This window comes from Erithacus rubecula, assembly GCF_903797595.1.
Source record: "Erithacus rubecula genome assembly, chromosome: 2".
Taxonomy (NCBI): domain Eukaryota; kingdom Metazoa; phylum Chordata; class Aves; order Passeriformes; family Muscicapidae; genus Erithacus; species Erithacus rubecula.
In genome coordinates this window covers 8,936,066-9,080,244 of record NC_136685.1, presented here as the reverse complement: position 1 = coordinate 9,080,244, position 144,179 = coordinate 8,936,066, and the positions used below count along the sequence as shown (strand labels likewise).

Below are 144,179 nucleotides of genomic sequence, written 5' to 3'. Positions count from 1 at the left end.
CCAGCTCTGTGGCAGGAATTTCCTCCCAACTGGGGACATTTTCATGTGACAAATACTGGTCAAGCATGGCCCTTGCAGGTGACACAGGAGAAGGATGGAGAGATAAGCCAGCATTTGTGATGTATTTTCCCATTATTTGAGCAGCAATAATGTCAGGGACAGCAATCATGCCACCCTGACCTGCTGTTTAGGGAACCATTGCAGTTGTTCCTACAGTGTTTAGTTTTTTAGTACAGAACATATTTACAGAAAAAGCAGCTGGAGACGTTCTAGGCTTTTTATTTTTATTTTTTTTTTGAGAAGAAGCCTCCCATGCTCACCACCCACAGTGAGTGTAGATCCTCTGGTGGCACAGGGAGCACTCAGTGCAGCCAGAGGCTGCTCCTCCATCTGGGCTGGGGCAAATCAGAGAAGAGCAGCTTTTGGGTGCCCATACCAGTGAGTGGCCAGCCTGGGATGGTCTCTGATGGCCCTGTGTGTGACTGCTTGGGCTGGGGAAACAGCTATGGGACAGTCCCATCCTGGTGGGAGCAGCCACCTGCTCTCAGGAGAGTGACACAAGAAGGGACAGTGCTGATCCCAGCTCTTTTCTTAGGGCTGCAGGGTTTTTTTCCTGAAGCCTGCAGACCTAGTTCTAAAAATGACTTTTTACTTTGTGGATGTGCTGCAGACTTTTTATTCTGAGATTTACAAGATGGTTTGATGATGATTTACAGAATCACAAGATGGTTTGGGTTGGAAGGGACTTTGAAGATGACCTATTCCAATCCCCCTGCCACGGGGACAGATATCTTCCACCAGATCAAGTTGCTCAGGGCCACATCCAGCCTTGCTTTGAACACTTCCAGAGATGGAGTATTCACAGCTTTCTGGGCAACCTTTTCCAGTGCCCTTACTACCCTCTTTAATTTAAGTAAATTGAAATCTAGGTGCTAAAAAGGAATGATAAATGATGAAAAGGAATATTTGAAGTCCAGCAAGTGTCTCCTCTCTCCTCTCTCTTTTGGTCTTGCTTGAAAAGGAATAAATCTTTTGGACATCCACCCTGGGGCTGTCTCTGTGGGCCACTCAGTTTCCTGGCAGGTGAGACACCTCCCAAGGGCTGGGATTTCTTCCCCATGGAGCATAGGGCTGGTCTGTCTGGAACTGGTCCTTCTCAGCAGACTGAGGGCTGGTGGATCCACTTTACCTCAATGGGGCTTGAAGAGCCCCCATCAGCCTGGTGGAATGTCTGGAATTTGCCATGCTGTTCAGGCAGACCCCATGGGTCTTGAAATGCCCTATCTGTGCGTGGTTTTGAACAACTGGTAGAAAATGAGTCAAAATAAATAGTGCTGCTCAGCCTCTGACCTTTCCCCTTTTGTCCACAGAAGTTCAAGAAATTCCAGGGATTGGGAGCCAAACATCTGTGTTTCCCCTTGGGAGCTGCCAAACCATGTTCCTTCTCTGATTTGGGCAAGGTATATTTAGAAAATGAGATTCAGGAGCTGCTGGTGAGAGCTGCTGCTCTCCTGGTCCAAAGTTTGCATAAGCCTGGGCACATATTTATATCTTCATCCATGTGCTCTGGATCCTGCACACAGAAACACAAACTCACAGGCACTGTAACTTGCAAGTTTGAGCTTGTGTTGTGGATGCCAATATTTTTTAAGAAGTGAGGATTTGAGTATTGTCAGCCTGATTTCTGAGTAGAAATACAGACACTTTGTGCCATGTGGGATTCCCTTAATGATCCAAAAGGTCTGCCATGGTTATGAGATGGGCACAGAATTTGCAGCAGTAAGGAAAAAAAGACCAAAGGGTGCCTAAATGGCACTGGACACTTCTGGTTAGGCAACTAAATTGAGCCCAATGCCATTTGTAATGAGAGCAGCTGTGACAGCTCTAGGACACTTCTGCAGAGGCTTCCCAGCCCACTGGCATCCAAATTCTCAGGGACACCAGGGGTGGCCTGAGACCCTCCTGTGGGCTGGGAATAGTTAACCCACCTGGTGGGTGGGACAGCTGATCCAACCTTCCAAGGAGCCTTTAGGGCACTGCAGAGGGTAATTTGGGTGGGTCCCATGTCTTTTCCATCCAACCCATAGCTGGAGCCTTGGCTCTGCAGCAGCTGCCCTGTGAGCTTGAATAGAGCTCTTCCAGGATCAGTGCTCAGAGCAGGGCCATGAGATGACTGTTCCAGTGGCACTTTGTGTTCCCACTCTCAACTGTGTGAAATGGTTGCTTGTGACAAGAAACATTTCTCTTACCTCCAACCTCAATGCCTAATCTGATAACAGCATTGGAGAGGTTTCAGATTGAGGTTGAAAACATTTGACTTTTCCCATGTGCAGAGACATGTTAGATTTCTGCCTGGTTCTGCAGAACAAGGTTGTGGTTTAATTTCATCAACCACCACCAGCATGTGTCATGTTTTCAGCTTAGGACCTTGTCTCCCCAGGCAGCAGACACATGACAGCTTGGGGTGCTGGCACAGCTGACACCAGAAACACTGCACCACCTCTTCCTCCTGAGAGACTGAAGGAGGAACAATAACTGGGGAATTCCAGAAGGAAAGAACTGCAAAAGTCCCACAACATGGCTTATTCCCTGTGGTACTGCATGTGCTGAGACCAAGTGCCTGGAGTCAGACACGTCTTGGGTGCACAGCTTGGACTTATATGGTGTGATAACTGGAGAAGGGAGCAGCTTGGGGTTAAACAAAAATATCAGTTCTACCTTCTCATACTTTATTTTGCAGGTTGAAATAAATGGGAAACCTCCCAATTTAATTATGGTACAAGTTTATTGGTGTCTGAGAGGAGCTGCTTAGAGAAATGGTTGATGGCTAAATGAAAAATAATAAAATAAGGAGATGAGCTACAGTTCTTTGTTGTTTAGACATATTCAGTTTGTCTGCCTGCTCTTTGGAGGGCAGATGAAAAAAACAGATTACTTCAGGTCTCCTGATGGCTTCTTGGGAACAGTTTGTGTTCAAGACATTGCCAAATTCAAGCAGAATTTCTCTGAAAGACCCAAGGAACAACTTGTGACAACCAAGATCCCTACCAGTTTGTCTTGTGTCCACGCTGCATGTGTTTTGGATCCTGATGATACACGAGGGATGACTGGAAGGTGCTTGTTACAAACTGTTCCCTGCGAGGTTTCACCGTGACTCTCAGGACAGGATATACAATGCCATTAAAGTAACTCGCCACCAAGCTGCTCCTGCTGATGCATTGCCAGCTGCTTTAGCAATACTTCTGCACTCTCTTTGCCATAAACAGGAGCTCCTGCAGCAGAGTGCAGCTGGAATCTCGAGTATATTTTTGCAAGCCATAAAGAAAAGCAGTGTGTCTCCAAAGCAGATTATGATATTTTGATATTTCCCAGGTCGCATGTGCTCTCGAGCTTTATCGCTGCCCAGAGTCTTTCAGAAGAGAGCTCACTGTACACGTGCTCTAAATAATGTAAGCTCTGTGCTGGTGATATTTATAGCCATGCAAACTTGCCCATTTCTGCCTGTGTTGTTTCAAAAGAATTCTTGAGTGATCATATTTTTCATCTTTAGTGTATTTTTCTTTAGTTCTGAACACCGAACACATTTGTAATTACTGCCATTATTTCTGCTGGATGCCCTATTAAGCCTACAAATTGCACTCAGATTTAAAGGTAGGATTCTAATTACAGCTCAGGCTTGGGGAGAAAAGATGGCATTTGGAGGTAAATGCACCTACATGAACACCAAGAGAAGTGGTAGCACACACTGCAGTCACTCCCACTTCATAGAAATGTTTCATTTTTAAGCTCTTGTATTTGAGCATCCCTCTCTGCAGCTCAGGAAAGGATGTTTGATATCCCATGACATTGTTTTTATGGGATCACAATGGTCATTCATAGAAGGGAATTGTTTTGGGGTCATCGAGCTCCCCTTGAATGGCTGCAATGAGTCAAAGTTTTATATCTACCAGATAATCCCACAAAATAATTCAAAATTGTTCTATCTCCAAAATAGAGAAAATAAGAGTACATGAGTGTCATTGTAAGTGGTTTGCTGGAGCAACAGAAGTGTGCAAACTCCTTACAATGTTGTGTAACACTGCTCTGCACATGTTCTCCTCCTTCTGCTTCTGCAAATCATCCTTTTAATGTAATTATAGCTGCTACTGGCAAAAGGCACTGAGAACACTAGCTGGCTTCTGGAGAAAACTGCTGCTGAGATGGGAGCACTTTCAGCTCTCAGGAGTTTAAAGAGACTGAGAGAACACTTCTTTCAGCTTTATGCAGTCCACTGAAAAATGATCTTATTGCCCCCTTGATGGTGTTTGCCTCTAGATTGTAAACAATATATCAGACCTCTTTCCCCTCTCTTTGTAAGGAACTGTGTTATCACTGCCTCTGTTTACATTTTGTCCACTTTTGGAATCCCAGATGCTGAATCCAGAGCTTACTAGTTACTCTCAGGGCTGTGAAAATTAGACTCACCTGGATGCCTCTTTACCTGCTTAGGACATGTGTTCAACCAATGTGAGAACTCTGATCCAGCCAAAATGTGTGTGTGTACACATGTCTGCATTCACTGATCATGATCATACACCTGACCATGATCATACGTCTTTGCTCTGCAAAGATCTAAGGGCCAGGCTGGATGGGGCTCTGAGCAGCCTGATCTAGTGATGTCCCTGCTCATGGCAAGGGGTTTGCAGCTAGATGATCTTTAAAGTCCCTTCCAATCTAGAAGTGTCCCAGAAAGATCTAGAAATTCCAGTAAAATTGTTGCTCTGTCTGGTTTTTATCTCCTGCTGTGAGCAAGAGGGACAGCATTGCTGGCTGGGTTTAGGTGGCTTTCAAGGAAATTTAACTTGGATATTGAAACTGCTTGCCTCAAAAGACTCTGCAGGGAGATGTGGGCTGGCAGCCCTGGGCAGCAGATGGTTTTAATTCTCTTGAATTTACTGCTTGATGCCTCTGGCTCCCTCCTGCAATGGTATCAGTGACAGCACAAGTGTTGGGTTGAGGGTTTGGCACAAAGCTTTGGAGTCTCTAAATCACAACAAACTAACCCCTGTCCCTGCAGGCTCTGGTGGAAGAAGAGTTTTGCACTTTGCCTGGCACAGGCACTCAGGGCTGAGTGAGGGCAGTTGAGCTGTGCCAGAGGATTTATTATCTCATGTCCCATCCTTTTCCCATCCTCAGAACATCCTACACTATCAGTGGGCCAGGCAGGAGGACAAAGCTCAGGCAGGAGAGTGTGATTGACATTATGCACCTGCAAAAAGGAAATTGCTCTCTGACTTATGTGCTAGCTCTCTTTGTAGAACCATCTTCAAAACCAAAGAGAAGTGGAAACATGTTTCTGAATTGCATTAAAAAAAAAAAAAAAAAAAAAAAAAAAGAGCAAGCAGTCTTTGAATTTTTTTAATTTATCCTCCAGGGTTTGCTCTTCAGTGACAGATTAAGTGACAGAAGGCAATGTTTTCATAGTGCTGTGCCTGTGGGCAATCAGAGGAGAGAGGAGTTTGCAGCTCAGTGCAACAAGGGCTTGGTGAGACTTGAGTCTTCTTGTGCTGGATCACTAAAAAACACAGAGACAAAACAGGGCTCTGCTCCAGGGACAGGCAAAGAGCAGAAGGAAGAGAGGGTTGTTCTCATCCCTGAACATTTGGGCACTAGAAGTGCAGCACAGGGATTAGTGGTTCAGCAGTTTTCCCAGCACCTGTTTTGGCTCCTGGTAAAGAAAGGATGCTGTGTTCCTGGGACAATTAGTCCAACTGTTTTTATTTTCAGGATCACCCAGAAAGTCTGAGGCAGTGCCAGCAACTGAACTGAGATATTTTCAGTCTCAGCAAAGGACATTCACCAGAAGACACAGTAAACATGTATTTCTTAAACCATCAGTTTCTCAAGAAACTTTAGCAACTTTAGGAAGTTCTGCACATGTAGAACATGTTCAAAGACACAGAGAATAATTTAGATTAGAAAGGACCCATGGAGAAGATGTGGTCCAGCCTCCCATCCTTGCCTAAAGAAAGCATCAAAGCATCAGGGTCCAATCCTGGAGTGTCCCCTCAAACCCTCCTGTTGCCCCAGTATCTAGCCTTTATTAGTATTGCTTCTCTCTAATCTGATCACTTTAAAAGGCTTGTCTCTCCCTACTTACATGCCTGTGGTTTCATCTTTCTCCCCTAAGAAGGGTGGCTTTTGTCACCACCCCCATGAGATGTCGGGGCAGCACTGCACCATGGCAGGCTTGGGGCTCAGCCTTGGGGTGTGCAAAGCCATTTTTCTGGAGGAAAGTGTGTTCAGAAGCCCTGGCAGGCACTTTGGTGGCTGAGCAGGCCAAGCAGCCCCCAGCACCATGCAGGAATGCCCCCTGCTTCATGGGGTTAATGCACAGCCTCTGAGCTGACAGAGGGGGATCTCAGCCTCAGGGCATTTCTGCTGTCCCTTTGGGCTCACCAGCAACTGGCTCTGTTGGGACACAGCATGAATGAGCTTTCTTCTTCACTGCTTTGCTGCTTTGTGCTTGTTTGGGGTTTCCTGTTTGGGGTTTCTGAGTAGCAGTGAGCTGACAGGCTCTTTGTACCCCAGGACCCACCCTGGAAAGTCCCTTCAGGTGTCACCAGGGACTCTGCATTTTTTGTGCCTTTCCTGATGGGTCTACTTGGGACCAGCCAGCTGTGGAAGGTGACGTTTGGTTGTTTTTGTTTGTTTGTTTGTTTTTTTTTTTTTTTTTTTTTTTTTTTTTTTTTTTTTTTTTTTTTCAATTCTTGGAGAAGGGCTATTTTGATACACTTAAAGCTCATGCTTTACTTATTTGAAATGCTTTCTGGGAGTGTCTCACACTGGGTTTGACTTTGAAGGAATTTTGAGAAACATTGCATTCTTCCAAGCCTCATATCCCAAATTATGGCCCAAAAATAACAAAGAGGAGACTCTGTGGTAGTTCTTACAGTTTGGGCTGGATCTAAGAAAGCCAACTGGCCCTTTCCAGGCCTGGGAGAACCCATGGTGAGGAATTAAGATCCTTCCAAAGGAGCCCACAGCACCATCAGCTGCCAGGCATTCCAGAGGATAAGCCACAGCATGGCATTAATGAGAGCACAAAAAATATGGCATAAATCAAAGTGCTTTGACACTCTTTTCCACTGTGTACACAAACACCATGTTACAGCAAATCAGTGAAATCAAAGCAGCACTGAGAGGTCAATTCAGCATTTATGCACATGTCACTGGCAGCAGATCCTGCCTATTGAATATTAAAATCTCAAATTAAAAGGAATTTACAATATTTCTGAAATATTTAGGCCTTTGGTGAATAGCTCCTTCAAGATCACCCAGATGCCCTTTTGCTACAGCACCATATGCATTTAAAAAACAGATTGTCTCTGTGTGAGAGTATCTGTCTTCAGTGAAGGATGAGCAGAGCTGCACACTGGGGCAAGAACACGTAAGAAGTCTGGTGGAAATCCTGCACAGGAAGCTTCAGCAGTAAAAAATGTGGCCGGAAAATAACAGCAACACTAAGAAAAACAAAATTTATATTCACCTTTGGTGTTCAGGGGCTTCATTTTTTTAACTTCCTCCTGCTAAGAAAAAAACATCAAACCAACAGTCTAATTAAGGAAACTTTGTTGACTGGATAGTTGGTGAAAAGAGGGGCCTTAGCTCATTTTTGTCATGTTTTACAATGTGCAGTAGGACATTCCCCAGATCTTTGCATACTTGATGAAAAAGTAATTTATCACTTAGGAAGGACATGATCATATTAGTGCCATTAATCACTGCTGTCAGGACAAGGTAAGAAGGATAAGTATAAAAGAACTGGAAATTCATACATGAATTTGTCAGTGAAGGCACTGACATGCAGAGTCAGGTTCAAATGAGGAACCTGAAGGGTTTAACACTGCCTTTGCAAAGTTAAATGCAGTGCTTTAGAACAGGAAAGCAGACAAATAAAAGGAGGATTCAGGCAGAAGTGCTGGGTTCTGGCTTCCCACAAAGCCATCAAGGGCAGACTCCCTGGCCCATGCAGGACTTGACCAGGGAGGACAGACCAGACTTTCAAATCACACCACAGCAATCATGATGGCAAAGGCCACAGCAGCTTAAACCCTCCTAAACCAGAGTTGCCTGTGCTGGCCTAGGTGCTTCTGCAGGGAGTGAGGGAGGGAGCTGAGCACACTGACAGCTAATGGTCTTTTTGGCCACAGCTGACTGACCCATCACCCTGCAGTGCAGGAGAGCCATTCCCAGCTCCAGGATGCTGCTGGGGTGTGGGAAGGTTGTGCAGTGTCACTCCCCAAGTCAGGAGCTGGTCCTAGCATGTGCACAGCTTTATCCCCAGGGACATCCTCCATCCTGCAGCTCAGGATGGGCATGGAGCCACACTCCAGCAGCTCATCTGGCACAGAGACAGCAGCTCCCAGCTAGAGATTAACAACCAGCTTGGCTGGGGGTGCTGCTCACCACTCTCAGCATCACAGCTCCCATCACAGCTGTGGTACATGAGATGCTCACGTGGGCTTTCAGCTGCTGGTTTAACATCTTCACTGGCCACATCTTCACTGGAGTTCACGTTCCCTTAGGAGGTGATAATGAAAATGTGCAGTGACAGAGATTTCTCATCCGCCATGCTAATTTAATGACTTGCTAGAGAGCTAGTTACTTGATTTGAAGGGCTAGTTGAAATAGTTAATCCAACTTACAGATTTAGCTGCCAAGGGGGCACAGGGAGGCAGGGCTGAGCAGCAAAATTCAATATGAGCCATAGATAGCTTTGAGATATTTTCCCTGTGAGTTTCTGTCTCTGGGTCTCTGACTTTCTGACAGCAGGGTCAGCATGTAAACACAGCACTTCCTCCAGAAGCTTTTGTTTAGAGGTTCTATTAATAAATAAGAAGGTCACTTGATCTTGAACATGTTTTCAAAGGTTGGGCCTGGACAACCTGAAAACCTTTAGTCTCTTGTGAAAGCCACATTTGGGTTGCTACAGGGAGGGAAGCAGAGTTCAAAGTGTGAAATCCTGTTAGAGTTTCAGGGTTTATTCTTATCTCTGCACTGGACAAATCACAGAAGCAAACCCTCCAGATCCAGGGGGTGGGCAAGAGCTGGGGGCTGGTGTCAGGTACATCAGCAAGATGGGGCAGCCCCAGAATCAGCCTTTGACCAGGCAAGGATGCCACAGCAATGACCAGGGAAAATGAGGAGGGGAGGAGGTGTCCATGAGATGGAGGTTATAAATGAGTTGATGTTGAGCATGGTGTTATGTTATTGATTAATATAGTGAAGTTATGTATGAATTGTTAATGAATTGTTGATGTTTGTGCTGATGTGTGTCCACCCAGTCGACCATAATTGTTGATGTTTGTGCTGACTATTTGTTGTTAATGTTTTATGGATTTGTAAATTGTCAATACTCCTAGCTGTTTGTCCTTTACCCTGTCCCAGTACCCACTCTCACAAACATGCTCACCTCCACTGCCCCCTCCAAAATGGTGCTCATGGGATACTATTCAGTGATAAAAACCCCTAAAAACAATCAGCCAGTATAACATCTAAGACTAAAACAGGATACTCCCAGGAAACAGTGGAGAAGGTGCAATCACCAAGCAGAGTTTTTTTGCCTTGTTGCCATGACATTAACAGCCCTTGGTCAGCATGACACCCCTAGACCAAGAGCCAACACTGTCTTCCTAGAGACTCTTATGAGGATGGAAGCTCCAGCTCTGTTGCTCAGCAAAGCTGAATTCTTCCTCCTTTGTGCTGTCCAAGAGGAACAGTGGTGGTGTGTGCAACCCCTTGGGTTCCCCCACCCAAAACTGACCTTTAATAAAGGCCTTAAAAAAATGAGCTGGTCTCCTGGCTCATTTATTTCAGGACACCCCCAGTCCCTGCTCAGTTTCAGTGCTGAGCTCCCTGCTGCACAGTGCCTTTGGAGCAGCACAGCAGTCCAGGCTCTGACAGCTCCTGGGGCCATTCAGTGAGACTGGATGGAAATCTGCATGCAGTGATGTGTGTGTGCAATGGAACCTGCTGCAGGGGAGGTGTGGGGAGAGAAATGCTTTGGATTATTTCTGGTTTGTACCCAAGGGTGCCATTTGTTCATATAAGTATCCATAGCAGAATAAAATACTTTTTATTGAAGCATTTTTTTCCTCTTGCTGGCAGCCCCTCCACTCCAATTATCTCTTCTATCATATCCCTTGAAGCAAGGCTCCAAGGTACACAAGTGAAAACCTGACAGCTGGAATGCAAAGCCTCAGCTGAGACTGAAAGCTTTTGCTAGATCACATTCTGCACATTTATACTGTCTGGGGTATTAGCAGTGGAAACAAAAATAGAGATTTCCTAATCTCACCAGAGACAACACCTTGCTGCCCCACCTTTGAGTAATCTCCAGTCCACAGCAAAGACTTAATCCATCTTAATTAACAAAGAGACCAAGTAGGCACACTCTCAGCTTGCTCCTGATCTGGATTTCCCACATTCCTGAGTTTTGATGTGTAACTTGCTGAGAAATTATTTTGAATTTGCAAAGAGTCACTTGCTGTGAAAATACACTGTAAAGCCATGTTGATTTAGCCTGAAATTTTACTTCAAAAAAGAAGATTCACATTATGTAGATGTGTCTGGCTTCAACATAACTTCAGAAGGAAACATATTTTTATTATTTTCTTTTAAAGTGGGATTTTTTATTTGCTTTTCACTGCAGTGTTGGATATTACAGTTTAAAATTTAACAATTACATCTTAGCAAAGCAGTAGTTTTAAGAGGACATAACTTTTGTGAAGACATGAAATTTCAGGATGATTCTAATCACTGTGCTCTTTGCAACATAAAATTTTGATCCTGGGTGTGTGTCTCCTTGAAGACCTGTTGGGCAGGTGGGAGAGGAGAAAAAACCATTGCTGATTTTATTTTATTATAAGAACAGCATCTGAACAACAGCTCACTCTGAAGATGTGTTAGTGCAGCCTTCTGCTTAACCACAGAGACATTTTAAATTTTTTCTACTGGTTTTTGGACAGAGTGAAAAAATCTTGGTGTGTCTGGGATCATGTTTGAAGAAATCCAGGTGATCTTCTCACCCCTTCAGAGCAATTCAGATTTTACATTTCTCCAGAGAAAGAACAAAGTCCAGGCTCAGGCTTGCCTGCAAGATGACTCTCTGGGAGAAAGTCTTCTGCAAAGTCCTGAGCCTCTGCTGCAGCACCATCAGCAAACTGAGACACTGTGAGGCACTGAGTGGAAAATGCAGCTGTGCCAGCTTGTAACCATGAGATCTTGTCTGCTCCTTGACCTTGTTTGCACAGACATATTCTCTTTTTGTATGTTTTAAACTCCATTCCTTGGATCACCTCAATGCCCCTGTGCCTGCTCAGTGTATTAGTAAGTGAGTGGCCAGGCTTGAAAATCAGCCCAGCCAAAAAACCCTAAAACCTGAACTAAACCACTTTTACAGCCAGACCAGAAAAGCCATTCAACAAAACTTCCAGTGTCACTCAGAAAAACAGATGAGGAGGGAGAGGAAGACTGCAGGGATGGGACAGTGAAAGAGCAGGACTGTTTATTGGCAGCTCAACCACTGGGGTTAAGCCAGTAATAAGCCACATCCTTGGAAGAGCACAGTTTGTATTTGCAGAGTCTCCTGGGACTCTTTAGTTCCAAGTGGTAAAAATTTCTTATACTGATGCCAGATGTGCTCAATGCCCATCTACAAATGCCATGAAGATATCTGGGCAGTAAGAGCACATGCACCTCAGTGATGCTCCCCTGACACAGAGCAGAGGAGCAGCTGTGGTGCACAAAACTGCTTCCATGTGGTCAGCCAGGCTCATCTTCCATTTGTGCTATAAAAAGCCCCCATTTTTCATTGATGGCATTCAGGGAGCTCCACATTTGGCCTGTACAATTCATCAGCTGGGTCTGTGCTGACCTTGCTCTGCCTGGCCCTGCTGTGTCCTTCTCCCCAGGACATCCAGAGGGAGGATTGCTACTGTTTTGTTCCTCCCAGCCTGACGTGTTTCCCACCAGAGGGTGGGAGCTGGGCTGGGTGGAACCACAAGCAGCTGTTCAAAGTCTATGCAGACACAAAAACCCCAGCTGTAGCTGTCTGTTCAAATAAATGCTCAGAGGCCAAGGCACTGCAATATGAGAAATGCATTCCTAGAGGACATGGATTCAGATGGGGTGGCAAGTGAAGGGATCAGGGGAGAGCAGTCCCATGGCTGCGACAAGGTACCACACAGAAATCAAAGTGCTGAGCTATGGCCACCTGCAGGATGCAGCAGGTGACCTGAACTTGATTTTAAAAGTGAATTATTTACCAAATGGCATGAAAACCACTGGTATTAAAAATACCCTAATTTTTCCTGGTGAAAATCTGAACCTGAGGATTCATCTGGGTCTCATAAACAACCTAGGGAGCTGGAAAATGAGGAGAGTGGTTCAAAAGTATCTCCTCTTGTAATCCCAAGGGTATGGAGTGCTAAGAAACACTTGGTAATTTAGATGGCATTTTGACTTTTCTGAGCAGGGCTCTGACTCCACCTCTGAAGGAAGCCTCCCACTCAGAGCACTGTCACTTCTTCCTGTCCCACTGTGGTGCAGAAACAGAAGAAGCAAGGGAAAAGCAGATGTGAAGGACTTAGCACAGAGCTGGAGCCCAGTCCTGGATCCCCCCTTTCAGAAGAAAAGCTTCAGTGTTCTCCTTCAGGCAGCTCTAGAAATGCTGAAGATGTGGGAAAGAACAGGGATCTGCTTCTCAGCAGCAGCTGGCCCAGAGCAGGGCAGCCAAATGTCTGAGCATGGACATCTGCAGAGTCACTGCCTGTGGTGGAGCCAGCTGTCTGGGACTCCCAGAAAAGGGAACAGAGAGAAGCTGTTTGGTGGTGTGATTTGTCTGTGATGCTGCAGGAGCCTGAGCTGGGGCAGAGGAGATGCTACTGATGCAGCCTGGAGGAGTGACTCCCACAAAGGGCTCAGAGAGAACTGATGGGCTTGTCAAGAGTTGGGTTATTTGTTCATTTTCTGCCACAGGGTCAGTACACTGGGTTTGTGACCAGCTCAGGTGCCTTCTCCAAGATCATTCATAGAGATCCTTGAGGGTGTTGGGTGATGTGCCTGGACAAAGGCAGTGGCAAGAGGCAGGAGTCTGCTGCACATTGTTCACTCTCACCCTGAAGCCCTCACTGGAAGCCTCCACTGCATGGTTCCCAGGGAGAGGATGAGTTTGTGCATGGTTCCCAGGGAGAGGATGAGTTTCCTGCAGAGTTCCTTTGGTTCCTGGATGCAGATGAACAGTGGTGGCTGCTTGGTTGTGCCAAAGGGCTGCAGCTGGCACATAGATTGTGAGCACAGATGGATCACAGTGCCACAGAGCTGTCCTCGTGGATCTGCCTGTGGGCTTGGCCATGTGTGGGACTTGGTTTGGAGGCTTTGCAGGGCTGCAGCTCCTGGGGCCCAGCAGATGTGGCACTGCAGGGAATTGGCTAAGGTGGAGCACAGGAAGGTGAGGCACTAGGTGCCACAGCTCTCCAGTCTTGAATCTACTGCAGAAAATCTGGGAGCTGGGGGTGCAGTTATGGCACAGCTGAGCTCTGCAAAGGAACAGCACAAGGGCTGTGGCTATAGGAGCCAGGAAGGCTGGGATGTGACAAGGCTGGGGAGGCAGGACTTTGCACAGGACTGGGGTGTGAGCTGTGCTGGAGGTGTGAGAGGGACCTTCAGAAAATGAAACATTTCTGAATGTGGTTTCTGATGGCAGGCATTTTGGCTAAAAATAGCTACAAGGCCATGATTCTACTCTGAATTCAGTTCAGTCTGGGCATCTCAGTATGAGAGCTACACAATTTATTGTACCTATAGCATGGTGTGTCCAGACTCAGAAAAAGGAATAGACAATATTGTAAGAAGTTTGGAAGGTGAATTTGGAGGAGGAATGGGGGGATAGGCTCTGCTTTGGTCCAAAAGGAGCATGGCAGTGAAAGGGTTGTAGCCTCCAGCTCAAATGTGGAAAGAAGGAGTTTAAACTCTTGCCAGATCTGTACAAGGCTGTGATCTTGGTCTTGCATTCCTGTCTTGGGCAAGGTTGAGGAACATCAGCTGCTTTAACAACCTCTGCTCCTTCTTCCAGGACAATTTGCTTGCCATGGGGACCTCACCTGAAGAAGAGATGTTTGTGCAATTTGTGCTGTTGTCACTACATCTGGCCAGCACAGCCTCCCTGGCACTCACCCTGCAGAACAGCAGCACTGAGAGGGAGGCAGGGATGGTGCTGCACACCCAGGCTGAGATCCTCCAGAGAGAAGCTGCTATGCACAAAGAAACTGTGTTAGAGAAAGTATAAGGGGATGAGGCAGGTGTGTGTGGGCTGAAATGGAAAGCCAGGGGCTGGTGTGATAGATTTATGACAAGACTGGAGGAGAGGCTGAGGAGATCTACTTATTATAGTTTAAAAAATGGTCCCATCAGAAGACTGCCAAGAGTGCTCCACTGTGCAAATTTATGACATGCAGTGGGAGTGATCATGGCTTCTGTACAAGCTAGCTAGAAATAACCCCCACCTTTGTGCCATGAATGTTATTCACAAAAGTGCATTAGAATTCTTTTTCCCCAAGGAAGTTGTTTGCCTATTAGTGGGGGGAAAAATGCTCCTACATTAATGATAGCTGAAAACTGACTTGCTTTTTGCAGCTGCAAATTTGAGTTACAATATTTGAAATTCTTTTTAATTGCAGTTTTTTTAATTTTAAAGCAAACATTTTTTGATTTTCAGAAATATATATAAGCCTGGAAAACCTAATTTTTCTGCTCAAACATATTTTGCAGTGAGATATGTCAGATTTTTTTCTTAACCATTATTGACACCTACCCACAAAAATAGCTTGCATAGGCTGCCACATAACCTGAATATTATATGATTTAGTCATAAAAAAAAAATATTTCAGAATTCTGCATTCCAACAGTTTTTCACTTTAAGCAAATTTGGGATTTGAAGCTTTCTGGAAGATTCTTTAGGAGCTTGGCCATTGACCATTTTGCATCCATGGCCAGAGAGCTTGTCCTGTGAGACACAAAGGGGTTTGAGAGTTTTCAGGCTGGGGAAAAGAATCAACTTTTTTTGGGAAGCCTGATGGCAACCTGCCAGGGTCTGCTGGAGGAGGCAGGGCTGTCCTCTTTTTGGGGGTGTGCAGCAGCAAGGAGAGAGACAGTGGTCACAAAATGTCCCTGAGAGGTTCAAACCCATGGAAAAGAGGGTTCCACCCTAAGGACAGTGGAGCCCTGGGGCAGGATGTCCAGAGAGGCTGCACAGACTGCTGGGCTGGCCTGCAAGTGAGAAAGAGCAATTTTTAGCCAAAGGTTATTTACTGAGAAGAAACAGAGCTGTAGGCTCTGCATTAATGAGTTTTTGGGAGAGAAATGTCAAAAGGCAGTAGTAAGAGTCCCATAGAAATGTCAAAAGTTTTGGACCTGGGCATTTCTCTGCACCATTATGTCCCACCAGGAAAGAAAAGGATTTGTATTATGCAAACACATTATATGCATGATAATTAGATCATATAATCTTTTGCACTAGTGGCAATTATGGGCTGTCTTTTTCAAGGTTGGATTTTATATGTGAGAGAGACACATATTTATAACATTTCACAAAAACTGCCCTCCCTTGACTCTTCAGGAAAGCAAATAATTAAAAAATTATATTTTATACACGTTCTTCTCAGTGAGTCACTCATATTGTGAGTGTCCATCACCTAAAATGTTTCTTCAAATCCTCAAGCACAAAGCTGAAAAACAATGACCAGGTCTTTGCAGAAATCAGCTTTTTTCACATTCATCTATTGTCTATTTTAAGAAATAATTTCCCCTACACTGCTGAACTGAAAAATCTCTACAAGATTTCAGAGAATCCCCTAATGCCAAGAAATGTGCAATAATAAATTGTCTTGTGTTTTTTTTCTACAGCCCATGAGGACATAACAAGTTCAAGGACCCAGTTGTATAATTAGTTTTGAGATTAGAAGAATTCCTCTGCTTTAGAGGCACCTGGCATTTGGGGCTGATGGGGGTAACAGGGTCAAGTAGTGAATAATATAATAAACTCACTGAAATTTATAAAGCTGCAAGTTAGACTGAAGAATGTGCTTTCATGCTTCAGAGCATCTGCTGCTTCTCAGGAGGGCAGGCAGGAATTTCTTTCCTTCTCTCTCTCTCTTTTCTTTTTTTTTTTTTAATTATTATTTATTTCAATTAGAGGGACTATGTTAGGGCTTAAGAACCTGCACTATTTCTTGGTGTCTGCTTTGGATTTAATTGACTAATGACCAGACTGGAGACATTGATTCTTCTCATTTTCAGTATCTAATGCTGGTCATGCTGTGGCTGAGAAAAAAGGGAAAAAAGTAGCTTTAGAAAATTTCCTCTGCTTGCATGACTGTGAGTGGGTGTAATTTATGCTGCATGAAGAATAAACATAAGTATATCCTTTGCCAGGTCTGCCAGTATTCAAAGGGGTGGATTTTGAAGAATTAAGGCAAATAACAAAGTCACCTGGTCTGGGGAGCTCAGAGGCTGGAGAGTGAAAAAGATGGATTTCTTTAAGGCACAGCTGCTAAAACTATCCAGAAAAGGTATTCCAAAGAAGAAAATACACAAGGAAGGGTAAGGCTAGGGTAAGCAGAGAGCTAATGAGGTTCAATAGAAAAAAGAAAATAAAAAATGACAAATAGATATAGCTGTGTCAGAGGTAGGGAAAAGGAGATGTAAAATGAGAACTGCTGAGTGGAGAAATTAGGTAGACCTGACAGATATAAAGTAGCAAAATGTTCTTTGCCCATATGAATGGAACAAGAAGAATGGAAAAAGTGAGCACCAAGTACAGTCCAAGGATGCTCTAGATACAGGTCCCAGAATAAAAAATTGACACTGAGCACCTAATGTGAGACTTAAGCATAACACAAAACCCCAAGCCAGCTGCCTCCCTTTCTCCCTGGCTGCAGGTCAGGGGTGCTCTCCTGTTTGCAGGTGCCAATGCTGCCTTCCCTGCATGCAAATCCCCATTTAGGAAGGATTTGTGAGGTACAGATTGTAAGTGGCAAGCAGGTTTGCTCAAGATGGCATTTGATAGCACAGTAACAATAAAAAGTGATGCACCTCTACCCCAGCAGTGGAAAAACAAGGGGTGAGTGAGCAGGAAAGGCACTGAAAGTACAGAGGAATGAATCAGAGAATACCAGCATAACCACACAGGCTGCACACAAGGTCAAGACCACAGAAATGAGGGTGGGGAGAGATGCTATTTAGACTAAGAGGAGATGAGTTTTTAGCAAAAGCAATGCAGCCAGGAGTTAAAGGTCTTCTCAAAGGCTGGTCTAGGAAAACTCCATTACTGTGGTTGGCTAAATCTGTCTGATTCTCTTCCTTCCAGAAGTTTCAGTATAAACCTCACTCTGGTATAATTTTAGGAGATTCACCAAAAAGCTTTCCTGCTGTGATATGCAGATAAAATGTCCTGCTTCCACTACCCTTGCTGGTTCTGTCCCCTTCTATTCTGGTAGTCAGTGGTGAGGAGATGAATCAGTGCTTGAGGAGATCCTGTTCCCTGTGTTTAACTTCACAATAAGAGAGAGTCAGTCAGGTATATTGATCCAGAGCCACTTGTGACACGACATCTGCTCTGCTGTTCCCAAGGGCTTGGGCATTAGTGCAGCTCATGCTCTTGCTGGGGTCAATATGTTGGGGAGAACAGTGGTCAGAAAAATAAGACAGACTTTGCACTGAGATGATCTGAAATAAATTCTCAGCTTGGCTGAGGTTTTATTTATCTCTGTCTAAATGAAAGAACTCCAAAAAAATAAAACATTTCCAAGCCACTCATTTGTTACTTACTGTATAGCATCCGGAGAGAGGAAATGTATAAAATATCTTGTGAACCAGCAAGACTTGCTAGGAAACCATATTATGTTTCCCTCTGTTCAACAGGCTGGAAAGTCTTAATGTTTCCTGTCATCTTAAACTTCCTCTTTGCTTTATAAATAATTCCTGGATGCAAACATTTTCTGGTGCCTTGTCCCTGCACTGAGGAATGCATGCTGAGACAAGCTCCCTGAGACAAAGAACACTCCAACAATTGTCCTCTTGGTGCACTGCCAAGCAATGGAGATTTTCAAACAGGACCTGCAAATTGAAATGCAGCTATGCACATCATCATCACTTGGAAAAAGGGAAAATTGCTTTACAGGATGAAGAGTTTGTAGCAGTAGTGAAAATAACTTTCTGTATCTCATGCTGATTTGAACTGAGAAACTGAGCCAAACTACCATTTGACCCTGCTTAGGGCAGAAAAATCTGGAAAATCACAAAACAGTGCAGAGTATCATCTCTCATACTCCCAGTGTTAGGGACAGGTCACCCCTGGATCTTCCCTGAGAGCATCCAGGACCCAGAGCTGGGAGCAGAGAAGGAAAGAGATTTCAGCTCCTTTCTCATTCCCCTCTCTGCTCCTTGGGCAAATCCCAGGAGGGTGAATCTGCCATCACCTGTGTGAGCTGCCCAGACCAGCAGGACTCCCAGGAGCTCTCTCCTGGTGTTTGCTCCAGGGTGTTGCACCTCTGCTCATGCACTGTGGGCAGAGCTGGGACACCTCAGCTGAATCCATCAAAACCAATCTAAACATGCTCACTGCAGCAATCCTGATGCTATTTCATCAGGTCAATATGCAATTGTTTCTGTTGCTGGAAGGCTCCAGCACCCCCTTCATTAAAATGCAAATTTTCCATTAATTAAAAATGCTGGGAGCACTTGCACAATTTATGACCAAATCTTAGAGTTCAGAACCCCCACTCTGGGGAGGGGCAGCAAGACAGTCTTGCAACTGCTGGAATAAATCTTTATCTCAGAACACTGAGGATGTTTTAGTTGATAAAGGTTCACTGTGGGCTTCTAAAATTAATTTGTTCCACCTAGATTGGGAAACAGACAAAGCAGAAAGCATTCAAGTAGATTTATATTCCTACAGATAAATGCATCTAAAACTTTTCACACACAAGAGAAAGGAAGAAGAAAGATTCCATTTTATGCTCTGATGCAGCAGTAAAGTGATCTCATTTCTTCACAACCTTCCTTTCTCAACCAGAAATTTTGCATATTCCCCTGTATAGCTGACCTATTCTTACAACACTGGGAACTTGTCAGCTGAGATTCCTCAGTTAATCCCATCTGCTCCTAATTAGCCAGTAATGGTAGAAATTCTCCTGGGATGTGCTGGTGAATGAGGAGCTGCTCCTCAGTGGAAACAACAGGCCAGCAAGAGGAGACCCCAGGCTGTGGCTGCCTGGTTTTCATGCACTGAGCTGTGGCCTGTCTAGCAGAGTTCTGCTCTGGGGTGAGGGTCTGTAGAGGTGCTGGGGAGCCTGGGCTCACTGGTGCTCCTCACCTTGCTCCCTGTGGGTACAGCTGCAGTGGGGTCTGTGTCTGGCAGGGGGAAGGTTGGAGTGTGACACCCTCCTGCAGCATCTTGGCATGACTGGAGCCTTTCACTCTGCCCCAAGGAGGAAGCTGTGTGATCTCCCTGCTGGGAAGCACCTGGAGCAAAGGATTAGGCTATAGGGAATCTTTGCTCTTCCTCCACTGGATATCTCAAGGCTATGGCCAGAGGCTCTGCCTCCTCTCTCAGCTAGCCCAATTTCAATTTCCAGTGCCTTCACCTTTCCTGAAAACCAGGCAGACACAGCCTGAGGGTCTCATTTTGCTGGCTTGGTATGTGCCACTGAGATGTAGCCTTTTCCCTTATTTTCATTAAGACATTAGCTTTTCCCACCTGGTTTACACCCTTCTGCCCCAGGGAAACCTGTGGCGAACCTGGTCCTTACTTCTGGGCATGAGCAAATCACAGTGTGTCACTTGGGGAAAAATATCCAGCTGCAAAAATAACCCTGAGGTGAAAAAAACCTTGGAAGTGAAATAATGGTAATGGAGGGTGGCAGGTCTGTGCACACCCTGGCCTTGCAGGAACAGGAGCAGGAGTGTGACCAGCACCCAGCATGGGATGGGAAGAGTTAGGCAGGCTGGCACAGGGATCTCTCCCAGTGTGGCACTGAATGTGCCTGTCGCTGGTGCCTCTCATGACTGTGTTTGAGGTTCCTGTTTCTGTTCTTCATCTCCTGGAAAGGACAAACACACACCTGACTCCAGCAATGCCTGTGCAGAGCCTGTTTCTGGCACATGTATAAATCAGCAGCAATTTCTACCAAGGTAAATTCTGTTAGTCGTTATAAAATTGTTGTAAGTTAGGTCAGAACCTCCTGAGGGGCTGCTAATGGGCCCTGGGGAGTCTGGGCATGTGTTTGTGTGTGCATGGATATGTAAGCAAGCAGGAGGGAGGCCAGGGCTCAAAGAACTGCTGTCACTCTCATTGCAATGCCCATCACTGGGGAGATGGCTCCTCTAGTGCCAAGCTCTCTACAAGCCACGAATAAAGCAAAGGCTCCTTCTGCAAAGAGCCCACTCTGTGGTTCAGTGGCTGCTGTAACAGGGAATGATATGGAGATGTGTGAGTGTGGAAGAACAGGTAATTATTGACACTTGCCTTTGCCCAGTCTCACTGTGGGCAGAGGCACTGCTGGTCCCAGGGCACACAGATTAGATTGTGACTGCAGATGGGTGAACTTCTGCAAATTTAGGGCATTGATGGGGCTGGGCTGTTATTCATGCAGAGTGATCGAACACAGACATTAATTTCTGTGAGGCAAGACTTTTTATGGCTCCCTATGGATCACATAGTGGATACTGAATTGCTGTCCTTCTGGTCATAGATAAATCATCTACAGGAATCCAGGATGATCTGAGACTACATTATTAGGATAGTTTCCACATTCTCAGCTCTGGTACTTAAACACAATAAATAAAGAAATGAAAGATTATTTGTTTTTCACTTGGTTGAACTATTCTAAGATTTCAGGGGGAAAAATATCAAAAATAATCCTGATAGGTCCAGAGTTATAAATAGCGACACTGCATGTACTGGGGGAAAATGCTGCATTCCTTCAGGTTCTTGTAAGAGAAAGGATTAAGAGAATGTGAAACTCATAAAATTTATGGTGGCCCTTGGCCGGATGTGATGTGTCAGTGGATACAAGGCACATACCAAACGTGAAGTCGAGCAGTCACTGAAGATTTATATCTGCAGCATCTCTTTCCCAATAGCACCATGTGTTTATAAGGTCTGTGTATTTATTATTGGAAATTGAAGGACTGCCTCATCACTTCTTACTGGAATCTCATGAGTTTGTTTTCTGAAGGACACTGAGAGCAATCTCACTTATATCCTGGGTCTATTCTATTTTAAAGCAAAATCTAAAATATGTGCTCTTTCTTCTTAGCAAGGAACAGGATTCCTGAAATTAGAGAATGGGAGCAGGCAGCAGCCAGCCACCTCATTTCCATGCTTCTTGCTGTGAAACCTTGTCTGCATACGTAGGGATTTTATAAAAAATTTACATTTTCCTGGTACTGTACACATATCCTATCATTCGAGCCGGGTGCAAAACAACTCCCCCAACTGAAAAGCTGCCAAAAATCCAGGAGCATCCCCGGTCTGCAACAGGAATAGTCCTGGAAATCTGTCAAAGCAGAAGTGGGAGATGGGGGCTGGGGTGTGTGTGCTTCCCCAGCAGCAGGGAGCCCAGGCTGAAGCTTGCCCCAGTGCCCTGGTTTGCCCCATAGTGGTAGGGACACAGGGATGGGGCAGAGCTGCTGCTGACAGAACTCACACATGGCTGGTGCAATGGTGAAAGGGACACACATGGGAAGGGGAATGGGCAACACAAAATCCTAATGTGCTGTGGGACATGAGAGACAGCTCAGTGAGAGCCATGCAGGAGGCACTGCCCAGCTCAGAGCCCTCCCCTGAGCAGGCAGGCAGCCAAAAACATGTGCTGCTGTTTTGGCTACCTGTGCTGTGCAGCTGGAGGGATGAGAGCCAAAATCTGTTGGAGGAAACCAAGTTGTTTTCCCAGGCACTCATTCCCAGGAGCTGGTGGCAGGTGGGGATGGCCCCAGGGTGGGAGCCCTGGCCAGGGAAGGGAGGGTCCCTCACATCCTCTGCTGAGACTGAACACGTGCCAGTAGCAGGAGTGATGGATACTTGTGGTATCTAAAACAATATTCCATACTCCATGGAGATGGGATTGTTGTGGTTAACCAGTGTGTAACTCACCCTATTAAGCAGTTCCTGCTCATGGCATTGTACTTAATGTCATTTTACTTAGCTGCAATCTAAGGTGTTGCTTTCCTCCTAGTCTAACCTAGGCCTATGTGAATTTGTCACTTCTGCCCTGCAGAGCTGCTCTTAGTCACAGTTATCCCAAGGACAAACACACACACACTTTTAGGGTATATCCTCCCTGGGGAATTTAAACAGCCAGGAGGTGTTCCCCAGCCTTAGACAGGCTTTTTGCCCATTAATGGCATCTCCATATCTCCAGTCAGGCTGCCCACATCCCAACCTCCTCTGGTCCCTGTTAAATCCTAAACTGTTCCCAGGGATGGCAAGGGCCCTAAACTGAGCTCTGTCAGTGCTGCCAATTTAGCAGCACCTGTGATCAAGTTTCAGGGCTTAAACCTGCAAACCTGGACCTTCAGGATGAGTTTGCTAGTGTGGATGTAACCTCTGCTTTCTTCATGGGGAAGGAGAATAAACAGGAAAAACTTCACACTTATTTACATAAACTACTATGCTACTTACCCAAAATGCTGCCTACTAACACATTGCCTTGGCTGGAATCTGTTCAGCTTTTGATTTCCCAAGTGATAAGAGGCTCTGCACATCACCCCTACTGTGAAAGGACATGCAGAAGGCAGCAGAAGCAATGGGCTGTGTCCCAACACCTACAGACCTGGCTGTGGGGGCAGACATGGTGCTTTCAAGGAGGGCAGCACCACCTGCAGTATGGTCTGGGCCAAAAACAATGGCCCTCAGTTAAATGGCATGCAAAGTCTGGCTGAAATGGAGACAGGGATACACAGCTCTGGACTAACTGGTGTAAGTCACATACTTGAAAGTTACCTGTCTGACCCCAGACTCAGCAGTGTCACTAAGGCTGTGGGGATTGTGCCTCTTGTTGGGTCTGGCCATCAGAAAACATCTGAATCACATATGAGATGTTTGGGAGAAGCACGGGTGGAAGCAGGGCCCACCCCAACCTTGTGCTAATAAATCTAATCTCTCTCTCACTTTCCTAATTTTGATTTTGTGCTGCAAAGACCCCAAACACCTCCTGGGACAAAATGAAAAGGAACAGAGAGTGATGTTTATTCTCCAGGCTGGCAGAATTTCAACCCTTGGACCAGTCTTCTAAGCTAAAAATTGCCGAAGTAGCTGAATACCTCCTTCTGTTCCTGGATTAATGTGTTTGGTGTCTGCTGATTTATGGGAGCTGTCACTTCATGACCTCAACACGTGCTCTGAAGAAAGTGAGCTTGCACCAGAAACCAGGAGCTACCCCCTGGAAAACAAAGCAAAGAGAGCTGGATCTGGTCTGTAGCTGTGCACTGTGCCTGGGGCTCAGGTGCCCTGTGCTGTCACCATCACAGCACATCTGGGGCTGCTCAACTGGCAGGAGGGAGAGACAGAGATGACACTTGCCATTCCCTTCCAGAGATGCTCTGTGCCTTCATCCCCCCATATCCCCACTGGCTGCACATCCTCAGCTGCTCCCAGCACCCCTGGGTTTTCCTGGGGTGGCTGATTATGGAGCCAGAAGAATTGATTGGAGCTTGATCTGATCACAGACACTGATGTATTCTCCATGTTTGAGTGGAAAAAGCTGCAGCTCTGCCCCAGTGTAAAGGTAAAAGATTGACCTGGTGTGTCTGCAGAAGGAAAAGTCCTCACAGGCTTTCAGCAATGGAAAAAAGCAGAAAGACAGACCAGTGATAAGAGAGGGACAGCTTTCCACACACGCTGAACTGGCAAGGACATAAAGGACACACAGAGAGGATTCAATTTTTTTTCCTAATTTCATCTGACATTTAGCAATCGTAACTTTTCATTTGAGTAATAAATGGGTTTGTCCTTTCCAGCAAAAGTGCTGTGGACATATTATTCCCTTTATGGTGTGTTTTGCTGATTTCCAGATGTTGCTGTTTATTTGAGTCAAAGTTCAACCAAAGAAGGGTCAAAAACAAAAACTGAAGTTTTGCTCAAAACGAAAAAGAAAAAAAAAGATTTTGAAAGCAGTTAGTTTGTGCAGGTATTACTGTTATATGAAACTTTACACTGAATGGAATTACAGCAATGCAGTGAATCATTCCAGGGGAGTGAAAATGACTGTCAGTGCTTGCTTCCCCCATTAACCTTTTATAATGTGAGCTTGTAAAATAATATGTGGTCTGGGAGATGAGGGAAAAAAGAGTACTCATTGAGCCAGCCTCTGCAGGAGAAATTCTCATCTTTCCTGATGTAATGATGAAAGAAATAACCCTTTGCTTATCCAGTCTACCCCCATATCAAGTGCCTCTCTCCATGGGCAGAGATGGAGCAACCAGAGGAAACACATGATTAAAGATGGGGCTGGTTCAGGTCATGGCCAATTGTTTCTTTCTCAGGTGAGATTCATGTGCTCAGTGCTGCACAAAGCTAAACCTGATCCTCACTAGAACACTGATGGGCACCTCAAGTCCTTGCTCAGAGATGAGAAGATGAAACACTATTCAGATGCTTTCTCAGTAATTGAAATGTAATTGCTTGCATTTTAACTAGCTTTTAACCTTGGGAACCAGTCCCTCTGGAACCAGCCCAGGTGGCTGTAGAGCAGCCTTGGGTGGCTCTGAATAGCAAACCTCTGACTATATTTGTGTCTTGCTTCAGGAGAAGATGACATAAAGCTGAATTTTCTCTCTGCGTAATTAAACTGGGGCTATGAATTTGCCTCCAGTTTTGGTAGATCTCCTCCATATTGCAAAGGAAAATAAGCAGAACAAAAGCAAGAGGTTTGTTTTAATCACATGGAAGATGTTCAGAAGAGTGGCTTGCTACCTGCTGTTGCTAGCTGAAGGCTGCTGAGATATTTAGCAGCCTATTTGAACTAATTGCATTCCCTGGGACTTCATTTTTAGATCCTAATTCAGCCCTTCACCCCTGTCAAGTGGGATGAAATCACCCCTGACAGATAACCCACTCCTGCCTGAGGAGGTCTTGATGTGTGCCTGCCCATCCATCACTGGGCTGCTGTGATGAGGGTCAGAGGTGGAGGGAGAGCATTCCCTGTGGCAGGTGGACATGATGGAGAGGTTTCCTGGAGCCATTGGAACTGGGAACCACCTCCTCAGGAGGCCAAGAGGCTGATACCTCTGCAGTCCCATGGAGATGAAAATGAAGGTGTGTGGCATCAGGAGTGAAGTGACCCAATACTGGGCTGGAAATGAACAGCAGTGCAAAGTCAGCACAAAGCACAAACAATGGGTAGCTTTTCCCTGGCCAGTTTTGATGTTTGGCAAGTTCCTGAGCAGCCTTTCCCTTCAGTAACCCTTGGAGCATTCCAAGAGCTTGTCCGGTTCTTATGGGGCTGCTCCTGCCCTGTGCAGACACGAGGGGTTAGTTACAGCTGGGGGGATGTGCTGGGGGCCTGCCTGTGCCATCCAGCAGCTCTCCCTTCCTCCTGCAGCAGCCCTGGAATCATGGAACCATTCAGGCTGGAAAAGACCTCTAAGAGCACCCACTCCAACCATTAACCAGCACTGGCAAGTCTCCCACTAAATCATGTCCCTCATTGTTTTCAACATGGTTTTCAAATACCTCCAGGGATGGGGACTCCACCACTGCCCTGGACAGCCTGTTCCAGTACTTGACTTTCCATGAAGAATTTTTTCCTAATAAATCTAAGCCTCCCCTGGTGCATCTTGAGGACCCTGCAATCCATCTTGTGATAGATTTGAGGTGGCCTTGGTGTGGGTTTCTGGGTGCTGGCAGGAGACTGCAACACAGACAGAGATGCTGGTGATGCTGAGTGCAGGGCTCCTTGTGCTCTGGCTCTGTTTCCATTCCATGTGAGACATTACAGGGAGATGGGGAGGACATGTCAGTGCTGGGAGTGGTTGCCTTGGAGCAGCAGAGCTGAAGTGCAAACTGAAGACTAAAATGTGAAATACTTGTGCTCAGACAGATTTTTTGAGTACCTTTGTCCCTGCTCATGAAGAGGTTTGGTTTTATTTCCCTCAGGAGCACTTTCTTCCCATTCAGGAGCAGAGGCAGTAATGGGTGGCTGCCCTTATGAACCTTTGTGGCTCCCTGCCACAAAAACTAACAAAAGTCATTGACAGCTCCCCAGGGCTTGTTTCCCTTTGGTTTGGTTCCTCCCTAATTAAAATCTCACTAGGTATCAAACAGATTTTTGTTTTTATTTGGCTGCCTTGGAGAAGGGGGAAGGGGGAACGACCTTTCCTCTAATTCCTAGCAGAAATATTTGCCTATGGACAGAACCTAATCTGACTTTCAAGCAAACAGATCAATATTTGCTTTTCACTACATCGAAACTTGCTGTTAGCATTCCTAGTACAGAAATTAATACATGTTGATGTTAGTTAGGGGCCATTGATTTGTCTGGTGTATGTAGGTATAGTCTGCTTCAATTCAGCAAGGTCAGTGTATTCCATCAGAGAAGCTGCCCTTATATATTTCACAGTTGTATCAAGCTTGGTTTCCTAAATGAAATTGCAATCAAGATAGAAAAGAAATGATGAATGGAAAATTAACTTCATGAGATCAAACAGGAATCAGCATGGGCACCTGGGGGTGTGGAGGAGAGCTTCATTTTAGAGAGGGGAGTGCTGTTGCAGGCTGGGTTACTGCTGTCCCCTGTGTGACTGCCTAAACCTGCATATCTCAAGTTTCCCAGGCCACAAGGTTATTCATATTTGCTTCCATCATAGCCTCTGCCAGGGCACTGAGGCATCACTGCTTTTGTGTTTGCCATGAGGAAATACATAGCATTAGTCTGGTCTGCCTGCAGTCTACACAGACAAGGTAAGTAAAAAGAGAGAGATAATGCTCTTGTTATTTATGAGTTGGGAAGGTTCAGGGAAGGAGATTAAGGGACATGCCTGTGGAAGTCTGTGGCAGATGGAACTGTCACAGACTGATCTCCCAAGATCCCTGTTAGTGCCCCTCTTGTATGGCCACCTCTCCCAGAACAACACCCTGGTCTCATTGGGACAAATGAAATTTGAGCTGTGCCAACTATACCTGTAAAATGGCCTTTCCAAACCATGGATGTATTTTACAAATAGATATACCTTGGCTTTGAAATTAGTAATAGGGACCCATTAGACCTATTAGAGGTATCTTTGGTTTAGTACCAGTATCACCAATGATGCTTTGAAGGCAGATGCTACTGAATGTTGCCACGGGAAAGACTTTCTTCCCTGGGCTTGCAAGCACCCCAGTGTGTAATATAATGGCTGGTGAAGAGTGGTAGCTTGGTGAGACAGGAGTTTAAGCACCAAAGAGAGCACTCAGGACATGGAACACGTGCACTGCATTGTGGTATGATCTAAGGAGCTATTTGAGGGTTCAGCTGGAAAACAAACATGGAAAAGATAACCATGGATTGCAAGGCTTTTGAGATCTACGTAGATACACTGTTTTGACAGCAGAAATTATAAACAGCTCATTTTTGTTGACCTGTGCCCTACAATCTGTTTGAAAGCAATTCCTGCTTTTTATCTGAAAAACCAATGGTGGAAAACATTGCTTGCACGGAAAATATTGTCTTGGTCATCTCTTGCACAATGGTTTGTTTTGAAATTCTGATTAACCAAGCTAATGCTCATTCTTCCTTGGCAGTACCTGAGTGTGAGTCCCCAAGGCACTGCTGCTGACTGATGGGTCTGTGCTGATGAGTCAGAGCCAACATGTTTGTGATGGACTGATAAAAGGAGGATGACACTTCAGACAAAACAAACCATGACAGACCCACACATATCTGCCTATTCCACAATACTTTCACCAGTGGTGGAGGAGGAAAGTGGAAAAGGGAGATACAGTAAGGAGAAAGGCAATAGGAGGAAAATCAGGGCATGGATCAGGCAGGACACATCAAAAAACATTACCAAAGCAGAGAAGATTGGCTCCCACACAGAAATCTGCTCTACTTTGTCCTGCTTACTTAACAGAAGTTCTGCAAGCTTCCCCCACCTCTCTTTTTGTTACTGGTGATAGCATGAGAGAACCAGGCGGTTTCAGCTTCTTTCTGTTCCTCACTATTAGACTCACCCTGCTGCTTGCTCTTCCCTTCTTAGGAGAGTGACAAGGTGGAGGCAGGGGACTGGGGTTCAGAGCATCCTTTCTGGAGCTGAGGTAAGGCCAGCAAGATGGTAAACATGTAGGTTTGGGCAAGTTTGACCAAATAGTTGTTGCTGTGTTACTGCCAGGTGCTATGAGCAATGCAGAAACTGTAAGGGGAGGAAGGAAAGTTTCTCAGACTGCTAGAAGCAGTTTAGGCTGGTTTCACTGTCCTCTGGAGTGTGCAGACAAGGGTCAATGGTACCTGCATGGGAGAAGAGCATTGCTGCACCTGTGAGAGGTAGAGGATTTTGCTCAATTAGTCTAAAGAGATCAGATCTCTTTACAAACCTGGCTGGAAAAGGAGAACAGCAGCTCATTTTTCTCACTCTAAGTGTGTTTCTCTGGGACTGAGGTCCAGCAAGCTCCAAGAAACCCCTCCCCAGTGAGAGAGCCATTTATGGAAGATATCCTAAATACAAGAGCAATTGAGACCTCTTGTCTGGCTGTGTTCTGCCTACCCAGACAAATTGCTCCCAGGGCATGACAGCCAGCTGGGTGCCAATTCCAATCTGCTTCTGTCATTGCTAAAGCACTGCTGTTGATCATCTCTGACAGAAGTCAGTTGTCACCAGCACCTCCCAGGATCATGCCATAACTGCTCCCTATGCAGGTTCACAAGTCCTGGAGCTCTCCCAGCCAGGTGTGCTCTCCCCCCCATCATGCAGAGTGGGACATCATGAGACCACCTCAGCTGGGGTAGACACAGAGAAACTGTCTGCTGGAACAGTCCATACTTCACACCCTGTGCAGCAGTTGTTTGTGAGAGTGTTTGATGGTCTGAGGACAAAAACCACGCTGGCAATTGATATGGAAGCCTCCAGGCTTGTTGCCTGGTCCTATTTATTCCCTAAACCAGACATGGCCCAAATGGCTTCAGTAAGCTCTGTAGGGAAAATATCAGTCTAATGCACCATAGAAGACAGACCCTCACTCTGGGAGTGTAGCAGATCCCACCCAAGGCTTGACAAAAAGGGGGGCTCTTGGTGCTGCAGGGAACACAACAGCTCTGTGCCCACACCAGTGGGGTTCACACCCACTGGGCAGCATTTGTGCTGCTACCTTATGGTCTTTTGCTGCCAGACACAGCTCAAAATCAAGCAATCACATTTCAAACTCAGTATCTTCTCCTCTCACTGGTTCTTGCAGAGCAGGATCTGGGCAGGAAACATCTGCTTCAGTGGCTGCAGCAGCCAGAGCAGTCAAGTGGGCTCTGGCAAAATGGGGAGTAAACAAAGCTGGAGCATAACAAAGAGGTGTCCGGCAGCAAATTCTTCCTATCAGAAAGAAAACTGAATCTCACCCTTGTTTCCCTGAATCCTGTTTGTTTCCTGGTTAAGCCCCAATGATTTCAAGCATCCCAGGCATGCAAGGAAACTCTGTTGATGTCAGGCAGTCAGAGGCCACTGGGGAGAGGGGATGGAGCTCAGGAAGTCTGGGCCCCTGGCAATGAAACAAATACTGTGTGGAGAGCATATTCTGGGTCATAAAAGGGTTTCCCCAGTGTTCAATCTGTCTGAGACAATTTTCTATTTAAACTCCCCAGCTGTAGCCTGAGGAAGGGGCAGCAGAGCACAAAGTGAATCACCCATCCTGTCCAAGAGAATCCTGAGGTGGGAGATTTCCTGCCTTTGGAAAGAAAACAAGATACACAGTCACTGCTGGTGCCAGAGGGGAACCCAACACCATCTCACAGTGAGGCCAGCCATGAGCCCAGACATTTATTCCATCTGCCACTGGTGGCCCATGCTCAGGAAGGCACGAGCTGGGGGCTCTCTCTGATGAGTCTGCTGTGCTGTCCCAGCACAAAGCCCAGCTGCAGCCAGGCTGTGCCAGTGCAGGAGCTGCTCACAGGCACCAACACCACTGGAAGCAAGGGCAGCCTTCCTTCCCAGCCCCATTCCCCATGGAGGCAGGCTGCTGTCAAGGCTATCATGTCCACCCTGGTTCATGGGCTGCATGGTGTGGTACTCTCTGCTCACCTCACTAAAGGACCAAAAATTATTAATCAGAGGAAGGTTCAAGATACAAAACACAGTTATTCACTGAATCAGCACTGAGCCATGTCCATACTCAGCATGTAAAGCAGACTTTAGCCACAGGAATGCTTAAACTGCTGACTGTGATGAAGAAAGTTGTGAAGGTGATAAAATGTAGGGCAGCATTAGCTGAGCTACACCTATTTAAACCCAGTTATCTACAGCACTCAAGTTTCAAATTTGTACTTCAGGCTAAATTTTGTGCCATTTTGAATATTTTAAATGGGATTAAGGAAGGCACTTTGAAAATGTTTTGGGTCTATTTCTCCCCTCATTGAACCACTGAGAGTTTCAATGGGAGCAACCCAGGGAACACAGAAAAGTTGTATGTGTATATTCAAAGAATCACTGCAGTCAGACATGAAAAATGCTGACCTGCTAAAAATTCAGTGAACTGATTCAGTCATGCTCATATCATTTTAATAAGTTACCTTTTTACAGGAAGGTTTCATATTGGATCAGAGAGTTTTTAGTGTGTCACTCCAGCTTCATGTCAAAAGGAAAAGATGCAGGTGATGCAGGTCACCTCTGTCAGACAGAGACTGCCCTACAAATACTGTTTGTAAGAACTTGCCCTGTGTAATAGTAAGTAATATTTGCAATCATTTTTCTGTAGCACATTATGCTAACAAAAAAAAAAAATTTCCATTTATTTTACTAGCTTTGCATTAGCTCTAAATTAAGCATTGTATTTAACTATGCACTTTCATAAGAAGTCCTTATTTCATTCATCAGAGAATTAAATTTCTACTTGAAGTATTTGGTAAACAAATAAGGGGAAGTATCTTGGTTTGCAAATGTGCATGATGTGCAGTTCTCAGTCATGGTGTCTTTATGGAAAAAATTATAGAATGTTTCACAGGAAAGGTGGGATTTTCCCAGCCAGCTCCAGATGTTCACACTGTAAATTTCTGCCTGTGAGCTTAGAGTCTAGAGCTTTTTTTATAGTCAATAGGAAAATACAGGTGCTTCAGGATGCATTTCCCCTGATCCTAATGTCTGCAACAGCTCTGGTGTCACACCCTGAAAGTGCCTGTTTCTTTCTCCTGGCTTTAAAGGGAGCTCATAAAGTGTCTGGCACTGATGCAGATGTTCAGGCTATGTCTAGAAAACTAAAACGCCAGGGATCATTCCTTGGTACTGCAGATGAGGGTCAGAGAATGGCACAAAATGCTCTTGCCCTCAGAAGCAGTGGGGTAGCCCTACAGTGAGTGCCACTGCCCTGCCCTGAGCCCACCAGGCCCTTGGCAGAGCACTGGGTGGCCCAGGCTGAAATGATGCTGAGGAAAGCAGCTGGGATGGTGGAGAAGCACTGGGGATGGCCACAGGAGGAAGCTGCAGTAGCTGCCCCAGGAAGAGGATTCTGTGTTGTAGCCATGCCAATATAGAAGTGAATCCTACCAAATGTCCTGGGGATGTTCAGGTCCTCCTCTTCTGCCTTCACTGCCTGTAACTGTGAATGATTTGGTGGCTGCTTGAAGGCTGTTGGTGTTTCTTCTGCAACAAAACTACAGTTTCTGGTTAATATTTGTGTGCTCTGATCTTTCCTCTTATCCTTCCTGAAGCAGAAAGGTATTTTTTGCCAGTGCCTCCAGCTCTTTTCACAAACTATGCAGGAAGAGAATGGCTCATTTACCTCCACAGAGATTTCTCTAAATTGATTTCCCTCTAGTGGATTTGTGCTGCTGAAAGGATTAAGGTTTTCACTTATTATTTGGTGATTATGAAAATCATTGGGGACAGAATTGCAAGATCAAGCAAAACTAAACCCAAAGGGCTTCCTGAGTGAACTTTTGCTGCTCCTTTGATGTCAGCACATGACTCTTCTCATCCATACCAGAATAATGTGCCAACTTCACCCACCAAAGCACCAGCATCCTTTTGTAAATTCTCAGTCTGGTTGGAACATTAGATGTTAATACAATGGAAAAATTTAATCCTTTATTTCATCTAGATTACACAGTGGAAGGACACTGTTTTAGGTTTACTTTTTGCCCTGTAAAAACTACATGTTTGTAAACTCTTTCATTATTTTGAGACAAAATTTCTCATTTTTCATCTTTCAATAGCCCTCTCTTGTGTCTGCAAGACAGAAATATCACTGTCACTATGATCTATTGCTGTGGGTATGGATGATGTATGCTGAATCTATCAGACTCTGGCCACAGTTCTAGTGGTGCAAGTGTAACATGGCCCTGATCAGAGTCTCTGCTGGGGAAATAACACCTGAGTTAATTTCATGAAGCTGGGACACCTGATTCTTCACATTTTTTTGCTTTGTCTCAGCAGTTTCAGAGAGACTTCTCCATACAGCAGCATAAATGAGAAGCAAGTCTGACCCGACACTAAGGAGAGACAGAAATGGAAAATAAAACTCAAACCCAAGGAATTGATGTTTCAGTTCAATTGCAACATAAAAAGTGGCAGAAATGGAATGAGAATCTGAGAGGAATCTAAAAATCCCGACATGTCATTACAAGAAGTCTTTTTCTTTGATAATACATTACTGAGTAATTTTATCTATATGCTTTCTCTTCCATGTAAAAATACTGTTTTTCAATTAAGGAAGCTTACTTTTATTTTGAGTGGTTAGATTTTATTCCTGAAGCTTAAAAACAGAGTAAAAAATATTGACGACAAGAGTGCTCATATGCATCACAGGCAAAATTCCTAAAGACAAGGAGTTCTTGAAAATTGGTCTCTAGACCAATTTTTGCACAAATGAGAAGTGCTGTGAAAAATGATAATCCATATTAATTAAATCTTTTGGTGTTAGAGAACAAATTGAGGCACATCTGAAAGCTGAACAGATTTGTAATGTGACTCAGTCTTTTTGCCTCCAGGTCACCACTTCAGCATTGGTGTGGGCAAGTAGCAACTGAAAGTCATTATTCTCTGACAGCTGTTTGGAGACCTCTGGGAAATGAGCTTGTGTTATCCTGCTAGCAGTGGTAGTGACTGATGCAGCATCAAGTAATCTATCCTCCCTGCAGGGGGTAATTGGCATTTCCCTCCATGATGGCAAACAGAGAGTCTGTAGCTAAAACAGGCTTAAAACAAAATTATCATCTTATTGTATCACCAGCATCAGGCAGATATTTTAATGCTCAGCCCCCAAATGCTAACACTGTGTGACCTTATCCCCACGGGCTGTGGGCTCTGAGCACAAGCACTGCCAGCAGCATGGCATGGCTCTCCTTGCTGGCATTGATCCCACTGGAGAAGGGCAGGGAGGTGATCCTCTTCATCCCTGGGATGAGCTGTTACTCCACACCACATGTGCTGCCTGCAATGGCACAGTTTATTTCTGTCCATGGAACTTGGGCTCAAAGCACTCGAGTCACCTGTTGGCCAGGTTCCTCCTGCTCACTGCCTGACTCCCCCACCATTCACTCCTTCTTCCCCAAATTTTGGGTTCCTGACTGGCAGCATCAGCATGTGTGCAGCTGGTGTATCTCTGAGCACAGGACCATGTTAACCAAAGGGCCCAAAGCAGCTTTAGGTGGGCAGCTGAGGTTAAATATCAACAAACTTTGGGTGAGGAAAAGCTGCCAGAATGCATTAGGGCCTTGTTGGCATTTTACATTCTTGTAAGTATTTTGCAATATTTTTTGCAAAAAATTTACAAAGGACATATCTCCATCACATGTTTTGGTCTAGGACTAACACTCCCCAAATCCAGGTTTACTATCGTTTGTCAGTTTTAGAGACACAGACTCACATCTCAGTCAAAGCTCTCTCAGTTTACCCTGACCATGTATGAAAATTGGGATCCAACCTGCACTGGAATTTCCCATTATATCCCTGGTGGGGTCTGACTGCTGGAGGGATCTGCATCCAGAGGCACTTTCCTGGCAGACTTTTCTTGCCATGTTTTTCCCATCTACCTCCCAGTGCTCTCAGGTTTGATGTGCTTTGTGACTGAGCAGTCTCCTACAGACACTGGTGGTTCATTTAAATTAAAACCAAAGTTCAAACCAGAAGTGTTGCCCTCCAGAGAGGCCTGTCTCACCCCACTGTCTGAATGATGCACTAACACTTATGTGTGTGTACCTATGAGGTGCCTGGTAGAAGGAAACCTGCATCTCAGTATATGTATTTCTACAAAGAGTTAACAAAATGGAGCTAATATTCAGAAAAAAAAAAAAATCAAAAGTGCTTTGTAGACCTGGAAAGAGACGTTAAAAGATTTAAAGTGATCAGTTTGATTTATAAAGGAAAAGAAGATTTAGTGGCAACTCAAGTTACAGTCAATAAAAAGGCTACAATGTTAAACAGCTTTTTAAATCTAATGGAGAAGGACATGACAAGAAACAGTGGCTGGAAGCTGAAACCAGACAAATTCAGGTGCATTCTCATAAACTGTAACTCCCATGAATCACTGTGTGACCAAGGGGAAATGAAGTTTAATGATGATCCTGACTCAGAACAGAACATTGCTGGGAGGTGACAGCTGTGCCATCATCTGCAACAAATTTTTAAGCATTGGGACTCTCTGGGTGTTTTAATGATACTCAACTGGCCAATGTGAGACCTGAGCAACCACAGCTGAAACCTCATGCCATTTGAGGAGTTCTGGGAAGTCTGAGACACCCAGACAGGACTGGCACGACCTGCCACAAGACCTACAGAAGACCTTTTTGGAGTAGAAGCTAGAAATTAGGAATTATACATTAATGAATCTGCAAGGAGGCTGGACTATGGCAAGGAGATGGCTGAGACTAGTCCCAGGTGCCCAGAATCCTCTTACAGACAGTGGAAATCTTTAAGTAGACTACTCAAAAAGGGGGTTCTGAAATAAATCTGGTGGACCATGAATACACCTATTTGTCTCTGAGCATTGTAAAATGTGAGCAGGGAATTTGGCTAAGATATTGATTTATTATGCTGTAGGGATCTAATGCTATATAATGAATACATTGATGAATACAGATGAATATAGCCCTCAGTGATTAAATTAAATGCTCTGATACCATAGCAATGTTTTTAGATATGCTGGATTCTAAATTGTAAGATTTTAACTTTTTCTTCTGAATTTTGGATAGTAATAAACAACGAGCAGTGGGAAACTCAATGTTTTACCTTAGGCCAAAGTAAAAAAGTAAGATAGAGCACAAATTATTCCAGTGCTCCCAATGAAAAGAAACCAAAACAAACACCCATTGAAATCAGAAATTCTCATTTTTCTCCCAGAAACATCCCTTGTGAAGTCTGGTGAATATATAACTAGTGATGTGATATGTATTGCTACTGCCCAGAAACCCCTTTGCCTGAGTACAGAATGCCAGCAGTTCAATGCCACGTGGAATGTTGCTGTGCAACGTCCAAACATGAGACTGAAAGTTGCTCAGCAATGCACAGTGGAGCAATCAGGGGAGAAAACCAATCCACAGTAAGGGAGAGATCAGAAGATCATTTGCTCCAGTGGCCTTTGACATCCAGTTGCTGCTGTAGCTAAGGCAACATAAATTTTCCTGAGCCCTCTGCTTGGCTCTCCTGCTGGAATAGACCATTGTCCCTTTGGCTGACTGCACTTTCTGCCACTCCTGCACAAGGTTAGTTGCACAGTCCAGGTGTGAGTTGTGAAGGAAAGTGCAGGGAAGTGGCAGCAAAGCCAACTGCAGTGGCCAAGGCTGGCAGAGGTGTGGGGCTGAAGCAGGAGGAGCAGCCCTTTGCCCTGTGCACACCCAGTGCTGTGGGGACACGTGGCACCACACCCTGCAAACAGAGCTGACACTGAGCAGAGGCACACAGAGGTCAGGATTATATTTAGAGATATAAAATTAATGGCCTTCTTTCCTGAGTCATTGGAAAAGTGTTGTTTGGGGGAAGTCTCTGCTAGGAAATCACAACACCTTTAAAGGTGTGTTTACCTACTCAACACCTTTGAATGTTTGTTTACCTGCTGTACATATGGGTTGGGCTTCAGAGGACAGACATACTCGAAGAAAAGGCAGTCTCTCAATCAGTGACAGGCAGATTATCACATTAAATTGTTCAACAGGTGCTGGAGTCTCAGGCCAGGATGTGCCTATAGTCCCTAAAGGAAAGTGGGCCATGGTCTGAGCTATGCTATGGCATCTCCTCTTGAAGAAGTGTGTTTTAAGGTGTCAGAAAGGCCTGTCATTATTTTAGCAGGTGTTGCCTACAGCTCCTCTCTCCCTCACTGATGTCTCCTAAACTATTGAAAAATCTTGTCTGCAGCAGTGTTTTAGTGCTATTCATTGCAACTCCAGGAGTGTCTCTGGAAATTGAAATAGCTCCCATTAAGGAAAAGGTGGTTTCCTGGTCCTGGCCTCACAGGGGAGAGAGGGATATGTGACAGTGAGAGGTGACTCAAGACACGCCTTGGAGTGATGCAGTGTCCTTGGAGGACAGAGGCTGGGTCTACAAGGGTTTCTGCATGTGAGCTGGTCCTGAGCTGAGCTCTGCCAGCTCTTCATGGAGGGAGTGCAGTTGCTCTTGGATTTGATTGCTGAGTGCTTAGGGTGCTTGAGAAATCTTATGACATCCATGTCTTGAGAGAGCCAAGCAGATGGATGTGTAACTCCTGCCTTGGCCCCAGGGCGCTGGAGCTTCAGGAGAGCTCCCAGATTCAGGCTAAAGCAGGAGTTGCACATCCATCTGTTTAACTCCACCAAGAACAGAGACTGGGCCAGCTCCCCTCAGATGCTGCAGAAAGGCAGAAGCTAAAACACAAGGCACTTGTGGGATTTATATGCCCCAGGGCAAGGCAGCATTGCAGGCTGAAGATCTGGACCTAAAAGTTCTCCACCTTTGGGGAAATTTGGGTTGCATCTACCTTCTTAGGGTCAGTGCACTGCAGTGTCCCTCAGCTAATGCCACAGCACATCACCATGCCAAAATCCTCCCAGGAGTCTGGGGCTGAGCATTCATCCTTTGCCCTGTGATGATGGGAAGGTTGATGGCTGGATCCTGTCCAGATAAGGATGGGGATCCTGGATTGGGCACATGTCAAAACACTGGGAAGAGAAATCTCTCACTGGCTCTCATCCAGACTTTCAAAGCAGCAGAGCCAAAGGAATCATGTGAAACCTAAGCAGAGTCAGCACTTCAAGGGCTTCAGCACTTAAATCATTGGCAGCCAGTGTTTAAAGTAAAAACTTAATTGACCTTTCTGATACCTACCTGATTCACTCCACCAAAAAATGCACTTTTTATTTTTTTTTATTTTATTTTATGAGCTACATTACCTTCTTAGGTAAAAATTGAGGAAGAAAATATCCATTAACATAGTCAGACAGTGTGGAGACTGTACTTTTAATGCAGTTAATTCTCTCATGGCTTAATAAATTAATTACAGGAGTGTAGTCAAGACTGGAGTTCAAGAAGCACAATTGTGAGGGTTCTTTTGTTTTTAAATACATAAGCATTGAGATCCTTAAAAGGGAATTTTGCCTACTCTGAGGCCTGACAGCTGCATTATTTAAATAAGGCACCTACAAAAATATGTGCTTTTTTTGACATGGTATTTTTATTTTTTCATTTTGCATATGCTTTACAAAATTGAACTGATTTTTCAAATGTAAATTAAATTACCAGCATATTTGTATCCTAAAATTCTTTGAAAACAAAAAGGAATCCTGCTTTGCTATGCTCCTGTGTGTCAGAAGAGCAGGAGTTTTGCAGGTGTTCACCACTTAAAGGAATGTGGGACACATTTATATCTCCTGTAGGAAAGTGATCCTCATTTTTCTATACAGAATAACAAGACAAGAGGTTCAGAGGAGATAGCAGGTCACCTTGGTCACCTTGCTCTTCAAGGACTGATGCCCATGACAGAGGGAGCACTGCCATTTATCAGGATTTAGCTGGGGTCTAATACACAGTTTGCACTCTACTTGTGGAAGGAGAAGCTGGAAGAGCTTCAGAGGGAAGCAGCATGAATCATTTAAGGTCCTAAAGATAAGATTTGTGGATTCAAAGGACTTGAGGAACATCAGTCTGGGTGACAGGTGACTGTCAGGGAAAGATAAATGTTTGAAACAAGGCAAAAATGCTTCTAGAAAAGAAGGGAATAATCCATCTCTGCCTGGAAAGGGGTCAGAGATTATGGATTCTAACTACAGCAAAAATACTTCAGTTAGAAATTATGAAAAACTTTCTCAACCTAAAATATTGAAGCATGGAGTTGGATGCCCAAGAGAAGCTGTGAAATCTTCACACCAGCTTTTTTTTCTTTTTTTTTTTTTTTTTTTTTTGAGGACAGATTAGAGAAGCACCTGTCAGGATTAGTTTCAGTACTGTCAAACTTGTCTTGGGGCAAGGGATCTGTGTAGTGACCTCTCAAATTCTCTTTCAGGCTGGTTTTCTCTGATGATATGAACCTGTGAAACTTTGTCACAGAAAGTCATTTCTCTGAAACAAGTGAGATGCAGCCAGGTGGCATTTCTGGGTGTGCTGTGGCACCTTCTCAGGGCATGGCTGTGCTGGAGAACTGCTCAAAGCAGAACTGCAGAGTCCAGGGACACAGCCCAGGAATGCAAAGCTGAAATGGGAATGAGAGACTTTAATTAATGGTGCAGTTCTTGACAGGAGTGTCCTGCAATTCTTGAGGACTGCAAATGGTCAATACCTCAGTAAAAGATCTGAAAGGGAGTGGGTATTGATTTCTTGAGGCAATCAGGTTATGTGTGAGTTTTCCCCTAAAACACAAAGTCTTTGCAGACTCCCAAAAGAGCATAAGCTGTCAGCCTTGATGATTCATTTCTGTACAGAGGAGACTTGCTCCCTAGCAAGCCAGTGCAAACTTGTCTCCTTCACATCTACCTGTAGCTTTGCTCAGTAAACCTTGACCCATGATGTCTGGAACTCTAAAGCCAAATTTATCATTGACTTTTCTTAGCCAGATGCCACAGAAATGCACAGTCTTTATTGAGATCCTGCACTCCATTTGCCATCTCTAGAGTGACAGATCCTGCCTAGGTAGCTGAAAAAGAGCACGCCAGGAGTTTTCTCATTGTTAACACATTATGAGCTGGGATAAATGCTGGACAAGCCAAGTTCCCAGCAGATGAAGCATAATAGAAACAATGAAAAGTTTTCTAGTCCCACAGAGGGGTCAGTCTATTCAAATGGGGGGATATATATCTCTACAGGTACATACAGAAAATGAGAGTTGTTCCCAGCAATCTCTTTTCCAGTTGTGAGGCAGTTGCAGCTCACAAGCACTGCAGCCAGGCTGAAAATGCACCTCTTGCATGTGGTGAGTCTGTACAGGGAAGGCTGGAATCAGCAGAGCTGACAGGAGAGTGAGGTTCTGAAGGAGGGACCAGACCCAGAGCAGGAGGTGGGAGAGGAGGAGGCTGTGCTGCACCCATGTGCCTCATGTGAGCTCCAAGCACAGGATCCATCATGGGACATGCAGCCCATGGGTGATTGACTTCAGCATCTCAGAGCACTTTGAGGCTGTGAGGAGCACCAGCCAGGCATGGTGTGACTGTGTGGGCATTTTGGCACAAAAACCCTGCTGCTTGCATATAGATCATTTTAGTTTGGGATCATCCCAGTGCAAACATGATCTGGGTTTATATGTACATTTTTCAAGGGGCACTGACTTGGCAGACAAAATAGGGATGTATCACAACCCTCAACTCTCAAAATCTCACCAGCTGCCTTCCCTCTGTGCTCAGTGATGCACTGCCAGCCTCCCTCCATTCCCACCTTGACACCCTCAACTGGTCCTGCACATGCAGCTGCTGCTGCAGGCTCTGTGTTTTCACCAGCCCCTGCTTCACAGTGCAGCTTGGAAGAGGCCTTGGGTATTTTGGGGCACCTCTGAGAATCAAAGATAACAAAACTTCCTTTTCTATCATCTGTCACACTGCTTGAGTTAATGTTAGCAATTGGTGTGAGCATTTACCACAAAGAGTTGCTACAGGATAAAAGAACTAGCCAACCCCTATGGCATTATCAGCAAATAATATTCAGTAATATTTCTCTGATTTGAGACAGCAAAAATAAATGTGATCTGGCAAAAGGCTGTGGAAAGAAAGACCATATTTCTGACCAGCCAAAGCTTACATCATCATCTCCAGGAATTTCTTCTCTGCAGGGAGCACAGAGTAGCCCTTCTCTAGAAGGTCAACAGGGTTACTTAAACCTGGGTCATTTTACACAGCTGGGCAAATGAATCTGGTGAAACTGAGGTGGCAGAAGCCTCTGTCAGGGAGACTGGAAGGGATGAGGTGCCAGGACTGCTGTCTGGAGCTACAAACCACTCCCAGCAGATTGTTCCTGGGTGGAATAGCTGGTCTGATGGTATCATTTACAACAAAGATATCTGCAGCCTTTATCACCCATCACTTGTTCTGGGATAGGAGCATGAACCTGACCAAGAGGCTACCCAAATCCAGTGCCTCTTCTACTTGCTCACACACTGGGGAATAACACTGGAAAAGCCTTAGGAACCATTTCTGGAGTGCAGCATGCCACAGGAGCTGCTCCAGCTAGGCAAGGTGACACCAGAGTGCTCACCTGAGAGGAGACCCTTGGGAGCTGAGCAGAGTGAGAGGACTGTGCCCACTGCAGGAGCAGGGTCTGCTTGCACATTCCTCAGCCCTGAGTCACCAGGGGCTGCCTGCTGACCCCTAACCCCAGCTCCAGGCACAATCTTTCTGCCTTACTTCTGTGGGAGAGAGTGTCTTCTCAAAGAGGAGTGATGAAAAGCAGCCACTGAAGTCTATGAAACACAGCTCCTCTGAGGCCACTGTGCCAGGAGGGCTCAGCTGGAGATGGCTCACAAAGGGGCTTTTCTCCCTTCACTCCTGGCCTGAGGGGGTGGAGGGGGGCTCATAAAGCTTGTTAATTTTGCAAAACATGTGAATGGCATGATGCAGCAATGGCAGACATCTGCAAGCATGCAAATGAGAGGTTTCAATCTTTGTAGTTCAGCAGAGGTTAATGAATGATCAATAGATGATCATTAGCCAGAGGCTCTGTTAGCTGCTGGTCATAAACAGGTAGCTTGGTGTTTTGGAGGTGGCTACAAGCCCAAAAAGGCCTCATTAAAATGTTTCAAGCAAAAGCTGCTATAGGTAGAAATTGAGGCACAATGTTGACAGTAGCTCCACACCAGCTCAATCCATATCTGATATGATCATGACTTGCTGGTTGCAGACACAGAGTGCCCATCACAGGAGTTTTCAGAGGAAAGGCCAAGACCCAAGTTCTGGCTGCAAATCCTGGGAATATTTTTTTTTTCTATATTCCACCTAAGTTGGGTGTTGTGCCTCCCCTGCAAAGTGGAGCCCATCAGGAGGGGCTGGTTCATGTGTGCACAGAGCTGGGTGGGGTTTGCTGGCAGTCAGCAGACAGAGCTGCACTTCCCAGGGATGACGGAGGGTTTGGAGCCCTTGGAACCTTGTCCCACCACCCCACTAATCACAGCAGATGCTACAGCACAGCAACACAAATCCAGGAGGGGAGGGGTGCATTTCATCTAAATCTTGATGCCTGCCCCATCTGGTCTAGGAGCTGTAGAATCCCTCTCTGGTTATTACATAGAAAAAGACACTTTAGAATTTGGTTCATTTTCAAAAAGACATGTAAGATGAGAGCAAAAAATTGCTCTCCCATATCCCTGCACCTGACCCCCTTGAGCAGATCAGACCCATGAAACCTTTCTGCATTTGCCTAGCACTCATCTGAAGAACAACTTGTGTTGGCAATTTTTCTTTAAAACAAATAATAAAAAGAATTTATTGTGAATTATTGTGAAAACAAACACTAAATAAAGTAAAAAGAGCTGAAAATTACCAGGTTTGCTGCCCTGCTGCAGGTATATGAGTCTTGTATAAAAGGAGCAGATGTTGCTTTTTTCCAAATGGCTCTGCCTGTGCTTAGGGTGCAAATATAACATTGTGCAATGATGGTGACAGGGGGGTGATACCAGTGGGTCTGTACAAGTGCATGGCAGTTAAATACCTGCTCAAATGCTCCAGCAGACTACAATCCCAGCTGACAGGTGAATGAATTGGAGTAGAAGAAAAGAAAATGTAGACTGTGTTTTCTGAAAGAAGGGGAGCTTTAGTCTTCATCCTTCCCTTACCAGCCTAAAAGGATATAATTGTCTCAGAAGACAAGCAAACCATATTCCAGATGTCTGGAGTATTTGAAAAAGGATGTTTATTAATGACCTGGGACTGAAGATAAACAGGCTGCACAAAAATAACCCCTGAAATACAATGGTGGACTTAACCTCTGCATGCCAGAGGTCTGGGCAGCCTGGGGAGGGCAGACAGGGCTGCACAGGCTGTGCAGATGGCTCAGGGACAGCTCAGAGCTTCCACTCACAGGTAGTGACACACTGCAGCGCTGCAGAGGATGGATACAGATCTGCTGGAGAAGTGTCTGCTGCTATTGTCTGCTTACATGATCAATTGTAACAAGAGAAAATCCTGGCCCCATCACTCATGTCAAAAAAGAGCAGCCAATCCATCTTCCTGTAGCAAACACTGTTACAAGAACAAAGGGAGGTTTTGCCAGTCCTTCCTTTTAGACACACACAATTTATAAACCCACAGCAATATTTTTGCCAGAACAACGTCCATGCAAAAGCAAAAGCCACAATAAAGGAAATTCTCTTTACTTAGCTTTGCATCCCCCCATCTAGCACATGAAACAAGATTAATAATGTATGTTCTGAGCAGGCTGAGATCCATCTCCCCCCTTCCACACACACATATTCCCACTGGGAAAGGCCAGGAGACTCAGATTCCTCTTCTGAACTGTACTGCACATCCTGAAACCCAGAGAGCCTGGGCTCTGTGATAACTGGAGAGGAGAGATACTCATGTCAAGGACATGCTGTGAATGGCCTTCCTGCCAGCCCAGACTGAGCAGTGTCAGCTCCAGCTGATTGCACTTATCACAGGTCTGGGCAGGAAAAGCCAGCTCCATCCACCTGCCCTCTGGGGGGGATTTACCCCACCTGTTCCATGGCTTGGTACCCAGTGTGAAGAGACAGAGCAGCAAATTGCCTCTATTTAAAAAATTGCTTCCTCCTTAAGAAAGTTTATGTAAATAAGTACATAAACTTACATATAATATATAAACCAAAAAATAAAATATAAAATCAGTAATATATAATTTAAAAATAAAACAGTTTTGTACAAAAGTAAAGCTTAAAGTAACTCACAGCCACAAAGATGTGGGTTTATATTAGCTAAGGATGAAACTTCCAGTTTCCTCCCTTCTCTGAGAGGTGCCTGGCTTTAGTCAAAATTTGCACTGCTCTGGAGTATGTGCAAGGCACTCTGATGGATGCAGGCTCAGAAGGGGACACAAATCCCTTCTATCATTGCTGAGGAGCTCTCAACCCATTCAAGCTACTCCCTGTATCTCCCTTGTCCCAGGCAATTTCTCCTTTCACCTCAACAGCTCAGATCCTCATTTGTTCTGTTCTCCTACACTGGCCTCTGACATTTCCCTTCCCTATCCATTTCTCAGCAACTAATATTTTGGATTTGTGGATCAGGGCTGGGGAGACTTCTTGCTTGACCTTGCCTAAGCCATTGAATTTCTTTGTATCAGCTTGTAAGCTGCAGAACTGAGCCATAATTGCCATGTCAAACTGTGCATCATCTACTGAGGCTTCAGGGGAGGTCCTAAAATCCCTCTGGTATGCAACTCAGGAACTGAGTTTCCAAATAATGTGGAAAACTTGGGCCAAAGCTTTTCTGAGACTGTGATTTCATACTACAAATAGGTGTACAAAGCTTTGAGGTGTGGGCAAAGCTTTGTGAACCTTGGTCTTAGCTGAGATCTATGCTAAGCACTGATAATGTTTGTGCAAACCAGAATCCCACAAAGATGTGCCAAAACATCCATCCAAGGAGCTTCTCTGACTTATTCCCAGGTTCTCCTGGTAGAAAATGGTTAATATGACCTTTATGTTTCAGACACAATAAGACCAAGATTTAAGACTTTTCAATATAGGAATGAAAACAAAGGTCAGGTAAAAATAGACTGATGAAAATGCCTGGTACACAGCAAAGTACAATGGAATGGCCCACCTGGGGAAACTGCATATTTGACCTCTTCAAAAAGATATGAAAAGTACTTCCCTGGCTCATCAATTGTTTGCCTCATTTACCTGCTGTGTGCAGTCTTGCCAGGCTAACTGGAGTCAGCTGGAATTCAGCTGCATTTGCAGAGCTGGTGCTGACCACTAACCTAATAACTCATCATTTCTGCCAGTGCCTTTGTCTCATCCAGGAGAAACAATTGCACATTTGGCTGGAGTAAGGGCCTGTTGATCCAGGAGAGCCCAGTTTCCTGGGGCTGTTTGTGCACTGCTGGCTGAAGGTCCCTCAGCAAACATGCCCCAGTGTCTGCAGTCTGTGTGCTGTTTACCCAGCCCATTTCTGGGCTCTCCCCAGGGGAAGCACCAGGCATTATCATCTGTTGACACTAGTTAACTCTTCTGCTTAATGCATTCCCACAAGAGATACTGCAAACACACACATCAGCTGCCATTAAGCTGGAAAATAACTCAGGCCTCCTTTACAACCATGTCCAGTTGTATTCATGTTTACTGCAGTTGCTACCTTGAGGTTAAAAGTTGAAATAAAAACATTTTGTTACTATCATATTTATAATGTTCTTATTGGCTATGAACTGAGCTCGCTGGATCACTGGACTAATCCTTGTATTCACTGAGTGGAAACTTCAAAATATTGACAAAGTTCTGCTATTTTATCTCCAGGAATGCTTTTTGTTCTAAAGCAGAGGCATCTAAGACATTGCAAATGATACCAAGAGGCCTCAAGTTTCTCACAGTATCCTGATGTTTGGAAGAGAGAAGATCCAAAATGGAACTGCTTTTTCACCTCCTGTTTTCCAACAATTGCACATCAACTTTTTGAAATGGAAGTTTTTAATGGAAAGATATTAATTCTGGTGAAATACAAAGTTGTAGCTTCACAGTCAGCTTTGTGCCTGGCACTCCTGAAAGAATACACTGTTCACTTAGAAAATTAGAGATTGGCTTCAGATCTCTGTTCTGTTACTCAGAACAAAGATTACTCTGGAAATGCCATGGTTCAAGCATTTCACTAAATATTGCTACTGGCTATTTTGATCTGCCTTTTTATTTTAAAATAAAAAAAAAAAAAGAAAATCACAAAAGTGGAAATGATCCTTTTCTCCATACACCTGCCTTCCAAATGGACATCAGATGAGGAGAGGGGTTCCCCTTTCTATCTGGGGTGTCAAGAACAAGTTCCCTGGGGGATGGTTCAATTCACAGGGCTGTCTCCTGACTGGCAGTGCTGAAGAGGATGGCTGAAGAGGAAGGCTTAAATAGTGAATCAGCAGAGTAGCAGCCTGGAGTGAGTCCATCCTGTCAGCAGGGAAATAATGTGCCTGGTTCTTCAGTGGCTGTCAACATCACTCCCCACTTCAAGCCACCAAGCAATCAGTCAAGTGACAGCTCCCATTTCCTTGCTGTCAGAACTTGGCTGAGGTGCCACTGCATGGAAGAGATCAGGCACCACCATCTTTTCCAGCTCACCAGGAGCATGATTCTGATGGGATACACTGTCCTAAAAACACCTCAAAGACAGTGTTTTGGAGAATCCTGATCCAGGGCTGAGATGTCAAGAGGGACAGAACTGGGACAAATCTTGCTGTGCCACCTCTAAGAAACTCAAGCCCTGGCTGAGAGCCCAAGCTCAGTTATGAGGAAGCCCCAGGTTCATGATTACTCTGTCCCTGCCTTTGCTGAAAACAGCCAGAGAAATTCAAATTTGAGGATTTTAGGTGCCTTGTGGGCTTCCATTTTCCTCTCTTATACTCAGTGTTCTGTGAAATCAATATTGTTATTTTGAGGTGCCTGTAAATCTGCCACTGGGGAGCTGCTAGTTCTCAGAAACAGATTGCAATCTCAACGTTTCCAAATGAACAAGAAATATCTGGAGTTTGAACTGAATTTTGTGGGACAGAAAGAAAGGCCACTAGCCCTGTGCTTTAAAGCTGTCAGGGAAGATTTGGTTTCATAAGGAAGTTACAAAAAAACCCAGCCAAGAGCACTTCCAACATCCCCAAAAGAATATGAGCTTCTTTGTAATTAAGTCCTTCCTGGATGCTTATATATGTGCAAAGTGAGAGGGTCCCTGGCATGACACTAGCAATGCATTTTATTTGGCAAAATGCCACTTTCAGTATATTTCAGCTCATGAGTGATTGTTTTCCCTGCAGGCAGCTTTGAGCCTTGATATAGCAACCTCCAGCACACAGGAAAAAAGAACACCTTTCCTCTGAGCAGATTAGCAGCAGTTAGGAAGGAAACACAGTGAGCTGGTTGAACAAATTCTTTCAGCTCATGGCTGGTTTCTGAAACCTAAACAGTCTTTTGGAGCACAGCAAGGCTGGTTGTGTTTACACTCCAGATTTAAATATACTGACATACTGCCAGGTTTGGAGCTGTGCATCAGGCAAAGGTCAGTGAAAACTCAAACTCCTTGTGACAGGTTATTTTGTGCTTAAGTAAATTCAGATAAATCCTACAATGAGTTTATCTGTGGCTTTCAAAAGACTGATGTGTACCACAGCAAGGCTGCAGGCTGCTGTAGCTGGTGTAGCAGTGGCCAGCATGGCCCTGGACACAGCTGTCTTTCTGGAGTACAAGTACCTGGAATGAGCATCTTTCCCAAAGAGAGGAAGCCTCACCATAATGAAAAATGCTGGAATATTGATTATATTATTTACACTTGTAACAGGCCTGCTAGTGCTTCCAAGTTATGTCCCAAGTAGCCCAAATATGATCACTTTTTCTCAGACTGTTTTCTGTCAGTGGCTGGTGGAGCCTGCAGAGGAAATATCCTTCTCAGCCTCTGCAGATGGTGATCAGACCCATTCTGCCCCAGCATCCTGTGCCTGCTCCTTCTGACCTCCAAGGCACTCTGCCCTTTCAAAGCCCATGCACAGATCTTGGCTGCACAGCTCAGTCATTTTCATGCTCTTTGTTCAAAAGATGGAAGGACTTGACGTGTCAAACCTGCTCCCCTGGTAGTGTTGTGCACTAAATTGGCAAGTGTTCAGTTTAGAGCTGTTTATGCTTTGGCCAACAACCAGAGGCCCTCTCCCCCAAAAACAGACACGCAAGGAGAACAGCAGGTTTACAAGGAATTTGTTAAATGATGGTTCTGCATTATCCATTTTATTAATTAAGATGACTACTCCCGTGTAGCAAATTATAACATTAATTATTCATCCTTTAATTCCCTCCTCCCTGCTTTTTCCATTTTGACCTGTTTCTTTCTTTGTCTCCTCAATTGCTTCAAGACCAGAAACATAATCTTCTCCCTGTTTTGCAATCCTTTGTAATTACAGTTTGGCCAGCGTGACCCCATGAAAATCCTTGCCCTGTGAGCAAAAAGAGACAGGGTTGCATGTTAAACAGACAGAAAATCTTCATTTACTTGTATCTTAAGAAAGACACTCATCAGAATATAGGCAGATATCAAAACTGTTATTTATCAGAACTGAACTTCTATTTAAGGGAAGCACGATAAAGCAGTAGAAGTAAAGTGGAGAAAAACCTTGCAGGGATCACACATTCTTTGTCTCAGTAGAAGACAGTGAGTTGTGTCATTGATGTTCAGCTTGCTCATCTTTAATTTCTCCTCATTGATTTATCAGAACTCATTTATACTGCCATTAATCAGGAATAAGCTGCTGCTCTACAATTGCATGGCAGGATGATTATTTTTGCATGGAATCAAAGTCTTCATCTGCCTGTGCTGCAGGATAGTCCTTGGTAAAATACCAGGGAAGGTGGGTTGGAAGACAAGGTACAATGTCCAGCTGCACTAAGTCTACATTTTGAGTCACAGAATCACAGAATTGCTAAGTTTGGAAAAGTGCTCTAAGATCAAGTCCGACCATTAGCCCAGCATCACCCTGCTCACCAAACTATATCCCCAAGTGCCACACACACACACACACACAGAGAATCCCCTTCTGAACACTTTCAGAGTTGATTTTACCACTTTCCTGGACAGCCTGTTCCAAAGCTCAACCATTCCTTCCGTGATTAAATTTTTCCTAATATCTAATTTAAATTTCTTCTGAGTGTGCTCCGTCTCCTGTCACACTAATGTCTTTGGTTGGGACACAAGTTTTCCCATGTATAGAGGGAAGCTGAGGCAGGAAATCAGCCCCCACACCTCCTTGGGCATTGCTGCCTCCTGGGGAGCATGTCCCACTCTTCTCCAAACACCAACACTGGCAAAGCAGCTGCACTCCTGAAACCCAGCTGCTTTTCCAGGCATGGCAGGGTGGCTGCAATGAAAGCTGTCTCTCTGTGGAGGACATGCTTTGGTGTGGGTGGGTGTAGTGTGGATTTTCTCCATCCCATGTAGTTCTCACCTGGTTAAACCAGGTTAAGGCTGGTGTGCTACTCAACACCAGGAGATGAGCTGGGGAAAGGAGGGCCCTGTAAAGGGTTAGCTGCACCACCTAATTAGTGGATTGTCTTCATTTTCTTCTGTTTTCACTCAGAGTCAGGATTAAAAACATGAAGAAGATGAATTTCTCATGTTAGGACTTGGTTTATCAAATCTTATCTAAAGCATAGACAGTTCTGCAACACCTCCAGCTACCAGCTAAAAGTGAGCAAAATGGAGGTGAATCCAGCTAGTTACAAGGTCTTTTCAAGCTAAACAGTCCAAAAAAGAATTAACACCAGTATTTATACTTTTGACCCAATAACCAAACTCCTGTTACCTGCAGTTGCAGCACTAACTGTCCAACCAAAAACTACTACCTGAAATCATGGAGAAGGAAGAAGAAGACAGAAAAAAAAAAACAACACCCAAAACCCTCCATCTTGTCTCATACCTGTTACTACATTCTAAAAATCCCAAATTCAAAACCCTTCACCATGTGACACCACACACCTCTATTCTAACTATACACCAGTAATTTTAACTCCATCACTCAAATTTGGAAGTCTTCTCCAAGGCCTCAAGTCAAGAGCAGTATTCTCCTGGGGGTCAGTGTAAGAAAGCACAGAAAGTTATAAAACTCCCAGGTTTCTTGGTTCCAACAGGGCCCAGCCTCCTGGGAAAGGTGTCACAAAATGCGTCTTTTTCCTCTGACTGACTCAGGAAAAGGCCCCAAAGTTTGCTGTGGGATTGAAGAGGGTTGATCAGGCAGTCCTTGCTCAGAGCAAACAGACTTCCAGAGAGGAAAACAGCCACCTATTGGTGTTGCCATCTGTTGGCACTTAAATCTGACATCCATGTCCACTGGCATTTTCCACTGGGACAAAGAAACCATTCCAGAACAGTTCTCACAATTAGGGCTTTCTAGACATGTTGACATTTCATACCAGTAGAGTCAGAAAGCTGGGAGGGAATGTAAGACTGGCTACCTAGACTCTATCTTGAGGTGTTTATTGACATAGCACTGTCCCTTTAAGTCAAGCATGTTTCAGTTCACAGTGCTAACAATAAATTACATTTATGTTTAAAACCACACCAGTATGTAATTACTCCATCATCCCTTGTGGATAAGTCCTCCTCATGACTTTTTATGAGCCATCCATAAATACTAAATGATTTATTCAAGTACCACCATGTTGTAAACTTGGTCACATGGAACTGTTGATGAGGGACATCCATAAATCTTAATTATGCCATTGATTCTTGCTAAAATATTAACTTGAAGCTGGCTATAGGGTACTCCAGCCACTTGAAATCAAATGAAATTATAAAATGTCCTGTACTTTAAAGATGTGCAGCATGTATTTTTCAAGTAGTGATCTACAGGGAAAACCTTTCATTGCCTGCTATAAAGATAACCTCTTGTATTAGGATTTAATGTGAACAGTTATAAAAATCAGAGCCAAAAAGGATCTATTAATTGACCTCCTGATTCTCTGCCAGCATAAGTTTGTTCCAAAAAATGTATTATTGAGTGTTATTGGTATAGCAAAGCTTTCAAAAGAGCCAACTAATGGGAATTCCGTAACTCTCTTTGGATGTTGTCCCCCAGGCTAATAGACCTTGGCTTTGGAAAAAGCAGCTCTGACATTTAATCTGCAGCTTCTCTTTCTCAGTTTCATCTCACTGCTTCCAGCTGTACCTGCTTGAATCAGCCTGAATTTTGGCTCTCCAGCCCTGGTGTTACACAACCTCCAACACAGAGCCTTTCTGCTGTTCTCTGAACAGCCTGGATGCTTGGATCAATTTTTCAAAGCAGGCTCGAGGATCCAGACACAGCTGTAAAGGAGAAAAACAGGAACAGACTAGAAGATTCAGCCATATAATTTTTCACTTATTTTTTTGTGGGAGTCATGTAATTGCTCCCAAAATTAGCTTTGAAAACCTCACCTCTCTGGTTCTTTCTGTCATACCAAAGTGGATATCTGTCCCAGCCTCCAGCTTGATTTTCCTAAGTATTTCTTTAACATCACTCCCAATGAAATGACCAGGCCAACTTCCACATTATTTTTTAAATGTTGGCTCCTAATATATTATGCAGTGTGTATAAATACTTGGATGCACAGACATATATGTGCACAAATCCATACAGGTACTGGCACACACCCATGGGGCTGGTTTTACCTGCATCTATGAACATGTTAAATTTCTGTGGGCTAACATTTTAGGGGGTTGGGGTCTGTTCAATTATATTAAATGACAGTCTTTTTTCATCTGCAGAGTGCAGCAGGCATTCAGCAGGCTGAGAAGCCAAAAACACTGCAGTGGTGATGAGTCTGCCTGGCTGGCTGATGGTTAGTGAAGGAAACAGGTTGGTTGGAGGAACCCACAGAGATGATGAGCAGCACCCAAATGCTGACTCAGGTCTCACCTGGTCCAGATGAAAGAACTTTGTCTTTCAGCACAGATGGCTCAATTATTTTGGGAAGCTGCAGAATAGCCATCAAGAGCTAACAAATCTCTAACAAATTAGGATTTTTTAGTGGCTCATGGGTTCACCTCCCTGCATTCAGACAGTAATACTTTAAGTTGCAGGTTAGTGTTCCTCTACCAACCAAGAGAGGAGTCCTGTGGTCTGTGTGAAGTAATCTCCAGAGGTAGTTCAAAGCAGCCTGAACTCAGACTTGAACTCACTCATCTGAAGAGGAAATAATTCATCAGGTAGTAAAAACAAGGTCATAAGCTGTGGTTTCTACTTTCTCTCTCATAGGACCATCTGAGTTTGGCCACTGAGAGCTTGGCACATCCCAAATGCTGGACAGGCAGGCAGCTGAGGCTCAGAGGTGATGCACACCTCCTCACTCTGATACAGCAACATGAGTTAAGAGCCACTGTGAGCAACAAGAAAAAAAATGGAATTGGGTGCTCCTGAAGATTTATTGGGTGTGACATGTCTATGAAATTCAGTTATATTATTCTTGCTATGAACTATAAGAGAACATCCCTGCTGTTGGGAGATTCCAATACTGCAGTAAAACATCACAGATATAATTCTGATCTGTTTAGACTTGTATTCTTGAGTTTCACCTCAAGGCCTTGAAATTGCATCTGCAATGATTTCTAACAAGCAGGGAAGATGCACTGCAAACATGAGCTGTTTGAATAAGTCCTCAGGAGCTCCAGCTTTAATGACTTATTCATGAAAATAAATTGGCAGATGACAGGCTGCCATCTCTGGAACAGAAAGGTTGCAGCTTTAATTAAACTTTTTAATTGTCATGGCCATCTCCTCCCACCCAGAGCAGACACTGAATAAACATAGAATGTCACTGCATCCTTCATATGAACAGACATGGAGCCATTTCAGAAAATCAATGACAATGATTAAGAGAGCTTTCATCCCTTGCTCCTACCTACATTTTGCTTCCCACACCAAGTGTATTGACTAAATGTCCCTTCCCAGAAGGTTATGTGTACAGGCTTTCAGTAGACAGCACCAGCAAAGTTTCTTATCAGAGGCAGGCAATGTTGCTCAAATTCCTAGCAAGCACCTTTCTTTGCATTTGCAGTACAAGTCCTCTGGGGTCTGGGCACTGTATGAGCCTGGCAGGAGATATGCTGTCATCAGAGATCTGGTTCCTAGGACAGACTAAAAGTGGTCAGGGATGAAGAAGTGATGTGAATTTTTCCTGCATGGGGAGCCAGGAAATAGGAGAGAGCATATAGCTCCTGGTTGAGGACAGAAACCCCCTCTTAGAGTCTCATTTCACTCTCCTGTAAGCAGAAAACTTCCTCCTCTGACAGGTCAGGTCACTGAACCATCCCACAGCTCAGCCAATTCAGGAGGCTGTTGCTGTGGAGTCTGAAGTGCAGCTGCAAGAGCACCACATCCAAATGTGTAAAACCCTTGAGAGCTGATGGGTTTGTTGGCCCATCTACTCCAGCTACTCTGCAGTTCTGGTGATGTTCAGGTCTGGGCTTGAGTCTCAGTGTGATACAAAGATGGAGCTCAGTGACAAGCCTGGCTCCCAGAAAATCACATTGCTACAGAACAACCTTCTTGAAGAGCTGTTTCCTGTTTTGTTTAAAATCAGCAGCCAGTCCAGACTAGGAGCTTTTACCATAAACAACAGTATTTTGTACATTACTGCAATATTACTCAATTTCTTTCAACATCTTGAAAAGTTTTAGTTGTTCATCAAAGTTTCATAGATATTTTGTTGCACAAAGGCCTAGGGAGAAGCATCAGAAGAAGTACTGGTGAAATATGCTCCAGCAGCTCATGCAAGGGGCAGAACAGGCCTATATCTTTTTTCCTTACATGTATTTGAATCTATATCAGGTCAAGTTAAACAAAGCTTCACCTCCTCTCCTCATAGCTCCAGTGAGCACAGATCACTGTAGCTGAATCTATACATGCAGAGCCTGTTCAGATAGTGACAACCCAGCCTGTTACTGCAGCTTGTTGCTGCCAGCTGAGCCATGGTGACTGTGCTGCTGCTGGCCAGGGCTGCCTTCCAGCTCCTCCTGGGGCAGAGAGTGCTGCAGTGCCTTTCTGCCCACCAGCTGAGAAGTGACTAGTCTTAGATCCCAATAAATGTGGTTTACACTGTGCTGCACACGATTTTGCAGATGAGTGTGAGCTTCACTGGCATCAGCTGATGGATGGTAATTCATTGAACTTCTGCAATTCAGCTACATATCCAAGCACTAGAGAGTTCCATATATGTATATACATATGTGATGTAAATATATGTAAATAAATGTGTGTGGAAGTATCTACCACAAAGTCACAGAAGAGCTAAGGTTGGAAGGGATGTCTGGAGATCATCTAGTCCAAACCCCTGCTCAAATTAATTTGATTCAGGGCCATCTCCTGTGAGGTTCAGAATGTCTGCTAATGCTGATGCAGCACAACTTTGGCCATCCAACTGTGGTGGCAAAGCATAAAGGAAAGGCTTTAATGCAAACTTCATGGCATCTGCAATCCATTCCACCACTGTGGATGGCCAGGACATTGTGCTGCCTCTCTGCTGTCCTCCAGTGAAGGGGGCAACTTTTGTGGTGTAGATATTCTGCTGAAGAAATCTGCACATATATTAACATATATGGAAGTTCTCACCTCCAGAGCTATCAAAATATTTAGGAGCCTTTAGGCTTTTGAAATCCATCATGACTAAAAGATATTCTTAGTTGTGGAGCCTATTTGTAAGGCTCCAGTCATTGCAGCCTTAATGTCCTGTGTTCATAGGAACATTTTTCCTTATAGTGGCTCAGGATATAGAAAAAAAGATTTAAACTATTTGTGCCTGTCAGAGACACATCAGTGACAAGGACAGCAACTTGCTGCACCTGAGCTCCAGACCTGAAACCTTGGTTTGTCTTCCCTGGTTCATCTATTCCAATAGCATGTTACAAATTGGCAGCTTTAGAGAAAGGGAACTTGGCACATGCACAGGACTTCAAACTGCAAATATTAGAAATGGATTCAAGCTCTGGCATCTAAATAACCCTGGATCAGTATGCAAACTTTGCAGCTGATGCAGCTGAAGTGGGAGGGATTTGTAAATTGTGTCTCGGGAGACATCTCAGAGCTACTGACACTCTTACTGGAAGATTTGAATTGTGCTGCTGATTTTGTCATTCAGGTCATGACTAAATAACAGATAAAAACTAAACTATGCAAAGTTATGACTATTGCATGTGGGGGCTGAATGACTTGGCCAAAAGGCAAATGTCCAAAGGAGCAGTGAAACAGAGCAGCTGCTGTGCTGCTGCCTCTCCTCCTCCTCCTCATTCACCTCCTCCTCCTCTTGCTGCTCTGCAACAGTTGGAGCTTCTCAACTGCTCTCCAAATCCCTGAGAAGCTGTGAGAGCACAGGAGGCACTGTGAGACAAAATAACTTCGTTTTCCTGCCTTTTGACATGTAAAGGACCCTCTCCAAGTTCTCTCACATGGATATGTACTTTGTACCCATCTGCAGGCTTTGTGTGCTGCACATAAATGGAATCACAGAATCAGAATAGTTTGGGCTGAAAGGGACTTTTAACCCCTCTGCAATGAGCAGGGACATGTTATTTTGTGGAAATACTGAGCCCTACACCTTTGGGCTACATTAAGGAAGGTATCCCTGATGTATCCATAGAGGATGCATGAGTGAAGTCTGATTGTGCTGGGAAAAGTGTAAATGCTCAGACAAGGTTTGGGACTGCTGAGCTCTCAGGGCTAGGGATCTGGACTGCTCTGCAACACAGACTTTCTGTCTAGCAAATTTAGCTCTCTCACCACAGATTTCCTTTTCTTAATGAATTTTTGCATAGCTGCTTCCAAGTAGCCAAGAAACCTTCCAGGACCTGCAGACCACAGTTGGAAAGCACTGGTTTAATAAACAACACTACTGATAGCTGAGACAAGCAAGCATGGAAAAAGCAGAAAGAAGTAAATTGGTTCTACACAGTTATTAACCAGAGCAATTACCACAATTTCTTGCCTTCTAAACCATCCTCAGGCTGCAGTTCATAACACGTGCTATGGAACCCCTTATTTAATCTACATTTATTTCTTTTCCATGCTTTAATTTCTAACAATGTGTGTGAAGCCAAGTCTGTCAGGAAACCCCATGCTCACAGAGCAATCCAGGGAGAAGAACAGCAATTGGTACATGTTTCCCTGAGCAGCCCTGCCTCATGTGATGTGCACAGGGCTGTGGGCAGTGTGGTCAAAGAGCTCAGTGGAGGGTGGGAACCATTAGGCTCAGCATCACTTCTGGTGGTCATTATTGCCAGACTTCCCTGTGAATTGTTGAAGAAGAGAAGAAGCTGGACTGGGGTCCCTGTGGGTCAGTGAGGCCAGTCTCTCAGAAGGCAGTCTCTGCTGTCACAAGCCCCCATGTCACACATATCCCCACACATCCTCCAGCCATCACCTCCTAAACCAGATTCACTCCTGCCTCCAGTGCTCTTCCTGCTCCTCCTGCTGTATCTGAAGCACTCTCCTCTAGTGATTAAAACTACTTTTAATTTCAAGTCTAAAGTTATCTGTGGCTGGCTGATACTCATTTGTATTTGTGCCAACAGTGGCTTCAGCTTACATGGGTTTTTTTAATCCTCTGGTGTATATCTGCTTGATGTATTAATAGACAGCACAAGTTAATTGCTTTTCAGCTTTTGTTTTGTCAGACTAAACTGGCCAAATTCACTCCATTTCTTCTCACTGGACATGTTTGCTTTTCCCCCCAATATTTCTTCCTTGCATGTCATCCATTTGGAATGACTCTGGGCTAGAGGAGGACATAATTAAATACTTTTTTTTTTTTTTTTTTTTTTTTTTTTTTCAGAAAACATTGTAAAGAAGCAAAAGAACGCTTTCAGAAGCCTCTCTCCTGATGCAAGCTGTGACTGCATTTGCTGTCTGGTGTACATTTTGTGTTTGATCAGCACACTCTGTTTTACTGTAATTTCTTAGGCCACATTTCTGGCAAGCCAGTGCAGTGAGCCAGGGCCTGATGGTGTGGCATGGCTCCCATCCATAACTCTGCTAATCTCCAAACCAGAGTGACCTCATCCCCACAGCCCCTTGGAAGCTGTCCCTGGCCAGTGCTAATCCCCCAACCATGCCTGGGCATTGTCTAGCAGGGAATTGCTCAGCCCCGTCAAACAGTGCCAGGAAGCACATAAACATTTATCCTCCATGATCATGGGGCACTTCATAAACCTGCCCTGGCTCAGTTTAATTAATTAGTGTAGAGGGAGCCTTTGTGCATGCCAGGCACTTTGAACTCTTCACACCAGGTCTGCTGATGCAGCTCTCAAATGCAGTGTGTTTTTCCTTTCTGCTATTCCTAGTTCAATGATGCCTCCCAACTGTGTATTGTCTGCAAATTTCATTAGCTCTTTCTTATTTTTTGTTCCAGAAGAAAACTATCTAAAACTGGCTCCAAGTAATTTCACCCATTATGTCCCCCTGGTCCCATCATTTTCCTTTCAGAAGAACCTGTTGTGTTTGTTCTTGGCTGTTTCCTGACAGACCTCCAGCTCAAATACCAGTCCCTGCTTCTTCCAACGCAAACAATAATTTCCCATGTGGCTCTTTTATCAGAAGTGTTGCTGAAGTCCAGACAGATTAGATCTAAAGAATTTCCCTTGTCTAAAAAAGCCCATGGAGAACTTTGTTTGCTTTTTTTTTTTTCTTTTCTTATCAAGTTAGTCTGACTCAAGTGACCTTGGTAAATCCTGGGTTTATTTTTATCATATTTTGTCCTTTATTACCATGCCTTTAGATGTTCCTTCAAAATTAGTTTGCATGTTTTCCAAACATCCAAACAACATATCCAGCCCCTTTTCTCTGAATTCATGTAAATTGAGTCCCTAAATTCAGTCTGTGTCACTTAGATATCACACCCTCAGGAGGTCTGAAATTCTCCTGCTGTGTGAACACCCTCAAGAAATGGGGCTATTTTAAGATGATGGGCAAAAAGAAAACTCAGAGCTGGAGCTACCTCAGTGCAGTGTGGGAACACCCAGCCTCACTTGTGCCAAGCTAAATACTCAGTCAAGGCAGAAAAAAGTCACTTGCATACTAATCCCCTTTACAATTCACATTTAGGCCACTGCCCCCTTGTTTCTCCATGGGGACTTTGCAGCACATCCTGAATCCCAGCTCTGTGAGCAGCCTGTCCATGCTCCACTGCCCCAATCCACACACCTCTGAGTTTGCAAAGACACATGCACAAGGACCTGCAGGGCCAGCACTGACACTGCATAGCACAAGGCCCAGCTAGTGTGATGGGATTTTTCTGGAACACTCATCTCAAATGCAGTTTGGTCAGGACCTGTGGTCCCTTTTAAAGGGATTTGGTTGCTATCCCTGGTGCCCGTGGCAAGTGCTGCAAGTGCTCCTGCTGCATCTATTTCAAATCCTTTTTACTCATGTTACACCTCTTTCCTGGCAAACCTGTCCCTCAATCAGTACCTTTCCACAGCCTCCTTTGTGTATATAAATATATATATAAAAATAAAGTATATGAACATGTGTGTATATCTATGTAATCAATGCATTTCAGACAATTTTTCTTTGCCCAATCTAATGCACACACAACAATAATGTAGGAGAGTCCCAGCAGCTGCAGACAAGCTCCTTCCCCAGTCTCCATCAGGCTCTGATCCAAAAGTCTGCTGGTCTTAATCTGGGACAAAGGAGCTCTTTCCCTATTTAGCTGGAGGGTAGCTATGGCAACATGGCACAAAGACATCTCAATAGCTGGCTAAGGCCAGACCAGCCCCCTGTCTAGCAGACAGACACTGCTTGCTGGCACTTAAACTCTGCTTTTTTTTTTAACAAAGGGAATGTTTATTACCAAAAACTGGGGCCCTGGCTCAGAATGTCCAGTAGCTGCAAGTGAAAGCGCACTGCAACTCCCTCAACAAATGGGACATTTCAGGGGATGTCCATGAATAGGTCCTGTAGTGGGTAGTGAAAGAAGCAGGGGAGAGGGAGGGGAGGAGATGAATGAGCAGAGGCTGCAGCAGCCAAAGGGGAGCTCGATGCAGGAGACGGGAAAGAGCAATCTGATTTATGGCTTGTCTGTCTGGGAAAGTTGCACTGATAGAGCTTTTCCTTTTTGTCTCAAATGTGCTGCCTTGTGGCCACACACAAATTGTCTCGCATCCTTTTGTCCCTCTGTCAATGGAAATGCTGTGTTTTTTTCCTTCAGGGGCTGTTTCCCTCCTTTGGGCTGTAAGATAAGGGGCAGCCACAGCAGATTGCTCTGTACCTACAGCCTGCACGTGTGGCCAGCACTGGCCATGGGGCTTACCAGAGGTGTGTTTGGGAAAGCTCTGGGGAAAACTGGCATGTAAACATCTCACATCTAGCAGGGTACCCAAAGATCTTTTGGGGAGCACCAGCACAGCCACAAAGGAGCTGCACTTCCATGTCCCCACATGGAGCTCCACTCCTGCACTAACCCCCCATGACATTTTATATTTTCTCCTATTTCTAATTTCTACATTTTGGGCTGTTACCCTGGCAAAATTAGACAGTTTCTGCAGTAGCTCAGAGCTCACTAGAGCCCTCTCTGCTCTTGCCAGAGTGATCCTAAATGCACCAGTCCTGAAGACCCAAGGCACAGGGCAGTGCTCATGCCTAAACCAGCAAGCATCTCTTCCTTTCACCTTCTAGACAGTGTTCCTGTCTCCAAAACCCTGCTGTGTCCTGGACTGCAAACCTGCCCAGGTGTCATACCTGGCCTGGCTGTGCAGAGGGGGCACAGCCATGGTGCATGGGCCCTGTGGCCCTGATCTCATCCAGCGTGTGCCTCAAGCAATCCCACATGTTTATTAAGGAAAGCTGGGGCACTCTCCTGCTCCATCCTGCCCCATAGTGTCTCCAGCAGTGGCACAGCCAGGAGCTGCTGTCCTTTGAGCACTCCACTGCCCAGGTAGGCTCGTTTCAGCAGCCATCAGTGCTGGCTGATGGCATTAGGGTTGTGTGCCACTGCTGGCACATGCAGGCACGTTTATCACCCTCAGTGCCCTTAAAAGCACCACAGAGCTGCAGAGCCACCAGCCCCAGCACAGGGCCATCTGTCTGGTGTTCCTAGCCCTGTCCCCTCCGGGTGACAAGGACCTGGAGAGTGGCACAGCAGCTGTGCCCAGCAGTCACTGCTGGCTCCAGGCACTCCTGTGTCCCAGCTCCATCTGCTCTCCCATCACATGGGTTAATCTGAGCCCAAGGGAGCTCACCTCACCCAGCCTAGCCCAGCCAGAGGCTGGAGGCAGCAGGCAGGGAGCCAAGGAGCTGCCCCATGTCCCTGTGTGCCCTGCCAGGGCAGGAGCCCCAGCTGGCAACCAGCCTTTGCTGGTTATGTCCTGCACTGGCACATCCAGGGCGTGCAGAACCCTCTCTGCACCTGAACCACCAGTTCAGCTCAGCCTCGTGCAGGTGTGGAGGTGATCTTGTTCTGGAACATGAGTGCATGAGGCTCAAAGAAACCTGAACATGATGTTAGCAAACAGGTCATGCTTTATGTTTGCTGCTGAGGAAGACTGGTGTAGCACAAGCTGTTTGCAAGGCAATGATCCGTCATCACTCCAAAATATGCTAATATATTAGACTGGGTGGTTTATATTTCATCTATGCTCCTCTGTATTTCCATAAGTAACCTCCCTCCTGCTCTTGAGCCCAACAGACTGCAGTCTTACCTGAAGCAAGTAATGGATTTAACTCATTTAAGGGGGAGAGTTGGCTGCTGCCAAAGGCCTAACACTTTTTTGGTTCCTCTTGGCAAGCAGCACTGGTTTTGGGACCAGTGGGGATGCTTGTGTGTACATCCAAGAGAGCTGGTGGCACTTTGGGTACCCTCCTGCTTCCTACAGTTGCTGTGGTGCTCCCTAACCTTTTAATTACTAGTCCTCTGGGCCTGCCCTCTGCTCCACCTCAATAGCTCAACACCATCTGCTGCCTTAGACTCACACACCAGCTTTCACCACAGCTTGCCTGGGCCATTCTGGAGTGCTGATGCCATTGCAAGCTACTCATTTACTTTTCTGGATGAAGGTGCTGAGCAGTATGATATGCCCAGAGCTGGGGAGAAGGTTGGTAGAGGAAAGGGACAAGAGCACTCATGACCTGAGTGTCAGCATTAACATAACCTCTTCTGGCTCCTCACTTGCTGCTTTGCCACAGGCACATTCCTGTCTGCCACACAGATCAGGAGATGTTTTCCTGGACAGCATCAATATACCTGTTAATAATTTTCTGTGTCTTCCTGTGGGACCAGGACCCACCTTTTCTGGGACATTTGCCCAGCTGTTTCACCCAAATTTCTTGCAGAGGCACTGAAGGTGCTAACTTCCAACAAACTCCATGACTCAAAGCAGCAGAAGAGAGAGAGCAGCCCACTGGAGAGGGAGAATCCATGTGTGTTTCAGGTTGCAGGCATAGCAGAAGGCTGGGGTCTGGGACACAGGCATCCTCAGAGAAGGTGTGTCTGTGTGTCTCCTGACATCCAGCAGGGACCCACAGCCATGCTACCTGAGGAGGGTTTGTGCCACCACTCCAGGGTCTGCCCCTGGCAATGCCAGCAAGGATGTCCACAAGGATTGTGCCAGGTATCTGTAGGGGTGGCAGAGAGACACTTACAGGCTGCTTTTTCTATGATGAGATGTGTTTCCCCCACTCCTGGCAGATAGAAGAGTTTCCAGCAGCCTGGGATGTCTCAGCTGAGCCTCCCAGTGTGACCAGGGACAGCAGACACATTTTTTAGCTTTATACATCAGACCCAAGGAATGACATCAGTATGACTTTGTCCAGACTGGCTGGAGGCTGGATCCCACCCTCCACAGCACTGCTGCTGAAAAAGCCCTGCACAGTGGGAAAGGGAAGCTGCAGCTTGGTCCCAGTTTGGGCATGCCTTGAGTGCAGACCTTTTCCTTTCTGGTGGCTTGAAGTGGGGATGACTGCTCTTATCTAAAGGTCAGCAAGGAGACAGCCTGTCAATGTGCACATCACACAGATGCTGAAATAATCTGCCTGGGGGTCTGCTGAGGGGGTTTGAGGGGGTTCTGATGAAGAGAGAGATGCATTGCCTTGTGCTAAATGCTATGCTAAAGGCTGTGTTACAGCCTTTTCCTCTGCTGGTTAGGTGAAAGGGGAGGGGAGATGGAAGTCTGGAACTTGTAGCCCCAAATAACTTAATGCTCATGATCTGTACTTTGAAGCAAGATAATAAAAGATGTCTTTTTATGCTATTCATTTCAGGAGCCTTTACTCTTCAGCCAGGATTTTTCTGCCTGCTGGGAATGGCCTGATGGAAAAAGTTTTAAAACTTTCAGAAATCCCAGCTGAGACTTTTACTTTGTTCTTTACCTCTGTGGTTTATGTAGCATTTCTATGGCTTTATGTATCAGACAGGACAATAAATATCAAGAAACTCCAGGTCCAGGGGAGCCAAAACTCCAGGGACCAAAAACACAGGGACCAAATTGCCAACTGAAGCTCAGCTGATTTCTCATAAGTACCAGATGCTGCACCAGAGCAGTTTAAACACCAGAGAGCTCTGGAAAGCCATGGAGAGCTTATCTCTCAGGCTCTGCCTAACTCCTGAAGGTGCTAAAACCCAGTAGGAATTACCAACATGACCATCCAACAACAGACCTTGATGATGGGTTGTTCATCACTGCTGCCATATGCTACAACATCTGACTTTGTGTTCTGGAAGAGATTTAGGGAGCTTACACATGTGGAGCTGAGCCTTAAATTGTGGTTCAAAATAGTGTACATGCCCAAGGGACACTGAAATGAGGCATTGCCAGGAATTGTCTTTTAGGTATCAAAGATGGGCAAGTGTCAGCTACAGCAGCAAGCCCAGCACCCTGAGACAGCCAGGGAGGGCAGGGTTTGGGTGTGAGGAGGGCTGAACACAGCTAAACTGACATATCCAGCCACTACACCAAGAAGTTCTGGCTCTTCTGAAAATTCCTGGTAAAATCCTGAGTTGCCCATGCAATGCAGGAGCCTCCACAGACAGGCAGATATGTGGAGATACCTGCAGAGCTAGACTAGGTCTGAAACTCCAAACCTGGACTTCTGCACTTTTTAATCATGGTTTTCCCCTATTTCTCTAGTCAGTTGGAGGTTAATGCAGATCCTCTTAGCTCTCTTCCAGACATATCACTATAATAAGATGTTCAATTTTTAATGAAGCCAAGAGACAGCTTTTCTAAAGACCTTCTGAAAATCAATAGTGCTCTTTACAGTGATACTACTTTACAATGGTAGGTCAATAAGGAAAGAAAATGCAAAGCCTCTGGAGGCAAGGCTGCCTTCTTACCTGAAATGATGAATTTTATGTGACAAGGTCCAGTTAGACACATGAATAATTTGAGGATGCATCACCACCATGTCACATGTTCTTTCGTTGGAAACAATTAGTCAGAGATGGTTTAGTATTTTAGAATTTTATTACAAGATCATTACTGGTCTGAATTTCTTATAGCATTTCCTATATCATTGGGGTGTTTTTATTGTTATTATTCTCCATAAAAACAAAAAGCAATTGGCAAATAGGAACACTAAGACATCCTTTAGGTAATCTGTTATTAAACCTGACCGTCTATATTCAGACTTGTCATGTCAGAAGAAGTAATTATCTGGGGGGGCGGAAATAGAGAAATTGTGTGGTAAATTCATATTGATTATAAAACTTTTTTGTTGATTAGTTCAGAAATGCTTTGCTTGATTAAAAAGTCAACAACTAAATTAATCTGGATCCAATTTGGGAGTTCATATAAAACTCTTACTCTATGTGTCTTCTTCATTGACTCCAGTGTGATTGAAAGAAATGAAAGAAAGGGGTTTTTCCTAAATTTGGAAATTTCCCAAGCTGAAGGATCTATTTGTGAGCTGTCACTCACTCTGACCTCCCTCTGCTAGGTGCAGGAGGAAAAAGCACATTCATGCTGCCAACATTTGGACTTGTAGCAACCAGCCTCCCTTCTCCAGCCCTTCCCAACCTTCTGCAAACTTTGGGATTTTCTCCTCTGCTGCTGTTGAACAGTCTTGGCAGCTGCTGGCACCTTTGACTCATCTGTATTTACTTGGTCTGCCCCCAGTGTGGGGGGACGTGTGACCTTGGAAACAAACATGCTGGAGTTCTCTCCATCCCACCCCCGCTTCCCTCTGCCCCTTGGGCGGATCTGTCTGCACTTAATGCCTTGTCAATACCCAGAGCCTCAAAGCCTTCACTGGCTATTTTAAGATTTATCTTACAGACTTCCTGATTTTCCTGTATTTCTCTCTCTAAGTATCTTATCACCATTTTAGGTAAAAGTCTGTCCTTCTGAGCTTTGAAAACAATGGGCCAATAACTCTGTTATTACATTATTTTTTTCAGTTTATATTTGCCCCTATATAATTTCTGCAAGGAAAAAACACTTATCCTCTCCTAGTGACATTAATCATAAGTTTTCATATATTTTTCTTAATCCTGCTGTCCAGGAACACTGGGTGGTTTTTTTTGTCATTTTTCTTCTTCTGTACTTTGTAAATTTGTTGAAGTTTTTTTTCCCTTTCACCTTGCTCCAAAGTTTTTAGGTGAGAATAGGTATCAAACACTCATGGGTCACCCTGGAAACTAAAATGACAAGACATTAGAAGTTGAATTGAAGGATAACACTGGATTTGGGTGCTTTGGATTTTAACCCAGTTCTGGCAGAGTGGGATCAATAGCCAGGAGCAAATATCTCAATAAATCCATCTAGTTTCAGTTGTCTCTTAAATGGGAAGAAGTTTTGCCAATCTCTTATTGCAGCTCATTTCAAACATAACACCTCAGTCAATCTTGGGTGAAAGACACTGGAGAGATTTCAGATGAAAATGTAGCTGGGCCCAGATAAAATAAAACACTGTACAGGGAAGAGACAGTGAGACAGGAAATTCTCTGCTAATACAGATCCTGGACACTGATGTGGCTGAAACATCACAAGTGTTCACATGGGAAATAATATGAAGAACATAAGTGAATTAAAATGAAACCTCTCTGATGCTTTTGTTTTACACCAAATCGTCAGGTCTTTCCTCAGTGACATTAATATAGGATTTCCTTACTTTAAACAAAACCCAGTTTTAATACCAAAACAGCTGACAATTCAGCTGGTATCTGCATCCACACTGAACTCTAAAAAAGCAATGTTTTCTTTACAAAGATCCTTGTTATTTTTGGGATTTTTTCACTGAGCTTAAGATAAAATACTGTCAGTGGATGTGCAGCTACATCTGAGGCAGGAATGAAGCATTGCAAGGCTTCCCACAGCACTCCAGTAGGGCAGAAAGGTAAAGGATTCTATATCTGGGAGAAATCACATTTATCTTGAAGCAACAGGCAAGAGTGAGAACAATGCTCTTTATTTTATCCAGCATCAGCCCCTTCTCATGTCCTTTGCAAAATACTTTCAGTAGCCAACTGGACTGTGTCCTGGAAAACCATATTAGAGATTAATTAGTAATGGATTTTTAAAAATAGTGTAGAAGATATGCACAGGAGAAAAAGATCAGGCAGTTCAATTGAATTATTATATTTCCATAGGTCTTCAGATTGACGACTCTATGCTTTTGATTAAATTATTATAATTTATGTGCTTTACAAGTAGCAATCTTCTCTGAGATATTATTTTCTCTTGACCCATCTCCATATAGAATTGTTTCCATGGTAACAGTTTGAGTGATTTAAGAAACAAAATTAAGAACTTCCATTACCATTGGGTTAAAAAACTAGTATTTTAAAACAAAAATACAGCAGATTTTGGCCCTATAAATGATAAAGAGTATCATCTGAAGGAGCCACAGTTGAATAAAGAGGAAATTGAAACTTGATCTTTCATTATTTCTTTGCAACAAAAATTTTATCTTCCAAAAAGGGTTATAAAATGTTATCATTAAACCAAATAAATCTCATGTTTATCTGCATTTGAAAGTACCTTTGAAAGTATGGGGCTTAAAATACCCATTATTTCTCCTGAGTCAGCAGACTGATAAATCAATGCATAATAACTACTATTTCCTATTTCCCTGGAATTTCCTCAGTGCTGAAATGTATAAATCAGTTAAAGGTTTTAAATGTAAGGCATAAATTAGAGAAATTAGATTAACCATGAGAGGCAGATGACAATCACCCAAGGGTAAGTGAGGGATCAGCTGAAGCACTCCTTGAAACATTAACAGTCATCTCTGAGAGAAAAATGAGGGTGGAAGGGGAGATGCCAACAGGCCAGAGAAGAGCAAACAACAGAAGGAAAGGGAGAAGGTTGTGGATGGAGAGAGGCCAGACTTGCTTTGGTACCTAGCAGGATTCTGTGAATTATTTACAACCTTATAAGCATCAGCAGGATAAAATGCAAATACAAGAGAAGTAGATTTTTCAGGAACAGGTCACATGAGTCCAGCCTGACTCCTCTCCTTGACAGGATAACAGGTCCCAAGAACAAGGGAGAAGTAGCTGCTGTGTTGAATCATTACTTCAGAAATGCTTTTGTCCAGGCTAGATGATGTTCTTACATACTATGTAACAGAATGTGAAAGAGATTAAATCCTAACAAGGTGGGTACTGAACTGCTTGGCATATGGCACTTAAGGGCAAGCTGTGAATAATTTGTGCTTAAAAAATTTTGCAGTGTTTTTAGTGAATTTTTTTCACTTTGAGTTAATGATGAAGTAAAGGATGCACTTTCATTTGTTGAGGGATGAAGCCTCTCAAGGGAAGTTTTCAAATCTACTTGAGTTATGCAGCAGGGCTCAGAGCAATCTGCAAGTCAGGGGAAAAGCACAACCAGTGAAGCTGAATGCAATAAAATGTTGAATTTGGGAAGGGGGGTTCAAATGTGCAAATACCAAGCATGCAGTAAAACAACATAGTCTCCCAAAAACCAACCAACCAACCAAACAAACAAACATACAAAAAACAAATCCCACCCCAAACGCCCCCAAGCACAAGTTTTTATTAGATAGAAGGTGAAATGTGAAATAAAAAGGAAAATGCACAAAATAAAAGGGAAAACTCATTCTGGTCTGTATTGGTAAGAGTATCACAAAGGTGTGCTTTTACTCTGCTCTTTGTTAATGAGTCTTGGGTTTATGCACTAAGTCCATTTTAAGAAAGGTTGGCTACTGTCCAGGATGGGAAGCTGTGAGAGAGGTTTAAGAAATATGAGTCAGGAAGACTGGCAGACAAGTTCCTCTGGAAAAGAGAGGGCAGAGGAGCATTCAGCAGTCTCTGAATGTGGGGTGGAAGGCAGCAACTTTTTCTGTCTGGCTGGTAGCACTAGGCAAAATATATTTGAAGGAACTGCCACCAACAATATTTGTATGAGATAACAGGGAAATATTTCCAGCTAAAGAGTGCTGAAGCTGTGGTTTGAGAGTCTTGGAGAGTTCCTGAACCTCTTGCACTGGGGATCATACAGACCAGGTTAGACAAGTCTTCACCAGGGAGGATCTAAATATGTTTGTTCCTGTCTTGAAACTGCTGAAAAGAGCCAGTCACCTGTATTGGATGGTGCCTGCATGGGAGGGCACCATGGGAAGATGCAGCTGGAGGATGTTCTCCCCTTCTGTTTGAAAGTTTTCTTCAGGCCCAATGGAAGCTTTCTTTTCCAACACTCAGATGACAGCAGAAGAGATCTGGAAGCAGGAGAGGTACCAGGAGCATGTTTAAAATCCCAGGTTCACAGTCCTGCCCTGGTGAAATCCTCTGGATGCAAACTCCCTGACTACACTGTCACAGAGCATCTGTGCTCAGCTCAGCTCCTGCACCCACAGGACACTGTCTGTCCTGGGCACCAGCCAGACTCGTGCCTCAGAGAGGCAAAAAAACCCCTTTTAATGTGCAGAACTGTCATTACCCACCTGTTTGGGGTATATATTTATGTACCTGCTTACCTTGCTGAACAGAGCCCAGAAGAAGAGCAGTACCAGGAACAGAATCAAATTTACCTGATGGCTTCCCAAGGCACTTGCAGGACTTACCTGGAGTTTCATTAGCAAAAACCTCCACCTAGGCAGGCTCTAAGCCTCTAATCTGATCCCATCAGTAAACTATAGCTTCAACTATCAAGAATCCTGTATCACAATGCTGAAATTGCTTATCCTTATGCATTTTCACACATGCACTGTGCCCCCTGGGCAGAGTGACTGCAGGGTTCAGGATTTCCTGCTGAAAGGCAATCAAGGTTTATTCCAAGGGCTCTGCTGGGAACATGCACACTGTGTAATCCCTGACATTAAGCAACAGAAAACAGAGCTTCCTGTGCAGCCCACTTAATCCAGACAGATGAAATTCATTTTGGATGGTTTCTCTTTCTCAAATCATAATGGATAAAGGAAGAAGCATTTTATCAGGTTGTGTTGAACATCACTCTCTTCTACAATTTTTAGAAACAGATGCTGTCACGTTCACAATGAATCTTTTCTTCTTGTAATATGTTTCTTCTCATTTTTGTAAATTTTCAGGCTTTTCTAGAGGCTCTTTTTAAATTCTAATCATCTAATCTCAGTGTGATAAAGTCTCTCTTAAAAGCTAGCACTGGAGGTGATCTTAAAAGCTGCTTGGAATGCACACAGGCTTTCAGAAGAAAAAACTCATGCTTATGTCTTCTTGCTAATTTAGATCATGTTCTCTGTGCAAGGAGACTTTAGCCAGAATAGCTAAAAGTGAATCAGGGAATCTTATTCTAACCACTGCTAAGCTATCCTGTCTTGTGGTAATAGGAAACTAAATTTTTTTTTGGGGAAAAAAGTTGGCTATGTGAAAGAAATAGACCAGATTAGTTTTAATAAGAAGACCTTGTGTTCATACATTATTTTGCACTTTTCAGGGTGCAGAAAATCCATTAATAGTTTAATTTGCATTGCCAGCAGGATGTACTTCGTGTCCCATCAAATTTTGGTATTGGCTGAGTTCAACCAAAGCTCAATGGCTTTGAAAATACAAAAATAATCTTCTCCAGGGACACTGCTGTCCTGGCTGCTGCCTGCTCAGGGTCAGCATGTTCTGCTCCTTCCCACAGGGAGTCATTAGGGACAGTGTGCTCTCTGCAGCATCCCAGGGAACAGGACACCTCCCACTGCAGGCTGCTCCAACACACAACTCCTTACCCAGCTGTCTTCCTGGCTAAGCAGATTAAGCATGCTAAAAAGGCTTCTGGGAAGCAATGGGTGCTGGTCACTGGGATACATGGGCACTGGGATGTTTGCTGGTCCAGGAATTGCTCACAGACCAGAGGTGTTAGTGGGCTTTGGTGCCAGGGCCAGGCTCTTCCCATCTGGTGAGGCACTTGCCAGCCCAGCCTGCCACTGGGGGTTGATCATCTCATGAAAAGCCCATTTTCACTAAATAAGAAGAACTTACTTCAGATCAGGGCCATTTTTTGGTTCTCAGCAGTGGTTTTGCCTCCATGTGATTAAAGTCACAGCACAAAGCCTTGGATCTAGTCTTGATAAATGAACACTTTCACTGGTCTGAAGACCAAGCTCAAGGTGAAGCAGCCTCTCCTGAGCCTGCAAGTGAAGGATCAGAATAGAAATCAAACTTCTCACACAGACTGGGCCATCAGTTCAATAAAAACAAAGTATTTCATTAAAGAGAGCTCAGTAAGATGTGCTCATAGACAACACTTTAAGACTGATTTAGAAGAAGGGCAATAAACCATTATCCATGCCAATTGCAAACTAAAAACAGAGTTTGCAGAGATACTGGTTTAGTCACTAATGAAAGGACTATTGTTCTGCAAAGCTCGAGGCAGGAGCTGTGTTGCTGTTGTGGGATCCAGTCCCACCACCACAAATCCCACTCCAGACATGTGAGCAAGGGGGGTACAGGGATTCTTTATGGCATTAAAAGTGTCACACCTTCCCTCCATGCCTCCCTGAGCCCAGAAAGTAAAGCACTCATCTTCACAGGCAATTTAGCAGGGTGAGAGGCAGCTCTGCCATCTGCATTCATTAGCACTGTGCTCAGTGCACCCTGTTCTGGGGACAAGCAGGTTTCTGTGTGCTGCTTTTTGGGAGGATGCTTTGAGTGGAGAGGCCTTTTCCATAAATAGTCCTGGCCAATTCAGCCCTGCCAGAGCCTTTCTGTAAATGGGACACTGGGTTTCACATATTCTCAGGGGGTAACATGGGAAAATGCCAGGCACCCATGTGTCTTTGTGCCACTTGTGGTGGTTTCAGCAGTGTCTGTCTGGATTTAAATAAGAGCCTTTCAAAGCCAGGATGTAAATGCAGCATTTATGGCTGCTTTGTCCTGGAATAGCAAATGCTGGGAGCTGTAGGTCCATTGCAGCAGCCTGGCAAGCTGACAGGCTTTTTTGTGCAGCCCAGATTTATGTGACCTCGTGTCCTGAGATCTTCTGTCTGTGGCCAATATTTGTGTGTCCCCTGGGACACAGCAAGGCAATGCTGCAGTGACTCTGTGCATCCAGGGGTGGCTCTTGGAGACCTCTGACAGAGTTTGGTCACAGATTTTCCTCTGATGCTATGCCACACCACCTGTTGTGAGAGACACAGAGCTGCCTGAAGCACATCCCTGTGCAGTAATTAAACAGGTAGGCAAGGCTGTGCCCTCTGGGGACACATTTAATTTCCACCTGAGATAACTGAGGATAAACTGGCAATTGCCTTACCAGAAAAGAAATCCCTGTTCTTGGCCAGTCCATCCTTGTGCCCATGGATCACAGAGGGACAGCACAACCTCCAAAGGAGGCAGGGAAAGGCTGTCACCCCCCAGCCCTGACAAGGCCAGTGCTTTCTCATTTTCCCTCCTCCAACCTCAGCAGGCTGCAGACCTCCATCACTCACAAGCCTGGAGCCTTGTCTCCCAACCTTATAACCCCATGGGTGCTGTGGGGAGCTTTTTCACCTGAAATAACCTCATACTGTTGAGGGTTAGAGCATTCCTGCATACAGAAGCTGTGGGTGGAAGTTTTGTGGAGTAGGGGACAAAGAAAGTAGAGAAAATTGGATTTTTCCCCAAGCAAAAGCCCTGACTGTTCTCATGCAGAGGATGAATATCAGTTTGGCTTGTCTGTTCCTGAGCACAGACATTGCACTGTGATGAAAGCTCTGACACTACACACTTGTGCCAGGTGTGCACATGAGGCTGCTGCTGGGCTTTGGATGCAGAGGCACATGGAGCAGTGGCAGCAGCCTGGTATTATCTGTCACCTCCAAAAGTAGTCTGGGTCTCACAACTGATTATTCTATGAATTTAAGCCCAAAACTCAGTGTAAACTGCACTTTAGTTGCATTAATGACATTTTCCCTATGCCACTTCCCAAAGATCTCACTTTTCCAAACTGGAAATTATATTTTCAGATATTAAAACACCCGTTGATATGCTTTCCCTTGGTGTAAATTACCTGTGAAATGAGGTTATTTAACTGGTGCAGAATAATGCTGGCTCTGTGCTTACATCTCAGGAGACAAGAAGTCTGCAACAGCAAGGATAACAGTGGTTTTTTCATCAGGTGTTGGCACTTCTGAAAATGGTTGGCAGTGTTTGCTCAGAAATTGGGAAAGGATCAAATGATCCAGAACTAATCTAATTTGCATGGATGTTTTACTTTAAATGCCACCTCAAACAAAATTACAATCCTGCAGAAATTTTTAGGAAGGTAGATAAGACTGAGAGAATGAAGACAAACAAAACAATACATACCTTAAGAAGATTGAATTATCCTCTGGAAGTTCTGGTCTCTCCCTGTGGATTCTACAGAGAGCTTGGCAGTACTCAGGTGACCAGCTCTGCCTGTACACTTTTTAGCACCCAGTGTGTCAGGACTGCTGCTTTCTGAGCATGAGTGGCAAGTGCTCCTCATTGTCTTGAATGCAATGTCTGATGGTGATGTGCTGAGATCAGGCTGTCCCTTAGTTCTGTACTGTGTGATATTAATAAGGCTTGGCTTAACAAGTCACTATTGAAAGTTCCAACAGTTCAAGAAGAGGAAATGAAGCCCATTTGAAGGCAGGCAGCATATTTGAAAAGTAATGGCAACAGCAGAAATATACAGGAGGCAAAAAGGAAACAAGATAGAGGATAAAGCTATATCCTCCATCCATATATCATATATCCACAGAGGATAAATGTTGAAGTAGAGGCTTAGTCAAGGTGAAGGAAGTCAAACTGCCTGATGAAAAGGGGATTCAGTCCCTCTTAGGAAAGAAGGATTAGAGAAGAGTTAATCCTTGCGCTGCTTTTCAAGTTACAAAATAAGGTCTTATTTGCTTTCAGGTAAGAACAGGACTTGGCTGTATTCCTGAGGAGAAGCAGAAGGGATGGAGCAGTAAAGAGGGAATATTGCAACTTTGCTGAGCCTCTCAGGGCTACCAGGCATGAGGGTGACTGCAGATGCATTTGTCTGCTGCACATCTGCTGCACATTGCCTTCAAGAGGTGATGCCTCAGTGCTGCAGGACCTTGTGTTTCAAAAAGGGCTCTGTGGCCAAACTGCTCCTTCAGCTCCTGAGCTGGGCTCCATGCAGCACTTCTGCAAGTGCTGGGGAAGCCCAGTCCCTCCCTGGCCTCAGCAATTCCCTGAGTGGGGTCTGATGATGCAGAGGGGGAGGAAGGCTCCAGCACCCTCCTCCTCTGCAGATTCTCCAGCCAGGCTGGCTGTTGAGGTGGTGATGATGAGATCACTGAGAGAGCTTTGAGATCCCTCAAACCCTGCTGCTGAATCAGCCACAGCACACAGCAGTACTTGGTGCTACCAGAATCTATCTATACACCTAATTTTCTCTTTGTGGGGAGGAGTGAGAGGAGTGGGGTGTTCAGTATATCAGAGTCACCAGCATCAGTCCTCATTGCTATGGGTCCAGGAATGCTGGAGGACAATAGCAGCCAAAGACACAGCAATGATCAAAGAATCATAGAACAGCTTGGGCTGGAAGGGACTGCAAAGACCATCCAGTTCCAACCCCCATGTCATGGGCAGGGACACTTTCCACAGAGGAGAGACAGTTTCCATACCCATAGGGTCAGCTTGCCTGCAGGCAATGCACAGAGGAGCACTCCTGGACACTCCAATCTCTGCAGAGGTGGACACCGTTTAGACCCCTGTTAAAAGAAGCCCCTACAATACTAAAAATGTATTTAGTGAAGAGAGGAGATGCATTCAGAAAAGATGTAATGCTGTTAATAATGAAGTTTTACAAGAGCCACAAGCCCCAAGGAGAGTTATCCCTTTGTGGGCAGATCTCTTAATGACATGGTGAACTGTGCAAGAGAAGTGGGCTGGGAAAATCAGAGAGCAAATTCAGGCTACTGAAGGGATCTCAAGATCTGAAATGAAGAGATCTGAAAGAGGAATGAGGACTTTTAAACAGAACCCACACAGAAGAAAAGTAAAATGCAAGCCTGACTTACAAGAACAGAGAAATGAGCTGTGGAGAGCTGCAGGGATTTTGGGAATTCCCTGTGCTGCCCTTGGGGACAGCCCAATGTAGTGATAGCAGGCTTAGACACAGGATACAGAGCAGGAGGGAAATGAGAAAGGAAAAACTCCATGGGAAAAACACCCCCAAGCCTTTGGAAACACGAAAGGAGAGCAACTTCTAAGAGCTGGGTGATGGAATGGTCCATTCCTTTCTTCCAATGGTCCAGTAAGAGTGGGCCCTGTATCTACTTAACCAGTAGGACTTAGAAAATAAACTTTGAGTTTTAATTGACACAGGAGCTCAGCTATCTCTGATCATCCCCAGTGTTGCTAAAAAATTAAGTTTTAAAAGAAAGAATCTGTCTATGGGGAAGAGGGTTCAATGGACAAATTATTATATGTTAGACTGCCAAATTATGTTTATGGTTATCTGAGGAAAAACTAATGACCTCACAAATATTTCCAATTGCAAGTCATAAAGAAAACATTTTAGGATGTGCTATCCTTAAAGGAAAAGTTTGGCAATTGCCTGACAGGAATGTCTGGTCATCTGGGCCCACAAAATCTCCATATAGTAAATTTTCTGGAAAAAAAAAAAAAGAAAAATTAATCTATTAAAAATTTATCCAGTTTTACCTGATTGTGCTGTGACTAATATTAAGCTGTACTTCATTTCTCCTGCAGCCAAAGAAAGGATAAATGAATTAATTAAAAATTTAGAACAAAGGGGTAATATATTTAGGACACATTCCCCATAAAATAATCCTGTTTGGCTGCTAAGAGAACCAGATGGGAGCTGGCATTTAACAACTGATCATCAATACCTTAATGCTAACACAGAAACACTCACTGCAGCTGTCCCAAATATTGCAAATCTCACTGCTGCCCTGCAAGCAGCTGCACATAAATGGATTGCAGTTTTCAATATAAAAAACATGTTCTTCATGGCTCCACCTCAGGAAGAAGACAAACCCAAATTTGCATTCACTCTGGAGGAAACACAATACACCTTTAATTGCCTGCCCCAAGGGTATAAGTATTCACCTACCACAGCACAAAGTGATATAGTTGAACTCCTTCCACAAATGAAAATCCTGGAAGGAGTACAAATCTATCAATATACTGATTGTTTTTTGATAGAAGGTGAAGAGGAAGATGCAGTAAGAACAACAGCACAGGATATATGGAATAAATTAAATGACCAGGGAATAGAAATGCCCCTAATAAATGCCAATGCCCTTCTAAGAGGTAAAATTCCCAGGAACCTGGTGGGTTGCTGGTCAGGCTGCAATCCCAGATGGAAGAATTACAAAATTGGATGCAATACCTATTCCTACTACTAAAAAGGAATTTCAAGAGATCGTGAGTACTTTAGGATACTGGAGAAATGTTTCTGGATTTTTTCTAATAGAAAGACCATTGTACATGTTGATGAGGAAAAAACAGACCTGGGAGTGTCTTGGTAGACACAAACAAGCTTTGCAAACAGTGGTAGAAGAGTTAAAAACATACCAAGCACTAGGTCCTGTTCATCCCAGTGATCTTATAATAGTTAAATGGGGTTTTGCTGAGCATGGGACTTATTGTAATATGTTTCAGAAAAGTCCCAAAGAACCAATAAGGTTGAATTCCACAGCATTGAAGAATACTGATAAGAGATACACTGACTGGGAAGAGGGATTATTATCTCTGATCTGATCTCTTAAACAAGTAGTAAAACTCAACAGCATCAACTTGTGCAAATCCAAGGACTTTTTAACCTGTCAATTAGTATTAAGAGGGGCAGTGCTTCACCAGATGGAATTGCACAAAGACCAACAGTACACAAATGGTTTGTGTGTCTTGGGACTGAGGGATCAGATGGATATAACTGAAGGGGCAACAAAACCTGCAAAATTACATACCCCTGATAGGCTTTGCCATACAAAACAGCCATATAAACCTAGTCCTGTACTTGATGTTCCTGAATTTACATCAGACTCTGGAGTTAAAGATTTCTGGTTTGTTGACATGTCAGCCAAATGCATTGATGGCAAATGGAAGTACAGAGCAGGTGCTTTTATCATTCATACAGGAATGGAAGTGATAGAAGAAGGAATGGGAAGTATACAGGTGGGAATGTTAAAAGCTGTATTGCTGGCAGTAAGAGAGAAAACAAGGACAATATACGTTGATTGTTATGCAATCTGTGCTGGTGCCAGTGGTTGTGTCAATGGAAAACATTAGCTTGGCAGGTAAATGGAAAAGAGGTGTGGCAGAAGGAATATTGGAAGTGATTATTTTTACAGGCTCAAACCCAACCAATTCACATGGGATGGGTCAAAGCTCATGGCAATGGTCAAGCCTTCCAGGACAACCTGAAGGTGTTCCAACCCATCAGAGCCAAACTACCCCAGCTGGGATTGCACCTATGACCCTAATGGACACTCAAGGACCATCAGCCTGGGTGGCTACAGACTCTAAAAATACCAGCTCATGGATAATCCCCACACTCTGAACTAAGGAAATTAACCTATCCCAAACAGCACAGCTGCTGACATATATTCTGTTTTACTTTACAGCTCAATGGCTGCCTCTGGTCATCACCCTGATGGCAACACCTGGAACACTACAGTGGAAAATATCCTTCAAACAGCTTAGAGTGTGGACTTGCAAACACAGCAGATCTCATGGGCCAGTACATACCTGACTACAAGGGTCCCTCCACAATTTGTACCTGTGGGAATGAACATTACCCTGGTTAAAAACTGTTGGAACATCCTGATCTATACACACTGGTGCAAATGAAAAAGGATAATTGAACAAATTAGTCACTGTCCATCATGATGTGGAAAAATACACTGTCCTAGGCAGAATGAAAAGGGATAGAAAATGTCACTGTATGATGACTTGTTCGGATGATCCCCAACCACAATGAGCATTCTGAATTTATTGTTACACCCTGTTATTATGATATTGTTATTAATCAGAATCTGGTTTCTATAAGCAATCATTTTGTACATATTTTATATGTAAGAGAGTGGTACCTAATCCAACAAATGAGAATACCAATGATTCCAGAAGTACATAAATTAAAATAATAGCAGTGTTTCTTGCCAGAATCAATAGCTAATTCTACAGTATGCTCCATTTAATACTATTAACTAAATTCTAACAGATTTTTACAATAATTTTGTCTGTAAAAGTATAAAGTATAATTATAATATAGCTAACACTATTTCAAACTATCTAAGGATAAAATAGTAAAACTGAGGAGATTGATGTATGTCAACATATTTAACAATAATATACACATATGCAGTGGACACTGTTACAGCATGGAGGCAAGAGGTGCCTGCATTTCCACTTCAGGAGGTACAGGTGACTGGCTGCACTCATGGGGTGGAGTGTGGCAGGATGCTGTGCCCTGGGACAATGCCCTGCTAGCAGGACTATCAGTGGTGGACTGTCAGGGGCTGCTTTTGGTGCTGAATTATGCTAAAACAGTCTGACTCACCCTGATGCTGAAGGAAAAATGTGGCAGATATGGCAAAGTAACTTTATCTAAAAAGGCTAAGGTGACACAGCCCACCTGGATACACAGTTAATCACTTTGTGCTATTAAAGTCCAGTCCCACTTGTGAACAGGCAGGTTGTCCTAACATTCCTTCTTGGAATGTGTGGAGCTTCCTCCCTTGAGTTTTGGGGATGCCCACCAAATATTCTCCTCGAGGGTAGGAGGAAGAGGCCTGCCCACAAGTGTTGACATTGGTGAGTTACATCAATCTCTAATTAATAGCAATTTCTTTTTGTCAGCTTTAATATAATTATATTATAATTAAATATATATAAATACTAGAATTAAATATATAATAATATATTATTATTTTATTATATTATATATAATTCTATTATAATTAATATGATCCATATATTATACTATACACTAGTAGTACTTTTAGCTTTTATACTATGTAGTAAATAATCCCAGTTAAGATCTTTTTTTCTGATAATTTTTCATAATAAATAATTCATTTTATGTAAATGTATCTGCTTGGACATCTTTTGACTGGAGGGTGGGAAGTTACTGAAACTGTTGACAAACTGAGAGGCTGAGGTTGGTTCCAGCTGACCCCAGGCTCCTCTCTGAGCAGGAGTTAAGGCAGAGGAGTCTCTCTGCTCCTTGGGGCTCAGCAGTGGTGCTGTGGTGAGAGCAGCACAGCTCCCCCAGACTGGTTGCAGGTGGGTATCAAGATGGGCCTTTGGCCTGGGTTTAGAATTTTCCCATTCTTACAACATCAAATATCACCTGTGGCTCACAGCTGACTCTGGGCTGTAATGTGGGCACAGTAAGAGGAGCCAGAGGACAGTTGTGCATTTGCTCAAATTGCAGTGTGGATTCTGCTGCTGAGTAGCAGCTGGCATTTAAACTGTTGGTCTCAGTATTTTAGAAAGAGTTCATTGCTGTGCTTCTTCCTTTTCCTAATTTAGATGATGAAGTGTGCTAAAGAGCAGCTCACTGGTGTCCCCACAGCTCACCAGCTCCAGCCTGCCCAGCATCCTCAGCTTTTGAGCTTCAGGCACTGGCATGGGAGCAAGATCTATCAATCATCACAGTGCTGCAGGAAACAATGGAGATTTCAGCACAGCAGCAGCCAAAGATGCCTGAAAAACAGCTGCTCCTTGTTCTAACATGCAGGCTGCATCCATGCAGAGTCAGACCAGCCAAGAAGAGACTTCTGAAAAAGGGACAGGATCTCCATTATTCTTTATCTCACAGTGAGAGTTCCTGCTTTTTTACGAGCTCAAATTCAGCATTAATTAAATTGCTCACCTTCCTGCAGAGAAATAATTACACTGATCCACAGCAGGGATTGAGTGCAAGCTGACAGGCCATGGTGGCTTGGGTGAAAGGTGGAGAGGCTGTGATGACAGACAGCCTTTGCATGCAGGATGAAATTCTGGGTAGCTCTGGGGAGCCACAATGGCCAAAATTATGTGCAAAACCCCAGGTTCCATCCTACCCTCAGTCCTCTTGGCTTCCACAGAAATATTCAGCGGTGGTGGGCACCAAGTCTTGTGGGAATTCACTGCTCTTCTTCCAGCTCTGAAGCTGGGTGGATAGGAGATTACCTTCAACAGAGGCCATCAAAATACCTCAACATGTGAATGTTCCACCACTGTAGGCTAAGGGTGGAGACACCATGACCTCCCTGGGCACCCTGTCCAATGCTCAGTCAGCCTCACAGTAAAAAAATATTCCCTAATATTCAGAGGGAACCTTCTGTGTTTCAGTTTGTTCCCATAGCCTCTTGTCCTGTCACTGGAAATCACCAAAAAGAGCCTGGCTTTAACTTCTTTGCAGCCTCCCTTCAGGTATTTATGTGCATTGATAAAATTCACTTTGAGCCCTCTTTCCACACAGAAAAGACCCAGCCCTTCCTCACAGGAGACATTCTCCAACCCTCAGTCTTTTCCATGAGCTTTTTCCAGGGTCATTCCAGTATGTCCATGTCTCTCTTGCACTGGGAGTCCACAGCTGGACTCAACACGCAACTGTGACCTCTCAAGTGCTGAGTAGAGTGGAAGGAGCTTGACCTGCTGGCAGTTCTTTGTCTCATGCAGCCCATGGTACCATTTGCTTTCTGTGCCACAAAGGCAAACTCCTGGCTCATGTTCAAATTGGGGTCTAGCAGGACTCTTGATCCTTTTCTGACAAGGTGATTTCCAATGGGGTGGCCCCCTGCATATTCTGGTGCATGGGGCTGTCCCTTCTCAAGTGCAGGACTTCACACTTGACCTTCCTGAGCTTCATGAGGTTCCTGCTGGTACATTTTTCCTGCCTGTTGAGGTCTCTGGATGGCCCTGTGTTAGCAGCCTCTCCTCACAGTTTTGTATTATCTGCAGACTTGCTGAGGGTACACCAGGCCATCAGTGAAGATGTCAAACAGGACTGGACCCAGTACAGACCCAACAGTCCCAGTCACTGGCATACAACTAAACTTTGTCACCAGCCTCTGGGCCCAGCCCTTAGCCAGTTTTCAACCCCCCTTACTGTCTGCTCAACTCACCCACACACCAACAGCTTGTCTGTGGACTTCTAATGTGAGGCAGCATTGCAGTCCTCGGAGACACCCAGGCAGAACCTGTCCACTCCTCTTCCCCATGTCCAGGCCAGTCATTTCTTCATAGGAGTTTGGTCAAGCAAGGCTTCCCCTTAGTGAAACAGTGCTGACTGTTCCTGGTGGCTTTCCTGTCAATTATGTACCTGGAAATGGTTTCCAGGGTTAAAGTTGAGGCTCATCAGCTTGTAGTTCTTTTGGTCATTCTTCTTGTCCTTCCTCAAGACAGGATTGACAATTGTTTCCTCCAGGATCTAGGCACTCATTCCTCTTATTTTATGGGAAAATGTGTCAGTCCTTAGAAGGTGAGGTGAAACAGCTTCATCACTGAAAAGACTGCACTAGAGAGAGACTTTTCCTGGGCTGGCTGTGCTGGCAAATACTTCAGAGATAAAGGGTGCCTTGGAAACCAGAGGATTATTTTTGACACTAACCTGTGTTTTAGCTCCATCCATGGATTCACAAATAACATCTGGCATGCCTCTGTTAGGTGATCTTGTGGGCTTTAACAAATTTGTGAGTGCAAAGACAGGGGAAAAGGAGTTCAAGTCCCTGTGGACATTTCTCCCCAGTGATTCACCCTTGGCAGGACTTGGAGCTTGCAGCACTCTCCATGACTGCTCTGTGCTCAAGAGTCCCAGCTCTGCAGTGAGCTGTATCAACCATTCCCTAAATGGCAGAGGAAATGCCTTAATACTCATCCATATGGTAAAGGAACAACAAAAATATAATTAGGGAAAGATATCCAATAGAGATGCAAATTAACCTCCCTCCACAAAGCCCTTTATAAATCCTGGGATTTTGTGCACTTATTACTTCTATTAAATGTGACATATTTAAAGCTTCCCTTTGCCAAAAGTGCTCTTTCACTCATTCTCTCTGACCTCACTTAGCTAGTTCATGAACAAAAAGGGAGATTAAAGGGGAGATAAATATGATGTATCAAACACTTGGGACCACTGGAAAAAAATGACATGTATAAAACCTTTATGAAACATACAATATTCTTAAGCATTTTATTTTGCTGAAGGTTTTAAACTGTTAATTACCAGTAACATTCCAGAGTTCAATGTTTCTCTACCAACCATTCTCTTCCTTGGTGGGAGCTTAACCAGCTCCCCCCTCACCACCCCTGCTGCTTCTCTTCTTTCCTCTTTGCATCCAAGCTTGTAGCAACCACTGTTTGATCTAGATGGGGAAAAAAGCACTTAATATACCTTGGCTCTAGATTACAGCTCAACAAAAAAGGGCTTTTTAAAAAAATTGGGTGGGGTGTTTGCCTAACATGGAAGGTCCCTGGCAGGCCAGCACACAGCCAGTGCAGTTTTTGGTCTGCAACACCAACATGTAAGGTGAAGCTCTGGTTATTTGGGGCTGGGTCAGCCTACTGGGAAGCAGGTTTTGCAGAGTTGAAGTGGTGGGCTGAGTCCACAGCAGCAGATTTCTGACTGACTTCAAACAGGGGTGCAACCTCTTCCCTTTTTCTGCCCCTCTGTGGCTTTTGCTCATTTCCAAAAGCTGCCATGTGCTGCTGCAGGGCTCCTGGGTCTCAGCACATCTCATCCTTAGTGACAGCTGGATTGGGTGAAGATTTTGGTGGTGGAGATCTCTGGGGAGGGGTGCCACACATGGTGCATGTCCAGCAGGTGCAGAGCAGTGCCAGGGGCCAGCCCACGTGTCAAAGAGCTCTGGGGCTGCAGGCAGAGCCTCAGCAGCTGTGGAGTTACTGACACTGAATGGCAGCAGATTGGGCATCACCAAGGCTCCAGCATTGGGGTACCCATGGCAGGACAGACACAGTGCTTGGCTGGATCCAGCACTGCTGTGTGTGAGTGGAGACAACACCCTGAAAGAGCCAGGGGCAATCATGGAAAGCAAATTCTGCATGGGAGACAGTCAGACACGTTTCCTCCCACGTGCAGGGGAGTTGTGATGGCTGTCTGGAGCAGCATTTCAGCCTTAGGAGATATGAGCAATCTGGTACAGCTGTGTCCTCTTTCACTGTCAGCTGCATGATGTCACCCCAGCCCCTGCTGCCAGAGCCTCGCCTCACACTCGGGCTCTCACTGTGTGACAACCTGCCAGTCTGCAGCCATGTGCCAGAGTCCCAATGGCTGCAAATAGGAGCAACTCCATAAAAGTTAATTGTACTGGTGGAAAACATGGGCAGTGAGCCTTCTGTGCACTTATCAGTGAGGCTGGGCCTATTAGTCATGATTTACTCACAACTGTACAGAGAAAAACAAATGCCTGGCTGGCACTGTTGAAGTAACTGTTTCAAGTTAATATTTATGGGAAATAGTCTGTGTAATGGGAAACAGCTCTTTCCTTCTGAGGTCACATGCCACTAAAGAGTTTACTTTCTTCTGTATGTCCTTGCCAGTCATCTTTTGTTATGTTCAGAATGTATTGATTTTGTTAACATTCTTTGGGAAGTTAAAGTTACTTTGGGAATTAATTTATTTCAAAAGCATCCTCCTTGAGACTGAATATGTGTAAAAAACTCATGTAACATAGCAAGAAAAGAGGGAGTTCTGAGAGCTGTCATGCTTTTCTCTCACACTGTGACTTCCAGTAAATGCCCCAGCAAAGCTGCAGTCCCCAAACTTGGCTTGGATCTTTGGGGAAAGTCAACCTGCACCAACCCTGGGTGCCAGGCACCAGAAGGACTTTTCCTGTGATGCTGTAATGGTCCTTTTTGGTAGATCCCTTGGGGTGGATTAGATTGAAGTGACACTGAATGACTGGTATATACATATCTATTTTTTTAGATTGGTTGAAAAGGAAAGGAGGTGTGTAGCCATTTTTGTTATTCTCTATAGAAATAGAACAATGTAAAAGTATAAAAACGTAACTTAAGAAAATAAATAAGGAAAAATAAGACAGAGAAAAAAGGATAAGAGTAGACAGTGGAGAGGAAAGATATCATCAACTGTGAATCCAGCAATGAGACTTGATTGCTGCAAGGTGATGATTGCAGTGTTGATCCATTCTGGATCTGCTTCTTATCAGCCTTTTATCTGGCTCAGAAATCAGGGATTTGCTAAACAAAGGTTGGTTTGTCATGGTCATCCTCCAGTGGTGGGTGTGCCCACCCTGCACCTGGGCAGACCCAGCAGGTCTCCTGTGCCCTTCAGCTGGGGTGCAAACCTGGGCCCTGCTGCTTTCGCAAAGGTCGATTGTTTGAGTCATTAGCCCTTAACATTTCAGTCTCTCACAGACCTTGAGGTGGTTGGTGGCCCCTGGCACACCCCTGGCCCTGATGGTGTCCCTGGGCCTGGGCCAGCTCACACCATGGACCACTCCTGCAGCAGGGATTGATCCCCCTGAGCCACCTGCCCTCAGTGCTGGAGATCCTGCAGGGAATCAGATACCAGTGGGGCCGTCAGGGGCTTTTTGATAAACACCTGAGCATGTGCTGGGCCAGCAGAGATACAGCATGAATAGGCTGTGGCAAGAAGAGATTAGGCACCACTGCTGGGGGCTGAGAGGGATCATTCCTCTCATGGCAGGAGGCACCTTCCACACCAGGTCTGAGCCTTACAGTGCTGTGCCAGGCTCTCCTCCACTGAGGGTTAGATTTCACCATCCCAGGTGGGAATTCTACAGAATGTACTGTTGAAATTGTGTTCCCCAGGGGAACCAGACCCACTGAAGAATGTGGCCATGAAAAGGGGGCAGGAAGCAGGAGCCACAGCAGGGAGAAGGAGAAAACATTGATTTGGTGGTGATTAGGTGGTGCCACCCTCTTTGCTGGACACCCATTGCCATGGTCCCCAGGACACAGCACCATGGCATCTGCTCTCCCAGGGATGGGCTGATGCTCCCTGGCTGTTCAGTGCTGCCCAGCTCTGGGCTGATGTGTGGTCCCAGGCCAGTCATGGAGCTGAGGGTTTTGTTAGCATCAGGAGAGACCAGGTTCATCTCAGCCTGACCTTCTATCTTTTAAATCCCAGTGGTGCAAGAGTTACTGATATTAGGAACTAAATTGGCAGATTGGAGCAAAGGTTTCTGCAAGGCTCCATTATCAACAGAAATTTCAGCTTATTGAAGCAATTTCTTGAGTCTTTTAACCTAACTCTAAACCCAGCAGTTTTATCCTGAAGAGCAGGGAAACATTTAGAAAGCTATTAGATTCTCTACTGTTAGCTCTTCCTACGGGAAAATGGAAGTTTGCTGTAGGAGCAAATGAGCAATAGTAACACCCAGCAAGTCACTCCTTGCCATTTTTACTGCAGAAAAGTACAGATCACACAAGTATTATGTCTGTCCATGTGAAACTCAGCTCCTGGACTCTGGAGTTTCCCCAGCTTCTGTAATGAGAAATATCTCAACACTACCAAATACTTTAATTAAATTAAATACCAATCTTCCTATATGACATGAAGGCAACGTCAAATAATCACTTGAGGTACAAAAGCCCCAGGGCAGTAATCCCTTTAAGATCAAAATATCAGTGGAAATATATATATATTTTTTTTTTTTAAAACCAGGCACAGGTTTCGGGTTCCCTTGATGCTTCTACTCCCATTTGCTGAAATTATTTCACTGGGGTGTCAGAAAGGCAGTAGTCAAGTATCAGTGTGGCAGCTCATGTGTGTTGAGCTAGAGAGGGCAGGAAGGTCCTGCTGCCCACAGCCCAGCCCAGCCCAGCACCACAGGGCCACACGAGCAGCTGCTTATTGCTGGTCAGTGGAACAAACTGTGTTTAAAACATGTCTGGGGAAAACGTGTCCAGGGATGTGTTTTATGTTCCAGGTCAGCGTTCAGGCAGCTGCTGGGGAAAATGTTAGAGGAGACAAATCTGTGCTTCCCTCTTAATGAGTAGGTGCTCTAAGTGTCCACCCCAACACTTCTATAGCCATGGCAGGGTAACATTTATGAAGCAGTTTTTAAAGACTCCCTGTAAAAATGTACTTTTGCCACAAGGCCAGCACCTGGCAGAGAGGGACAGAACTCTGCTCCACAGGAGATGAACCTTCATGGTTAGAGGAGCCAAGTCCCTCCTGGGACAAGGCACTGTCTCCCCATTTTCCCTCGTGTACCCACTGCCAGTGTGTGCCTTGGCTGGCTTGTCAGTCAACAACTGACCCTGAGCACATGTGCAGAAACAGAGCCAAAATAGTGCTCATGGCACCATTCCAGCTGATGGGTCCAGCCTGGAATAGCCTCCTGACAGCCAGCTGCCTCCCCCACTCACAGCCCAGGGACACCCAGCAGGACTCCTGGAGAAAGCTCCTGGGCAGATCCTTTCACCAAGTTTAGATGCTCCCAGCCTGCAGCTGAGAGAGCTGGCCACAGTCCCTTGGAGAGGACCAGGCACTTCCAGAGGGCATGTCACCTCACCCTGGGCTACAGGAAGGTCAGATGAAGCAGCCTGGAAGCACCAGTTGTTTCACAGACTATAAAAGGGCTCTCAGCTGCCAGCTCTGGCATGGGATACACCATCCTTGAGGTTTGGTTCCTTGGCCTAAGCACAGATGTGTAATATCTGTGTGGCCTGCAGCTGTTGGCCCCCAGGTCTTTCTTGTCCCCAGATCACCACATGGCACAGTCCCTTCAGAACAGGACACTGGTGGCCAAGGGCTGTGCAGGTCTTGCTCAGTGTCCTCCTGCACTGGGCTGTTGGAGATGTGCCCACTGACTAGCTGCAGATGGGCACTGACAGGGGAGACCACATTCATGGCAAAATGTACAGAATTGCCCACAATATTTCAGTACTGGCAGTTTGAACATTGGTGTTTTTTCTTTTATCATACACACAAATTTCAGATTTTCAAATTTTCTGCTTCTGTTCCTTCAAAAGGAACAATTCTGACATCCAAGTGATTCCTATGCTGATACCAAACCATTATTTCAAGCCTTGAGACCACAGTTTTAAGAAAAAATATAAGAACTTTCTGCAATTAGTTCATGCTCATGAGCAGTTTGAGTTGAAGGATTTTTAATGTTTCAGTTCCTAGTATCTCAACTGGAGCCAAATAATGGGGTATGTGGAATGCTATCCTGAACAATTAAAACATGGCAAAGTGTAAGGAACTAAAAACAGGAAAGAAAAACATAAAGGAAATGGTTAGATGTATTAATTTGCATCAGGAATAGCTTGTCACTTAATACTAATAAGGATCATGTTCACATTGGTTTAGCCAGGTGCCAAATGGGGTTATTGTCTCATTTGTGACATGTAATCAATAGGGAAATAAAGCAGGAAGCCTCCAGTGATTAGAAAGAGCTCAGATCCCAGGAAACCAGGCTGCTGTTCCTATCCAAGCCCTCACTTCTCCTCTGCCTGCCAGTCAGTCCCTCCTGCTCGTGGAGCAAGGTGCAGGGAGGGCAGGAACAGCCAGCAGTGACCTGGAAACCTGGAAGGGTTCTGTGCCCTGGCTTTCCCTTTCTGAGAGGGGCACAGTGACAGTGCCAGGCAGAGCTGGTTAGTCAGCATTCCCTCGGGCTGCAGCCATTCCCTGAGCCACACTTCCGAGAAGAGGGGATGTCACTGGAGTCACGGCTGGACAGGAGAGTGCTGATGCCAGGGAAATGCATGGGAACATATGGGAATGCATGGGAATGCATGGGAATGCATGGGAATGTATGGGATGCATGGGAATGCATGAAAATGAATTGGAATGCATGGGATGCATGGGATACATGGGATGCATGGGAACACATGGGAACGCATGGAAATGCATGGGAATGCATGGGAACGCATGGAATTGCATGGAATCGCATGGAATTGCATGGGATGCATGGGAATGCATGGGAACGCATGGAATTGCATGGAATCGCATGGAATTGCATGGGATGCATGGAAATGCATGGAAATACATGGGAATGCATGGGAATGCATGGGAATGCATGGGAATGGATGGGAATGGATGGGATGCATGGGAATACATGGGAATGCATGGGATGCATGGGAATGCATGGGAATGGATGGGAATGGATGGGAATGGATGGGATGCATGGGAATACATGGGAATGCATGGGATGCATGGGAATGCACGCTGCCCCTTTCTGTAAGAGCTGCCCACCTCTGGGACGCTGTGTTCATGGGTTAGCTGCACCACCTAATTAATGTCTTGTCTTCATTTTCTTCTTGCTTCACAAATAATCAGGATTAAAAACATGAAGGAGATTAATTTCTTGTGTTAGGACTTGGTTGTTTATGAAATCTTATCTAAAGCATAGACAGTTCTGTAACACCTCCAGCTACCAGCTAAAAGTGAGCAAAATGGAAGTGAATCTAGCTGTTGCAAGGTCTTTTCAAGCTACACAGTCCAATAAAGAATTTACACCTATATTATTTATACTTTTGACGCAAAACCCAAACTCCTGTTACCTGTAGTTGCAGCACTAACTATCCAATCAAAAATTACTACCTGAAATCATGAAGGAAGAAGACAGAAAAAAAAAGCACCCAAAAACCTCCATCTTGTCCCTTACCTGTTACTATATTCTAAAAATCCCAAATTCAAAACCCTTCACCGTGACACCACACACCTCTGTTCTAACTACACACCAATGATGTAAACCCCATCACTCAAATTTGGAAGTCTTCTCCAAGTCAAAAGCAGTGTTCTCCTGGGGATTAGAGCCAGAAAGCAGAGAAAATTCAAAACTCCCAGGCTTCTGGGTTCCAACACCAGTGCAAAAATTTCTATTGGAAAAGGGACCATATCTGCATTCAGTACCTATTTTTATATAAAACCACAAAGTCTGTGGTGCTCCATCCTGGTGAAGGCCACACAGGCAGCTTTCCAGTGTCTGTACCTCACAAGGCATCTCTGGGTATTGCTCTCACAAACTGACTATGAGTTCAAAAATAAGTTTCTTTAAAAAGTTTTGTCTTAAGGTGTTCTAACACCAATCCACCAAAAGTTTTATTTGTCCTGATTCTGAGCAGGCTGTGGTGACTGAACAGTGACTGGTTCAGGGACTTGAGACTGATGGGGAAGAGAAAGGTGATTTTTAAAGAGATTTAGAATTTGGACCTGTTTTTTCTGACATAATAAAGAAAACACTTAAGCTTTTCCTCTTTCATTTTTAAAGGTCAGTCATTTCCTTCTTATATTTTATTGGGAAAAAATAGGAGGAAACGCAGATTCTCACACCCTTAGTGTCAGGAAAATTCATTAGCAATCCTAACAAACATTGTTTTTGTCACAAATATTGTTGCATATTTTAAAATGAAATAGAAAATAAACTGGAAAAGAAATTAAAACTTGTAATACCAAAACAGATAGTTTTCCTCCTTTCATCTGTCCCAATGTGACCAGTTCACTGTCTGTCCAGCAGACAAAGCATATCCCTGAACTTCTACCAAAACAGAGAAAAGACAGGCTAATTTTTTTTCAGAGGGTGAATATTTCAGGTCACCCTTGTGCACATCACAGAAATGTGAAAACAAATCAGAAAATCCCTTAACCCACAGGATTGTTTGGTTTATATTTTTAGTTTAGCCTTGATGTTCATGGCCAAGATATGAAACCAGACAAATCTTTTGCTGGCTCTGCTACAGAGTCCCTCTTTAACTGTGGGAAGGTTAAGGAGCCTCTCTGATTTTTCCATGTTCTCATATGTACTATATACATACAGATTGTCAGACACAGAGGAACACCAGATCTATAAATGACTGCAGAATCTTAAATCCCAGTCTCTAATAAAGTGTCGAAAATAACTGAGTTGTTTTCATGAAAGGGCTGTTATTAAAATAGCCACAGGAAAAGGAAAGGGGGCAGCAGGTCTCTGACAGTCACAGGGGTGAATGCTCCAAGCCCAGGGCAGGGACATGGTGCTGTCACCCTTCCCAGCACCTTTTGAAGTGTCCCTGCCAAGTGTTCCCAGCAAGGTGAGACAACAGGCAGCACCTGCCACCTCCTGGGATCTCTCACTGGATTCTAATGCTACCCTGTGTAACTCCCCATGTGGATCTCTGGTACAATTATATGGAATTCTTTATTCAAAAATGGCTCTAGGGAAACTTTTCTGTTTTCCACTAAATTCCCATTTTTTTCTTTCTCCTCTTATCCTCTGGCTGAACAAAAGAAACTCCATGATTTTCTTACACAAAGCTGGAAAATCTGCAGGGAAAGTGGAAAAAAGAAAAAGAAGACGAAAAAAGGGAAAATAAATAAATAGTAACAGAAATAAATATATATATTTTAAAATCTGGTAAAAGAAGAGATTACAGATCTCACCTGCAGTTATTTAGGGGAGGAGCCACTGCAGGTCAGTAGCTCTTAGGGGAAGGCAGTCTAATTACTGCATTAAAGGGACATGGGTCAGCTCATGGCTACTGTACAAAACCCAGTGTCAGGTACACAAATACAGGAGAACTGGAGCTGGTGCATCAGGAAATGCAGCACTATTTAAAACAGCCTTGTCAGCCTTAGCTGAAAACTCTCCCCAGGCACACCAGCCCCTGTCACCCATTCAGCCAGCTTGGAAATGAGAGAAAGCAACAGCATCCCATAGTGACCCCCAGTGACCAGTTTTTAAGCCTGGCCTGGGACTGAGTCTCCTGTCTCGTTGTTTAAGGAAATTTTTATTTCTTCTTTTTCCCTGGTGCACTGCCTACTCACCCAGGAGGGCACACATGAAGATCTTTTGCCTTTCTGAGAGACAGGGACATTCTAGCCTCCACTTTCCATTTCTCCAGCAAACAAGAATCAAGGCAATGCCAGAGTCATGCATAATCTTCCCAGCTGAAACTGGAAAGGAACAGGATTCCTAGAAGAAGAAACAGGGATTTTACAGCAAGTAGGATATCTGCTTGAGAGCAGGAGATGTGGGAGTTTGTTTTCTCTCCTGACATCCCCACATAATACAATTTTTTTCCTTTAGTTGAGCCAATGTTTGCTTAATGCAAAACTCACAAACAGCCTGGACAGCAGAAACAGCTGAAGAGAGACCAAGGCATTTCAGAAGGGGACCTGGCTGGGTATTGTGGAACCCAGACCATGGAACACCTGAACCTCCCTGTGATTTTGCCCCTTCCTCCCAGTGCAATCCCTTACTGCAGAGGTGGAAGGGAACTGGCTGAGTTCAGGTGGATTTGGGGCTCAATTTACCAGCAGACATGAGCTGATGACAGCAGCAAGTGCAGCAGCATGACAGGAGAGGCTGTGCATGGTGAAACAGCTGGTGGTGTCCCCACTGCTCACACCTGGGGATCCCTTCTGCAGGGCTCCTCTGGCCCCAAGGGTCTGGTTTGATCTGTGATGGCAAACAGAGTGTGGGCAGGTGAGCCAACCAGATGTGCTACAAAAACACTCCCTTGAGCTAAACTAAACCACTGATGAAGACAGCCTCAGATTGCTTTTATCATTCCTCAGGAAAAGATTAAATTTCCACACAATTTCATGTAAATTAGTTTTCTTTGTTGGTTTTTGGTGGTGTTCGTTTTTTTGGTTTTGGTTTTTTTTGGGTTTTTTTTTAGATAGGCATTGCAGCTATAATTAGAATGCAGTTCTGGACATAAAATATTCCTTTTAGAGACTATAAACAAGATTAAATAAGTAAGCTATGAAAGGCTGAGACAGGGGAGGGCATAAGCAGGAAAACAAATCATAGTAGCCTGCAGATTTGATTGCTTGAGATGGGAGGGAAGCACTAAGTAGTTTTGATTCTCAGCATTCAGTGTAAATAAATGATTGGTTTTTTCACAGTAAGAACTTGTTAACATACCCAGATATTACCAAATGAACTGTTTCATTAAGCTCTTCTGGAGTACAATCAGTATCATTAAATCATTATTGCCAAAAAAATAATCTGAGAAGTTTATGATCATTAGACAAAATCTCTGTGTGGACTTAAAAACCAGATAGATTAGCATAGAAGTATGAAAAGTGCTCAGTAAATTTTATAATTTACTCAGGAATTTTATAATTTTGTTTTCTTTTATGTTCATGGAGCTCCTCTCACCAGAGAATCACTAAATTAATTGCAGATTCCAGCTGTGATATTTCAGGGGAATTGAATGGCTCTGGAGCTGTGTGTATGAATCAGGCAGATGCCTCCTTTCATTCTACCCTGTCTCTCCTGTTTCTCAGTGATGCCCTCCAAGCCCACCAGGCTTGTCAGTTGTGTCACATCCTATTCCTTTATCTGCTCTCTCCAGCATCAGCACAACCAGGCTTCCACTGATCTGCACGAGGTTTTGACAGCTTAGATTGAGAGCATGACCCTCACAGCAGTCACAGGAAGAACCTTTTGGTGACATCAGTGGTACAGAAACATTGCCTTTGGTAGAAAATAGCTAAATTGCATTCTGAGAGTATTTAATGAATTCAAGGAGAGACTGGTTTGCATTTCTTTCACCAAAACCCAACAAAATGATAGATTTTCATACATTGTTAGGGTTTTTGGGTGACTGAAGGACCACAAGGAAGATGTCACACTGACTATAGTGCTTCCCTATGCCTTTAACAGCTCCACACCTCCAATTTAATACCTTGATTCCTTGGCACTTGATAATAAAAGCAATACACCCAAGGGTAAGAAACCATGGTAGCTGTTAATGCAGCAGGGGCCAGTGGGCTGTGAGGTCTTTTGTTTGCTGATGACTTCAGACTCTGAGGCTCTGAGCACCTCACTGAAAAAGATCATAACATAACATCTGATACTCTGGTTAGGGGCATTTCACTGCAATTTGATGGTGGTGTGATGAATGCCCATTTATTGCCAGGTTATGCTGGTAAACCTCCTGTATCTGACATCCTGAGCAAACTAGTATATACTAACCTTCCCATCCAGGATGGCATCATTGAATCATAGAACACTTTGGGTGGAAAGGACCTCACAGATCATCCAGTTCCAGCCCCCTGCCATGGGCAGGGACACCTTCCACTAGACCAGGTTGCTCAGAGCTCCATCCAACCTGGTCTTGAACACATCCAGGGAAATCCACAGCTTCTCTGGGGAACAGAGCATCAGTGTCTGAGCACCACTACAGTAAATAACTTCCTAATGTCTAATCTAACCCTGCCTCTACTTTGAAGCCACTTCCCTTGTCCTATCCCTACAGCTCCTGAAGAAGATTCCCTCTCCACCTTCCCTGTAGTCTCCTTCAGATACTGCAAGGTTTTTGCTATGAGTCCTCACCACAACCTCCTCTTCTCTGGGCTGACCAGCCCCAATCTCAGCCTGTCCTCACACAGGAGCTGCTCCAGTCCCCTCACCAACTTCACAGCATCCTCTGAACCTGCTCCAACAGCTCAGGGCACCAGAACTGTGTGTTGTATTCCAGATGGGGCATCCCCACTGGAGCAGAGGATCTGGATCTGGAAGAGCATTCAAGAACCATTGAAATCTTCCTCTGATACCATCTGGACTTTTACTGCTCACTAAATGTAAAAAGTGGCTTTTGAAAAAGTATATATTGCAAATCAAAATTTCCACTGACTCCAGGACTTTCTCCTGAGTAAACAGGAAAACCTGCTTTGTTGTAAGGCCAGTGCGGGGACCTTATGGAGGGTGCTGGGAAGCAGGGTGATAAAGCACTGAGTGTGTTCTGTCCTCTGTGTCACCAAATCCTCCCTGAGTGACTCATCCCATGGCAGTTTTGGGTTAGCCCAGAACAGTACTACTTACAACAGCCAAAAGCAAATCACTTGAGGGAAATAGGACAATATTGGGCTGTTGAGTATTGTCCTTGTTTCCAGTAACCTGCAGCTCAAGGACTTTCCATGATCTGAATGGTATAACCATCAATTGATTTCTCTTCCATGAATCTAACCAGTCTCTTTGACCCCACAGAAATTTTAAGCATCCATAACATCTAAAACTTAGTCCGTAAATATCTAGAACTAATCAATCCTTTAGGCAGCTTTATTGATTTCTGAACTCTCACAGCAGCACTTAATTTGACAATTAATTTAATTTACCACCTTCCAGTGCTAGCATCTTTACTCAAAGCAGTGCACAAGATTTTCCCATCACTCGAATTCTTCATTAGGTTCAATGCATGACATGAAATAATATGCAGGAGGCTTTAAAGGAAGATCAGTGATACTGTCAGGGCTGAAAAAAAAATGGGTCAGGAGGGTTTAAAAGATGAATTAAGGAAGAAATAGGCACTATACAGAAAGTGAGTGACTAATTTACTCTAGTTGTTGATGTTGAGATGAAAAGTAAGAATACAGATATAAGAATATAGATAAAACTTCACAGTAAAAGCCTTCTGTCTTCTTGACCCAAAGATGCTTAAACTGTCACAAGTGTGTGATCAATTTATATGAAATGTAGTTGATGCATACACACACAGACTCAAGATTCCTTGGTGAATGTGTGACAGTCACATTTATAAGTGAAACATCAGTGCTTTCTGGTACTCAGTATAAAATCTAACAAACTCAGGGGTTGCTCATTTACAGCAAGCAATGCCTTAGTGGCCCATGAGCATGCTGGATTTTCATGACCTTAAATCAGGGGTTGACTTGTGTATTCTGCTGTAGCCAGCTTCTTTGCAGAAGCCAACATCTGGACAAAAATTAGCAGAAGTATCAGCTTCAATTAATATATTGTTTTACAACTCAACCCAAATTATCACTGACAGAACTAGGCCTTAAGTGCTACATGGGAATTGGCTTTCCTAAAAATTCACAACTGAACAGACCTGAGCAGATGACCCACAATTCATCTGTGAAATACTCAGCTTGCTGAAATAATTTGTTCAACTGTGACCCAAATAATGAAGTACACAGTGTTAGCTGTCAATTAATGCTGTTACCACAGTGCAAGCAGAATGTTATGCAAAACAAGAAGCTGCTTATAAGGCAAGAGAGATACCTATTATGAGCTCTAACTAACTTCCCCATCTTTTTTAAGGATTTAAATATAACTCTTGTCAAATCTTTTGATGAACTCTATTACTGATGTTGGAAGGTGATGACTGTCAGCCAAGAACTACATTACAGTCCATAATTGAATTTCAAGAGTTGTCAAGAGCAGGCTAATAAAATAGCTGCTACTAGAAGTAAAATATGAAAGAAAGAAAAAAAACAAAGTTCTCTTCTGGCAGGATGCAAAGTGTGTTGTATAGATTCCCTATGTCATTTCTAATAGTATGTTCAATTTTTCTGGGCTACCTTTGTCTGACATTCTTCTCTTGTATAATAATGATTCATTATATATAATGTATTCAATGACTGTAACTCACCTCTTAGTGCCCAAAAATATGACTGCAGCTAGACATTTGCATTGTAAAACAAAAGCATTACACTAGGGTTTATGAAGGATCCTTTCATATTAGTTTCTTGACAGGAATGCTAGTTTTTTTTTCCTGAAGTAAAATACTGACCCCAATACAATCTTAAAAACATAGCACAGGAAACAATTAACAGCTCTTCCTTCCCTGTGCTTAGGTAATTTGACAATTTTAGGGAGAGCTGAGGGGCAAAATATTCCTTGGCCATTCAATGAGAGTGAAGAACTACACTCACTCTACTGATCATTAAATCCATGGCTTGCAGTTTGGAAGTTTTGGAAGTGTTCAAGTTATGTGATGGGACATGATCCAAAAAATACAGAAATGCAAGAAATGTCCCCACATTCAGGCATCATCCTGAATTAATTTTTCCTGTCTGTTATTCCCTGCCTGTTCAAGGCATTTATTTTCTCCTCACTGCTTTTATTCACCTCTTTTCTTCTTAATTGCACCAGGACACTGGGGGGACACACAGGATCAAGCAGTGCCCTTGGTTCTGCCTTTAGCTGCTCTCAAAGGAAATATGAGCCCAGCTACATTTTGGGTTTCACAGTTATTTACACTTCAACACCTGAGCTAAATGGAATCGATTCTCTGCTGCTACTGTACAACCTAGAGAACAACAGCAACAACAGTAACACCTGCAGGTTAGCAAAATGTTTTATTACAGTAAAACATACACAGAGGAGAACCAATGGTTATATTTTATCTGTCCTCATCAAAGCAAAATATCTTTATAATATTCCCCACTGAGTTAAAAAGGAAATGCTAATAGAAATAATTTCATTATTAAAAATATAGAATGCTTTCTACTATTTCTTTTGGTCTATATTAGAAAAGGCAATACTGAGATGATGATATGGCTTAAATATATTAAAATTTTCCCTCTGGGGAGCTTGTCTTCATCTCTAGCTAGACCACACATGGAATGAGTTCAGGAATCTCTGCATGAGAGCAGGTATCAACCCATATTAGGTATAAATTTGGTATCTTCAACCAGAGTGCCTGAGTTTGGCAAGAAGAGGGAAAGTCTTGGACACCTATTCTACAATGTTCTTATTTTCTTGCACATTAAAATTTCTTCAGTATATTTTCTTCTTCTCAATTTTTTTTTTTTTTTTTTTTTTTTTTTTTTTTTTTTTTTTTTGTCTAGATAATGCCAAGTTTGTCTTCCCTTGTTTTAACCATCACATGGTAAAGAACAGACCACCATCTTATCACATAAACTCATTTTAGCTTAGTGGAAGTGATCACCATGGCTGGTTCTTAAAAATTCTGGGAGAAGTGAAGGAATAGGGGAGAAAGAGTGACTCCAGAGAGCAATTCTGATTTCCCCCATTAACACACCTGCACTGAATGACCTCCTGGAGAAATCTCTCTCTCTCTCTTCACTAACTACAGTGAAAGCCCACAAAGACTTGGCTGGAAAGAAATAGCCCTTGTGAACCTGGAATTCACAGTCCTACAGTACCCAAACCTCCTGGGCACTGCAACCTCCATCTGTGTCTGGAGATGTTCTTAGCCACCCTCAGTCATCTGCTGTTCTTCCCAGGAATCAGAGATGCATAGTGTGGTCTTTGCAGGCCTAAAGTTCTCCCTCAAGTTGGCATTTGTGCAGCAATTAAGGCAGCAGATTGTCAGGCTTAGCTGGGATTTCAGTGTTCCATGGAAAGACAGAAGAACTGTTAACTATATTTAGCAGCTCCTGTTAAAAATTACCAAAAAGCCAATCAGGGAGGAAAAGGCTGCTACAAAACACACTGGCCTTTCCACTGAACTGAAAATCACTATCTAAAAATGACAGGAACAGCATCCTATCATCCTCAGACCATTTGCTGGACATTATTCACAGTTGCCATGTGTACAACATCCTCATCATTTTCAATCAAATGGCCAAAACTGTACTATGTTGATACTAAAATAGCAGTAGACAATCTGTAGTGCTACATCCTTGTCCACATTCCCTGTAAAACCCTGAAAATCTAAGGCAACATTAGATCACAGATGCACTGTTTTGAAAATCTCATGGGGAGGTTCTGCTACTCAAACTTGCTCTCTGTATCCTGGTGCACAAATGAGCACTGTGACAGTAGAAACACCTGGTCAATTCTTGCTGCTGTCACTTGAGCTCACTGGGAGGTGGGGCCAAGAAGGCATAATCACATTTTAAAAACACATATGTTCAAAAAAGGCTGGTATCCTGGTTGTTGATAGATTCATTTTCCTGGATATACTGGAGAATGTCCACTTCATTCATTGCCTGAATCTTGTCCTCCTTTTGCTTTGCTAGTGAAGGTGAATTTGTGCTCCTGGGGGCAACTGCTGGCTTCTGAGGCAGAGCTGGTTTGGGTGGGACCTTAGGTTTTGGTTTTGAGGTAACCTCTAAGAGTTTCTCAAAATCATCTTCAACTCTGGAATGAAAAGAAAACATCAGTAACATCATGGGAATTCCTGAATTGCTTTTTGTTTTGTAAGAAAATGCAATCTTTCAAAATAAAACTTTCTGCAGGAAAGGATCTACTCTGATAAATTTCTCTCTCCATAGAAGTTCCTGTAAGAACCATCTTTTTATGATGTGGCCTTTCAGCTCACACAAGTTAACTTATACAAGTTAATTTTACAGCATGTTTACAAATGTCTCAATAAAAGACAATTTGTGATTACTAAAAACACCAAACTTTGCTTTAGTTTGAGAAATAAATGTTTTTGACTTGTGACAGGATACTTTGCTTCCCCATAAATTTTCATGAGAAAGGAAAATTAGCCACATTCAACACTGTTTCCTCTTCATCCCCATTACCCAAAACTGAGACTGAGCATCCCCATGCTTAATCATGAGAAACTGTAAACACTAATGGATTTTAAAATTCTGTGTTCATATTTGATTCTGGGACACTGAAGAAGTTTTGTAATCTGTGACCATGCACAACAACTTTTTTTGGTGATAATTTGCTTCCGATACCAATTGAAATAACCCAGAACACCTCAAAAATTTCAGGGCATTTTTTACCTGCACTGTTTGACCCTATCAGATATGCAGCAGGCTGTGCATGCCCAACTCTGTTCCCACATGAGCTGTTAAAAGGCTTTAAGAGAACCCTTATTACAGATTATCTTGTGACTCCAAGAACTGTGTGCCTGTGGAAAGTCAAAATACAGAGGAAAGAGAAAGAAGGATGCTCTTCAGTGGCTCCACTGACAGGAACAGGATATGGTACTGGAGTCCAAGGAAGATGATTTTTTAGTTTCCTCTTCTTCATTACCCATAGGTAGGCAGTCCCTGGAGCATGAATAAATAATTTCATGTCATATATTTTTTGGTTCTTTCTCTCATCTGCCTTTTGTAGTTAGAAACATGGGATAATTAAATACCCTGAGCTGGAAGGGACCCATCAGGATCATCAAGTCAAACTTCTGTCCCTGCACAGGACATCCCAAGGATCACATCATGTGCCTGAGAGAATTGTCCAAATGCTCCTTGAGCTCTGGCAGGCTGGTGCTGTCACCACTGCCCTGAGGAGCCCAAACACCTTCTGGGTGAAAAACCCTTTCCTAATATCCAGTTTATAACTTCCTCACTGCCAGGCAATGAGGCATCTTGGGGGATTACCCAGACCCCTGTGAAAGCCCTGGGATAATTTCTGTTTCCTAAATGTGACAGTGATTCCTCCCCTTCTCTACCACACAGCACAACTGATGGGGCTTTCTGCACACAGGTAAAAGTAAAGCTGAACATTTCCATAATTTGGGAAGCAACTGATGAGGACTAACATCTCTGAGACACTTTATTCCTCCATCTCCAGTGAATATTGTTTGAATGTTAAAACCATAGGTATTTCAAGAGTTACAGCCCCCTCAAGCTAAGGATCCCACTATTACTAAGATAAACTGTATGATTTCAAGGGTTTCTTTTTTTTGTTCACTCTCATTAAAACCTGTGAGGAATTTACAGCTGTACAGCTCAGGCTGAGACAAACTACACCCACCATGAACCAGCCATGAAGTCAATAAGGACCAGCCTAAACTCTCTGGTGCAGAGACAGGCAGAACTCCTTGAGATAAAACCATTCCTGAAGTCAGACAGAACTTCTTGTGACTCCCAAAGGGAAACTAAAAAGAAACACTTTTAACCAAGTCTGCTCTTGTAAAACCAATAGCATGAACACTGATATCTAAAGCTAGGGAACACCTGAACAGATCAGCTGATGGACAGAGCCATTCACTGCCCCAGAGTTCTGCACCTTGAACTCTACCTATGGTATTCCAGCAGGCAGCACCTCAAATTGCATCCTCTCAGGAACTCTGGAGATTATATTCTCCTTTATTTTTATAAGATTTCTGACGTCTTCTATTTTTCATGATTCCTTGTGGGTGGCATATCCTATTTAACTTACAAAACAGACTCAATGTATTTCTGAATTCCTCATCTACAAAGAAATTAATTTCATTTAAGCCCAGGCCTTTCTGTTTGTTGCAAACTCTGATATCCAAGAGGTATCACACCTGTGATCACATTGCCAAGACATGTTCTTGTTCTCTTTGCTGTGTAATAAGCAAAACTTGTTAGGGCCGGTATTTCTGAAGCTTCCCTTCTTGGCATAAACAAATAGTGAATGAATCAGTGTCCATGTCATAAAGTTTTGGTCTTAAATAACAGAAAACATAATAAGAAGAGGAACAATACACAATATACATGGAGACCATATGGAGGAAGCAGTATTTTGAACTAGGTGCACTACCCAGAAAGGGCAGCAGCTCACTAATCTGGTATGATGGTACAACTTCCTAAGTTCTCTATTCCAGTTTCTGTGCTAATCACAGCAACAAAACCACTCAGCATAGCCAAAAAAATACCCCCAAAAGACCCAGTCCACTAGGTTGTGGGGGTCTTTAGGGGGTGGGGGTTTGGTGTTCTGCTTTTAAACCAAAAAGTCTTGAAGTTGATGATGTAATTTCCTTTTTATGTTCTGGATTTTTTCATGATCTTGGTTAGACAGAAGTCTCTTAGAGGGAACACAGGAGATAATATGTGGTCTTTGTCTCAAAACCTGCTATTCAGTGCTGCAGTGCTAGGCAATCTGTTTGATCCACTGCTGTTTGATCATGTGAGACACAACTGTCTTTGCAAAACTAAAGAGGTAAAATGCAAAATGCCTCGGGCAGAGATAGAAACAAAGACTTCTATTTCTTGAAAGCAAATGAATTGTTACAGTGCATAACTACCACCATATTTAACTCCAGGCCAGGAGGAGGAAGAAAAAAAATCAAGCAACTATTCTGAAACAAGATTAAAGAAAGAACCTTCCCACCCCATCTTTTATAGACAATCAGGCACAGAATCCATGTAATTAATCATGCTTTAATTAGTCTCTTTCTTTTTCTGTAAAAGAAAAGCAGTGCCACATTGTTTAAAATTCCTGCCATATTGCTGTGCTGATTCACAGAGACTACTGGTGGAAGTTCTCTCTGACACAGAAAGCAATCAAAGCCCTTGCTGAAGAAAGGCTGTCACAAAGCCCTTCATGACTGCTGGCATGTGGACTTCCAGACATAAATGAGTTCTGACTTGGAGACAGATGCAGCTGCCACAAGAACATCAACATTTTAGATGCCATTTCTCTGGACTCTGTCCCTTTTCTCTGAACCAGATCTTTGGGACAGAAATTACTCTCTGCATGTACACCATGATGGGGACAGTGACCTCTGCTTGCTGGGAATGCTTTAATGAGGAGAATCTGTAATGAAAGCAAGAGACAAAGACTCCCATAATTTGCTAAAGTATCCCAAAGGCTCATGCTTGAAGTTCAGTTGTGCAACTAACTGCAGTTCTTGCAGAAAAGACTTTCATCTTTTGTTATCTTATTATCTTTATTTTGTCTGGTGTTAATTCCAAGTATGAGAGATACCCTGTGAAGCCTTGGGGAGTGCTGTAATACCACATCTACAAATTGGGAGAAGACTTGTGCCCAAAAATAGGCAGGAGACTTCAAAGTATCTGTTGCCCATCATGTCTGCTATGGTCAGGAGAGACAGTGTGATGTCCAGCAAGGCCCAGGGAAAGATACAGGCTGGAGTTAACCCCAGGAATTCCAAGCACTGGGGGCTGTGAAGGTCTCTCCTGCTTCAGCTTTCCCCTGCAATCCATTTCAGGTAAATACAAAGTGGTATTTTAACCAGGGCCAGGAAACATGTCTGGACACTGGAATGGGACAGTCTGTATTGTTTAAATGCTACAAGAACCCCTGCATGGCTTTGGTCTGGGAGAGATTAGCTCTCCTCCAAAAAATTCTCTGGCACAACTGGAAGCTGGAGTGGGACAGGGACCATTCCCTGGAGGCAGCTGCACACAGGCCCCTTGTTCTGCTGTCCAACAGCATGGATGCAGCCTGGTGGAGCTGCCTGGCCAAGTGCCAGAGAACAGGCTCATTAGTGCAGGTAAGTCCCACAAGAAGCCCTCTGAGGAAATCAGCCCGCTGGTTAGGAAATGAAAAAAATTCAATTTTTCCAGTCTGAAAAAGTTCAAAGCTCTCTCTCCTGCCTCTCTAGGAAGTTCCTCAATCACCAGCCAAAAGCACAACTGGGGCAGGGGAGAGCAGGAAGCTTTTGCTCCTTGAATTGAGGATGTCTGTCAAAAATGCAAACAACCTGGGGTGAGATGGTTGAAATCTGGTGGTTCTCAAGCCCAGCAAATGCATCTCTTGCTACACTAGAACTTCACATCACCTATCTACATTATACTACATAACCTGGGGTGGGACAAGGATTAATGTTTCTGGTCCAGCAAAAAAATTTTTGTTTTGTTGGCAAGTTTACTTTATGGTTTTTCTAATGCTTATAAGTAGTGTCCAAATATATCACAGAAATTAAAAAATAAATGCTTGAAAACCATCCCAGAAAAATTTGTTTTTCTGTAACCTACTGCAGCCAAATGAAGGAACTTTCCCCACAGTTTTGTCATAGCAAGCAAGAGAAGCTGCCCTGGACTGGTCAAGAGAAACTGCCCTGGAGTGGTCACCAAATTCCTGACTCAGTTATTGACCTTCTCTTCTACCTGTACATTGCCCAAATAACCCTTTCCCCAGAGGACCTATATATGAACCCTCTGGAGTTTCTCAAAGCTTTTTTTTTTCATCTACAGTGATCTCATACTCTCAGGACAATGAGCATTGGTGCTGGAGATGCTGCTCCACACAACTCCTGGACAGGCTGAAGATGTGTTACTCTGAATTCAGCATGCAAATGCCTGCTGAAAGAAGAACACACAAACTTTTTCTGCTTCAAGGGTGGCCAAGCTTGGCAAACCTGAAGCTGACAAACCTGCTCAAGAAGCTCTGTGGACTGAACGATGTCTGGGGTGCATTTTCACAAACAGCCTCACCCTTAAAAAGTATAATGCTCCTGAAAGGGTTATCAGTGTAATCCTAAGAAGTAACACATCAGATCTGCCATCACAGGGCAGTAGAACTGGGATCCTGCTGCTGACACTTTTTTTCAGCACTGGAAAAAGACAAATGTTGTGCTGACAGCTGCTTCCTTCCATCTCAGCTCCCTATTCATTATCAAAGGTGAAGTTAATTAAATCTCTCCTAAAAGGCTGCTCAGGCAGCTGTGATAATTATTTCAGGCTAGGATGTGTGATAATTTATGTAATTCTGTGGGCACACAGAGCTGCTGCAACATTCACAGGATCAAGTCCAGCACTGGATTTCCACAAAACCCTGATCCATCACATCAGGCAGGCATGATTGAGATTAATGAGGCAGAAGAGTGCATGCCTGCAGGGCAATGATCTCAGTGGCATCATGGTGGGATGGGTCTTGGGACTGGAGAGCTGGAATGGAAGGATACAGGCTCTTCAGGAAGGATAGGCAGGGGATGAGAGGAGGGACTGTCACCCTGGATGCCAATGACCAGCTGCAGTGCACAGAGCTCAGACAGCAGCCTCAGATGAGGAGCCATCCAAGAACTCAGGGATCAGGATTAAAGGGAAGGCAGGGACAAATGACATTATAGTGGGGCTCTGCTACAGCCCACCACACCAGGAACAGTGAGGGGATAAGGTACTCCACAGATAGGAACAGCTTCACATTCACAAACCTTGGTGCTCATGGAAGACTTCAACCACCCCATTATCTGCTGGAAGGACAGCCAGCAATGCTTAAATAATGCAAGAGGTCCCTTGAATGCATTTGGGGCTAATTTACTTCTAGTGACAAAGGAGCCAACAAGGAGAGGTGCTAGGCTGGACTTTGTTCTCACCAAAGGAGGGGCTGCTGGGGAATGTGAAGCTCAAGGGCAGTTAGGCTGCAGTGACCATGAAATGGTGGAGTTTGAGTCTCATGGCAGTGAAGTGGGTGCTCAGCAAACTCAGTACCCTTGACTTCAGGAGAGCAAACTTTGGCCTCTTCAGGGATCTGCTTTGTAGAGTCCCATGGGATAAAGCCCATGAAATCTCCCACTGCACTTACAATGCAATTGGCTCTTCTCAATGCACAGCAGCTGTTAATATAAAGTTGGTGATTCTATTTAAAACAGTAATTCTCATTTCATATGAGCAAGTATCCACAGAGAGCAGAGTCTTCAGTTTGCAATGAGAACATTTATCAGATTCTCTTCTCCCTCATGTTGTGACAAGCACAGCCCACGCACATTTTGCAGACTCATTTGTCTCCTTAACAGCCTCTGCCTCATAAGCTACAGCCACTGCTGAGGATTCACTGCTGTGCTGACACTGCTGTGGTGCTACTGCTACAGCCATCCAGCACCATAAAGATCACAAAGGATCTGGATGCTCCTGTGTTCTGCTCTGAACATTACCTTCTTCTCATACCCCTCTGGAAGAAGGTTTTGCCCTCCTCTGCCTTAGGCAGCTCTCTTTTAACTCTGTCTGTGATCCACAGTGAGTCAGACACTTCTCAGATCTACCACACACATGTGAGCAGACCCTGAGGTACATGTGAATGTTCAGGGCACCACTGAAGAGCTCCCAAATCTGCATTATTCAGCTACTCCACTGGAGTGCAGTGAACATGCCCAGGTTTCTGGACCTACCACAGACTTGCTGGTGCATCACAGCTCAGGACAGTCCTAGATCTTTACAAAATGTGTCCAGTAAACTTTTGGTATGATAGAACTGACTGTGCCCAAGAGACCAAGATGTTTCTACTTCAATTTCTAGTAGCATATCCAGCTCTAGCCTGCTAAGGGAATGGGTTGTCACAGCTCTAGCCTGCTAAGGGAATGGGTTGTCACAGCTTCTACTCTGATCTGGGGGCTGTGGGGAGATTTCTTCAGTACCTTTTGGGAGAGTAATTGTCAATACATACAGGGCAAAGGCTTATTCCTAGGCCTCAAAATAAGCTCAAGCTCCCATGCCAGGGAAATTGCAAGGCACAGCTTATGTTGAACATTTTCTCACCACAAAGGGTCATTGCCTGTAAAAGAGACTGTGTGATTGTCCTACTGCAAGAACATTCAACACCAGTTTGGGGGGAAGGAAGGTGGGAGTGGATTCAAATGGTGCTTCATTCAAATGCTGGCTCTACATTTATGTGAACTGATTGTTCCACTGAGGCTTCCAGGTGAACAGAAAACAAAGTGCATTTTGCCCTGGAGAAAGTTCCACTATGGGATCTCAGGTGACTGCAGTGAATTTGCATAGAGGTGAAGTGTTGTATTAGGTTAAAACAGCACTGCCACCCCTCCTCCCCTCTTGGACAGCAGCTTCTCCTTTACTGTCAACTCAATTGAGTTCACCAGCCCTCCATGATGTGCAGATAACACCATGAACTGGGTTTACCAGGGGAGCTTCAGAAGGTGTTATGTACCTGAACAAGCCAGCTGATCCTGACCTATTTGCCTGTATCTCTTGCACAGCCAGGAGCTGCCTCTGGATTCCCACTAGACCACTGGCATGATTTTGTGCTTCATTACATGTATTCATTTCCAATAGGATCTTGCTGACTTATCAACTATTGGAAGCACTGAGACAAATCAGGAATAAATGAAAACTACTAGAATTTAAAATAAATGAAATAATTTCTCATGGGTTCCCATAACCATCTGGGTGTGCTGCTGTTGCTGGTGATCCCAAACTGATCTGAAAGCATGGTCTATTGGTCTCAAAGCAGACTTCAGAGACCCTTCTCTGAACATATATAATCCAAAAGAGATTAACACAACAGATGGAGAAGCTCTCTCCAGTGGATAAAAATGCAAGGACTGCACTGGAACAGGCCCTTCTCCTGCAGTCATATGAACACTCTGGATGAAGTGCTGTATGCTGAGATCACTAGCAGACAAGAAAATATTGCAAGCACACATGTGTTTTCTCCCAGTATGCCACAGCATGAAATCAGATCATGTCCTGCCCCATCAGCTTCTATAAACATCAGGTGGGCTGTCAGGGTGTAATGCAAGATGGCACCCAGCCCAATTTAACCTTTGTTTAAAGTAAGTCAGGTATTACTGCTGAGATTCCAGCACTTTTCCATGCGTAGAAAGCAACAGCTGCAAAATCACCTGCTTCAGGAGAGGTTTGGAACCACACACAAGTCTCTGTCTCCTGGGTTTAGTACCTGCTGTGGAAATCATAGATCCTAACAGGAGCTGGTTGACACAAATTAGCACTGGAAGCAGGCTGGCTTCATCACTCAGATGCCAGAGATCCCAGAAGGAATGAATTTGTCTCATTACTGCAGCACAGATTCCCTGTGTCTCTCCCAGCCTTGGTTCCCTGTTTGATCCCTGGAGGATTATCAGTGCAGGCAAACCAGCCTGGGAGAGAAATGTCAGGGATAAATGCATTATGTGCTGATGTTACCAGTGCTACACTACCAAGGGAGAAGCAATATATTATAGCCTCCTGCTCTAGCCCTCCTTCCCACTAGATTAAAAATTAAATGCAGGTTGATAAAGACTCCTTTACTGCTGTGGAGATATGCACAGGATCCTTCCTGGAAGCATGCTGGAAGCCTGAGCCATCAGCATGAAAATCATTCCTCCTGTGGCTAGAGCCCCTGATTTCAGGTCCCTGGAGCTGAACTGCTCTTTATCTCTGGGCTTTGGTCCCCACTTTTCACAATGGAGGCCAAGTTCCCTGTGGAGTGTTTGCAGGAAGCAGAAGTGTCATGTTGGAAAACAAGAATAAGATATGATACCTTGGGATTTAAGGCTCTTTCTTTGGAGTCACAGAATAATTCCTTGCACCCCACCTTTCTCAAAGGGTCTTCATAACTTTCTTTATAATGTGTTTGATGTCCAAGCTCCATGGCACACATCACATTTTACTTGTCAATACAAGTATTGATTCACAGTTTGCATTCTGAGTATTTAAGCTTTGTTCCCAAATTCATCTCTTTCGAGTTCTAAATAACATCTCAGGCCACTCTCATCCCACATGACAGATTTAAATGAGTACCTCAGCAGTTCCTCAATGTCCTCCTCAGGATCCCTGCTCAGCACATACTTGCTGTGCTCACAGGCAGCTGGCAGCAGCAGTGAGTCACCCAGTCTCACCACTCCACCGAGGTCTGGGTCTTCAAAAAGCTTCAGATCTAGAAAGGGGAATCAGAAGCTGCTGTAGTTAAATCATGCTATGTAACACAATGCCTGCACTAACTAGTAAATCTGGCTAGTTGGGTTAAAAGATCATGTAGACAATTCTTTTTTTTTCCCCAAAAACTTCCAGTCCACTAAGTACAGTGATATTCTGCACTCTAAGGACTTGTTAAATCTGCTTTTTCCTTGCATTCAAAAGTAGGTCACATTACTCTTGTTAGTGTGGCCTGAGTGACTGTAGGACAGCCAGCTTCCCCAGACCTTAATATCCCAGTTCCAAATGTTTACAGACAACAGCTATGGGAGCTGCAGGTTTCATTTACTTTTTCTAGATGATTCTGCTAAGCTGAAGATTTGCCTTAACATTTCCAAGTCATTATTTAGCCTGTATACTATGCATCACTGTGATTTGAAGGCTCAGTTATACATATGCTTTAGATAAAACAATCTGTGTATATATAAATATAGAACAGATTTACTCTCTTTTATCTTTCTTTTGGGATCAATTGATGAGAAATCTTTTTCTAGGTCAAAGAGTCCTTCATTTGGATCCACCTCCTCTTCAAAAATGGATAATTTGGGCTTCTCTTCCTTGGCTGGAGGAGCAAGTGTCTTCTTTGGTTTTTTAGTTCTAAAACATAAGAGAAAAGAAAGTTAGCTGCAACTTTTCATTTAACAAGCAAGACCTATGGCTAGAAAGTCTCACAAGCTAAAAATAAATGGTGGGAGGCTAGGAAAGGTTTAGACAAAGGTACACACACATCTGTTAATTGCTGGCAGGAAAGGGATAAGGAGCTGGAGGGACAGTTGGTCTGGCATTATCTAGCTGGACCCATGTTGTGTATTCTTAATGTCTGTCAAAGGCCCCAGTGGGAATGAGAAAAGCAGAGCTAACAATGCTGTACTGTGCAAACTACTACTCAGAGAAACACTTAAGCAGTTTTACTCCTCCCACACAGAAAGCTTAAAACAAGAATGATCAGTTCCATCAACACTGTTTGAGCCAGACAAAAAATAATGGCTTGAAATACAAAGTGCAAGTTGGTCCATTGCACTGATCCCTGTGGACAGGTTTTAAAAAATCCCTCTGGCTCCATTTCCTTGCCAGTTCCTGATTGCTGCATACTCCTTTCATAAAGGCATTAGACACTCCCCTCATTTGCACATGGCTCAAACAAAGGGAGTTGACTCCCCTTCCAAGAGCAGAGTGAAATGCACCTGCCTCTTGCTCTCATACCCAGGACTGACATTCCACCAGCTGAAGCTACAAGGCAGCTCTCACAATAAGGCAGCTTGAGTTATGAGGCAAACCAGATGGTACAGAAAAGAAAATTTAGACGACAAAACCCTTTGGGTGTCAAGTCCAATTCAAACCAGTCTGAAAGAGAAGCAGTCCCTAGTACAACATGCCCTTCCAAAGTAATTGCCATATTTCAGAGATCTTCACTCTCAGCAGCCCTGGCTCTGCAATTTCTAAGGCAGCCCCTTTGAGTGCCTCTTCCAATGGAAGATCTGATCTTCTCTGCAGGGAGCAGGTCAGGTTTCAGCCTAGAGCAAACCCAATTATCAGCACTTAACATGCCACAGTCATCAAAAACTCAGAACAAGGTCAAAAGATTACACACACATTCCAAGTACATGAAAGAGTCTTGTAAAATCCTCTTCCAATTATAGCTGCACACAAAAGCAGAGTCCAGTTACTTCCAGATATTTTCACGAGTTTATTATCAACAAACTGGAACTTACAGATGGTTATTACCTTGCTACTATCACTTTGTGGCAAATGCACCCTAAGAACAAGCCCCATGCAGACCTTAAATATTGATTTATTTGGAAATATACCCTATTTGATACTCTAAAGCTATCTGCAGATGTCAGCAACTACTATTTATGACAAAAACCTACATTTTAAAGCAGAAGAAACTTTATTGAATTTCTTTTTTTTTTCTTTTTTTTTTCTTTCATTCATATTCATCTGGGATATATGCCTCCAGTAACTCCTGAATTTGAGCTACTTTTGAAAGCCAATTCCATGTAACTTCTTCAAACTGAAGAATCTGTAGAAGACCTTTCTTCCAAAACCTGTCAAGATCTAAAGTCATAATATGTACAGGCAGCTTTTACCCAGGATGCCTACACAAACTACTGTTCATTGCTTTAATAACTGTAGTAAGGGATCTATCACACAAATGAGCCTAATTATTAAAGGAAAAGATAACCTAACAGCAACAAAACCAAAAAGCAGTAGCACTGAGTCTTTCAGAGCTGACAAACTGAATAAAAAAAGGATTTAGTAATTACAAATAATTCCGATCTACAAGGGAAGAAATAACCTTTATTTGCATAATTCATACCTCACAAAGTATTCTTTGAGAGGTGAATGATAATATAGGTGAGAATTTGTCAACCTACAGAATGCCAGAAGTCTTTGACAAGACCCCTGGTCCATTTAGAGAGTTACAACAGCTCTCCTGATGCATAAGAGCCCATCATGGCACAGGTAATTATATACATTACATACACTGCCAAGAAACAGATCTCCACCCCAGTGAAGTTAGCAAGGAATTTACTATTAGTTAGCTCAAGTATTTGCAGTAAACAATACCAGAATAGTGGGAAACACCAAAGAAAGGGAAGAGAATCACAAACAGACCAGCATGTAAAATGGAAATAATGGAACTGAAAGGTTCTGGTAACAACTTTCTGTGTAATCTGGCACTAAACCAGCCCACTGACATGGGCTTACTTTCTGTTTGGCCAGGGGACTGCACTGGCAGCTACAGGCACAGGGCCAGACCCACTGGGCCTGACTGGTACCAGTAGGAACAGGAGGAAGTTGTTTTTCTGCCTTCAAGTTGTTTCCCATCACTACCCTTCTAAGGAAGTCACTGTTGGACTGCCAAGTAATTCCAGCATATCCATACAGGGACACTGTTGAGGTCAGTCCCTAAGTGGGAAACAGGATTCCCACGGTTCTGTATTTAGCTGTGCCAGTCCAGACTGCACTGCTGGGCAGAGGTTAATGGATGAGAAGCGGGGTGTGAGAGGTTTCAGAGACTGTCTGAGGTTCTGCAGCTGGCCTGAGTGTGCCCCCATCCTCTCTCTGTATATTGGTGCCACCTCCCCTAAGCAGGCCCTGGGACTCTGCTGGAGCCAAGCTGATTGTGAATCCCTGAGCTGGCAGGCACGCAGAGGAGAAGCTGCAGGGACAGCTCATTCAATGATCATGACGTACCAGGGTGCAGTAAACTGGTGTAGGAATGCAGAGTCTTTGGGGAAGACAGAATGAAAGAACATTCAGTCTTCCAAAGTATTACTGTACCCAAACCCTGCACTTCATTAGCACCTCTTCATACATCACACTCACAACCTTGGCATCTGACATTTGAAACTACCAGCATCCAGCTGGCAGCAGATGACCCATGTTATTCCTATTTCTTCATTTATGAAAGAAATGACTTTTGGAATATCACTCTAGTGACTTTTAAAACCTTAACAAAAACCAAACCAGCCCTAAAGATGATGTATCCTTTGTTCAGCAGAAACTATTTACCCAGTTGAGCCTACTGATGTCTATACAGGAAGCACTGGGAGAATAACTCAAATAGCATTCCTGTCTCCTGCTCTGATTAAAAAGGAGCCTCCTAAGTGACTGCACATAAAGCCTGCCCTCCTGACTGACATGGACCAAAACTGGATGATCAAAGATTAGAGTATATGAATCCACCTAGTCAGGTTGCTGGAACACTCAAAAGTCCAGCTGAGACTCCTGGCTCCCACATGATCTTCAAATCACCCAGGAAAATGTCAACAAAACCCTGTATGCAGACACTTTCAAAGCTCCCTCACTTTGTGAGTTTTGTGACTTCTCCTGTTACTGTCACTCATCTGGCAGGTCTCACTGGCATAGCAGCAATGCACAAGAGCTTTCTGGTCAGCTGTGGAAAATGAGGATGACTAAGACACTCCAAAGTCAGAAGATTTCCAGACCTGTGTATGACAGCTGTATGTGAAACACTGGAACTACAGATCCAATGCTGGCTAACACTGGTTTAAACCACAGAGTGTCTACTGTGCTCCATACAGAGAGGAGTCCCTGCCCATGCTCAGTGCTGGGTTAAAGCAGTGAGGTTTTTTTATATCAGGAGCACATGTAATCTCAGCACACAGGCAGAAGTTTTCAGATGTTACTACTCTGAATGTATGACCATCTCTTTTTTTTTTTAGAAATATGATTATGATTCAGAAAATGAATGTTACAATAATATTTAAAAATACTTATTCAGAATATACAAATTCATATATTAGGCATCCATGGAATTTTACAAGGGAAGAGCTCACTGATCTAAATGGACATCCCAACTCCCACAGATCCACATTCAGGCTTGAACAAAAAAGCTACAGCTAGAATAGCAGCAATATTAGCACATCTTCTTGAAAACCACATCTGAAAAACAAAGATCCTATACACTAGTTTGTTTGTGCAGAAAACAAAATGTCATCTGCTGCTTTCTTTTCATTCAACAGTGCTCATTTTCCAGAGCTGCCAGATAAAAACAGACAGGACAAAAGGGGTCATTCTCAATTGCTCTGGCCAAAGGATGCTCAACAGAAAGTCAAAGCCCATCAGCTCACACAGCCTCACTCCTAAGCATTAAACCACCACCACAAGTGCTGGCTGCAGGGATACTTCATCTCACACAGCAGTCTTTTCTTGTGGACATCATGCTAATTTACAGTATTTTAAATAGCTTTGACATGTCCCAAAGTAAGATAATGTGCAATTGATGGAATACATCTCCAATTAGAAATCATTTGGAACAGGAGTATTCAGTTGCAAAGTTTGTCTGCTGCAGATCCAAGATTAGGTCAGCCTTGGATTATTACTGTTCCAGCAGAGCAACAGAGGGAAAGAAAGACTGAAGGAACAGATTTTCAAGAGTTCAGCTCACATCCAGGGACCTGCTTTTGTGGAGAGATTTTTCTGAAGTGCTCAGAACTCAAGTACCTGTTCAACCTAAACAAAGGCAAGATGTGTTTATAATCTGTCCTCAATTTTCTGATTATATCCTTTTCCAACATAATTTGAAAGCAGATGAGAAGACCACAGATGGACAACTTTTGTTCATTAGCAATAATCATAATGCAGAAACATTTCCTAAAATGTTTTCAACTAAACAACTAATAAAACACTCAAGCTCTCATAAGCCTGGCAAAGGAACTAGGGTTATAGAGTAGATTGCAAAGAAGGAAAATTACCATAATGTAAATTTCTTTATAATTTTCCTCTGATTTTCTACACTAAACCAGAGGGTTAGACTTGCTGAAACAAGCTAAGGACAACAAAAGACAAGTTTCAAAACATAACCATGACTAAATGAAACCACTGTGATCCAGAACAAATGAAGCATAATAAAGTTGTCAATAATGATGCAAAAAAGCCAAAAAGACTCACTAGTATTTTAGGTTTCACCTGCAAAGCAGAAATGGTACTTTCAGGGTTTCTGAAAAGAGTGAAATTTTTCTTATCCTAGTACTCATGTAAATGATGAACATGTTCAGACATGCAGTATCAGATAACACTGAGGTGTTTTGGAAAAGATTGTCCGGGCATTTTTTGCACCCTGGATGTAACTACTCAACACATTTTAGAATGTCAGGGAGATTACAAGGGCTAAAAATAAAGGTATTTTAGAAATCAGAAAAGTTAAAAAAGTAGAACACAAGCATGGGCCAGTGAGCACTGCCTTGATGCTCAGTAAAATTATAGAAAGGCAGATTATCAGATATAATCAGTCAGTAATTAAAAGAACATTTATTACTAAAATGTGGCCAGAATCATACTATCTTCTTTTCATGAACCTACAGCCTTGATTAATAGTGGTATCTTACACAAAGTGTGACACAGCAATCCTGAAAGTTCCCACCATTTTCTTCTAAAGCAGGTGAAACCTGCTCCCCTCCTGACATGAACATACTACTGTAGCTTCCTGTTAGATCTATTTTCTGAAAAAGCACTGAACATATCAATAGCTGATAACTTCATTTTCAGATGTGTTGGGCACTCCCCCTCATGGCTCAGAGCCCCATCCAACCTGGCCTTGCACACTTCCAGGGGTAGGGCATCCACAGCTTCTCTGGGCCAGTGTCTCATCACCTTTTCTGTACTTGTATCTCATCTAAACCTACCCTTTTTCAGCTTAACACTGAAAGTTTTAAAGTGTTGTCTCACTACAGGCCAAGGTCTGATCAGCAACTGTTTTGTGCCTCCTTCCAACGATAGGCAGCTTGTTTGTAATATCTTCTTAATAAAGTTTTATTAATCTTTACCTCCCCACAACAGAATGCAGTCCAGCCCCTGGACTCACACTGTGCTCCTCAGGAGGAGATAATTTCCACTTTGCTCCTGCCTCACCTGAATTCCCTCCTCACCACATCCTAAAGCAGAAGGGGTACAAGAGCCCAGACTGCAGACACAACTCTCATTTTCCTCTGTGAACAGAAGAGCTTCAAACAGGATAGAGGATGTTTGCATAAAAACGTGTGGCCTCTCTAATCCCTGACACTCCATATAAAAGTCAGTCTGAAGGGTACTTTTCCTTTCCTTTGCCTGGTACCTGCACAGACCAACCCTCAGCCTACAAAAACCTCTAGCAATCTGCACATGATGTTCCAGTCTAAAATGTTGTGTGACATACCTGTCACACCACATCTAAAGAACTTATGAAAAGCTCGAGAGGGGGCAGATACCAAGGCAGTGATCAGATTCCAGCAGTGACTGAGCAGGATTTGCATCACCTTGAGGAGGGATGATGGGCTGAGCCTGGGTCCCCACTGCCTCCCTCCCCCACATCTTGCTCTTCACAGAGGTCACTTTTTCCTCCTGGCTGTGCCATGGGTAAAATGTCTCACCACAACCCAGAGATGGCTCCACAGGAACTACAAGAGAGGAGGACACAGTGAGACATTGTCAGAGCTAAATGACACTGCTGTTGCAGACACTCTGGCTGCTGCCTCTCTTGCTGATCATGACATTCCATAAAAAGACTACAATGCTTTCCTGCCTACAGGTTTCTTATGATGATTTTTTTTTTAACGGAGGTAAGATAAAATTGCTCTGGGCGAAATGTTCCCTAGGCCATGGATATACCTATTGCATGAAGCAATTCCACTTGTGATGCTGCAGACACTGCTGGAGGTCAGGCTGCAGGAACAGTTTTAGAGGAGCACCAGGGAGCACCCCAGACACCATCTCTCCCTCCTAAGCAAGCCACTGAGGCTCTGCAGTGGCAGCTGCCTAGGGGCTGCTTTCTGCTGTAAGCAGAAAAACAGCTGACAAAATCCTGCATTTTTAAAATTGGATTCCTATTTACGATTTTATTGCTAACTGGCTTGATTTCTCAGCAGAGAAGCTTTTGCAAGGTCAGTAGCTCCAGGGGCTGGGCACTGAGCTCAGTGTGCCAGCAGCTGGCTGTCAGGCTGGAGGGGGGTCCACTGGGGAAGCACCACAAAACCCTTGGGGAGCACAGCAGGGACAGGCATTGAACCACTGGAAGCTGCTAAGTGCCAGCAACCACTACATGTGACTGAAAGAAGAAGAAATTAGTAGTTTTCACAAGTGCTCTGGCTTATGCAATCCAACTCATTGCTGGTGTTATTTGGCAGCCATGACAATACCCCAAAATCTTAACAAAATTCACTCTCCTCCTACTGGCAAAAATCTCTGAGCTCAGCCCAGCCAGAGGACACTTGCTATTCCCACAGCACTCTTCAGAGCTGGCAGAGAGATGATCTCAGGCCTCCAGCTAGCATTTCACATCCTCAGAGAATCATGACTTGACACCAGCAACATGAGCCTGTAGATCCACACAACTGACTCCCTGCAGACCCCACTCCTTGCCCCTGCTCAGCCACCTCATGATCTGCTCCTGCCCTCCAGCCCCTTGAGATGGCTGCATTAAACACTGAAGACTCCTGTGCTGCAAGGGGTGCAGCAGGGGAAATGAATTAGGGAACACAGACTGTGGGTAGAAGCGCTGGTAAACATCTCAGGCTCTCATACCCCAGATGATGTGAGATCTCAGCTTGTGTGGGGATAAAAAGCAGCAAACATAGAGCTCCAACAGCCAAGGACAGCTCTTCCCAGGCTAAGCTACTGGTCACTCACCTGTGAGCTAGCTTTGGGTCCTTTGGGTCACTTTGCTGACTCACAAATCCTAAATTCATTCAAAGCTCTATGATGTGAAGAATCTTGTACCATTCAGTAAGTTGGAGACATGAGAAATTACCTGAGGTTTGGTAAAGGAGAATCTTTGGTTGACTACAGAGAGGGTACACAAATTGTATCACTGATGTGTGTCAGTAAGAGGGATGACTAGGAAAGTGTTGAAATGATGCTGATGGAAGCAGGGGAGTAGCAATTACAAATAACTGCACAAGGTTTTGAGCTTTTACTCCCTTGTGCTATAGTAACTATGGCAGTGCTGGAGGGAGAATGATCATTACAGAAAGAAAACACAGACCCAGGGCACTTCAGGATTTGGATCCATAAGCAGACCTTTCACATGCCACACAGCCAGGACAGAGGACAAACACCACAGGGTCAGTGTGGTTGTAAATGCACAGTACATCGGATATGGTCAAAATGCTGATTTGCTGGACTGACTTCTTTTTGTAGCCAAGTCCCTTCACGCTGCCCACCCAGCTCCTGGCCTCACACCTATTTCTCTTCCTTTGTCCTGAGGGCACATTGGTACCTGCTGTACTGGGTTTGCATGGCAAGGCTTTTGTAGCAGGTGGGGGCTGCAGAGGTGGCTTCTGTGAGAAACTGCTGGAAGCTTCCCCATGTCTGATAGTCAATGTCAGCCAGTTCCAAGAGGGACTCCTCACTGGCCAAGGCCAAGGCCACCAGCCATGGTGGTAGTGCCTCTGTGATAGCCAAGGTAAGGGGAAAACTATCCTGCAACTGCAGCCAGCAGAGAATGAGAATGTGGCAGAAACAGTCCTGCAGATGCCCAGGGCAGTGAAAAAGGCAGAGAAGATGCTCCAGGTGCCAGAGATTCCCCTGCAGCCCCTGGTGAGGCAGCTGTGCCCCTGCAGCCCATGGGGAGCAGAGATCCATCCACCTGGAGCTGATGCAGGATCCCAGCCCGGATCAGGGGGATGCCTGAAGGAGGCTGTGGTCCTGTGGAGACCCCACACTGGAGCAGGCTCCTGCAGGACCTGTGGCCCATGGAGAGAGGAGCCCATTCTGGAGCAGGTTTGCGGGCAGGACTTGTGACTCCAAGGGACTGGGATGTGAGGAAAAGAAACAGCAGAGATAACATGTGATGAAGTGATCCCAGCCCCCATTCCCCATCCATCTGCATTGCTGGTGGGGAGAAAATCAGGAGCAAAGTTGCATCCAGGAAGAAGGGAGGGATGGGGAGAAGGCATTTTATAATTCAATTTTCTTTCTCATTATCCTGCTTTGATTTGACTGGTAATAAATTCAGTTCATTTCCCCAAGTAGAGCCTGTTTTGCCTGTGACAGTCACTGGTGAATGATCTCCCCCTGTCCTTATTTCAACTCATGAGTCTGTCATTATAATTTCTCTCCCATGCCCAGCTGAGGAGGGCAGTGGTGGAGTGGCTTTGGAAAGATTTTGATACTGAATTCCACAGCAGAGGTGCCATAAGCACAGGAGGCAGCACACACATACCCTGCTGAACAAAAAGGCTGGAGCAGGACTGTATCCATACTTTAAAACACTCAGCCTTGGTCTTCCCTTGCTCTCTGTGGCATTCTGGAATTAATGTTTATTCTGCATCTGTTTTTAAGTTCAAAGTGCTTGAAATTATGAGGGTTGTACTAGAGTTCAGCAAAGTCATAGCCTGAACTGGTGCTAATGACAAGTTTTGGGCACAGAACAAAGGCACATGGAGGGGTTTGAAGGAGCAAAGACTGGTGATACTGCCAGAGACTGTATATGGAGGGAAGCTTGATGCCCATGGCACCTTCTAGAAAGGGTCCTTGTGAGGATCCTGGGTACCAACCCCTTCCAGGAAGAAGTGATAAGCAGAGAGCAGAAAGGAGCCTGCTGTCCTTTGCCATGTTGTCCATTTGGCTGTAGAGCTTAAGGACTACTCAGCATCTTTCATAACGTGCACCAGCAGCACACAATGGCACCAAGGCAGCATCCCTCCTGTGAGCAATGGTGCTGTGCTGCCAACAGCTGGAAAAGGACTGGCAAACCAGGGAAGCTCCTCCATGAGAGTAAGGAATACAGCAGGCTGGGTAACATCTCCAGCATCACCTCCCAAGGGCAACTAAATCAGTGCTTACTGACAACAAACCACAATGTTTGGGTGGTCCCAAAACACCTCACAGCCTTTCAGAATTCACTCTCTCTGCACCTCTGCATGTCAGGGCATGCCAGCATTGTTTCTTTACAGATCAGGAATGAAATATGGTTCTGAAAACCAGAAGTGAGCTATCTGCAGCCTAAACAGGATGTCTTTGAAATGAAGAATTAAAATTAATTCTCCTGAGACTTTGGTGCACAGTTCTAGACCATGTGCTTCTCCTTCCTGTTCCAGCATCCTGCACTGTGTGGCACTGCCCTCATCTCTTGGCAGCATCACTGAACAAATAAAAACAACTCCAGCGAGGTCAGGGCTTGGTGTAACAGCCCCTGAGGGACAGAGTGAGGATTAACCCTCAGGAGTCTCTTGAGAACACATTTGCTTTTTCCAATATTACAGGAGGAGTTGGGGCCATGGCTCTGTCACTCATAGCCAAGAGGAGAAAGATGGATGATTCAGGAATAAGACTCCAGGACAAGAGCATTGCATGCAACAACAACCTATGCTGGCAGATAACCCATCACACAGATGAAAAATGAGGTTTCTGTTGCAAGGGGGCCTAGATAATGTAGCAAGGTCTCATTAGCCACAAAGGCACAGGGCAGGGTTCTCCTCACAAATAGAGATGGGCTGGTAGGAGATGGGGTGGTTAGAGGCTGTCTGTGGCACAGTGATCATGGAATTGCAGAGTCTTCAAAATTTGGTGAAATAAGGAGGGATATCAGTAGAACTTTCACACTGGACTTGCAAAGGGCAGACTTTGGCCTACTCAGGAGACTTACTTGGAGGGTTCCTTGGGAAACAGCCCTTAAAAACAAAGGTGGGTGTGCTTCAAAACGGAGATCTTGAGGGCACAGGAACAGACCATCCCTTTGTGATGAAAGATGGATGAGTCAACAAGAAAATGTGAAGCCTGGATGGGCAAGGAGGTTTCAAATGAACTTAGGAATAAAAAGGGGTTGTATCATCTTTGGAAGGAAGGTTAGGTCTCTCAGGAAGTATTTAAGGGGGTTGCTTGGGCATGTAGAAAAAAAAATAGGGAGGCCAAAGCTCAGTTCAAACTTAATTTGGCAACTTTTGTAAGTATAATTTAAAAAAAAAATTATTGGCAAACATATTTATGGCAAAAGGAAGGGTAAGACCAACTTTTGTTCTCTACTGGATGCAGGAGGGAACTCAGTAACTGCAGAGGAGGAGGAGGTGGAAGTGCTTAATGCCTTCTTTGCCTCAGTCTTTAGTGGGAACACAGCTTGTTCTCAGGACAGCTGTTCCCCTGGGCTGGTAGATAGTGTCAGGGAGCAGAATGGTCCCCCTGTTATGAGGAGGAGACAGTCAGAGAACTGCTGAGTGCCTTGGATGCTCATAAATCCATGGGACCAGATGGGATCCATCCCAGGGTGATGAGGGAGCTGGCAGATGAGCTTATGAAGCCTCTCTCCATCATTTACCAGCAGTCCTGGCTCACTGGTGAGGTTCCAGATGACTGGGAGCTGGCCAGCATGACACCCACTCACAAAAAGGGTGGGAAGGAGGATCCTGGAAATTATAGACCAGTCAGCCTAACTTCAGTATACCTGGTAAGGTATTGTGACAAATAAAGAGCAGTTATTACAGAAAATTGTGGTTCAGAGAGCAGACCTCAGAAAATAACCTATACTAGTGAAAAATCAAAATCAAGACCTTTTCCAAGCCCTGTGGTGCACCACAGCTCACACCCACAAGGCTGGACTGCCTACAGCCCAAAAGAGGCAGGCTGCACCTATCCAGCTGCAGGCCAGTTCCTGAGCTGTGCCAGCTGAGAGGAGCCAGCAGCCAGACCCATCCTTGCTGCAAAATGCCCCCGGGGTTTTATGGCCACAGAGCATCCTCAGGTGCCAGACACACACTCAGTACTGCCTGCACCTCCTTACAGGAACAGCCCCAATCCTGACTCCTAAAAATGCACATTCCTCAGGCTGCCCTAAGGGCAGCAAAAGACCAACAACAGAAAATAAATGTGGTGAGTGCATGGGCTGGGATAACAGTGCACAGTAACTGCCTTGTGAGTTTTCAGCAGCCTGAATTTGCCCAGGCTAGTTACTGCTTTCCCAAATGATGCCTGGACAAAGTTTAGGGATCAGTACAAGCTTAGGGCCCTTCCTGTTTTGGACGTGGCCAGCTTGCTCTAGGGAGAGGAAGGACTTAGCTGTTGGACAGAAGCTACTTTATTCAAATTGGCAAAAGCAACACTACAGTTCCAGCCTGCTTTTATTTACTAGTTTAGTCACAGTCAAACCACCTACAACAGCTGTGTAATTCACTGGCATAATAAATCTTATTTCTTCTATGATTTGGACATGACTGGGCATATCAGGCAATATGGAAAGAAAGGGTCTGACTCTTACCCAAAATTACAGAAGGTAATGAAAAGTATTTCTTTTGCTTCTATGACAGTGGTCATTAACAGCTATCTGAATGCCATATTTCTGTACAAATGGAAACTTTTCCCCAGGCTGATCTATAAAATCAGTTTTATTCCTTTTACTAAAGGGATAATGGAGAAATCTAACTTTTAAGTACTGTGATATGACCCAAGAAATTCAAGTGCAGAATGAAGAGCTGCTGAGTCCCCGATGCATCTGTCCTTAGGGCCATTCCTTTTTAATTGACACTTCAGATGATTCCAGACCTGGCCAAATGCTGTAAGGGGTTGCAGCAAAAGATGTGATCCCCAGGTGTGTTAATTAGTACCAGACTGTAGTTATATAGCTAAATCATGCATTTTTGGCAAAGTTTTACAGATTGCTTTCAAAAATGGTTTTCCGAAAGCTGATTCTTTGATCCTTTGAAATGAAGAAAGAAATGTCTGCAGCAGGTCCATGGGGAAAATGGAACAATGCTTTTATTAAGTCTGCTGAATTAGGAACCTGACAGCATCAGATGAAAGGAAAAACAAGCCTCCCATCTCAACTTAAACTGAGCACACATTCACCCCACAGATAGTTTCTTCAGTGAATAGTAAAGCAATAGGGCAGCTCTGAATCCATCCCTCATTAGCAGTCTGTCTCATCTATGAGCAGTTCCCTGCATCTGCAGATTAAAGATTTCCCCTGCCTTGGTGAAAGGAGCAGGCTCACCAATGAGGTAATGTTGTTTTATTCTAATTAAGGACTTGAGTCATCCTATTATTGTAAAGTCCATGAAACAAAACATGTTTAAATCTGCCCAATTACATCATGTTCAATCCTCTTCCAAAGGAGAAATTTAAAAAAAAAAGACACTTTTGATTCTGTGCAGTCATAAATTTATGCTGTAGCCTCTCTAAAGGATCTCCTGCCTCCTCTCTTTCTCAGTTAAGGACTAAGTAAGGACTTGCTGGATATGCCTGCAGAGAGGCTCACATCAGCTCCAGCACCTTCAGTGCTGCCTAGCTCTGCTGCAAATGCCCCCATGTCCTGCCAAACAGGAGGGGGAAACCAAAAGCCAAGAGTTCACTCAAAGGACTATGGAAAGTATTTGAAAGCTGGTGCCAGCTAGTGGTAATGGCATTTCATTCCCTGATATTACTTGGCTCTATAATTCTTCTGTGTACAGAAAGGTGTATGCTAAGTTTTATTCCTCTAGCATATTGTAAACAATGAACCAGGTCTGTTGAAAATCCCATCATATCTTTCATAAAAGGAGACAACCTACTTTAGCAATCTGGTCCAATTCCAAGCTGGGTATTTGCATTTACATGGGTGCAATTCTCTCTGCATTTCCAGCTGAATTAAGTGTTCTTCATTTATGGTGCTGCAATGAAGTGTTGCATGAGGCAATTATGTCCTCTCTGCATTTTACCCTAGGTGAAGTTACATTTGTGTTCTGCTTGGAAACACCACCGGATGGTGCACACAGCTGTAACACTACACAGACTAGAGAGCTATTTTCAGCCCTTTGGGCTTAGGATGATGGCATAAACACAAATTAACTATTTATAAAACCCATTAAAGTATATTCAGTGTTCTAATCAGAAAGAAAATGAAGCACATTAAAATAATTACTTAAACTCTTTCCCAAAGGATCCTCATGTTCCAGCTCTGCGTGTACTGAAATCACTCAAGCCAGTCATGACAGAGACTTACCACTGAACTTTAAGCCAGGCAATTGCTTAAAAACCTGGGGAAATAATGACTGTATAATCTCATGGGACCAAACATCCAGCACTAGACAGTGAAATATGAATGCAGATAAGGACAATGCTGGCACAGGGAGGACTCTCACAAGTTTTCCTTAGGTCAGGGAAATTACTATTTCCAAAATAAAAGAAAACACAGAGCAGCCAATTTTAGAGCTGTGACTTGTGTATCCACTCCAAACCTCTCTGACAGTGTGAGTGCCCTAGCTCTGATCCCAAGGTACAGTTCTTTCTGATTGCCAGGTGCACACACAGCAGCACCACCTGTGCAATACACTCTCCTGAAGGAGTTCTTATGGATAGAATGTATGTCAGCTACAAGTCCAGGAGTACCCAAAACAATCTCAGTTTTTCTGAGCATAATTCCATTCAGTCTGCCCTCCCAAAGAAAAGCCACGAGAGAAGAGGGCCAAGTCTTTCACATATCCCACTGGATTTCCCTGGCTGGGAAGTACAGCTAGGAAAGGCTCTCAGCTCCACCACCTGGAGCCTTGGTACAGTTATCTCAAGAGAACAGGTTTCTGTCACTCAGAAGACATAACACAGAATGAATATGGATGATTCTGTGAGATCAAGCAGCTAAACATGGTTTCATTTTCCATTGTTTTCTTTCAATCACCCTCAACTTCCTATTTGTGGGGGGCACAGCAGGATTTCAGTAAAGAAGAACGTGGAAGCTGTTCTCAGGAGACAGCATTGGTGGCAGAAAAGAAAGGAAAGCCCTCTGCATGGGAAACATCACTCATAAAGCACCTATAAAAAGAAACTGGAAGGACTGAATTCCTACAAGAAGAGCATCCCTGCCAACCTGCTTTACTCCCTAGCCAGTCAGTTAAAACAAACCCAAAGAAAGGCTACAAGGTTGCCTCTAAAAAAGGTTGAGACCAGACAATTTATGAAAAGTGAGGCAGATTTATCCTCTGACTGGGTAGGTAATACAGAATTCTTCCCCCCTTTTCTTCTCTTTTTGATGGAGAAGAACACTATACCAGGCTATTATCCTTGGTTTTCAGAAAAATGTCATCTGTCAGTAGAAGACCAACGGGGTTGTTCACTGGGATTTTGCGAATTGCCAATCTGACAGCAGCTGGATTGGAATTGTGACAAACACTTCTGTCACTTGGCAAAGTGATGGTCAAACATGCCTTGCAACCTAAGCTTGTGACTCAACAACTGACAGAAAAGAAAGATTTGCCTGTTTAAATCTCTGAAGGCTTCACAGCTGTGAGCATGGATATACACACTGCTAGGAAAACAAAGCTGCATTTTCTCATTCATTGTTTAAACCATTGGAATTTTGTTAAAGAAAAAATAACCTGTATCTTCACTCTTCTTTGATGTTTTGACACCTTCACTTTCTTTTAGCTGAATGGGACAAATAGACAATTTGTTTTTATGCTGTGTATAAATCCTGCTGGATTCAGAGGGGAAGGCAAACATATACCTGGCTGGACCAAAAGGCAGCAGTGAATTTGTGAGTGACTAAGGAGCAGAATGCCTGAGGAACACAACAATTGTGCCAGCCAAGGACCAGAAGGCACAGCAGCTGAGCACACATTTTGACAAATTTGCTCCAGACCATCTGTCCAGCAGTTGTGCTATGACACCACTCCAGCCTGCAGAAATTTTCTTCCTTGGAGGGGAAAATCCATGAGCAAGTACACTACCCTCACCTACTTCAGCTCTGGGCACTCCATCAACAAAATTGTTTGGAAAGATGCTAAATATAGGATTTCCCTTAAGTTGATTTCTGCCTCTTCATCAGCTACTCAGCTGCCCAAGGTTTCTGGCACAGGAAGCAAGATCAATGTTGCCACTCATTTCTTTCCCAAACACAAAAGGCTGAGGCCATTCTAGGCTCTTCTGCCACATAGGAAGAGGAAAGGAAAGGGAGCACTGGGATCAGCAATTCAGGAGTCAAGCTCTAGCCTGACTGTCACTAAAGGGCTGGGAAACAGGAAGGTGAAGGATGCAACCCAGAAACAACTGCTGGCTTGTGTGCCAACCCATCTCCTCCTGCAGCCTGCCTGGCTCTGCAGGCTCTGGCAAGGCCAGGGCTGGCTCCTGGCTGCTCACTCCCTGCCAATCTGCTGCTCCAAGCCATCACCTACTTCATCTGCAGCCAGGAAAAGCACCAAGTGCTTTAACAATCTCCTTACCAAACCCAGCAACAGCAAATCTCTAACATTGGAGGAGCTAAAGCTTGACCCCAGCAACAACCAGGTCCAAAGATTTAAAAAACCTTTGGCAGAAGGTGCCCAAAACATCAACCCTCACCAGCCCCATCCTTTCCTAACTATTGTGAGGACTTGGCTGTATCTGTGTTTAAACACAACAGATGCAAAGCTTCCACCTACCCATGTGTCTGTATTCCTCAAAAGAGGAACGAATCTGGATGAGAAGCAGCCAGAAGAGGAAATCCTCTGAAACAACAGTAAAGGCAGAGAGTCAAGACAACTCTCCAGGACCTACTGGGAGATAGAAGAACCCTTGCCTAGGGAATACTCACCTCTGTACAGTTTGCCAGGAAAAACCTATGCCTGGGGAAATACATGCTGTCACTGAAAGATTTAGGGAGGCAAAGGAAAAAGGATAGAAGGGAGGAACCCTGTGTGGAGGAGAGCTCCTATGAGGGCTGCAGAGAACTGATGAAGACAGGAAAAAAAAGCACAGGGAAAGGTGGGTTCTCTCAAAGTGGTGAACAAATATTACCTCAGAAGGTAATTGCAGCTGAAGAAATGCATACAGTGGAAGGGCTGATGCACATTTTAACCCATGAGGCAGCCACACTCCTTTTCCAGAATTGCTGCTTTGTTCAGAGGAGCTGGTGCACAGTCATTTTAATCAGCTGCTGTCTGAGCTTTTTTGGAATGAACTGAATACAAGCACTAAATTCAGTTGTTGTGACTACAAAGTGGGAGGAGAGGGATACTAAAGCTCTTGGCTTCAACAGTATAAACAGTAAAACTCTCTATTTCACCCAGAGAAGAAGAAAAAACCAAATTCAGTTACTGTGATGTGTTTTTTAACTTGTAACATGAAGACTGGGAAATGTCAACTTGATCTTGCTTGGATTAGACAAAAAAAATCCCAAAGTGGATGCCTGAATTCTCTACAGAAAGCCAAGCAGTAGGGTAGCTTGAGGGCAGAATGGAGCAAAGATGGCAGCAGGCAGAAAGCTCTGTCAGTAGAGGAGCATGGGACCATACTGTTTATTGAATAATTCCTACACAGCCTGGGCCTGACAACAAGAGCTTGGTTCAACAGTTCAACTGTTAGAACAGTCCCTGGTACCCACCTGGCATCTCCCAAACATCCCAACCACAGTCCAAGAGGCAGCACAGGCCAGCAGCCAGTTGCAGTGGGCATGCTGGACACAGCTGAGCTCACAGAGAGGGCAGGAGAATGTCCTGGTACAGCCATGGCCAGATACTGCTCAGTCAGCCCTGGCCAAGGGGCCAGGGAGCAAATAATCTTATTTGATCCCTGCTGCACACAGCTCCCCTCACCCCATGCCAACCTCCCCTCAAACCACTGGCAAATCACACTGTTTTCAATTGCAGAATTATCAACAGTACCATCAAGTTCAGGTGAATTGCTCATGCAACTTGTGTTTCTGTTCCATGCCTTGTCCTTGAGAGGATCAGCCTCTTTCAGATCCACTGCTCCTGTTTCTTTCATTCCTAAGGGCATGCCAGTTGGAGAACTCCCTGCAACTGACACTAGCCACTCAATACTGTTTTGCAATTTATGAGGAAAATCCTTCAAAACATTGTTAAAAGATACTGGACCTTTAATAACTAAATACCAAACTTTAATACCAAAGCACCATGGTAGCTATTAAGGATTTAAAAATATGTATCTGCAAAAAGTTGAGCTCTATGGATTTAAAGAAGAGTGATAAAGAATGGTAACAAAGCTAAGTCCTAATATACCTAATATTGTGCCTACAATGGGGAGTTAAATATGCATCTGATTTTCTGCTTCTGAGGGAATTAAAATATTTTTAGCAAAAGAATATTATAATGATTGTGGCCTAAGAGAAAAAAAAATTCAAAAACCCCCAAACCCAAGAGATGCTAACTTAAAAAAAAAAAATGCTGTCAAAGTCTTACAGTGACCTAAAAGTCACTGTATACTTAAAGTGCTAAGAAGAGAGAAATAGAGCTAAAAGTGTGCCACTGCTGCAAAAGTGAGTATACTATAATGCATTCCCTTATGTACAGCTGATATCAAAGGATCATCTTTCTCTGTATTAGGAGTGATTTTTCTTACATGACCTGTACATTCTGTCCAAAGCTGAAAACATTTCTACAAATGTCCACGAAAACTTGTAGAATAATTGGTGACAATACATGGGAATACCAATACTCCAAACTATCAAGAAAGGCAGAGGATTAAGAGAAAACATTAATTTCAACATTGCATCCCACAAACATAAGTTAATTTTGAGCACCTTTTACTCTAGGAAGAACCAGGCTTCTAGGTTAAAAAAATAAAAAGGGGGAAGGGTGTTAAAAGATGAAAACTTTATCAGAAATATGTACTGTTTTTGACATGTTCCCCATTAGGACAGCAGAACCCCAAGTCTTTCTGTTGTTAAGAATCCCAGAATCACCCTGCTAACACAGAGAGAAAGTTTGAGGCATAAGAACCATACAACAGAGAAACACAACGTTTGTAGATCATCATTAATACCCACAAAAGATGAAGAGCTGAATTGGCAAGTGAGTTTGCCCACCTGACATCAAAGAGCAATTCAGACCCAGCCCTGAAAGCAAGGCAGAGGATCAGCACCACTGGGATGTCTCTTCCAGGCAAGAGGAACCAGGCCATTATGAGCTTCCACCTGGATGATCACCAGCAATACAAAACCAGAAAAAAAAGACCCTGGGTTAGCATTTTACCCCTAAGGCCAGATATTTAACTGGATATTGGGTGGTTCAGCAGCACAGCAGCAGTGCTGGGCCAAATCCAACTTGCAGCCTTGTGGCCCAGGAGGAGAAGTTGTTACAAATGAAGCGTGCTGACAGCATATGGAGGCCTGTGCTACTGGAGCAGTTTCATCCTCATCCAGAAAGCAAAAAACCTGTAAGATTATGCCAAACACATGATTCAATTTAGGTTGGAGCTCTACTGCTCAAAGCACTCTGGCCACCACTACTGCACGAAATGGACTGGCTTGTTTCAGTGCTGATTCCACAGATTTCCAAAGGGTTTTCAGAGAGGAAAAGAGCAAGGATATTTTTTTTCCCTTTTTAACCTGAATTTACTAGGCACCAGGGGACAATTTACCACTAAACACATTTATCTATCTGCTTGACCTCCCATTTATTCATTCCCATGGCAAAGTGACTTCAAGCACTAATGTGAAGCACTAAAGCTGTGAGGCTTCAGCTCCCTCTTCAAGGCATGCAAGCACCAAACATTTTAACAGGCATACAAGACCCTAAAATGTCTCCAAGAACTGCCCATCCAGTCACCACTAAGCTCCTGCCTTTGGCCTGTCAGCTAGACACCTCTTACTCGATGGCACAGGGCTGGGATACAGTGCTGATGTACAATCTGATTTCCATTGATGTGAGTTGAAAATAATTTCCATGGAAGCAGGATGAGTTGCAGGAGAACAGAGCCAATGAAAAATCCAACTCAGAATTCTTGCTTCCACTTTCATGTTTCTGCCCCAACACTGTACATGTGAGAGTCACAAAAGCAATAATAAATGGATATGGAAGTGGATATGGAAGTTTCTTTTATAGATAGTCAGCCACTGGTTTAGAGTTAAAAACATGTTTGCATAACATGTCGTGCTGCAGCTCTGTCCCAGTGAAGACCATACTTCTTATATAAATGAAGTTATTTTGATTCAGTAAGAATTCTGTACTTGGAAGGAATGGAATAAAGTAAATGAGGATTAAGTACCAGATCTTGTCATCCTTCAGTGCATTAGAAGACCAAAATAATCAAGATTTTCAAATGCTACGTCAAGCTTTGCAGAGGAGAAAAGCAAACTTTTTGCTTGTTTTGGCATAGCAAGCTCTTCACAGCTTCTATTTGTTATAAGCTGGAAAATATAACATTGCATTTGCTAACCCAATGGATCATTTTCCTATCCAAAAAAGGACAGCTGCTTTTGTAAACATACAAACTAAGGACCTTACATTTTGTGGGAAGTATTTCTTTATCTAACTTCTCATTATAACTAGTTATTTAAATTTTTAAACTCCTTAAGCAAAATAATAATTTTGATGCTGAGCACATTTTGTCAAAACAGTAGCAGTTAATGTTTTCTGGTGATCTTTCTCTGGTGAATCTTTTCTGATTTAAAGGATTAAATACTTCAAGTAAAAACGACAATATCTGGGCATCCATGATCACATATGATTGTAACAGCAAAAGGAAAGTCCAAATAGTGCTAATCATCTTAGTTAACCAAACTTAGTGTAGGAGACTCCAGCTTAGAACCTAGAGTGAGTGATCCCCTGGAAATGCTTTAATGACATTGGGAAACAGAGAGGGATCTGGCTTGTTTCTCTCAATTACTGCCTGTTGCTGTGCAGAAACATTTTGAAAGCACAGTCTAGATCCAAAACAACATTCAGTAGTGGCTGGTGACTCTGGGTGGCTGAAACCATTCAACTGGGTCAGTGCAGTGCTTCCTGAAGATCAAGAGCAGATATACCTTCTTTACTTGGACATCTAAAACCTGAGACACCCTAAAAAGTAGTTGATACTCAGGATCCCAGCCACAGAAAAACTAAATTTGCTTCCAGACTTTAGTAGATAGAAATCAATTTGGAATTCAGCGAGAAATTCCATCTTGAAGTGAAGAAAGCAACTGTCTGAAAACTACTTATCAGGTAAATAAGCCCAGATACTAATATTAGGAAGCTTTGATTCTATTACTGTTTCTCAAGCTGTTACTGCTTATGCTTTAGTGGCAGTTGGCATGTGACACCTTCAGACAAAGGAAAAAGGAAAGGAAAGCCACAAGTGAGCTCAAAAGCAGTTCCAGACACTGTAGTCAGAGTGTCCTGTGTACTCCAGAGGGCACATCCACTGGTTGCTGGAGGGTTGATGCTTTGTGGTAGAACCCTGCAGTGCTCAACAAAGTACCTTCTGTAGCTGGGACTGTTACCAAGGCATTAATGATGTCCCTGTCACTTGGATGTCCTGAGCAGTTCACTGAAAAGGCACTACAGAGTCTCTTCCCTCTACCAAAGCACCTCATCCACGAGCTGCAGAGGCCCCTCCTCCTGTGTCAAATTTAGCAATGTGGGGACAGTGACAAACAGCAGCCTTATTCAGAAAGGCTAATATCTACATACCTAATTTACAGGATTTTAGCCATACCTGATTATCCCAAGAGGGTCTAAAATTTCATCCTCCTCCTCATCTCCTTCTTTTTCCTCCCCTTTTTTGACATTTTCCACTGATAAAAGCTGTGAGATTAAGTCAGGTGTCTTCTCCTCTTTGAAAAAATCCAATGCCTCATTTTCTTCATCTTCTTTCTCCCTGTCATCAGGCACATTTTTACCCTTGAAGTCAACAGCACTGGAAGATTTTGTTCCTGCAAAATACAGTAATGAAGGCTAAACTGAGTGTATGAGATAACAGCTACAGGTTTTTTATACCTGGCACTTGTTCCTGACAGTTTTGTATGAGGAAGGAAGGACACGATCAGCTTTTGTGAAACTCTTTCAAAACACTCCCACTGCTCCCTTTATTCACTGTGTGTCATTATGTGTCTGATCTGTTTACTGATTCAAAGTAGTTAAGCAGAGAAAGATAGAGGAAATGAACTTTATCTGAGACACAGCAGCACATGTCAAATCTGCTTATTTATGTTCCTTCTACAGTCAACAGAAACAATAGAATTTCCACATGATGATTCATCTCATCCAAAGGAAGTCATGTGAGAAGTTCCTCTTTGCAGTGCCTATTTCTCTTCTACTTGCTACAGGGAGACTGCAAATACTCTGCTTAGCTGTAGGTAGCTAACTTTCACATAGCAGGTAGAGATAAAATCCTCTTTTTGACACTATTTAATTAACCAGGGCTAAAATTAAAAGCATTGGACAGCATGTTTCTATAGCAGCTCTTCAGTTTACACAAAAACAAAGCCTGAAGTTCTAACCCTCCAGAATGCATGATGCATCCAGCCCAGCAAATTCAGCCAACTGAAACAAAAAACTAAGTCTTCTCACCATACTTGTTACATACAAAGTAGAGCAGAATGAGGAGAAAATGGTTCCTTGTTGTTGAGTTTCTGGATGTCCAGGGAAGCAATGTAAAATAATGAGACCAGCCAAAAAAAAAAAGGCTACTGAAAGCTATGATGGATAAAATTCATGATTACATAATTTTGATTATTGAAGTAACATGGCATGGGAGACTCATCTCACCCTGCTTTTCATGTTTACATCTGACAAATCAATGTAAGACCTACATTATTCTAAGGCACATTTTTATTTCACATTACTTGCACCCAATCTGCCCACAGAATGCAGTCCAGCCTAGTTTAGCTGAAGATGTGCACCATGCTTAGGTTAACCAGCATGCAAAGATCAGTCAAGATGAATTCTGAATTCTTAGTGCAAGGGGTCTGCTTTCAAGAGAACACTGCCAGAGGAAAAAAAAACCCAAACAAAACATTTCTACCTTGATCTTGGCACATATTAAGCAGCTTTGCCCCCCTTGACTTTAGGAAGCTGCCAATTTCACAGAACTAATCTGGCCACACTTGAAACTTCTGCAAAATGAGCTCTTTACACTTGTTAGTTTCTTGCAATTTCACTTACTTAAAAGTAACTCTCTGCTATGAATCCTGCATAGCACCAGGCTGGAGTATTCCCTGCTCAGCAGCCCTCAGCTGAATTAAATGCAGAGAACTCACATGCTCCATTCATTCAGTATGCTGCTATGTCCAAGGGACATGAGAAAGGAACTATCAGAGTCAACAACATGCAGATAAACCAGGAAACATGGAAGAGCTGCTCACTAAGGGAGACTCTGCAGTGTCTCTTTAGGGTCCATGTCCCCAGTGGTAACATATAACGATTTAGCCTTCTAAACTTATATGTTCTGAAGCACAGCAGGAAATCAGAGACAGGATAGCACAATGCCTGCTTTGAAGGTACCAATCCATACCTCTGAATGAAGCATGTGTCCACTGAGAGCAGGGAAAAACATTAGTAAACATGACTGTGCAGCACTGTAACTGAACATGAGGATATTTTCAGTGACAGCCTTTATTCTGGCACTCTGCAGTTTCTGGCTACCCAAGTCAAGAACTTAACATTTCCATAAAGCACATTCATGGGAGAGGGGACACTCACATCTTTTAGTTACCTAAAAATTCCAGTAACTCAGGACTCGTTGCTAGATCCTCATCTTTGGAGATGAATTTCATTATGTCATTGAACATAGCTCTTCGTTCAGAGATGTCAGATTCCCCCACAAAGATAACTTTTCTAGGCAGGAGTGGAAGAGAAACCTGTGGATATCGTGCTGTCAGTCTCTGGTAGAGCTCTTCAATCTCGCTGTACTTCTTGGAAACCTGCAATGAAAACGTGTTGCCCAAGTTCATTCCTTTACAGGAGAGACTGGAGCAGCAAAGCAGCAGTTTAGGTGCTGTGAAACATTACTGTGGAAGTAGAAAACCATTATTTTAGCAAGGAGCTTTACACATGGCCTAGCAAATGCCTGTTATGCACCCTGTGAATCCTCAAGCATTGTTGCTGGTCTTCTAATTCTGTTATTAAAATCCACTGCTTAATGGAATTAAAGTCCATTGCCAGAATCCATTAGTCTGACTCATCAGCTAATGAAATACTGGGAAGGTCACTGCTACAGACACTCCTCTAACAACAGGAATCCTTGTCTACCAAAAGTGATGTCCTGGGAGACAGGAGGGAAGAAAAGCCTTGCCTGGCAGGTATATGGTGGAGAAAGCTGCCTATGCATTTGCACCACTGTCCCATTCCTCACCCCTAGTGGCTTCAGTGCCCTATGGCTACTGGGGCCTAAAGAAAGTCACATCTTCTGCCCTAAAGAGCACCTGACACAAAAACCTAGGGGCAAAGACCTCAGCTGACCCCTGACTATTCATTTCATCCATAAAAATCAACAACTTGGCCAAAGCCTAAAAGGCTCTTGTACGGGGAGAAGATGCCAAAAGTGAATGGAGTCATTCCTTCTGTGGACAAAAACAGGAAGCCTGAGGAGAAATAAGGCTCAAGATATTACACAGAAAGCAATAGCTATGGGAATGTTGGTTAGAAAAGGAGTGGCTTTTATACCACATTAAGTATTGAATTCACTATCTTAAACCAAAACACAAACCTCACACACAAACAAAACACCATCTCTAAGTGACATTACAGATGCAATGAGGGTGACTTCCCTGCTCTGTGGTATTATACAGATAATATATTTGTCAAGGCCCTCCACAGACCCATAGCTACCAAATTGTTTCAATTAATACAGAGATGAAAAAAACAACCCCAAAAATATTGCTAGTGGAGTGCATAAGACACAGATACTCTTTTAGGATCCAGCTCTTATCCTCCTGGTAGCACATGTTGCTGAACTCTAGTGGAATGAATCCTAATTAACACTGCAATATGTGCAGTATTGCACATACTGAAATGCATATAAAAGATGGAGAGACTCAAGAACCAGACCTTGGAATGGAGAAATGCAGAGTTCTTCCACAAACACAGAAAGTCAACCTAACAAAAAGCACAGAAGGGAAACAAGTTACAGATTAATGCAGAATCCCTACACTGCCACTATACAAGCAAACTAAACAGCAAGCACTAGGCATATTCCCAGCCACTGGAACCTGAGAGCAGCTACTAGAAATCTCATTTATAGTGTCTAACTGGAACCTGACAATGTCTGGCACAGTTCCTACACTCTGGGCAGCTATCACATCCCCAGGTAACTCTTCAGCCCAAGGTCTGGCCTGGTGGAGAGACCCCTCAGCAGCCAGTTTGGGCACTGATGCACACTGCAGATGGAAAAAGTTATATCCTGCACATGCAGGCAGACTGTGTGAGCTGCCCTCCAGGCCAGGGAACAGGCCCTGACTACAACAGGCACACCTCAGCCAGTGCACTGATTCAGATGTGGGCACAAAGAGCAATAACCACCTCAGCTTTCACGCTTCCCTGCCTTTCACAGTAATTACCAACCTAGCCAGATGATTTGGAAAAGCATTTGCATTTCAGCTGCATAATGTTCACTGTGGGTTCAGTGTCCAGTCACAAAAGGCAAGCAGCTCTGTAACAAAGATCTGAAACACAACACCCAACCTGAGTCGACAGGGGAATAAAAAAAACGAGAATTTTAGACTTGACTTGTGAAAGCAACAAAGGTTAAGTGTGCGTACCACACGTGGGATCTGAAATGCCATTGAGCAGCCAAGCACTAAAGGGAAGGCAAAACATGTTCCAGAACATTGTAATCTTCCCTTTGAAAGAGAGGGGAAAGCAATTCCAGAGCTTCTGAACTGCTGTACATTTTCAGTTTGGTAGGTCCCAGTAGCACTCTGAGCAGGGTATGGTACCTGAGCCCCTCCCAAAAATACGATGTAAACACAAATTTAAGGACAGTAAGGAGTTCAATGGTGCTCTTTCAAAAGAATCATTACCCTCCACCCAGGAAAAAAAAAATTAAGTCTGATTTGCAAAAAACATTTAACATCTCATTAATTTCAATAATGACTACCAAATTTCTGAAAGCATTACAAGACAGCAGCCAATCAAGATTATGCCAAAACAGTTTTTTAAAATACTGAAAGACACAAACTTATTTCCTTCCCCACTTAATTTTCATTCCTCTTCTATCAAAGTCTGTAAATTATTCATAAATCTCAATTTATGTCTAATTACACCACTGAACCTAAAGCAACACACGCTCGCATCCCATCGCTAATTGCGCCTTTGTGGATCTGCGTGGGCTCCCAACAACAACGCCGGGAAGGCGCAGGCGACACGGAACAGCGAGAGCGCCGTGCCCGGAGCATGCTAATGCGCTTCCCAAAGCCCGCAGCACGCCGCAGATCCCGCAGTGCCGGGATGCCCTCTGCTGGAACAGCCGCTGCACCCCGAGGATCCAGACATCCAGCCCAAACATTCCCCGCCCGCCGGAGCGCAGTGCCGGCCCCTGCCAGCCGCGGCTCCTCGCACACTGCCCTGTGCCGCAAGCCTAGGCCGGCTCAGGCACCCTCGCCCAGCTCAGCTGCCAGGCTGACCTTGGGAATGCAGGGGTAAGGCTGAGCCCGACAGCCCCAGCCTGCTGCACAATGGTTCGGCTTGGAAGGGACCTTAAAGAACACCCAGCTCTACAGCAGGGACACCTTCCACTAGACCAGGCTGCTCAGAGCCCCGTCCAGCCTGGCCTTGAACAGTTCCAGGGATGGGGCAGCCACAGCTTCTCTGGGCAACCTGTTACAGTGTCCAACACCCGCACAGTCAAGAATTTCTTCCGTAGATCTAATCTAAACCTTTCCTTCTTCAGCCTAAGGTCATTCCCCCTTGTAATTCCAGGTCCTTGTAAGCAGTCTCTCTCCTGCTTCCTTACAGCCTTTAGGTACTGGGAGTGGTCTAACATCACCCTGAGCCTTCCCCAGGCTGAACAGGCTCTCAGTGTCCTCACAGGAAGCTGTCCCAGCTCTGTGACCACTTTTGTACCTCTCATCTATATCTGCTCCAACAGGTCCGTGTCTTTCCTGTACTTGTGACCCCAGAGCTGGATGGAGCAGCACAGAGGCTTTACAAAGTGCCAGACAGGTTCCACAGAGTGCATTTTTTCAAGTGAAATCCCAGACATGACGCAGAGCATTCTCACACCTTTCCAGTCAGAAAGCATTGCTCTGCTGCAACAATTCTATACCCTTGCAATTTGACATCCTCTGTCAATTTTCCAGGAGAAAGGCATATCAGCATGTAACAAAATTAAATCTTGCCTTTCCTGGTTATCACTTACAGCTCTATGAAAATTGTTGATGGATTCTATGGCCCAATATGTTAGGATAAAAAATTAGCACTGCTCTAAACCCCATTTTATCAATCCTATTAAGTAAACAAAGTTCCATTTGATTAATATTCAAACATTTTTCTTCTGCTGTCTCTAATTCCTCCAGGTCTTGATCCTGCAGTTATCCTCTCCCCCTCCATACCTCTAACTGAATTCTGTGAATGCTGTGGAGCTAAACCCCCACCACCTGTAAGTCAGCCTGAGTGCACACACTTCAAGGAGTTCTGTCAAGTCACAATATCAAAGACTCAATCTGCTTCACTTCAAAAGAGTTAATCATGCAAATACAGTAAAGCATGTGCACATTTGCCAGGTCAAGACCTTATTTGCCTGTAACAATTAACATCCAACACAGAACTTAAAAGACAGACAGGGATGGGTTGAATGTTTTTTTTTTTTTTCCACTGGGAACAAATAAATAAGTTGAATGTGATCAACTATAGCTAGAAGGTTAAGAAAACCACCATGAAGTTCAAAGCTGAAGTCTGAAGTTTGCTGCTAATCCCTCAAATCTCATGCATGTGCCTTGCCCCCCTCTTGCCAAGGGCCTCACACATGAAAATGCACATTGGAATGGCTGTGGGACACGAGACTGGGACTCACAGTTGGGCACAGAATATGATCCCACTCAACATCAATGCAATATAATGCTTCCTTTCCCTTCAGAACTCTTTTACTGTCCCATTTCTTACCTCAAAGTTGCCTTTATATGCTTTCTATGTGCTGCAAGGATTTCAACAAAATGGAGATCTTAGAGCTAACTCGAGCCCTTTGCCAGCCAGTGCACACCAACAAAGAGCACGCTTGATTTTACAGCATTTCGTGCAAACTAGGGTTACTGTGACTTTCTTCTTATAAAGCCCACTTCTTGTCAGAAAAGGGAGAGCCAGCATCTCTGTCCTTTAAAATAACCACCAGCTTTGGATAGAGGAATCAAAAGCAGCCCTTCTTCCAGGCAGCACAAACCAAGTTTCGCTTATGAACTCTCAATTCAAGCCACACCAGAATCAGTGTTGCTTGGTGACCCTGTGGGTATGCATTATGGTAGATTTTAATTACAAGACCACATGCTGTTCTCCTCATCTGTTTAGCCCAGCAGAAGAGCAAGAACTCTACTATTTCTTTTTAATCAACATGAATCCTTTAGTGGCTGCTGAACCTATTGCTACACTGAGAATGAATTTCTTCCCCTCCTCACACCACAGAAGGAATTTATCTTCGCCGACCATACCTGTATGGTCAGGAAAAAGCAACTCCAATAAACAGATTCAGAAGCCAAAAAAAAAAAAAAAAAAAAGACAACATATGCAAAAAGGCAATGATGAAAACATAAATGAATACACACCCACATACTCATACACTCCCTCATTTTAAGAGAGGAAGACAGTTCTATAGTAAATGCCTCCCTAAATTTTGCTATGCCTGTCAAACACCAGTAGTTATTTGTTCAGCTTTGAAAAAGAAAAAACTTGACTAACAAATAACTTGCACAGAAGAATCAAACTGGATGCAGACACAAAGAAAAGGCACTAAAGGCTGGGTGGATTTTTAATAAGGCTGGGAAGGAAGAAGTTAATTGCTGAAATAGCTAAGGTGTGTCTAGAAGAAATGACTTTAAGAAAGCAAAGCCTTTTCTTTTTATCAGAGAAAATGGCAAATCTACAGGCAATAATTAAATATCACCTTGGTAGCAGTACCAAAGAGAAAACCAATTTCCCTCTTTTGATAGTACAAGAGTATTCTGACCTTTGAAAGAAATGCAGCTGACTTTTCCTTCAATTATCAAATATAACTTTAAGGTTATGTAGTACTACAATCCATTTGCCCTATTTTACAATTAGCATTTTTTAAATTTAAAAAATCCCTCACGTTTCTAAGAATTTACATCTGAGTGTCATCACAGAAGTGAGTTCCTTCTTCTGTTAATATTTCACAAACATTTCAATTGGAGATGGTGTGATGCTGATTTTGCACAGTCCTATTAAGGCTGGGGAATAGGGCACTCTGGCTTCTTTACACCCACAGTAAAGGCTTCATAGGTCAGATCTGAAATCTCTTTTTGATGTTCATCTGGTTTTTGTCATAGGGCTTTAACACATCTCTCCAAGAGGAGGGAGCCTCAGGCTGTGGCAGGAGAGGTTCAGGTTGGACATCAGAAAGAATTTGTCCATGGAAATGGTTGTTAAACCATTGGAATGAACTCCCCAGGGAGGTGGTGGAGTCACCATCCCTGGAGGTGTTCAACAAACGTCCGGATATGGCACTTGGCGCTAGAATAATTGACCCCAAAGTTAGGCCAATGATTTTAAAGGCTGTTTCCCACCCAAATGATGCTATTATTTGATCCTGGAGACCGCAGCTAGCTCAGAGGACGCTTCTGCCTTGCTCGCCATCCTTTCCCAGAGAAGAGGAGCCGCTGGAGCCGCAGCAGCCGCTCCCCGCTCCCCTCTCCCCGCTCGCCTCTCGCCTCTCCCCTCTCCCCGCTCCCCGCTCCCCTCTCCCCTCTCGCCTCTCGCCGCCCGCCTCTCTCCTCCCCTCTCCCCTCCCCTCTCCCCTCTTCCCGCTCGCCTCTCTCCTCTCCTCTCCCCGCTCCCCTCTCCCCGCTCGCCTCTCCCCTCCCCTCTCCCCGCTCGCCGCTCCCCTCTCCCCGCTCGCCTCTCCCCTCCCCTCTCCCCGCTCGCCTCTCCCCTCCCCTCTCCCCGCTCGCCTCTCCCCTCTCCCCTCTTCCCGCTCGCCTCTCTCCTCTCCTCTCTCCTCTCCTCTCCCCTCTTCCCGCTCCCCTCTCTCCTCTCCCCTCTCCCCGCTCGCCTCTCTCCTCTCCTCTCCCCGCTCGCCGCCCCGCGGCCGCCGCGCGCGCTGCAGGCCCTGAGGGCAGGGCGGCCGCAGGGACAGCGACGGGCCCGGAGAGCCACAGAACAGGACACGGCTTACCGGGGACCAAACAGAGACAACCTGAAAATCGGCATCCACAGACGAGGAAAATCCTACCGCGCCTGCCTGCCTTCCCTAACTTATGTGTCACGCCGGTGCTGTGACACTGGCTCCTTCCTCCAAATTGGCAGTTTCAACAAAATCAAAAAAAGATATCCCCGCTCCCATCCTGCTCCAGAACAGGCACACAGCAGTTTATTCCTCCTCCTCCAGAAGTCTCATCTGGCTGCTGTGTGACACAGATTTGCTGTGTCACAAAATCACAAATCAAACTCCCGGGCAGGGTCGCAGCTCTTGTGCTGCTCCAGCACAGCAGGGCTGCACACACCGGCTGCAACCCGCCTTCCCTGCACTCACTGCCACAGCACTGCCACTTTTCTCCAGGTTAAGCCATCTGCCTACATGTGTGGGGTGTCTCAGCTCCCATGACAGTCATTGGTAAAATGACATTTTGCTGAAATGTGACTGAAGCTCAACTCACCTGAACACAGGCAGCCAGTGGCGCCTCGGATGCTGCACTGTATTTTCCTTGCTGTTTCAGGGACAGCTCCAATGCCTTTATGTCCTCTGTCACACCTGCCAGCCCTGTGCACACACCTTCGGTAATTTAGGGTTTCTCAAATTGTACCAGATGTTTATGTTATGCAAAATGAGTTCCCCCACCCCACAGATGCTCTGCTACATCCTTTTCAACAGCACTGGGGACGGGAATTTAGAAAACCAAATGCAGACATCTAATTATAGACAGCAAACTTGTCTGCCCAGAAAAAAGCATCCCATGCCATCTGAGATGCTTTGGGGTATGCAAGGGGCTTGTGTGCAGCAGGCTAATACCACACAAGATCTATAGGAAACCCACAATGTTCTGAAGGCCAGGTAGAAAACCCTAGGGCACCTCTGAGTGCACACAGTGATTTGTGTGCAACTCTACTGACCCTCAAGCATTTCAGCCTGGAGTTGAAGCCCCCCACTGCAGCTGTCTAAAAGGTAAATACTTTCCCTTTATGGTCAAAGGAGAGAGACATTTCCAGAGGATGAGTCACATCATTCCCCTCCTCCCCACTGACCACACAAGCACAAACAGACTCAGATTAAAATATCCAAGTTAGAGAGAGATAAGTTACGACAGGTGAATCCCTCTGTTCCTTCCAGTAATACATACAGACAGGACTCATTGGAATGAATCGATGGAAAGCATCAATCCTCAACCTCCCAGCTCATGGTTTTGAATTACTCTCACACAACAAAGTATATAATATATCACACTTAGTCAGCTGAAAAAATGTAACTGATGAGATAAGAGTTATTCTCGTCAGGCTCCACCAGTTTTCTTCTTCATGAAGAATGAAATGTCAGGAGGCCTCACCAGAGGAGAAATCAGAAAGGTTCATTTCACTTGAGAAGAGCAACTGAGTGCTGAAAATACTCCCAGAGAGACATGGGAATATACAACCTCAGCAAGCAGAGGGGCTGCAGTACAAAGTCTGTTTCTCCTCTTCACAGACAAGCTGATTTTATCAACTTATTCTTAAATGGTGCAAAATGAAGGTAGAGGATGATAGCCCAATTTAACACCTCAGACATCATCAGATTCTTCCTTCCACAAAGCTGTGTGAAAATATCACATAAGCAGGCATTGCTGCATGAAAAAAAGTGCAACTGCACTTCCCCTACTCTTATCTGTCCATGACTGACCCTTCTCTGTCCTAGAAGAAACTTTAATGAGATTGTGCAACTCAGGCTCAAGGAAGAGGTGTAAATCAGTACTGAATAACAAACCTTCAAAATACCCATTTTTAGCCAGGAGCAGTTCCTCAGCTGACACTGTGCAATAGCCACATGACACTGGCACACAAAAGGAAACACTGCAGGAATGAGAACAAGCAGTCAGGGATGAGGAGGGAGAACAGAACAGACTCCTATGCCAGCACTGCTGCTTCTACCACTGTTACATATAGCACAAGATGGGGAATGAATGCAGATCTCATTTATTGTAAAGCATTTCTTTACAGCACTGACAGAGGCTTATCTGCAAATCAGATGGTTTAAATAGGCTTTTATCAACTGTCTTCTATGAAGTGTGAATTACTCTACAGGTCATGGTCTACCAGGTAACCACACATTCACATCACTCTGACATTACAGTTATTGCCAAAACATCTGAAAAGAGCAGATGTTCACAGCATGCAACAGGGTGTGTCCCTTTATGGTCAATGGACAGAGAAATGCACTTCTTGGGAGTGGTTCAGCAGGCAGCTACAGAAGATCAAACAGAACACCCTAAATGCTCCTTTTTCCATCAGCTGGACAGACAGTCCCAGAGGCAACAGCTTAAGTGGATATGCACAGGCCATAGGTAAGATTAATTTCACCTGTCTGAAGTCATGTGCTGTTTTTTCAAACCTTTACTTGGCAGGTATAATGAAAAAGACAATCCAGCTAAATAATGTTTTATATGGACACTTCCTTTTAAACCTTTCTTACTAAGGATTTTAAAAGCTGTGTCTAGGTAATAGACTCACTGAAATAAGCTACTATATATTTATCTCATGTTTCTGTACAAAGTTTAGTACTGACATATATATTGGAGAAACTAATTTGTAGCAGAACTTACAAGAAGCTTAATTGGTTTCTATTTGTTGATCCATAATGAAAAATGCCTTAAAGGCAACAATAGTCATCCTCTGACTTTTAGCTCCTGGAATAAAAAATTCAATTACCGTGTGGATAATGAATACACATAATGGAATAGGAATTGCAGAAATGGTACAGACTGTGTTGTCCTACCAATGACCTTAACCTGGAGAGGCTGTGACTGATGATGAAGCATCTGCTACATCATGACAGAAATAATCAAAGCTGATTAAGAAAGTAATCACTAACACAGGTCTGATTAAATACTTACCATAAACTGAACCACATCTTCAGGCTTGTGCTTGGCTGATTTGAAGGCAGCCAGTCGGGTAACAACGACAATGTGATACTCCACATGGCCAGACATCATCTTCCCATGGATTTCCCGGTATTCGGGCACCGACAAATCCAGCCCCGTGTGCGTGTTCTGAATCTGCCTAGGGAAGAGAACACACAGAGTTCAGGCACTGGCACAAAGACTTAACTGTCCCTCTTCCAGGTACAAGCCCAAGAAAATCAATGCAAAGGCTCTCACTGGAACTGGACATCACACAGACCCTTCCTCAAACATTTCCTACTCTGCAACAAACAAGACAAACTGGGACATGGTCTGTTTCCTATATTCCATCCCAAAGCACCTGCCATAAGCCACTGCAGGCAACTGCAGGAGCACAGCATTTCTATTAAGAGATGTGGATTCATTCAAAACAGGAGCTGAAAGTGCTCTTAAGCCAGCATGGTCTGTTCATAGTGACTCGTGCTGAGCCCTATCCACCTCTTCTTTATCTAAGGAGATTCCTAGGAATGACTGAGACAATAGCTGAAAGGTGCCATGAAAGAAAGAAGGAGCTCTGTCCATGGAGCACAGGGACAACTTGAAGTTTGTGAAGAGCCAACCAGAAAAACTGGATTAAAGCCAAAATAAAAAGGAAGCTGCTGGAGCAGACTGATGGGCAATTGCAGTTTCCATTTGTGAAGGTCCTTCAGGAAAATAAGACAAACATCAGGACTGAGCAAAGTAAAGGAGGACATCATCCCTCAGAGCTGCCTTCTGGTTGTGACTGTCTGATATACAGCCATGCTGCCAAACAGCCTAAAGGGCACACTAGCCAAAATATCTTGGCTTTCCCACAGAAAATCCTACTGGGAACAGAACTACCTGTCCTTTCATACCCAGTTAAAGTAGACAACCTCAGCATCAACCTCTGAGACCTGCCAGCAATCATGGGTCCTCCTGCAGGAAAATGCAACAGGAGAGCAGCTGCTGCTGCAGTTTATCAATCAATTTTTTTCCTCCTGACTACTTCAGATCCACAGAACTGTGTATGATGCCACTTTTCCTCTGGATTGACACCTGAAAATATTTACAACATTTTTGCAAAAGGAATGCCAGATCATCTTAGAGTGCTCACACATCAAGAGTAAGACAAAGCAGTTGATGTTGGACCATTAAACAGTACGTTTAATAAAATAAACAGTCTTGTTTCAATAGCCTGAAAAACGAAACTGATCAAAGATCCCTTCCCCAGAGTTACCCTATGCCAAGCCACAGAACACTGGCTGTTGCTGGAATCAAGTATTCTGCCAGAATCAGAAGTTCACCATCCAGAGGACTGAATACCCTCTGAACACATCTCTGAGTACGTCCTTCCTATGTGTGAGTAAATGCTTTTTTGAGAAATCAGAAGGGACAATTTAAAAGAAAACCAAACTAGGATCACTACAACTTTTTCTGCTTTTTAAACCCTAACCGAAAGGATTATCAAGTTCCATTTTCCCTGGATTTCCTGCGGACTGCAAAGTTCTTGTGGAATTCTTACCTCTTCCTTCAGAAAGTTTAGATTCATTAACACAAGTGCCCTTTCACCTAAGGATACACAATGCATAGAATACACACTCTCAAGAGTTTAAACCATCTAGTTTTAAACAAAGTTTCAAAAGATTCCTGTCACCATATCAATACTTGATCAGTGCTTATGAAACTTGAGCTTCCCCAAGAAGGCAACCTTTGAATCTCTAACTCAAAGCTTGAATAAATACCCTTTTTAAAAGAGTATCTTGAGAGTTCTTGATAAATAGGATAACAATAAACAAAGACACAGACACAGTTTTTGTACCCAATCCTCTTTGCAAGACATACTTAAAGCATTAGGGCTTTAACAATAGCTTTACCATCTCTAGTGTTTTGATGGTGCCATTCTATTTGCTCTGATTCTCTTCTCATGTTCTGCCAGTCAAGGACTTTACATTTTACACATCCAGACAAAATTTTGTTCTCAGTTACACGTGGTTGGCTCTAACAGGACCAGTAGTGCCTATGTGTGAACACACAGGTGCCTGGCTTTCACACAGCAGTCTGTGGGACCTGCAAGTAACAACCATCATCTGGAACTCTGCCCCCTCCAGTGGCAGCCAAAATGCTGACTCCAAGGGCACCTGCCAGTAAATCAGCTGGATCTGGAGTTTCTTAGGATATACCTGCTCCTATAAGAGACTTACAGACCACAATAGCCTTAAACACTGTTAAGATCACTAAAGGACTTTGCCCACTATGGCAGACTGTATAAAGAAGCAACTCCTCAACTGCGACCATGACACCTTCACCCCAAATTTGCCCCTGTGAATTCCTGGAAATATGGACAGCAAATTAAGCCACCTGATGGGGACCTGAGATAAGATAAAGGTGGTACTATTGTCCTAGTTATCTCAAGCCTAAGGAGAGGTAAACAAGATGGGGAGAAGAGTGTAACACTGCAAGGAATCCATGGAGAAGGCAAGCTCAGCAACTGTGCTGAAGGTCAGCTCTGACTGGAGGAGACCACAGTGCACTGACTCAAAAGAAGAGACACACTGGGCACAGGACATTCACACTCACATGCAGGCCTGACAGTATTTATCCTGGTGGGGCCCAACAGGCTCAACTACACAGGCATGAGAGCCAGCTGTCATGTCTTAAAAGGTGTCATAAACCACCAAAGACACCCAAAGCACCCCCAGATTTATTTCTGGGGCCTTCAGAGGATTGTACATGACACACGGTGTAGCAAAAGACAAGGCAAAACTCCACCCTGCAGGGGAGGTGCTTGGCCATGCCCATATAGACCTGAATGTGTATTAACCCATGAAACTTTATGTTTTGTGGGACCCTCACCACCAAAAAGGGTGAAGGACCGACAGAACGCTGATGCATCCACAAGGTGATTATCTTTCTACTTAATTTTTCTCTCTCTGCCTCTTCCCCCACCCTCTTTTCTATGTCTTTCTCTCTTTCTCACATTTTACTAAATCAAATATGCATTATTGATTTTGGCATATGATCTCATGTGCATGTTAATTTGGGTAGAAGCATCTCTCTAATAATCACAATAATCAGATCTTAACAGCTCTCCAGATGTGCAGTCACTCAGAAATTGTGACTGCAGCTATGGCAGCAAAAAGGTCTGTCACTGATACTCAGGAATGACTTACTAACCCAGGGAGCTGTGTGAGTTACCAGACCTTGAAAGGATGTGGCATCTGGGAACAGGGTTTAGTGGCAGTGCTGGGTTAATGCTTGGACTTGATGATCTTAAAGGTCTTTTCCATCTCAAATGAGTCTGTTATTCTACTTTTGTTAACACAGAATATAAGTGACTAATTAACCTGCTTTTCACCTCTAATATAAACAAAAGGAATAATGACCAGAGAACCATTTTCAAGTGGTTTTTAACTGAAAACACCAACGATGTACAGATGTTCTGAAATGACACAATTACAACTTCATTGTAAGAGCTGCTGCATTCAGAGAGTTCTGAAACTGTCATGAAATTAACAAGTACCTTATCTATACCCAAGGGTTCTCTTTTAAAGTTGTTAGAATTCTGCACTGAAATGTCACAGAAAATGATTAGAGGGAGGGGAATAGCTACAGTTTTGTCTGTTTGCATTAGGCCTTATGATCACTTTCATTACCATCTACAGGAAACCCACCCCTATTATCTCTTCCATAGCAACAGGGTTTCTTTCTAAATACAAAAACTGATTCTAAACAAACAGAAATCAGCAGGGAGGCTGAGACAGACAGAGCATACTACCCAAAGTGCTCCCTAGTTCTTGTAATGCCTTCAAAATAAGCAGCCTTAGTGTTTCTAATCAATTAAACATTGTTATCGATAGTCAAATTATTTGCACCTGCAAATCTCAAACCAGAATATAGTTTCATTGCATTTTTTCACCTAAAACACAATTATTTTTACATTTGTAACTTTAAAAAAGAAAAGCAGCAAAAGGAGAAAACTGTTTAACTTGGACACACAGATTTACTACTTATTTTTTTTTAATCCAGCTTATCTCCAGTTTATACTTCTGTCTACAAAGCAGACAGTTCACCTGAGACCTGGGCACATGGTTAACCTTCCTAACAGGAATCACTTCACCCAAATAAATACAAGGAGACCATTCATACCAGCAACACTGGTGTGAATCAGACCGTTGCACAATCAGATCATGCAGGATTGGCCCAGAACAGAGGAAGTGCAGACTACAAAGTTCAGCTGAGCTGAGCAGCTTCTACAGTTCACCGAAGAGCCAGGTTTCCACTCTTGTTAATTTGATTTGCATATAATAATTAAATTGCATTTTAATTAATCTGCTTTCTGTGCTGAAAGGCCAACATAGGGGGTGGGAAATAGCCACCTCCAGAAAGAAAGTAAAATAAGAGATGCAAGTGCTGTGACTGGAGAAACATTTATTCCAGCATATAATGCTCTCAGGCGCATGGTGTGATCTTTGGGATATCCAGAGCAGGGCCAGGAGTTGGACTCAATGATCCAACTTGGCATATTCTATGATTTATATTACCACAGCAACCAGGAATCCTATTCCCAAATGAAGCACGTGGAAAAAAAGGGAGGAAAAGGGTCACAACTATATAGCTATTTCACCTCAGACACTAGAAAATATGCTCATTTGCTAAAGTCTTAATCCCACACATACATATATACCCAATTTTATCACTGAAAGCATTTCAGTTTCTGTGAGACAATTTGCAAGTGGGTCTTTTTCAGTATAACAACTGAAAAAACTAATTAAACTAAAATTAATCCAGGTGTTCAGATTTCTATTTCCAAGGCTAAACTTAATATGAAGTCAGATCTATTAGTCACATCAGATATATTTGAAGGTTTAAGGCCATTACTTCAAGGAAAGTCTGGCCCTGATACAGCCAAATATTTAAGGATTCATAAATTGGCTTTGAAGTTAAAGTGACTGAAATAGTCATTATTCATGTCCTAGGAGGTAACAACCTTGCTGAATCAACACTTCTGCTTCTCATGTCTCATCTGATAGGAAACTGCTTTCATGTGGTCTCAAATATCTCGTAGAAATTAAAAAAAAAAAAAAAAAAAAAAAAAAAAGAGAGAGAGAGATCTATCAATTCCCCTATAAAAGACTTCCATACTTCTTGAGGCATTTCTCTTGAGCATTCCTTTACCACATCTAGGAAAAGACAGGGTTTAAACATTTAATGCAAAGGAAAACAGCGCCCCGGCACCGCTCAGGGGAGAGCTTCGAGAAGGTGGGAAAAGAGAATAAACTCCTTTCGCCCATCGCTGGGACTCCAGGCAGAGTGGGCACAGGGAGGAGCAGCGGGACTGGGGACACCCCAGGATAAACTCTAATTCCTGCCCACCCACCTCGAAACACCCACAAGGAAAAGGCGTTCGAGGAGGGAGACAGCGCACGCTGCAAACGACCCGGAGCTACCAAAGGAAAGGGAACACAGCGTGGCCAGGGATCTCCGCCGAAGGAGAAACGCAGGAAAACGGGAGAAAATCTGAAGCGCCCCGGGGCAAACCTACGCAAGAACACCCGGCTTTCCCTCAGCCTCGCCGCCCCGTGCTCCTTCCCTTCCTTCCCCTTTCCCTCCCCTCTCTCGCTGCCCCTCAGCCCGCGGCTGCGGCGGCGCCTCCCCGGCCCGGCCCGGTACCTGCTGGTGACCAGCACGGCGGGCGCCGCTCCGCGCTGCTCCATGGCCGCGGAGGAGATCCCGCCTCCCTGCCCTTCCCTTCCCGGGGCCGGACCGGCCGCCCTGCCGGATGTCAGCCACCGGCGGCTCCGGTGCAAAACGAGCCGGCGAAACAAAACGTCCGGCACGGGGAGGAAAAAAAAAAAAACGTACTTCGTAGTCGGCAGGATTCGAACCTGCGCGGGGAGACCCCAATGGATTTCTAGTCCATCGCCTTAACCACTCGGCCACGACTACACCGACGGGCGGTGGTTCCGCCGCGCCAACCCGACTAGCTCATCCCCGCGCTTCCTCTTCCTCCTCCCGCGGCCGAAACCCCCCCGAGCCTCGGAGCATCCCCGGCCTTCTCCTCCTCACGGGAAACAGCTCGCAGCATCTCCCTGCCCTGAAACAATGGGCACGGCGCTGCTTCCCCAGCCCCATCCCGAGGCAGCGCCAGCCGGGTGCAAGCACAGGCACCGCCAGGCTGTGCGCTCCGAAGTTCATTTTGGGGAAGCTGCTGGTCC

At 44.1% G+C, this 144,179-nt stretch overlaps 1 protein-coding gene across 1 annotated transcript; it reads right to left on the bottom strand.

Annotated features, from left to right (window-relative positions):
- Window positions 1–93,640: 93,640 nt before the first annotated feature.
- Window positions 93,641–143,947, bottom strand: HS1BP3 (HCLS1 binding protein 3). Its single transcript, XM_079297829.1, has 7 exons — window positions 143,635–143,947; window positions 137,938–138,103; window positions 128,409–128,616; window positions 126,411–126,627; window positions 105,037–105,188; window positions 104,418–104,553; window positions 93,641–95,409 (listed from the first exon to the last, which is right to left on the bottom strand). Exons 1-7 carry the CDS (start codon window positions 143,676–143,678, stop codon window positions 95,181–95,183), a joined length of 1,152 nt encoding a protein of 383 aa, XP_079153955.1. The 5' UTR covers window positions 143,679–143,947; the 3' UTR covers window positions 93,641–95,180.
- Between the last annotated feature and the right edge of the window lie 232 nt (window positions 143,948–144,179).

Excerpts from the sequence above, each read along its gene's own strand:
- HS1BP3 (XM_079297829.1), bottom strand. The coding sequence starts at position 143,678 with ATGGAGCAGCGCGGAGCGGCGCCCGCCGTGCTGGTCACCAGCAG. Across the intron at positions 138,104-143,634 it reads GCCGTGCTGGTCACCAGCAG|GCAGATTCAGAACACGCACA; the intron begins GTACCGGGCCGG and ends TCTCTTCCCTAG. Across the intron at positions 128,617-137,937 it reads AAGATGTGGTTCAGTTTATG|GTTTCCAAGAAGTACAGCGA; the intron begins GTAAGTATTTAA and ends TTTTCATTGCAG.